General features: G+C 43.3%; 1 protein-coding gene across 2 annotated transcripts; it reads left to right on the forward strand.

The window, feature by feature from the left end:
* The first annotated feature begins 44,885 nt into the window (after positions 1–44,885).
* C8H3orf70 (chromosome 8 C3orf70 homolog) lies at positions 44,886–120,632 on the forward strand. 2 transcript variants are annotated; one of them, XM_075284050.1, is made up of 3 exons: positions 44,886–44,971; positions 54,920–55,173; positions 119,268–120,632. In XM_075284050.1, exons 2-3 carry the CDS (start codon positions 54,990–54,992, stop codon positions 119,837–119,839), a joined length of 756 nt encoding a protein of 251 aa, XP_075140151.1. In that variant the 5' UTR covers positions 44,886–44,971; positions 54,920–54,989; the 3' UTR covers positions 119,840–120,632. The 2 variants fall into 2 exon arrangements, with proteins under 2 accessions (XP_075140151.1, XP_075140150.1); XM_075284049.1 differs by having other exon boundaries at positions 44,946–45,227.
* The last annotated feature ends 7,285 nt before the right edge of the window (positions 120,633–127,917 follow it).

The following is a 127,917-nucleotide window of genomic DNA, read 5'->3' on the forward strand; positions in this document are numbered from 1 at the left end:
AGTCAGTGCATAGAGTGATGATTTCCACTGCAGGATAGATACAATGACTGTATTAAGAGTATTGGAAGAATATGCAAATCCGCCTTCCATGATGTAATTAGGAAGACAGTTGCTGCCTCATTGTTGCAAACCAATAGAGGGCGCTCACTGGAATGTGCAAGCCTGTCTTAAGACAGGATTCCAGTGAGATAACCCAATAATGGCTGCTCCCTTTAGCCTCATGCCCGACCTTCCAAGAGGCCTTTGTTTAGCAATGACGCTGGGATTATTACCAGGTTATAGTCTCTCAATCGAGGACAGCTGTTTCGATCTGGTTGGATCTCATCAGCCCGATGTAGAGAGGACTATAACCTGATAGAGGTGAGAGGCTTAGACAGGGTTCGGGGGTATGGTAAGGTATGGATATAGCAGTGATTGTATGGAGTGCTTGATTATAAGTGTTCTGATATAAGTCATATTATTCCAGAGATTCTACGCTCAGGTTGGAGAAAACATGCAAATCCTGATTACAGAGATTATATCCATACTATATTATGTCTACGTCTAGCTACTGTTGGCTTCAGATTAGGATAATGTAAGAGCTGATATAAGGTTTCTGTGAAGAAAAAGAAAGGTTTTCTTGACAATAGTGGCCCATCACGGAATACAATAGGCTCAAATCAATAGTAAATTTCACGCCAACTCTGTAATTTCAACAACACACTTTTAGTAGCCTTTGTATTATTTAAAAAAATGAAAAATTTGACAAACGAACACATTTCACTCTTTCTTTGGTTGCTTTTTCTCAGATTGGGGACTCTTCAGGGGGACTTTAACCCTTTCCTGAGTGGCACTTTAGTTGCAGAGGACGCATGTAATATGTCCTTGCTACTAATGCCAATTTCTCAGGATTGTTTAAAGCTATGAAGATTATCATGGATTCATTTTAAGACAAGAATCTCATCTTCTCATCTTTAAAATGTTACCAAGATCAAAATGATAGTCCTTACAGATTCTGATCGATTTGCTGATGAAAACAATGTCTGGCACTGAGATACCAATGCAGATCTCAATTCCCAACCGCGTTTTTAACAGCAAATCACTCAAAATCTGTAAGGACTATCGTGATTATCTTGGTATCATTTTAAAGATCACATTCTTATCTTTAAAAATCAATCCAAGGTCATCTTCATATGGATTTTCAGATATGGAGATCCAAAGTGTCCTCACCCTCCTGTGTCATTTAGCATCTTAGAGAAGCAGTAGGAGGAAGGAAGGGGGAGGAAGGACCTGCAGACTTCACAGAGATGATAAATCATCATTGTCTCTGCATAATCCGCACGTGACCCCGGGGATGAAGGGGGGGGGGGTAGCAGGGACTTCTGTCCATGTTATCCCCTCTGCTATCAATAAGGGCGCATACTACACTTTTGATTTCTGATTGTTATATATATTAGATAATGTAATAACCCTCTGAGCCTAATCACAGGGGTATTCTTAAGTAATACCGCTCTGAACATAACCGAGAAGTTTTTTGGCACAGTGACCCAGATGTTTACCATCGTCAAGCATGCAGCGCTAAAAGAGTCACACTAAACACTTACACAACACATACACAAAGTCATCAATAAAGTTAACATTTTTTCACTGTCCTTGTCCTTGTCCTGTCCATACCTGATCCTTATAGATTAAAATACACTGACGGCTCTCTGGTGATATTTGTTATACGCTAAAATAATAGCAATAACGATTATTACTAGAGATGAACGTATAAAACATTTCTAACCGGCAGAAAAGTTCCATCAGTCAGATAACATATTGTCACCCATTGAATGTCACCATATAAAATCCCAGTTTTTGGCAGGTTTCAGATGAGTATAATAGCAGGTGGTGATGAAAAGGGGGTCTAACTCATGAGAGTTTTGAACTTAGTCCACCAATGTGTTAAAACGGTACTCATCCACTTTGATGGAAATATTTATTGGGTTAACCAGCAAGTCCATAGCGGCTAACCCAATGAACCCAATCTCGTGGTGACCTGGCTTACAAATATAAATGTTACAACCTCTCCCCTAATAATAACTGCAAAGTATTATTTTAAAATGCATTTTCCACGTCTGGTCTCAATTTTCCTTGCAATAATTAATTTTGTGCAGCATTGTTTTACTACAAGTCTGGAAATATATTGGGGGATGTACTACAACACTGGCTATTACTTATAGAAATTATGTATCCATTCTGCAGCTTCCTACCGTGCTACATTGATCAATCCTGATAAGCTGCTGACCCAGCCATTCATCACGTTCTTGTCATTTTCTAACTTGATGTTAAGCCATTTATGCCTTGAGCAAGTTCTTAAATAGAAGAAGATTTACTAGATAGATTAGCAGTGGGTCCATGGGCATCAAGCAGGAGGGGGCTGATAGATGACCATGTTATACCTTGTCAGCAATGCCTACTATCCCTATGAAGAACCGCTAAGTATTATGTAGCAGTCTAGGCTGTTGAGTTTAATTCATAGACCAGCCGTAGAGCAGATGTTTAGAGGATTGATAGGTCCTCATTTCAGATTTCATTTAACCACTTGGATAAAGGCCAGGGCATTTGTTCCCTGTAGAAGGTCATGAGCATGTAATTGTGTTAACACCTATGTCAATCTGTATATAGTGATGCGATGCATTGCTATGTCAAGGTTTTGCTATAGCTCATCTTTTATAAAATAACAATAACGGTACTATATTCCAACAGTTATCTCATCTACATTACTAGAATCCTACCCCCAATATCTGATTTAATACACCAAGCACTGTAAATAACCATTATGGTTCCTTGTGACACACAATGAAAATTTATTGTCTCATACTCAAAGCTTTTTGTGTAACTACATTAGATATAAATGATAATAATTACATTCAATCAGTTCCCACGCAATATTCTGCCTGCAATTTGATGCAGAAACAGATTGTGAAAGATATTCCCAAAGAGACGAAGGCAAACCTTAAAATACACAGGTGAGAACATGCATCAATTTCTGCTGTCTTGAAATATAACTTATGATGTTATTGCTTTTGGCTAGATTGTCAAATTTAGTTTAGGGGGGGGGGGGGGGCGAGGTGTGTGAAATTAACTTTTGCAAATGCCCGTCCTTGCTATGTGAAAAAAATATATTGTGAATGACAGCTCTTACAAAACTATAATGGAGGGGTTCTCAACCCTTTCACAGGGGTTGCCTAAGACCATTGGAAAACACATATTTCTGATGGTCGTAGGAACCAAGACATCACGCCTCTATCCTGGGCTGGGCTGAAAAGACCCCAGAGTATAATAACTGTTCATGGGTGGTCCATAATGGGGCATAATATAGTGTGTAGGGGCCACTATGGGACATAATACTGTGTACAGGGGCCACTATGGGGCATAATGCTATGCACAGGGGCCACTAGGGGGCATAATACTGTGTGTGCAGGAATGCGGTTTGTATGTGTGTGCGTGCATGCAGGGGGGGGGGGGAGGTTGGTTCGATGGGGGGGTCAGGGGGACGGCTTCATGTCAATTGTTCACCTTGGGACCCAGCCACTCCTAGTTACGCCAGTGGTCACTGTGTTGAACATACACTGGCCAGGTCATCCTTTCATAGCCAATAATCTCATTGTGTACAATCTTTATTGCAATACAACTACTGGGTCAAATCTGCCATTTGTGTAGTTTGCAGCACTGTGATCTGAAGGTCCATAGAATGCATTACATTTTTGTGACCAAAATCTCATTTTGTTAAAAATTCATACCAACATCAGTCTCCATAAGGAAATGTGTGTTTAGGAAACTGCAGTATACGTCCAGTCATCTGGTTGGCCTGCAGCTTTAACTCACCAAGTTATCGATTTTGCAGTTTCTGCCGCACTATTTAGTGGATTTCACTGCATTTTTCCATGGCTTGCACTCACTGTCTTGATAGAGAAAACCTAGCCACTATTATTTCTCTAGAAAAATCCCTGCCTGATATCTGGATGCCGGCCTCTACTAGGGTATGTCTACGTCGGAAAAGGTAGACACCGTAATCGACGTGTGGAGCAGCAGTTATGAGCAGGGACAATACATAGCTTTTATGACTTACCTGGTCAGTGTTTTGAGGGCAATAAGCACTATCTAGAAATGCAGGTTCGGTTCCAACACCAGACCTGACCAATCCGCCTTCTTCAGTTCTTCCTCATTGGACCATATGCCATCCCAGACTTCACCAGGCCAATCCATTGCTTCCATTCCTCCTCCCATCATATCATGGCTATAAGATGACGTGCACATGACGTGTTATGGTGGCATATACCAGAGCATCTATTTGAGCGGCAGAAGATGATGAATGATTATTACACGCAGGAAACCTCAGGGACAATGTGCTATTCTGAAATCTTCCATTGTAGGCTAATAAGGGAAATTTGTGGCATTCTGAAGCCCTCTGAGGAGGCTCAGGCCACCAAATGGATGAACTACACTACCCTATTCAGTCAGAGGCCACAGGTCAAAGAATAGGCTATTTGTAGTGTATGCAGAACATAATGTGGCTGAAAAACACATTTATCTTTAATTCATGAGAGACCAAGGCCCTAAGAGAGGTGGTTAATTTTCGGGTAGGGATTCCCCTTACAGACGTCGCCTTGACCCGGAAAGTGGACTTATAATTACAGTTTGCTCAAAATGCAAAAAGTACCAAGAACCTTGTTTTCATGTATCTCTATATACAGTAGGTATTTGCAGTAATGCTCTTAATGCTAGGAGAATATTGTTATAAACCTAGTTTATTATACTATTTTATATCCCCCTATTGTTAAATAAATATGCAACAAGCTTAATTTAAAGACATGACTATTGCAGCTTAAATCTATATCCCATCTACATTGCTTAGTATACTGTATATTATCATAGACTCACTTTATACATTTGCCAACCCATAATTCTTCATGTTTCTATAACTCTCCCTGCATATACTGATATCTCAGTATCTGCACATATCCTTGGGGTTTCTTTACTGAGATAGGTGGTCTTCTTCACACTCAGTAAGAAGTTATTTGATGTTAAAAAAAATAGTTTTGTTAAAAAATCAGAACGCAAGCTTCTTAGGCCTTAGCTGGGGGATGTGTCTGTCACCTACCTGTTGACAGACTCCATTCTATTAATCGATAGATAGATAGATAGATAGATAGATAGATAGATAGATAGATAGATTAGCTATAGATAGATAGATAAGCTATAGATAGATAGATAGATAGATAGATAGATAGATAGATAGATTAGCTATAGATAGATATATGATAGATAGATAAGCGATAGATAGATAGATAGATAGATAGATAGATAGATAGATAGATAGATTAGCTATAGATAGATATATGATAGATAGATAAGCGATAGATAGATAGATAGATAGATAGATAGATAGATAGATAGATAGATAGATAGATAGATAGATAGATAGTGCTGTGCAAAATTTTAGGCACGCATAAAAGTAAGAATGCTTTTAAAAATAGAATTGTCAATAATAACCAAAGCCAAGTTCTGAGTTAGTTTATTAATTATATATATTCATAGTAGGAGTAAGTACAAAAGTAAGAAAAAAAAAATCTTAGTAACATGCTTTTAAGCCACTTAACTATGCATTTACACCATTCTCCCTTTAGGTAGCCGTAGGCAAAGAGATATTGCCGTGAACCAGTAAGTGTTCTGACTTTGTTCTTTGCAGTCACAATGCTCTGTATTAAAATACAGGTAGATATTTAGTAGGCTATTATAAAATTTCCCATATGTAGTAAGGGGAGTATCATAGTCTTGCATTGCTGCATTATAATCTTTACCACTATCAACAGTGAATATTTGTAAGAATGTATGTTAAAGGGGTTGTCTGGGAACATTTTTTTTTTTAATAAGGCCGGGGGAGGTGAAAAAAAATGTTAAAATAAAAAACCATACTCGCATGTCCTCAGTACTCCAGTGTCTCCCAGCATAGCCTGCTCCTTCAGCTCTATTGGAAGTCCCCGCCACAAGTGACCACTGAGGCCAATAGCAAAGGACATGGGACATCACTAGCTGTGACATCCCCAGGTCCTTGTCTCAGTGGTCACATTACCACTGAGGCCAATCTGCAACCTCAGTGGAAGGCTATGGGCTTTTTTTTTACCTCTCTTGGGCTAATTAAAAAAAATAAATAAATTAGGCTTGACATCCTCTTTAAGGATACAAAATAGAATCCTCTCCTAACAGTAACTTTTAATAAATATCTTCGGGTAAGTTCAATTTTAAAGAGTCAACAAAATCAGTGAAAACATAATATATTAGCCAGTACCAGATGTGCAGCAGCTCCCCTTTATACCGGGGTTAAGCCTTGGAAACAAGTTATTGTTGACCAGACCGCTCTATGCTCTAAAAAAGACCCTGATAAGAACCCAATTAGGGTATCATTTCTGTCCAGGCCTGTTTTATGAGGTTTGTTTGTTTGTTTGTTTGTTTGTTTTTTTAATTCTGTTGAAGCAAAAAGCAATGTCTGACTTTCATTTGTTCATTTTCATAGAATTTTTAATTATTTTGTCAAATTCAAGTTATTTCTGGGACCATTGTGGGTTTTTCTTTCATTAAATCGATTCTATCATTGAGGCCCAATGGCAGAGCTGACTGCGCATGCGTAGAAGTTTGAACCCAGCTCCGGAAGAAGACACGTAGAAAGGCCGTTCCTGAAGAAGATGGAGGCAACACTGGAGATTTCTCTTGCAGCATTGGGGACACCCCCACTGCTGTTTGAGCACTGGGGACCGCCCCAAGTGCTGCAAAAGAACTCATTTTCATATTGACGAAAACCGGATTATATACCGAACGGCGGCGCGGAGAAGACATCTAAAGGTAGGAGAAGAATAGCCTTTCTTAAGGCTATTCCTACGTGTGATCGAGAAAAATGTGATCTTAGTGATAGAATCCCTTTAAACGTGGGGTACCAGCAATTTTGTCCACTTGTGTATCTCTGTTTTCCCAACACGTAGGACCCCGTGATCCACTGTGAAGACGTAATTTACTATTCATTGACTAATTGATAAGACGGTTCTAATTTTACTCATTAGATCATATTATATTTGTACTGATTTTATCATTTTTAAAGGTATTTATTAAAAGTTACTATTTGTTAGGACATGATTCTTTTTCATTTCGGTCCTTGACTGTTGGGAACCCAAGAGGTAACAATATTCAGCATTTCTTTATGAGCTATTACTTAATCTTTTCCAACTTAATAACATACCGCACTGTGGCCCGGGCAGAATTAAACTCCTGACAGATTCCCCATGTCGCTTCTTTTTTCCACGAGCAGGAACAAATCGCTCACAGAAAAATGAAATGACCGGCTCCCATTGATTTCAATGGGAGGCGGTTTTTTTAGCTAGATTCTGATGTGGATTTCACGTCAAAATCCGGCCCAAAAAACACCATGTGAACCCGGCCTAAATATCACAGCACCAAACTGCCCCACTTTCTGCCTGGCTCCATCCACAAAGTAGTGAGAAAGGCGCAGAATAGGGGCTGCGGCACATCTTTGGTGCAAGAATGGCCAAAGATATACCAAATGATCAGATGGGTTGATAACTTCCAATCAAAAAGTACAGAAAAACTAGAAATAATTTAGTACAGTACAGAGATGGTCACAGGGCGCTTTTTAGTTTCACAGACAAATTGACATTATCGTAGGCACATTGCCAAGTCCTGGGATTTCGGCCTCTCCACAACCACTTTTCTAATCCTTTGCTCCACCTCTCCTTCATGTAACTTATGGTTATTAATGAAAGTCTGGAAGAAGGCCAAGTGCACAGCCAGCTGTAATGAAGGTTTTTGCACATTGTAAATGTTTCGTGTATTTAATAATCAAACCACAAGGGACTAGAGAACAAGGAAAGGTCTAGACAAGACAGAGACGTCTCTTTCTGCATGACTACTGTTCAGGTCTTAGAGGCTCTCTTAAAATTGAGACACCTTTCCAATTAGAATGAATATTATGTTAAAGGTGTATAATCTGCTTCCTGAAATAGACGTGAATAAAACCACATAAGGATTTCCACATATGAAACGTTTCTCTTACCCAGCCCATACTATCGTATAAAACGAAAAAGAATATTATACAGAAGCCATAAATGATACAGAAGACATGTATAATATGTGAAATGCCAATATTTTATTATTTATTTATATTTTTGCTTTTACTTTTCTCAGGCTGTTGCCTGGCAGGATCAATGTTGATGATCAACATACTGGGAGATAAACCTCCACTTTGTTCTGGAAGGAACCAAACATAGAATTCATGTATACCGTGAGTAGGTAACAGGCAGAGTGCTGGAGTCCAGATATACCAGCCCCAGGTTTCTGACATATGTGTGGTCCAGGGCGTATCTGTACAAAAGCTTGCAGATAATTCTGCTAGTGGGAAAAAAAGATAGCGGAACCCAATGAAATCAATGGGAGGCGCTTTTTTTAGTGCTGAAAATTCAGCACCAAATAAAGCAACATTTTCCTCCATGTGAATGGACCCTAATAGAGATGAGCGAACACTGTTCGGATCAGCCGATCTGAACAGCACGCTCCCATAGTAATGAATGGGAGCACCTGTGACGCCGGCCAGCCGTCGACAAAGTCAGCATCACAGGTGCTTCCATTCATTTCTATGGGAGCGTGCTGTTCGGATCGACTGATCCGAACAGTGTTCGCTCATCTCTAGACCCTAACACTTGAGGAGTTACTATACCACCCCCTTACTGGAATGAGATTGAGACAATATTTGCAACCTTTTAAAAAGTCGCATTTTTGTAAATCTGGTATATGGATGACTTGGCATGCTAATCATATCCACTTATCAAAAATGGAGTGAGTGTTATAGAAATGCAAACCGTCACAAGTATTTGTACAACAAGAGAATTCACCATTTTGCAACTTTTTTTTTTGCTGAAGTGCTTGATCAATTCTCCCAGTGATTTCACATTACAGGAATAACTAATGCAGTGATGTCATACTACATGGTAAATATACAGAGTGGGTGTTGGGTGTGACTTGAACCATGGATTTCTACGCAGGACCTGAAATAGCGCCATCCACGCCCATATTGGCGTCAGTGATGGCTCTTGCATTTTGTTATTGTGACCCAAAAAATGATGACTACAAAAGGCAGGCGCTAATCCATCCACCAACTCAACCTGACACTCCGCGAATAAGGATGTCTTCACTTCTAAAAGCAGGCAAATATTTTTTTCTGCAATTATCACCTCGATTACTGTACAAACCTGCGTGTGATGTGTGTAATGATCTTGTGACAAGATGCTAATGGTGTAAAAGCTCACAATAAATAAGCTGACAGGGTGTATTGTGATACTAAATAATGCTACGTGGAAGAATCAATCATAATTACCTTGTATTTCTCAATACATCTGCAGCGACTGTGTTACAGTATAAGCAATGTGTTTCTCCCCTGGACTTCAGAGCTGGATTATTATTGCAGATTTTCCCGGAGGATTTCAGTCCCCGGCGCCTTTAATCAGTCTCCATTCAAGCACTCCATTAATTGCGGCCCTTTGAAAATCCTTCCACGTTCACAGCTGCAGAATAATTAGAGGGAAGGCTTTCACCCCAGTCTGTGAATTAGAGCAGAGCTGTATTTACACAACACATAGACACACACACACACTTCTTGTCATTTCCAGTTAGCAACAAAAGGTTGTCACTTGATTTTATTAACTCTTTAAATGCCAGAGACGGCAATGGTTTACAATATGAGATCTCTAGCATATAGGGTATCCTGGAGAATGTAGTCGCTATTACATAGTTGGAGTAAAATTTCTCTTACGTCATAAATATCTGTATTTTACGTACAAGTTTGAAAAAGACAAAATATGCGTTATAGGGCTAAGGCCGGAGCCACGGGACGGAAACGCCGCAGGAAAAATCATGGCGCTTTACAGTCAGGGCAAAGTGGATGGGATTCTAGCGAATCCCATGCCCACTTTACGGTAAAAACCACGGTGCGGACCCAGCATGATTTCCAAAACCGGTGCGGTTTTGGAAATCGCAGCATATCAATTATACCTACGGAAACGCCAGCGGTTTCCCCATAGGTATAATCGTTACAAAAAGTCCGCAGAGGAAAACTTTCTGTCTAAAGCACTACACGCTGTGTCAAATTTAGCACCACCCACTTCTACATTGACCCATTGACCCATTCTCATCCATTTTTTTTTTTATGTGCCCCCACACAGTATAATCCTCCTACAGTCATCTGTACATTATATGCCCCCACATTATAATGTTCCCTTCCAACTGTCCCACAGCATTGTCCTTCTCCTGGTGCCCAGATTTAAACTGGGGGGAACTAGAGGGGGATATGAAACTGGGGCAGTTGGAGGGGGATACTAAACTGGTGGAAACTAGAGGAAGACAGGTCCCCCTCCAGCTACTCCCATGGTTTAATGTCCCCCTCCAATTGTCCCCAGTTGAATGTCCCCCTTAATACCCCCCAGGTTAAGTGCCCCTCCTTCATCTACCTCCAGTTTCATGTCCCCCCTCCATCTCTCCCCCAGTTTCATGTCCCCCCTCCATCTCTCCCCCAGTTTCATGTCCCCCCTCCATCTCTCCCCCAGTTTCATGTCCCCCCTCCATCTCTCCCCCAGTTTCATGTCCCCCCTCCATCTCTCCCCCAGTTTCATGTCCCCCCTCATCTTTTCCCCAGTTTCATGTCCCCCTCCATTTCTTCCCCAGTTTTATGTCCCCCCTCCATTTCTGCCCTAAGTTTCATGTCCCCCCTCCATCTCTATCCCCAGTTTCATCTCCTCCCTCCATCTCTCCCCCAGTTTCATGCCCCCTCATCTTTTCCCCAGTTTCATGCCCCCCTCCATTTCTGTCCCAAGTTTCATGTCACCCCCTCCATTTCTTCCCCAGTTTTATGTCCCCCCTCCATCTCTTCCCTAAGTTTCATGTCACCCCCTCCATCTCTGGCCTCAGTTTCATGCCCCCCCCCCCCCCCCATCACGTTCTCCCTCAATGTTTAACATAAAAAACACTTTTACTCACCTTTCCTCGTTCCCCTGCAGCTCTGTCTTCAGTTTCTGTCACAGACTTGTAGGCCCGATGTGAGTGACATCATCATATCACACCTACAGCTTCTGAGCCCAGAGCACAGCAGTGAAGCAGGAGCTTTGGCAGACACAGCACCTATTTCACTCACCAGTGTATTCAACTCATCTGCATCCTCCGGGACATACTTCCCGCCAACCGGGACTGGGGGACAGGACTCCGAATCCAGGAATGTCCTGCAGAATATGGGAAGGTTGGGAGGCCAGTTCTTAGGGTCTGCTTGGGGACCCAAAAAGATGGAAACCCAATCCACTTAAAGAGCAGTCACATGTAGAAATCCACGGACCCTAGAAACTATTTGTCAAAAGCACTACGGGCAAAACCATAATGCGCTGCTGCTACATTTTTCCCGCTGCACTTTTTTGCTGCAGCATGCTACGTGGGGCCTTAGCCTCAAATGGTTTTATCATAAAATAATGAAGTAACTGCTCAGGAGAGGAGAGAGTAGGCCTTAACAGAGGCGAACAATACATAGACTCTTGGGTAACTGGGCTTCATATCTGCACAAGCTTGCTTTTAATACATTTTAGATGATACTAGCGTACAGTGGCGTAACTAGGAATGGCGGGGCCCCGTGGCGAACTTTTGACATGGGCCCCCCCCCCCCCCATCCCAACTGACGCCGAAGACCTCGACTGACCCCCTCCTCCGCACTCTATTATGTCCCTTACTTACTTGCCCCTGCACACACAGTGTTAACCCCTATAGTGTCCCCTGCACACACAGTGTTAACCCCTATAGTGTCCCCTGCACACACAGTGTTAACCCCTATAGTGTCCCCTGCACACACAGTGTTAACCCCTATAGTGTCCCCTGCACACACTGTTAACCCCAATAATGTCCCTCTGTGGACACCCATAAACAATTATTATACTCTGGGGTCTTTTCAGACCCCAGAGTATAATAATCGGAGACTAAATCGGGAATAAAAACATTAAAAAAAAAAACCACTGTTGCTTCTTACCTGTTCCCCGGCTCCTGTGCTGTCCTCCTCTCGCGTCCTTCGTTAATGACGTCGGACGTCACATGACCCGGGAAGCATGCCGGGTTCGTGTGACGTCAGACAACAGTAGGACGGAGGCCTGGCAGGATCGCGGAGAGGTAAGTAACAGTTTTTTATGTTTATTACCTCTCCCGATCCGCCGGTCATTATACTCGGGGGTCTGCAAAGACCCCCGAGTATAATGATAGCCCCTGTGGGGCCCGAGGTGTCACTTGCCGATCCCGGCCCAGCCAGGATCGGCAAGTGAATAGGGCCCGTAACTGCCTATTGAAAAAAAAAAAAATCGCAGCGGTAGCGGCTGTCACCGGGCCCCCTAATGGCCCGGGCCCTGTGGCAGCTGCTACTGCTGCTACCACGGTAGTTACGCCCCTGCTAGCGTACCAATTTACTACTTGTAGGTATACCATGACCTGGAAGAAATATCTCAGTGACTGATAAATTGAGCAGATCAGATTTTCCCTTTTAGCAGCTGTGAGTGGATCTGCGACTAAACTAATATGTAACACATAAAGGAGAATAGAAATTGATTTCTAATGACCTTTACGCGGACACCTTATGTAGGACATGCGGGTGTACACCTGATTTTGTCATAACGGTATTCATGGCAGATGGCGTACAAGATAGAGAGGCAGATCCAAGTAAATAGCTTCATCACTGTCATTTAGGAATAGATCAACCTCAAACGCCAAAGGTATTTTATGTGACAGCAATGCACAACAATCCCAGAAATGTTAACATTAGAAAAAAATGTATAAAATAAGAAATGACAAGGAAAACCCGAAATAAAGGGTGAAGTACCAAGAATTACCCTTATCTTTATTTCCATTGGGTTTTTAGCATCGTTCATAGCTTTAAAGGGGGCATTCACACGGCGTAACGCAGCGCTGATTCTGGCACGATAACTCGCGTAAGAATCAGTGCTGCAAAACAGAATCCCATTGAGTTCAATGTGTTACGTGCATTAAACGGAACCCATTGAACTCAATGGGATTCTGTTTTGCAGCACTGATTCTTACCTGTGAATCCACCCAAAAAGTTGGAGCTTAGACACAGGAACTGTATCCTATTAGTACATGGTAAATGAGTTGTCCTCTGTCACTGTATTAAGTACATTTTCTAGCTATTGTAGAAAAATATATATTATATATATATATATATATATATATATATATATATATATATATATACACACACACACACATATACACAGTCCTATGAAAAAGTTTGGGCACCCCTATTAATCTTAATCATTTTTAATTCTAAATATTTTGGTGTTTGCAGCAGCCATTTCAGTTTGATATATCTAATAACTGATGGACACAGTAATATTTCAGGATTGAAATGAGGTTTATTGTACTAACAGAAAATGTGCAATATGCATTAAACCAAAATTTGACCGGTGCAAAAGTATGGGCACCTCAACAGAAAAGTGACATTAATATTTAGTAGATCCTCCTTTTGCAAAGATAACAGCCTCTAGTCGCTTCCTGTAGCTTTTAATCAGTTCCTGGATGAAGGTATTTTGGACAAACAATTCGCGTTCAGTTCAGTTTGATGGTCGCCGAGTATGGACAGCCCGCTTCAAATCATCCCACAGATGTTCAATGATATTCAGGTCTGGGGACTGGGATGGCCATTCCAGAACATTGTAATTGTTCCTCTGCATGAATGCCTGAGTTGATTTGGAGCAGTGTTTTGGATCATTGTCTTGCTGAAATATCCATCCCCGGCGTAACTTCAACTTCGTCACTGATTCTTGAACATTATTCTCAAGAATCTGCTGATACTGAGTGGAATCCATGCGACCCTCAACTTTAACAAGATTCCCGGTGCCGGCATTGGCTACACAGCCCCAAAGCATGATGGAACCTCCACCAAATTTTACAGTGGGTAGCAAGTGTTTTTCTTGGAATGCTGTTTCTTTTTGGACACCATGCATAACGCCTTTTTGTATGACCAAACAACTCAATCTTTGTTTCCAAAATGAAGTTGGCTTCTCCAAATGTGCTTTTGCATACCTCAGGCAACTCTATTTGTGGCGTACGTGCAGAAACGGCTTCTTTCTCATCACTCTCCCTGACAGCTTCTCCTTGTGCAAAGTGCGCTGTATTGTTACCGATGCACAGTGACACCATCTGCAGCAAGATGATGCTGCAGCTCTTTGGAGGTGGTCTGTGGATTGTCCTTGACTCTTCTCACCATTCTTCTTCTCTGCCTTTCTGATATTTTTCTTGGCCTGCCACTTCTGGGCTTAACAAGAACTGTCCCTGTGCTCTTCCATTTCCTTACTATGTTCCTCACAGTGGAAACTGACAGGTTAAATCTCTGGACACAGTAATATTTCAGGATTGAAATGAGGTTTATTGTACTAACAGAAAATGCGTAATATGCATTAAACCAAAATTTGACTGGTGCAAAAATATGGGCACCTCAACAGAAAAGTGACATTAATATTTAGTAGATCCTTCTTTTGCAAAGATAACAGCCTCTAGTCGCTTCCTGTAGCTTTTAATCAGTTCCTGGATCCTGGATAAAGGGATTTTGGACCATTTCTTTCTACAAAACAATTCAAGTTCAGTTAAGTTTGATGGTCGCCGAACATGGACAGCCCGCTCTCAAATGATCTGAAAACAAAGATTGTTCAACATAGTTGTTTCAGACCCCAGAGTATAATAATCAGAGACCCGGGGGAATAAAAACATAAAAAATTACTGTTTCTTACCTGTCCCAGGCTCCTACGCTGTCTTCTCCGCTGCCGTCCTTGTTCTATGACGTCGGACTTCACATGACCCGGGACGCAGGCCGGGTTCATGTGACGTCAGACAAGAAGGAAGGAGGTCTGGCAGGATCGTGGAGAGGTAAGTAACTGTGTTTGTTACGTTCCCTTACCTCTCCCGGTCCGCCGATCATTATTCTCAGGGGTCTGCAAAGACCCCCCGAGTATAATGATAGCAGCGGTAGCAGCTGTCACCGGGCCCCTAATGTCCCGGGCCCTGTGGCAACTGCCTCCGCTGCTATGGCGGTAGTTACGCCCTTGGGGACGGCTTCCCAGCGGTCAGTTTTAAAACCCATTCATTTGAATGGGTTTTAAAAGCAAACCGCTGGTGTCTGTATGCAGCCTCTCCGCAGGGAAAGCGGTTTTTGTTTGTTTTTTGTTTTTTTTTGGGGGGGGGGGGGCTGGACACAAAGTCCTGCAGGTCCGACTTTGCGTCCGGCCAAAAAAATGCCAGGGCACCTCACTGACTATAGAGGGGCCTGTTGTGCGTCTTTTATTTTCTCCATCAAAAGTTCCGTATTCAAGATTTTTTCATACATGATGTTAGACAGGTGCAGCAGATACAGATGTATACATAAGCCTTAAATAAACTGACCCAGAGATTTATGTCATCTACGGTACACAGGGAACATCTCTAAACAGCTTAATGGAATACACTAGAATTATATTAATATGCCACGGAAGTCAAAAAACAAACAGAGCACTCAAGAAATGATATTCTATTGACAAACTTGTAATATCTGCTCCCACTCACTTACGCAATTGCCATTATTACTTTGACATGAAATCTAATGCACCATATGGAGATATTACCCCCATGTACGTCCTCAGTGAGTGCTGTATGTGTGTGTTTTTCTGTTATATGTTCATTATAATCAGCATTACAGTGAAATGAATAAACTCAAGGACTGCCTGAGTTTATTGAGTGGTTTTCTGCTGTAAACAGCTGCAGATACTCTCATTACTGTGACATAAACCCACTCACAGAGGCTCCCGGTGACCCCTTCTAAGTGCATTTCCGTGTTACATTGCTTGGTTTTAGCCCTCCCCGGTTCACTGCTCTGCAGCATCAATTTCATTGTTAATTACGGGCTAGCAATGACAGGCTCCTCTCTGGAATACGGAGACTCATTTTAGCTGGCGTGTATAATAAGGAAGTGTCATGGGTCACTTTACTCATGGCTAACCCTTTCACCGCACATCTGGGTAGGCTTTCTGTGTTTAGAATGTGTAAAGATATTTATTGTAGAAAGATAAGTCAATATCTGATCTGTGGGGGTCCAACACTGGGACCTGCACAGATCAGCTGTTGCCTGCTATTAAAAAAAAATAGCATGCAAAAAAATTAAAAAAATCTACTTTTTCCCTGGGAGCAACGCTGTGCAGTGTATGGGGCTTCTGTGCTGCTGCTATTACTTGAATAGGAGTGAATCTGCATGTCCTGCCCATCCGCTAGCAGCTCCTGGCTCTCGGAGGCTGATCGGGGCCAGGGCGTCGGATGCCCACAGATTACATACTGATCTATTCTAAACAAGATTTGGGGCCAAAATAACCCTTAACATAAAAAAAAAAACATTATCCTACTAATATTATAAATGTGAAAGTTTGTGTGTTTGGATGTTTGTGAGTTTGGATGTTTGTTCCTCAATCACGCTAAAACGCCTGGACGGATTTGTGTGCAATTTTCCACAAACATAGTTTTCCCTCAGGATTGAGTCACAGGCTACTTTTGGTGCCACTAAACAACATGGCTTCCTAGCAGGAGACTCACAAAAGCAGGACTCCTAGCCCCAGCTATAGACTCACACACACTGCCTGGCATTTCCTGCCTCAACCTGCCTGCACACTCCTTACTGTCACCTCAGGAGTAGCCCTCACTCTACTCACTCACATTTACATATAGCTTTCCACTATATAACACATCACATTGTCTGTATCACTACATACACAATACAACACATCACATTGTAATTACATGTATCTCCTATCACTGCTATATACAGTACCTGATACATATATATTCCTGTACACAGGCTGTATATACTATATAATTACATGTATTACCTATCACTGCTATATACAGTACCTGATACATATATACTCCTGTACACAGGCTGGATAACACATCACATTGTCTGTATCACAACATACACAATATAACACATCAAATCACATTTGCTAGCCCACCAAACTTTTTAAAGCACTTTTAAAATTTCACACGTCTGTCCGCCCAATTCTCAAATCACCGCAGACGAAGTCGCGGGTAAAAGCTAGTGTACAATATATCTACGTTAATATTGTTTGCAATATAATATGACAATGCCAGGCGGTACTAAACCAGCCACGTGGACCTTTCTAAGGCCCATGTTATGGGCTGTTTGATCAAATTGGAAACCTTGATTGATTACATCATTGGGGTTCTCAAAGTACACAACCAAAAATGTGGAAATCAAGGGTTAAAGGGGTTATCCAGATTCCCCAAAATATCTAAGTACTAAGTATTCACAGTTTCCTTGTGCAGCCATTTCTTGACTTTATTTTCCCTTGAGATTTGTGAACAAACTATGTTTCCCATGATGCATCTCCCTGCTCTCCCCTCCAATAAATCACAGGTAATAAGTCACTCCCACATCTGAGGTCACATGATGCTGTGATGTTTCGATTGGATGGTAACTCCCCGCTATGGGCAGCAAACACAGTGAGTGAGAGCAGGCAGGTGCATCATGGGAAATGTAGTTCAAAGATTCACTGCATGTAAATAACAGTGATACTGATAAGGTCAAAGCCGTGTTTACGACTAATTGACCAATAATCCCGGGTAACTGTCGTTGTTCTAATTGATATGAGCTAAGGGCTAGCGACGAGGTATTGACACCAGAAACAAAATGTTGGTATTAACTCCTCTCTTAGCAGTGAAGAGAGTGCACTGACACACTTTATTAAATCAACGTGGGGTTAAATAGTAGCAGAGAAAGGAAGTGATATAACAACAACATAAGTTTTCATATTCATTCCTGATTGGTATGGAACATCTCAATCAAACAGAAAAAGTTTAAGCACTTCCATATATAGCCAGCTACTCCCGATCCTGCGTGGTAACCTTGGGGAGCCGTCTTCTGGCAGGAAGCCAAGCATTTGTTTTTCTTGCACCCATCTTGGATACAGGCGCCATCTGATCATATAACATTATACCAGTTTCAAGCATAAGCAACTATATCTAGCATTCAGCTTTTAAGGATAACAATGTTTTTCATACATTACATGATTATAAACTTCACAATACAAGGAGTCTCAAGTAAAATAAAGTCAAGAAAAGACTGCACAAGCAGACAGTGTGTATGTGGCACTGCTGTGGATGTGTTTGCAGATAATTTTTGTAAGCTGGATAACCCCTTTAAAATGGTCATACCTAATGCATTTGGCCCACTGGTATTCCTTCTGACTCCTCTATACACCAAGATTGACAAAAATGACATATGTTTCATATATATTTTTTATATTTTTATTTTATCCTCGTATTTGTGTAAACCCTGCCCATTTTGGGGAGGGACAAGAATGAATTTAATAGGATAGAAATTGAGAGACAACCATAGCAAATTTGGAATATGGTATTCTGGTATTCTGCTCTACCTCTGTTTGGTGGAGACATAGAAAAGATGGCAGCCAGTGCCCCATTATTAGGGCCCCTTCACACGGCGTAAGCTTTACGCATGCTCCCATTGAAGTGAATGGGAAGTGTTTAGAAGCGCTCGCGTGTACGGCTCGGAATGAGCCGAGCGCTTACGCCATGTGAAGGGGCCCTTAAACTGATTAACGTTCATCTACCTGAATGCAGTTGACAAAAAACTCTTGTATCAGACATTTCAGCAACTGATTCATATAACTGAATGAGGTTTGCAGAACTCCATGCACATGCTGCAGAAATAAGCCCAAATATCTATGTAAGAAATTGGCTATATATGAACATACCTATAGGGTTGTCCTACCAGGTTATGGAGAAACAGTCTATGATCACCATAAAACTCTACGGTGATTGAAGTTGGCTTCATGGTATTGCGACTAAAACTTGTTTGTGATATAACCATCCAACGTCACCTACAGGTATTTTTGCATACAGCACTGTGGGGCTTTTTTGTGTATTTCCCCCTAAAATTATAGAAAACTAAATCCTACTAGTCATACAAAAAAACGAATAAAAAGCTGTAAAAAGACCACAAAAGTATAACATTGTGAAGGCAAGTACACAAATAAAATTACAGGATAGGGGATGAGTGATCAGTGGAGGTCTGGCTGCTGAGACCCCCACCAATCGCAAGAACAGGGGTGCTGTGTGCTTGATGCTGCTCCATTCAATTATGTCAGACTGCCTGAGATAGTCGGCACTGTATTTTATGCCTTTAACTGTACCATAGAGATGAATGGAGAAGCAGCGCATCTTAGGCACCGGTCTCTACTATCATCTTACTCAGATACAAAGTACCCCCCATTCTTGTGATTGGTGGGGGTCTCAGTTGATTAGATAACCCTTTCTACAGGAGTCATAACTTGTACTTACCAGAATATCCCTTTAAGGTCTAAAATCAATGCCTCACTTGGCTCAGATGATGATCTTTTGTTTCCTTTGCATTTCTCCTCTTGCACTCATGCAACAACCATTTCTAAAAATGACATCAAGCGGTTTCTAGCTGATCAGCGCAATCCTCCATCACACCGAGCTCTGCTGCTGCATGAATTTCTGTAATAGATATTGATCAGTAAGACTCAAAAGCTCACTTGGGCATCTGAAGAAGGAACAAAGAATCTTAAAACACTAATTTAGGCAATGTTTGTAGCAGCAGGAAAATGGTTGCACTGTAGGGTGCTTTTAGCAGGCTACTGGTCCTGCTGCTATTCTGTCTGGATAGATGCTATTCCTATTTACAGCCACATTATACGGTACAAGATTACAGATCCTACACGGCACCTCTGGACAACTAATATACTACTCTGTGATATACTGTACTTCTCTATATAATGAGGCCTTGTTTCACTGTAGTTACCATTCCTCTCATTTTTTTTCTTTTTAGAGAATAAGCAGCATATTTTATTTTAACAAAATTCATCGCCTGGACTAGAGATGGATAAATCGCTTCGCCATGAACTGGAATCTACTCGAATGTTCCAAACTGTCAATACATGGAGCAGCACTTATGGGCAGTTGACCAGGCGCAACACATAGCTGTCAAGGCCCACTGAGTCCATGTTTAAAGCGTCAGAGGCCACAGTATAGAAACAAAGCAAAACCTGGTGCATTCTGGTACTACTTACTGACCTCACTTCATGGGTACAGGGCAGGCACAGTTTCAACTTCTTTAACAATCACTCAGAATTCTTTAGCCATTAGGTTAATTAGTTTAGGCAATTACTTGCCGTGTAATAGACAGTAGAAAGAAGTTGTTAAAGAGACTGGACTCACTGACCTACCGGGCTCCTTTGCTGATGCAGAGGTTGAACCAAGAGCATTTCCACCCTGCCTTTCCCCCTACCCCTCTTTCTGTTGCAGGTCACATACCTCTTATCCCCACTGACCCTGGCTTTCCCCCTTTCTTCTCTGTCCCTGGAAAGATCATATTTCTCATGCTGGGCAGCAGATGTGTTTCTCAGGAGCATAGATAAGCTTTGCATGAAGACAGCATTTACTGCACTATGTTACACCTTAGTCCTCTGATGAGATCCCAATACATCAAAACAGCTGTCCTTGGCTGAGAAGACTGTATCTGGTATAATCCCAACATCATTGCAAACAAAAGCCTCTGAGAAGGTCGGCATGATGTTAAAGGGAGAGCCCTCTATAGGTTTGTTTGACTGAGACTCTGTCTTCCTAATTACATCATGGAAGATAGACTTGCACATTCTCAGTCAGCGCCCTCTTTTGGTGTGCATACTTGAGGCACTGACATCCTAATTACATCATGGAAGTCAGATTTGCATATTCTTCCCATGTTCCTTTGCACAGTGGAGCGCTCATGGCTTAATAAGACTCCACACACCTTAATGGTGGTTCTCTCCTTATGTTACACCTTGTAAGAGTGGCACACAGGCAGCTGTAAATATATGCAATGAGAAAGTGGAAAGCAATCATGGGAACCAAAGTTCTTGATATGTTAATGAATATACTGCATATTATTATACATGGAACTCAGTCCTACCCAATATGCAGGAAACTCATACCATCCCTCAATCTACGAAGTCTATAATAATCGTCATAGTTTTATTAATCTCGTTTGGCAGGGCCTGGGGACAAATGCAACCACTTATGGTAAAAGTGAGGGTGACCTAAATGCCATTCTTCTAGATCCAAAGTGAATTGGCTTGGATAACATTTTTATACGATTTTAAGAAAACTATTGTTCCAAATTTACAATAGTATTTTTTTTAGTTCCAAGTTATATATGCCAGCAGGTATACAGTAAATATATAACTTACAAGACAGGTATTTTAAAATGATATTCTAAATGGTAGCATTATTAGATCCAGTACTTTATAATTGTGCCCAAATAATCAGAGGCAAATCAGTCTTGTACCAAACACAGTGGGATTACACATTACTCTAACAGCAAGAATTACATTTTATGAGGTTTGTGAAAGTTTCATTCTTAAAAGATGACTGGAGTCTATTAGATACTTAGCGGCTGATGGGTACTAGAATATAAGTAGGCAGAGGACTTCCATTTATTAGCACAGACAACAAAGAATACTGTAATCATAATAACAATTATAGAAGGAGAACTCTGAGTGCCGGACTCTAAATGCTACTAGAAAAAAGCTAAGGATAATTGAACCCCCTGTTGTCCGACTGCAATAATCACTCAATATATAGCAACAGTCGGCCCTCAAGTTACAATGGACACACAATACAATAGATCCACATACAATGGTCTTTTCTGGACCACTGTAAGTTGAAACCAGACTGTAGGTTCCAACAAATCAGCATAGACGTCTCAATGAGAAAACCCTTTTGTTAGTGAAGTACATGCACTGATTTGCTGACTAGTAGCGCCTCTCTACAGTATAGTGCAGTACTACATGTTGCAGTTCTCATTACTTATGTCATTATAAGCCGCTCCACACCAGTTGTAATTTTTTTTTTTATGTACGGTAGATTGTGAGGCCCATATAGGGATAACAATGTACATTTTTTCCTATCAGTATTTCTTTGGAGTATGGGAGGAAATTCTCACAAACACGGGGAGAACATACAAACTCCTTGCAGATGTTGTTCCTGGCGGGATTTGAACCCAGGACTCCAGCGCTGCAAGGCTAGGTTGTTAACCACTGAGCCACTGTGTTGCCCCCAGTTGTAATTTATTAGGTGTACTGTGTATACTTTTTAGGACTCGCTGTCACATCATAGAAAGTCATATACGGTTTCCTGCAGCTCTTTGTCACTGGTATGTCTAAGGATTTCCTATATCTATATTAGCTATCTTTAAAAAAAATTTTTTTTTTTTTTTTTTCACTTTTACGGTAAAATGTTGGGGTCTTTAGAACCAATTGCCATGCCTTTATGATCTCAATTTTCAATGGAGTCTACTTACAATGGTCCAGGGGTTAAGACCGCCCCTTGCTGACCTTGGCTGTCACCGCTGTCCTAAATGATGATGATCATCAGGAGAGTGGCGGCTAAATGGTTACCAGGCCATGTCAGTAACCATTGAATTATTCCATTACTAATTGAAGTGATTTTTGGTTACTACTGGGTCAAGTAATTTGACGGTGACTATTGTTCTCACTTCCTGAGCCCCATAATGAGTATTGTAATGTGTGCGGGCACTAAGAGGGCATTATACTGTGTGTGAAGAGATCACCTGCCACTCTTGTGTGTGCCCCTGCAGTGGTCACCCCAAAATTGGTATTTGACTCACGCAACACACATAAGCAAGCTTGGGGTAAACCCAATGTCAGCTAGCTGACACCCCAAACTGTGCAGGCAAATCCCAATTGATGAGACTTCAAGCAGACATGCAATTGATTGGCTGGCATAGCATATCTCACAGTTTATAGTGTTCCATACACTTCCCCCCTTCTTATAGTATAGAACTTGCTTGTACACATGTCTGCTAGTCACTGGTTTGGGATGTTACCTTACACCTTTAGTAACAAACAGCGCCAAGTTCATTCTAGAAAGCTATGACTTCTAGGAGATCTAATCAAAGTGGGAGAATCATTAAGAAGTAGTTTTTAACCCTTTACTGTACACACCCCAAAATGAGAAGTACCATACCTAGTATTAACTACACGCTACCTGACTGTTATCAGACTGTACAACTGAGCCAGATGGGATTCTGACTAGAGATGAGCGAACACTAAAATGTTCGAGGTTCGAAATTCGATTCGAACAGCCGCTCACTGTTCGAGTGTTCGAATGGGTTTCGAACCCCATTATAGTCTATGGGGAACATAAACTCGTTAAGGGGGAAACCCAAATTCGTGTCTGGAGGGTCACCAAGTCCACTATGACACCCCAGGAAATGATACCAACACCCTGGAATGACACTGGGACAGCAGGGGAAGCATGTCTGGGGGCATAAAAGTCACTTTATTTCATGGAAATCCCTGTCAGTTTGCGATTTTCGCAAGCTAACTTTTCCCCATAGAAATGCATTGGCCAGTGCTGATTGGCCAGAGTACGGAACTCGACCAATCAGCGCTGGCTCTGCTGGAGGAGGCGGAGTCTAAGATAGCTCCACACCAGTCTCCATTCAGGTCCGACCTTAGACTCCGCCTCCTCCGGCAGAGCCAGCGCTGATTGGCCGAAGGCTGGCCAATGCATTCCTATGCGAATGCAGACTTAGCAGTGCTGAGTCAGTTTTGCTCAACTACACATCTGATGCACACTCGGCACTGCTACATCAGATGTAGCAATCTGATGTAGCAGAGCCGAGGGTGCACTAGAACCCCTGTGCAAACTCAGTTCACGCTAATAGAATGCATTGGCCAGCGCTGATTGGCCAATGCATTCTATTAGCCCGATGAAGTAGAGCTGAATGTGTGTGCTAAGCACACACATTCAGCACTGCTTCATCAAGCCAATACAATGCATTAGCCAGTGCTGATTGGCCAGAGTACGGAATTCGGCCAATCAGCGCTGGCCAATGCATTCTATTAGCCCGATGAAGTAGAGCTGAATGTGTGTGCTAAGCACACACATTCAGCACTGCTTCATCAAGCCAATACAATGCATTAGCCAGTGCTGATTGGCCAGAGTACGGAATTCGGCCAATCAGCGCTGGCTCTGCTGGAGGAGGCGGAGTCTAAGGTCGGACCTGAATGGAGACTGGTGTGGAGCGATCTTAGACTCCGCCTCCTCCAGCAGAGCCAGCGCTGATTGGCCGAATTCCGTACTCTGGCCAATCAGCACTGGCTAATGCATTGTATTGGCGTGATGAAGCAGTGCTGAATGTGTGTGCTTAGCACACACATTCAGCTCTACTTCATCGGGCTAATAGAATGCATTGGCCAATCAGCGCTGGCCAATGCATTCTATTAGCGTGAACTGAGTTTGCACAGGGGTTCTAGTGCACCCTCGGCTCTGCTACATCAGATTGCTACATCTGATGTAGCAGTGCCGAGTGTGCATCAGATGTGTAGTTGAGCAAAACTGACTCAGCACTGCTAAGTCTCTGCATTCGCATAGGAATGCATTGGCCAGCCTTCGGCCAATCAGCGCTGGCTCTGCCGGAGGAGGCGGAGTCTAAGGTCGGACCTGAATGGAGACTGGTGTGGAGCGATCTTAGACTCCGCCTCCTCCAGCAGAGCCAGCGCTGATTGGTCGAGTTCCGTACTCTGGCCAATCAGCGCTGGCCAATGCATTGTATTAGCCCGATGAAGTAGAGCTGAATGTGTGTGCTTAGCACACACATTCAGCTCTACTTCATCAGGCTAATAGAATACATTGGCCAATCAGCGCTGGCCAATGCATTCTATTAGCTTGATGAAGCAGAGTGTGCACAAGGGTTCAAGCGCACCCTCGGCTCTGATGTAGCAGAGCTGAGGGTGCACAAGGGTTCAAGTGCACCCTCGGCTCTCCTACATCAGAGCCGAGGGTGCGCTTGAACCCTTGTGCAGCCTCGGCTCTGCTACATCAGAGCCGAGGGTGCGCTTGAACCCTTGTGCACACTCTGCTTCATCAAGCTAATAGAATGCATTGGCCAGCACTGATTGGCCAGAGTACGGAATTCGGCCAATCAGCGCTGGCCAATGCATCCCTATGGGAAAAAGTTTATCTCACAAAAATCACAATTACACACCCGATAGAGCCCCAAAAAGTTATTTTTAATAACATTCCCCCCTAAATAAAGGTTATCCCTAGCTATCCCTGCCTGTACAGCTATCCCTGTCTCATAGTCACAAAGTTCACATTCTCATATGACCCGGATTTGAAATCCACTATTCGTCTAAAATGGAGGTCACCTGATTTCGGCAGCCAATGACTTTTTCCAATTTTTTTCAATGCCCCCAGTGTCGTAGTTCCTGTCCCACCTCCCCTGCGCTGTTATTGGTGCAAAAAAGGCGCCAGGGAAGGTGGGAGGGGAATCGAATTTTGGCGCACTTTACCACGTGGTGTTCAATTCGATTCGAACATGGCGAACACCCTGATATCCGATCGAACATGTGTTCGATAGAACACTGTTCGCTCATCTCTAATTCTGACCAATGGTGCATCCACTCAAAGGCACAATACGGGTGGTAAAACACGTTATAGGGGCCACAGGTAGATTTCGTGTTTGAAGTTCGTTACATGGCCATTCCATGAAGACCTAATGTCACGGGTTTGGTGTGAAGGTACTTGAGTGGCCTACACAACAACTTTGAGATGACTTGATGGGCCGTTTCCAAGCCAGAACTTCTCATCTAACATAAGCGTCTTACCTTACAAATGTTCTTTTGGCTGAATGGGCACAAATTCCCACAAACAGACCGTGAGATCTTGTGGAATTTCTTCCTGGATCAGCGGAAGCTGCTACAAGAAAAGCTCCAACAAAATATTAAAGGAGTTTTTCGGTCAGGTGTCCATATACTTCATCACCTAGTAGGTAAAGATCTGATGCCTAGTCAATAGTATAGCAGAATTTTATTTTTGCCTCTTAGTGTGGCAGTCTAAGCTTCTCCCAGCAATGTCTAGCTTTCTACAACATCATATGAGACTGCTGACATAAGACCAAATAGAATATGATAGAAAGAAACTGCCTGAAAAAATAATACCTGCTAAAGATGAGCAGCCATGAGAGGAGCTGCGTGAAGTCCGTGGTAAATGGGGCGTTTAATCAAATTAAGAGCAGGCATGAAGGTGATGTCAGAAAAAAATAAAAAGCAATAAGCACCTAGAATAGAAAAAAAGCATCAGACACTTCAATAGTAATGCATCCTTCTGCAGCTTAGGAGCCAAAATTCATGCTATATTCAAGCTAAGGCAACAGATAGTGTAATGTATATTCATGAAATAAATCGTTTCCATTTGTATAAATACATATTCATGTGAATATATTTGTTGATTTATTGACTTTTTGCCAGTTCCAGCTCAACATTAATACAGACTCCATAGAGAAAGTCACCCAGCATTTCTATAGTATGAAACAGCCAATGTGATTTATTATTATGTCCGCTGCAAATCACTCTTTACTTTCCGATGTCTGAGCCAGTTGTATCTACTGGTATGGAATGGACTGTATTACAGTCCACTCCAGTAGGTCTCCCTCAGCAAAAAAAAACCCCCACCAAATTTCGATTGCTTTTTTAGCTGCAGTGTGCATGAGATACTCCAAAAGGGGCCCACTAGGGCACTATCGTCCTAACAATCCTGGAGCCGGCCCTGCCTTTGGGTGTCTACTTTTGTAAGCAATATGACTTGTGGGGTGACCTCACTATCCTAGTTCTCCTGGGTCTCCCAAATAATGTATGCAGGTACAAAATCACTTGTTACATTTGTGGCTTACAAAAGTCAAATTTGTCTCCATTTGGGCCTTGGCACATGTTCACACAGTAAACAAAGTACACCTATTAGGTATTCTCCTGTACACGAGAAGTAGCAGAATGTAAAATGATGATAATTAACTATCTGCAAAGTTATTCTCATCGAAAATATCACATAGCAAAATTGTAAGATCTCACCTAGCCATTAGGCTGTACAATGGCTTGATACTTAACCGTAAACATAACGTAATCATAGAAGTGAATATAAGAAATTGTAATATATGTAATATCTTATTATAGAAAAATTCTTCATTCTACATTTATGTTTATCTACTTTTCACCAGAACTTTGAACGCTCTCCCTCCGATTCTATCCAGCACAATTCCTACCCACTCCATAGACTCATATACTCACAGACTATGGTTAAGTAAAACTGTTTGTCTTTAAAGCTGCCGGCTTCTCTTCACCCCGGATACGGATTCTGTTAGTGATAAGAGATTATTAGGTTTTAAAGTGAAAAAAAATCTGATAAATGTAAATATAATTTTTTTATTAATACAATATTTCGAAAAGTTTCTTATCTTTACTTGTTCAGTTCATGTATGAAAAGTTATTTATATTTGGAACTATACTTTAAAGCCCCCCCCCCCCAAAGTAACCATATTTAGATTTGCATATTTGCAAAAGTATTGAGGCTGAAGGCTAGCTGCCATTCTCGCACCGCTAATATATACTAGTTTCTACATTGCATTAACACATTTGTAACTGACACCTGTTACTAAGGGCAGGTTCACACCTGCACCCGATCTCCGCTTTGCAGGTTTCCGTCTTCTGCCCGAGAAACTGGACAGTAGATGGAAACCAGCAGTCACTTTTCAAACCCATTCATTTGAGCGCCCGTGAAGGTCTTCTGGTCTCTGCCGCGAAACTGTTTTTTTTTTTAACCCGACGCGGTTTCGCCGCGGAGACTAGAAGATACTCACAGGCGCTCACGGGCAGACACTGACTGCTGGGTTTCCATCTCCTGTCAGGATTTCTTGGGCAGGAGACAGAAACCCACGAAGCGGAGACTGGGTGCAGGTGTGAACCCGCCCTAACTGTTATTTAGCAGGAATAGATTCCCATATTGGACCTGATATAGTTTTAATACTTTGCATATATTATCTTTGGTTACATGCATTGGATAATATGTGTAATTAGTTATTATCTATTTACTGTATGCATTGAATGGTATTTACTGTTAATTATTAGAGATGAGCGAGTACTATTCGAAACTCCCGTTTCGAATAGCATGCACCAATAGGCATGAATGGACGCAGCCACACTTCCATTCATTCCTACGGGTGCGTGCTATTCGAAACGGCTGTTTCGAATAGTACTCGCTCATCTCTATTAATTATTACTTTATACTATACCTGTATATATATTGAATAGCATTTATTATCAATTACCATTTCTTGTTTTATATATTTAATAATATTCATTAGTATTTGTTATAGGCCTAGAAGTTTGAACCCAGCTCTGGAAGAAGATGTGCAGAGAGGACGTTCCTGAAGAAGCGGCGGCGCTGGAGATTTCTTTTGCAGCATTGGGGACACCCCCAGTGCTGTTTGAATGCTGGGGACCGCCCCCAGTGCTGCAAGAGAACTCATTTACATACGAAAACCGGGCTTTCTACCGAACAGCTGCTCGGAGAAGACATCTAAAAGGTAGGAGAAGAATAGCCTTTCTTAAGGCTGCTCCTACGTGTGATCGAGAAAAAAATGTGATTTTAATGATAGAATCCCTTTAAACATTTTTGCAAATATAAATGCCTAAAATTTTTGCAAATATAAATACCTAAAATTTTGCAATGTTTTAAAAGTTTTCTCCAATGCATATTACAAGTGACAGTCTGTTGTGTTAATTGTTTGCCAATGTATACGAACACAAATTGAGGAACTCTCTGTACTCTGGAGCCCAGCCATCCTTATTGTGGCCAGGTTATGTTCTCATGCACGTAGTGTTCTTGCCAAATAATAAGGCCACAATAAGGACATCATGGCTGGGTTTCTGACAAGTGCCATTCCTGCATTTGTAGCCGTATTCATTAACAACTGATCAAGACAACAGACTAAGATGGTTAAAGAAAATCTTTAAAACTTACAAGTCAAAGGGTTTAGTCCAGGATCAACATTTTTTTAATACTCATACTCAACGTGTGGCAGGGACTTCTGTCAGAAGAAGACACCAGAATAGACTGGACCGTGCTGGGAGATAGCAGAAATCCATGGACAGATAAATGAGGGGTTTTTTTTATTTGTGCCACTCCCAGGCGTTATATATATATATATATACATATATATATATATATATATATAAAACCTTGTTTATCCTGGACAATCCCTTTAATTATCGATAAAACTAAATATGATTTTGTTCATGGGAATACCTCTATGAGGCAATTTGTTATTGTTGCATTTTGGAACCATGTTAGATATAGGGGGAAGGCGATTGGTAGGCCTTCGAGTAAACCCAGACAAGTCCATATGGACTAGAGCAGGGGTCCTCAAACTTTTCAAACAGTGGGTCGGAGGCAGAGCAGGTCGCACAGACATCAGGAGCAGTGCCCTCCAATAGGTAAAGTGAAGTGTGCTCCATTGCCTGGCCCGAGCTCCCCAGGAGCTTCATTATAAATGCACGCCTGCCGGCGTTGTCAGCGGGCCACAGTTTGAGGACCCCTGGACTAGAACAAGTGAATGTATGTAGGGTACAGAATGGAAGAAGGTGGAGGAGATAGGCCCAAGGAACCCAAACATTAACTGGGGAGTAGGCGGTGAGGGATCTGGTATCTCTACAAGTGTATTGGTACCAAGGTTCCCAGGTAGACAAGAAACCGGAATGAATTGGGAGTCCCCAACTGTAGAGCTCCTCAAACCTGTAAAGTTGATTAACCTTTTCCTTCCACTGGAAGATGGAATGGGGGTTGGTTTCACGCCACCAAAGGAGCTTGGCTGCTTGGATTAACCAGATGATGAGGCACAACCATCTAGGAGAGAAGTCAGCAGAGGATGCCCAAACCGGAACAGTTTTGGGCCATAGCTTCAATTCAACATGACAAATGGACTTAATCTTTCCCTCTACCGCCTCTCAGAAGGGACCAATTTTGGGGCACGTGAACCATATGTGGGAGAAAGATCCCTCGGAGAGACCGTAGCATCAACATCAATCAGAGATAGAGGAGTTAATTCCACTGTAATCTAATTTGATAAAGAAAAAAAAACAAAAACAAGTAGAAGGATTGTATGGCCAAACATTGCCATGGAGCCCTGTCTCCAAGAGCAACTGTGGAGTATGTGGCGAGGAAAGTATCTGCAGAAAATGCATTTCCCTAATCTATTAGCCTATATGAAGACCTTCAATCTGGAAGTACACTTTAAAGCTTTTTCATTTTAATGAAATAAAATAGATGTGATCCCTCAGCTTTGGAGAAATAATATTATTATTGCTCTTTAAACAGTGAAAGAGGTTTCTCAAAGAAAAATAATGCATTTCAGGGACACTTCATATTGAAATTCATGCATTCCAATAAACAGAATACGCTTCATCATTTTAGATGGGCTTGAATATAAATAAGACTTTAAAGACACTGAATAATAACCTTGGAAATATTTCCTTGTCTCTCTTATAAAGGATTCTTCAAATACACATTAAAGCTCACACACACACACGACACCATTTAATGCAACGCATTAGATAGAAAGCAGATGCTATTTCTTTGCTTTTACAAATTTAGCGCTTTCAGAATCCGGAGGCCAGAGGGCAGAGTAAGACTGGGACTTACTTTCTTGAAGGGCGCCAATGAGCTGAAATCGGGACAGGCAAGTGCTGGGGCGGGCCAGTGCCAGGGAGCCCCCGGAGGCTCTGTGGGCCCGGGAACTTGCTGACGCCGGCCTTGCAGTACTGTACACAGAGCACACATTTGTCCTTTTATAATAAGAAATAAATATTAAGCATATATCTCACAACACTTTAAAATCTGGTATATATCATTACATTTTCTACTATACAAATATATATATTTAAAGGGACACACTGATCAGACAATGCTACACAATTGCTTTTAAATATTTTCTTTGTAAAATGAAAACTTTTTGGTTTTTTAGAAATAAATGACATTTTGCAGTTTTCATATGTCCTGGCATCTATTGGCCAAATTGATTCAAAAACAAGACCTCGCTTTACAGTATACAATAATATAAGAATAATGACATAATGATAGTTCTGTTGTCCTGCCTTTTGTCTATTCTGCATTCTGCCTTTATCTATCCTCGTCATGGCTGGAAAATCTATGGCTTTAAAGTAATAATAACATTTTAAGGAAAAGGCCAATTTGTCTGATTTTTGCCAGCAGATCCTCTAGTAAATGCGTGTCAGATTCAATCTGACGTGTGAACTTACCCTAAGGAAAGAAAATATAAACCCGATGATCTGTTTGTCCACGTTATGCTTTAGTTCTGTACTATGTTTTGTAGGATGTTAAATATCCCAATATACTTAGAGATGTGTAATATATATACTGTATATATTATATATATAGATATATTTTTTTTTTTTTGTCTGAAAACAAAGAAGGCCTAGAAGCTGTGCCCACAGTCAGGCCAAAAGCACCATATTATAATTTTTTTTGCAGTCTTTTACAAAGATCCATATACCAGTGGCTTCTGCCTTAGAAGAAATAGCACCATGATCAATGAATTGTTGTGATCTTCATCTACCATCCTCTTCACATTTGTCCTAAGTCTGCCCAGGATACTCCCAACACTTTGCTGCTGTGCTGGTTATATGTGGTTATAGTGTAGAAGTATCATTTCTCTCTTATGTAGCGGTATTATTGGTTATATTTGCATTGGTATAATGGGTTATGTTTAGCAGTATGGTCAAGATAAACATAAAGGCCCCAAATGCAAAAATATTGTACCTTCCAAATGTGTTGCTAGGGTCTTAAAAGATTGGTCCACAACCTTTCATTTAAAAAAAAAAAAAAAAAAAAAATATAATAAATAAATATATATATATATATATATATATATATATATATATATATATATATATATACATACACACATATATATACACACACACACACATATATATGTAGGGTCAAATATTACCACTATACAGTGATGAAATATTGCAATATACTATTCCTAAATAGAACATACAAATATCAATGATATCACTATACAAAGCCAAAATAATACTCAACATTATATCTCAATATAAACTGCTACACAGACTACAGTTACCAATGGTAAAATTATACAACTACTTCCACATAGAGACTGAATAATACCACTGTAACAGAGAGTGGGTTGTGGATTCACTGTGTCACCAAAGCAGTTTGTCTCAGGGCTACTCCAAAGGTCATTTAAATGGCTCTCCTGTATTCCCTTTTAACCCATATACAGGAATATGGACTTCACTGCAGGAAGATCACCAGAAAGATCACCATAAAGATCACCAGGAACAGCACCAGAAAGATCACTAAGAAGAGCACCAGAAAGATCACCTGTTGGAGTGGTACTAGTTCTGGTGACAGCTGATCAGGCAGGTCACGTGTACTCAGGGGTGAACCTGCCCCTCTCGCCGCCTGAAGCGAACGAGAGAAAGCCGCCCCCCCCCCGCCGGGGAGGGGCTTAGCAGAGGGGGAGGGGCTTAGCGGAGGGGCGGGGCTTAGCGCCGTTCACAGGCATGAGAGCAGGCCTGCTCTCTGCCTGAGTGTGAGGGGGCGGGGCTTAGCGCCGTTCGCAGGCAGAGAGCAGGCCTGCTCTCTGCCTGAGTGTGAGGGGAGGCTGCTGGAGCAGCACTGCTTCAGCGGCCTCCCCAATCCACCGCTCCGTACTAAGCCAGTCCAGGACAGCTTGTCCTGGACTGGCTTAGGTAAGAAAAAATGCCGCCCTCCCTGAGGCCCTGGCATAGTGCCGCCTGAAGCGCTCGCTTCAGGTCGCCTCATGGGAGGTGCGGCACTGTACAAGATATTACAAATTACGTATTAACAAGCACCGCCTTAAAGAGGGGGCGGTGCCTAATACAAAACTCCATAAATAACCATGGTAATAGTTACATAGTTAACCCTTTATAAAGTGCTTAACTCACCACCTAACCCACCCCGGAGATAGGCAACGCCTCCAATCTGCCCAGGCACAATACCCCTACCTCGGGCAGAGCTACCAACCAGTCATACCTCCAAACTTTTGAAGAGCAGAAAGAGGGACAAAATGTGCAGCGTTCGCAGTGCGCTGTGGCAAATTTAGCAAAATATGTGAATTTAGCCCAGCCCACTTTTATGTTGACTCCGCCCGTTCTCATACATTTTTCATGTGCCCCCCACACAGTATAATTCTCCGACAGTCACCCGTACATTATATGCCCCCCCCCTCCATCTCTCCCCCAGTTTCATATAACCCCTTCATCTGCCCCAATTTTCATGTCCCTCCCTCCATCTCTGTCCCCAGTTCCATGTCCACCCATCTCTGCCCCCAGTTTCGTGTCTCCCCTCCATATCTGTCCCCAGTTTCATGTCCCCCCCATCTCTGCCCCCAGTTTCGTGTCTCCCCTCCATATCTGTCCCCAGTTACATGTCCCCCCCCCCCCATCTCTGCCCCCAGTTTCGTGTCTCCCCTCCATATCCGTCCCCAGTTTCATGTCCCTCCATCTCTGCCCAAAGTTTCATGCCCCTCCATCTCTGCCTCCAGTTTCATGCCGTTCTCCCCCGCCCTTCATCTGCCCCAGTGTCATACCGCCCCCCCCTTCATCTGCCCCCAGTTTCATGGGCCCCCTACATTATGTTCCCCTCAATGTTTAACACAAAAAACATTTATACTCACTTTCCAACGCCCCCCGCCGCCCTCTCCGCAGTCTCACTCACATAGTTGTAGGCGTGATGTCACATCACATCGCGCCTACACATGCAGGAGCTGGAGCGCAGCGTTAAAGTAAGAGCTGAGCTGTGACAGCTATCTACGTCACCTCCATTGAAGTGAATGTAGCCGTCCGTGCTGCCCGGCCACAACGCCATTCAAAACAAGGGACAAAAATTCCCATTCTCCTGCTAATTGGAGGCCCCACAACGATCTGCAAGTTACCCCCTGTCCACAGGATAGAGAATATCCTTCCAAGATGGGGAAACTCCTTTAAATGATTTCCATCTTTACCACCATGGCCCAAATCTTGTGCCTATTAATTTCTCAGTTTATCCTTATATAGATTTGGGCTGTGGGGTAGATTTATGAAGGTTGCGTTGTAGATTTCAGGGATCATCTACAACATAAATAGACCTGAAATGTGGCAGGGCCTGTGGTCCCGCACACACCGCACCACCTTATAGTACAGTGGCAAAGGTGGAGCACACACAGAAAACATGACAAACAGATTTGTGCAATATTGTGCAACTTTTTATGCCTTGTAAGCTTGAATACTGATGTACAGGACGAGATAAATTTCCATACACGCTTTTTTTTTCTGATACAAAGCTCCAAACCCACTGCATAATCCTAAAACATTGCAGGAAAAATACAGAAAGGAAGTTCTTAGACCAGGGGTCTCAAACTCGCGGCCCAACTGCGGCCCCCGGGACAATAGTTTTCAGCCCCCGGCGGACATCCCGACATCCGCCGTAATAATACGGCGCATGCTGGGTGTGTAACTATGGCGACCGCCCGGGAGCCGAGCGGCCGCCATAGCCGCCGGGTGTCTACTGATTTAAGCATTGCATTAGTGATCAGACCCCCTGGGGTTCAACACCCCTAGAGGGTCTAATAAATGCAAAAAAAAAAAATAAAAATTTTTTTATATATATATATATATATATATATATATATATATATAGTATTAAAAATTCAAAATCACCCCCTTTTCCCTAGAACACATATAAAAGTAGTTAAATACATACATGTTAGGTATCCCCGTGTCCAAAATCGCCTGCTCTACAAATCTATAAAAATATTTTTCCTGTACGGTAAACGCCGTAGCGGGAAAAATAGTCAAAAGTGCCAAACCGCCGTTTTTTCACTGTTTTGATTCTGATAAAAATTTGAATAAAAAGTGATCAAAGCAATAACATTTCCCAAAAATGGAAGAACTAAAAAGTACACCCGGCCCCGCAAAAAAAGACCCCCTATACATCCCCGTACATGGATGTATAAAAAAAAGTTACAGCTGTCAGAATATGGCGACTTTTAGAAAAAATAAATAAATTGGAAAACCTGATGCGGCCCAGCCTCACCCAGACTCTACCTCCAGCGGCCCCGGGGTAAATTGAGTTTGAGACCCCTGTCTTAGACGTTTCTCTTCTGTCAAATCCACTCCTGGCTTTGGATCAAGAGAAGAGCAGCCATCTTACTACACCCACTGTTAGCCAAAGCACTAGAATATTTTCCCAACTCCACAGTAGCAAAAATCAAAAACCAAATGGTGCGGCGTTTCAGGCGATATACATAACATATGGCGGTACGTGCGGCGTAGATTTCACCCTATGTAAAAGGTGAAATCCTCGGTGACACCTGCAACATAAATTGACATGGGGCAGAACGAAAAGCACAGGCCAGGATACACTGCAGATATAGGAGAGCATTATACCTATAGGGGGAGGAACTATATATATATATTATATATATATATATATATATAATCAATGGTCTGTATACAATGCATAGAACCTAGGTCTGTAGGTGCAACCACCAGGGGCGCTATTACAAGAAATGGTTAAGCCTTCTCTATTCCGGATACACTAAATCTAGAATAAAGCTCATTGTAAGAGGGACAGAATTTTCACATGATCAGTTTCTGTACCCTTAGTGCCAGAGCGCCCCCTAAAGAAGATTACAGTACTCCCATAAAGATTAGTGTCCCTATAAAGATTAGAGTGCTCCCCTAAAGAAGATAAGAGTGTACCCATAAAGATTACACTGCCCCCATAAAGAACATTAGAGTGCCCCAATAACCATTGTCAGAGCCCTTTCAAATGATTAGGTTTTTTTATAGACACCCAGGAATATGTATTACACATACATGCTTTCCATACATATTAGTAGTAACACTTTATATAATAATGGACTATGGGCACGGCCGGCCCTCATATAGTGGTCACTTCTTCTCCATCTACTAATAATGCAGCACTAGAAGTCGCCATAAAGGTCTCTCCCAATCCTCAGGACACTGGACTGTCTCTAACAGTGGATATGTCAGTGCAGGGCAATGGACACTGCCAGGCAGGAGCTACCTGAGGGTCTCACGGCCATGACATCATGTCACCTGCACACGGCCAACTGACATTCAGTTGAGAGAGAGAGAGAGAGAGAGAGAGAGAAGCATTTCTACGGATTTATACCGATAATTTTTAGCCTATTGGATTTATATTTGGACTGAGTGAGACGACCAGAATGGCGTCCACTGGAAGAGGAGACGATGGAGAAGAGAAGAAGAGAGAAGAGAAGAGGAAGAGAGAAGCGGAGAGCGATGATGGATTAAAGGAGAAGAAGAAGAGAAGATCCCAAGATAATGGATCGGAGGACCAGGAGCCGACCCCTGGCAGCAGCCAAGACGCTGCAACATCAGGCCCCTACCCCGGCCTTACCATCAGCCGCTACATCCTCCACAAGATGTTGGGTAGGGGCAACTTTGGCAAAGTAAGTTTTATCACTTCTTATTCATTTTGACCCCCATTTTATTTCGTGTTGTCAACATTGCAGACTGGATAGATATTAATTGTAGTTTAGGTCTATGGGGTGACTGTTAGGAGACTTTCCTGCCCCCATGACCACTGCTTAGTGCCCCATATCTCATCTGCTCTGTGTTATCACCATAGTTAGGTTTAGTGCTAATATAAAGGGGTACTCTGACTCATGGAGGTTCTCAGGATCAGAGCTGTGGGGGGGCGGACTGTTTATATCCATGTCCTGGTCTATGCTATACAATACATACATTGATCCAATGTGAATAAGGCTCTATTCTGATCATGTAATCCATAGCTTACAGTTTTTTATTTGGACACAGACATAAGTATGGTAGATTACCCTTCTGTGTAGAAAATGGATCCGTTTTTTTTTTTTTTTTTAACATTGATCTCTATGTATACGGACGACTATCTGTTGGCATCCATTAAACGGATCAGAAAAATAGATGTAAAAAAAAAAAAAAAAAATGATCTAAATGAAGCCGAATGCTGATCCCAAACCAATCCACCAGCCATCTTATGCCTATTCTGTTCTTTCCCACATGGTAATAGTAGAGACCCCCTTTATGCCCTTTCCATACACAATCTCAGATCTGACACTACATGATGCGTATGAGCCCCTTTTCCTTTTTGATGTAATGACCATTTTTTTTTATTTGTCTCCTTCAGGTTTTCCTGGCATCAGTCCCTGGCCGACAGACCTTCATGGCCATCAAGACCATCAACAAAAGAGAGGACAATATGGAGACCATCCTGAGAGAGCAGCAGATACTCGCCGCTGCCAGAGAATGCCCCTTCATTTGCCACCTGTATGCCGCACACCACTCTGAGCAGCGGGCATATTTCATCACCGAGTATCTGTCTGGCGGCAGCCTGGCGGATTTGATCAAGATGTGCGGCTGCCTGAACATCGGCAACGTAAGGTAAGAAAAAGGGGTAAATACCAGAGAAAATAACCTGGGGGAGAAGGTAAAAGCTGAGGTTGAGGGTTGTAGTCACGGATTTGCTAACACTGAGATTTCTCTTTGTTCTTCCCACGAGATTCTACACGGCAGAGATTGTTTGCGGACTTCAATTCCTCCAAGGACACGGCATTGTCCACCGGTAAGAACTTTCTTCCTTCTAGGTCTCTCTTTTAAATTCTGGATTTCCTGCACCCGGCTTTCCTAGGGTCCTGCCTAGTCTTGTAGTCACCCATCCCCCGTCTCCATTGTCACTAGGTAGATCGTCATTTTCTTCTCTTATTTCATTACAGGGATATCAAGCCAGAAAACATCATGCTGGATGCAGAAGGCCACACCCGTATCATCGACCTGGGGCTGGCCCAAGATGGAATAACCGCCTCCACCAAAATCTGTGGCGTGACGGGCACCTTCCACTACATGGCCCCAGAGGTGCATTTCAAGACAGGATATGGCGTAGCAGTGGACTGGTGGAGCTTGGGAATCGTGATGTCCAAGATGGCAACAGGACGCCTCCCATTTTACGTGGGTCCCATCCAGCAGAAAGCATTTAAAGCCAAGCTCACCAAAAAGCCCAAATTTCCAGCTGAGGTTGATGCGGACATGAAACATCTTGTCAAAAACCTGCTACGCAAGAATCCTGAGGAGCGCCTGGGTGTGTGCGGGAACATCCGAGAGCATCCATTCTTTTCTACCATCGGCTGGGAGGAACTGGAGCAGAGGAGAGCGCGGCCACCATTTACACCATTTCAGCCAGTTCTGGATAAGGAACATCTGCAGTGGCCAGAAGATAGGAGCGCCCTTCATCCCACGGACCAACATAATTATACATCACCAAGCTGGGATGCCTTGCAGGATGTACCGGCGCCCACAGCCCAGAACTTGACTCCTCCATGTCTCTGCTGTTGTGTACGACCACGGCTGCCTTGAAACACCAACTCTCTCCACCATCATGCCACACTTGCCAGTCCAGCGTGAAGATTTTCTACATCCCCAGGAGCGGCCCAGCACAAGCCTGGTATGTATGATGCACAACACACATCACACACACACTACATGATAGGTATAGGCACCACACGTAGACACATAGCGATAGCGGCCATTGATCCTGGGATTTATTCCGATTGCCAGATTTGGGGTCAGGAAGGAATTTTCCCCTATGCTGAGGATAATTGGCCCATTCCTCACAGGGTTTTCGCCTTCCTTAGGATCAAAACACGGCCTTAAATGGGATTAGATAAGTAAGTAGTAGTAAGCTAAAAATAAGAATAGGAAAAAAAAAATGTAGCTACAAAAATATAAAGATTAGATAAATGTATAAGAAGCTGAAAACATAAAATAGTAGAAATCTAGGAAATTTTTTTTTAAAAAAATATAAAAAATAAGATATAGGTTATAGTTCACATACAAACACGCACACATACATATAGAATATATATACACCCTAGCTTAGTATAGAAAAAAAAATAAAAAAATTTGTAGGTTTAATATTATAGTATAAAAGAAAAAAAAAATATATAGGTTATAGCTCACACATATAGAATATATATATACGTTAGCTTCGTATAGCAAAAATAGGATAATATGTGGTTTTAATATTATAGTATAAAAAAATAAAGACGTAGGTTATAGTTCACACATACACACTTATAGAATATACATACGTATATAAAAAAAACTTAATACATAGTTTTAAGATTATAGACTGAAATAAAACAAACAATTTAAAGAAAATATTAGACAGAACACACACACACATTATATATATATATATATATATATATATATATATATATATATACACACACACACACACACACACAGTAGTTTAGTAAGTATAAAAATAGCATAATATATTATTTTAATTTATAATATTAAATAGTACAATATAAAAAAAAAAATATATCAATATGTAATTCTACTTAGCCATGTTAATATACAGCAGTGTAACACATAGGAAAAAAATAGTATAGTACATCTATATACACAGTTATACAGTAGTGACATAACATTAATATAGTAATAAAATATAAACACCCCCCATCTATAAATAAGATTAGTATAATGCACATACATATAGACATAGCATAATAGAATAGGAATATATTAATATAATATGACCCCGCCCCCATCTATAAGTAAGATTAATATCATACACATACATATAGACATAGTATATATAATAGGAATATAGTAATATTTAATATGACCCTGCCCCATCTATAAATAAAAATGTCCCCTTTTACCTCTTACATCTTTGTCCCTGTCTTTATTCTCATTGGATGTCCTTGTAGTAAATGTGGTACAGGCCTCAATGCCATTTCCCCAGCACTCGGGATCTTTAGGGGTTTCCAATCTCACTTAAATAATTTTACCTATAGATATCTATAGGTGGTTTGAACAGAGCCCTAAAAGGGTTGTCAGCTCTTTACCATCCCTTCCTGTAACCTGTGGTCGGACCTGACTGTAGGCCTTCACTTTCCCTACAGCGCCTCTACAGGTAATAAAGTATAACACACTACTCACTAACATCACTGGGTTCTCCATGGACCTGTTGGGTCTTTTTTTAAATCCCTTTCCATTCTGGCTAATAGTTGGTGGTCCTGACTGGAGGACCCCACCTCTATTACCTCAGAATTCCCTGGGGCAGTATGAAAATGGGTTTTCTAAGGCCTGGTTCACATCTGTGTTTGTTATTCCATTTGGGAAGTCTGCCTGGGTACCCCTCAAACGTAATACTGAACGCTGCCTACAACAGGCAGCAATTTTATTGGTCATATCATAAACAGTGAGGGTTTGTTACACTGTATCAGTGCAGGACTACAGACTAGACTTAGTGGGATACACTGGATGGTGGGCGCTCTAATGCTGCCCCCTGTAGTCAGCGCCCTCACCTCACTCTTGTATTTCATATCCGATCCCCAGAGGGTAACATTTATAAAGCAGGAAAAGACATTAAAACCAAGAAATCCAACAGGAACCACATATTCCATCATCAGAGGGCAGAGCTTTCTGTAGATGTATAATGGACTCCTCGGGTCCTAGTGACAGCATCATCTCAGCCACACTGGGACCGGTCTAGAGAGGAAAACGGAAGCTTCTATTATTTATCATAACGGGAGTCATATTGGTTTTTCGGGCTAAAATATTGATGACTTATCCTGAGAATAGGTCATCAATATCAGATCAGTTGGGGTCTGCAACCCCCACAACTGTTCTCAGCAGTGGATAAACAGAGAATGGATCAGGAAGCAGACAGCTCCGTTCTCCGTGTAGTGGCCAGACCAGGTACTACAGATCTCGTCTCATTCACTTTAATAGAAGCTATGCTGCAGTGACTCAATTCATCCACTAGACAGAGAACAGCGCTGTCTGCTTCCTGTTCCATTCTCTGTAGATCAGATGCTGAGAACAGTGGGGGTGTCGGACTACCACTGATCCAATACAGATAACCTATCCCTAGGACAGCAAAAATCAGTCATCTATGGGCACTTCCTATGGCCCATACAGTAGCGACTACCTTGTATTGTAATGAGTTTTACTGTACCTCGAGTCCACTGAGCAGCAGATGGAGAAGTTTCATGGATGTGCTGTATTTGGTGGCTTTCAGCTGCTGCAGGAGTTTCTTCAGTTCCATACTTAACACTTCCAGGCCGGTGACATTGTGGCTGTTCTGCAGAATCCTGAAAACAACAAGTTCCAATTTCTTCATCAATGACGTGAAGATGACCTGTACTCTAATAATTCAGGCCTATTCACAGTATAGGCAGCAATTATACAGCATCCATGCAGCAGTATCACTGGTTGGTATGGGTGATATCATACATTATATGTCATTTACTAGGATTACAAATGCAGTCCACAATATAGGGTTGACATCTGCAGTCTCATATTATATGGCCAACTGAATGAACCCTGAAAATTACAAGATCTATATATATATAAAACTCAAATTTGTAGTAGTCTGCTCTATACAAATCCACAGTTCTCACCCGATTTGGGTGAAATTTGGCACACCCCCTCTCCACCCACGGAAGCAGAATACTGTGAACGTTACATCTCGCTAGCATTTCCCCCCCATCATGAAATTGGGGCCCCTAAATTTAGGCCCTATACATATAATGGGGAAATGTGAAAGTGAAAGCACTGAGGGGAAAACAGTTTTGACTGACAGGGACGGATTATAGCGACGGCGCCAAAGAGTCGCTGCTAAAGGGGCTGCACCACCACACAATCAATCACACATACACCAACCCACAAGCACAACACCACACAAATGTCATAACACACCACACTGTAGACACACACAATACAAACAACATCCCACAAGTACCACTCCATAAATGCCACATGCACACCACACACACACTCAGATGGATACACACTATACACACGGACAGAGCACACACAACTACTGCACGCATGGACACTTGAACTACACATGCACAAACACATGGATCACATGCATACCTCCCAACCGTCCCGATTTCCGCGGGACATTCACGATTCCAGAGGACGCAGATCTGAGTTGAACACATACGTGGCTAAAGCAAGGAGCTGACACAGTTCAGCTCCTTGCTTCGCCGCTGCACGCCAGCTACTGGCTGTGTAGACGCAATGTGATTATGTCACATCGTGTCTACAACTGTGTGTGAGAGAGAGCGGCGGGGGAACGAGGAGAAGGTAAGTGTAATGTGTACACTGAGGTGGAACGTGAAACTGGGGGCAGAGATGGAGGGGGGGGGGGGGGACATGAAACTGGGGGCAGATGAAGGGTGTATAAAAAACTGGGGGAGAGATAGAGGGGGACATATGATTTACGGGTGAATGAAGGAGGATTATACTGTGTGCGGGCACATGAAAAATTAATGAGAATGGGCGGAGTCAACACAAAAGTGGGTGAGGCTAAATTTGCTGCGACACGCTACACGCGCCGCACATTTTGTCCCTCTTTCGGTTCTTCAAATGTTGGGAGGTATGCACATACACACACGTGCATGCACACATACCCATGGATCACATGCATGCACATCGACCACACATACATGCATGCACATGATAAAACATGTCTGGTATTCTTAGTGGCTGCTTGCACCAGTGCCGCACCTCCCATGAGGTGACCTGAAGCGAGCGCTTCAGGCGGCACTATGCCAGGGCCTCAGGGAGGGCGGCATTTTTACTAACCTAAGCCAGTCCAGGACAAGTTGTCCTGGACTGGCTTATCACCGAGCGGTGGTTTGGGGAGGCCGCTGGAGCAGCGTAGCTCCAGCAGCCTCCCCTCACGCTCAGGCAGAGAGCAGGCAGTCTCCAGGCCTACTCTCTGCCGGCGAACGGGGGTTAAGCCCCGCCCCCTTCACTCGGCCACGCCCCAATCCACCCCCTCCTCCCGGCTTTCTGCAGTTAGCCTCGGGCGGCGAAAGGAGCAGGCTCACCCCTGGCTTGCACACTAAAGTATTTTTCACGGGTTTCCCGCCCATGCATTTGGCGGTTCCGTGGACTTCCAACCCCCCCATTTCTGCGCACAGTGTTATGCCCCATAGTGGCCCCTGCGCACAGTAATATGCCCCATAGTGGCCCCTGCACACAGTATTATGCTCTATAGTGAAAAATGAAAAATTATTATACTCTGGGGTCTTTTCAGAGTATAATAATCGGAGACCCAGAGGCATACAAACACAAAACACACTGTTACTTACCTATCTCCCGGCTCCGCTGCATTCTCCGCCGCTGTAAGCCATCTTCCGTCACGTGACTGGGGGGCCTTCGTCACAACGCATATGGACGCAGGTCCCGGGTCATGTGACGTCACGCAAGTAGGCCCGAAGCCTGCCCGGATTGCAGAGAGGTAAGTAACAATGTTTTTTTATTTTCCTTACCTCTCCCAGGCCTCGGATCGTTATACTCGGGGATCCGAAAAGACCCCCCCCCCCCGAGTATAATAGTGCTTGTGGGGCCCACAACGTCACTGCCAGGATCGGTAAGTAAGTAGGGCCCATTACCGCCTATAAATAAAACCCCACAGCAGTAGCAGCTGTCGCCAGGCCCCTAATGTCCTGGGCCCCGTGGCAGCTGCTACCCCGGTAGTTACGCCACTGACTGCAATTTCCAAAACTGTTGCAGTTCTATATACTGCTGTTGGCTTTCCTGATCTGTGCCCCAGGTAAAGAGCTATTGGTCCCGGTACCGTAGCTCTTCACAGTCAGAAGGGCGTTCTTGACAGTCAGTCAGGGACGTCCTTCTCCACAGCAGCGCCTATAGCGCTGTACAGTGTGAGCGGGGAGGAACGCCCCCTCCCCTCCTGATAATACTCGTCTATGGACGAGCACTGTGAGCAGAGGGAGGGGGGCGTTCCTCCCCGCTCACACTGTACAGTGCGATAGGCGCTGCTTTGAAGAAGGACGTACTGACTGTCAGGAACGCCCTTCTGACTGTAAAGAGCTATGGTACCGGGACCGATAGCTCTTTACCCAGGGCACAGATTGGGAAAGCCAACAGTGCGCTGAATTCAGCGAACTGTTGGCTTTCCAGCAGTATATAGAACTGCCTGTGCCCTGGACCATGAAGGGTCCTCTTTAAACATAAGGAAACTTTTCCCTGACTATACAGGAGACTGGCTACCAGACTCCCACCTTGGCAACAATAACGGTTGGCACAGTACCTGCTCTGTAGGTTTGTTATGGAGAGGTCAGCTCTGTCAGTGTGGTGCCACACTCCTAGTCCTCACACACAGACTATTATCAGGCCTTGATTAGTCAGCTGACCTCCCTGGTGTGGGCCTTTACCAAACACCCTTTAGCTGCCTGGCTGGGACATGCCTGTCTTCCCCGACCACACCCTTCACTCTCTCACTATATATATATATATATATATATATATATATATATATATATATATATATATATTTAGTATATGTGTGTGCCAATCTCTGTGTATATGAATGTAGATAGATAGATAGATAGATAGATAGATAGATAGATATAGTAAGTATAAGTAAGTATAAGTATAGTCTGTATCAGTATGTGTATGTTAGTCTCTGTGTATATAGACACATTATATTGTATATATAAGTGTAGTCTGTATTAGTATGTGTGTGTGTCAGTCTCTGTGTATATGAGTATAGATAGATATGTATTATATATATAGCTATATATAAGTATAGTCTGTATTAGTACGTTTGTTAGTCTCTGTGTATATAGACACATTATATTGTATATACAAGTGTAGTCTGTATTAGTATGTGTGTGTGTCAGTCTGTGTGTATCTAGGTGTCAGCCTGTGTGTATAGCAGTGTAGCACGCCGCCTGTGCTTTGTGCCTGTCACTCTCCTCAGCTGGCTCCTGTCACTTTGTCTATAGAGGGGATGTGGCGCCTGCGCAGTGCCTCCTCCCTCCCTTCCACACACTGAGCTGGGTACCGAGCGAGGAGCGGCCGGAACTTCATTGGTGAGTGCCCGGTGTGGAGTGACTGTCTCTGCCGCACACTGTCCTCTGTGCTGCCGCACATAACGGGGCTGCTCTGCACCGGGGGCCGGGGATGCACCGCTGAGCTGCCGCCGGCACTGCTGACTACCTGGAGGAGATTTGTGGCTCAGAGATCCCGGTGCTCGGAAGTTCAGCGAACCTTGGGGAATAAGAGGAGCTTTGTGGGCATGGAGCCCCTGCCTCACCCGGCACCCCCAAGCCCGTCCGGGTGAAATCGGTGAGAGTTGGGTGACTTTGTGTGTTGTTGGTGTGTGTGTGTGTCTGTCTGTACAATCCTGGTGTTTCTACAACCTCACTGACCACAGACAATACATCAATTCCTAGGAATTGTTGGAAGATTTATGGGATTGTTTTAGGATTTAGTGTTTTAGTGTGACTTTGTGTTTGTCAGTGTAAGGAGTGGTAGGTGACAATTCACACATGGTGGCGGATGGATCATTTATATCATTGGATCCGTTTATGGGACTGTAAAATATCAACTGGATCACAAAGTGTTAATCCTATTCCTTCCCTCTATGACCGGATAAGACTATACTTATGTGCAGCCGGAGGATCTTGTGTTTCCGTGTATAGGGACGCGTATTTGGTTGGTGTTCGGAGGGCAGTATACAGCCTGGGTGCTGACAGATGCCTGTGTGTGTGTGGATGGAGTCTGCCCGCATCTCCTGGGTGGAGGACAAGGTGTCCCTGGTGTCTTCTGCTGTGCACAATTGTCTTCTACATTTAGGGTCAGGTCTGTGAGCAATGTACACGGCTGGGTGCTCCTATACTTGTCATTACGTACGGACATCTGCTTCCATCTCCTTTGGATTGTGACAATTTAGAGCCCAAATCAGTGATTATGGAGTCGGTCTGCCATATAATTACACAACCGTGTGCAAGAAAATGTACGTCCTAGTTGTCACTGACCCCATTCAGGGTGTTAGCAGCGTAGGAGATGACTGTTCGGGGTAATATTGCTTTTGGTTTAGTTGAGGTTTTTGTTTTGTCTCTGGAAGCCATCAAAGATTTGTTCTACCTCCGACAGAATGTGATGGGATCTACTCCTGACTATAGATGTGGACAGAACAATCAGCGTGTATGTGATTGCAGATATATATCAGCATCTGATCCATCAACAGAAGAATTGGGACCTTAAGATGGGTTCTTGGGTCATCAGTCATTAATATTACAGCCAAGAGTTGCCTTAAGACCCCAGCCCTACCATAAGGCAGTGCCCAAGTAGAATGATATTTTATATTATACATGTAACAAAGACCTCCAGATCTCCATCAATGTGACCTACTGCGATATTGCAGAAACACTGTATCAGATGATTGAAGTTTTCCGAAAGGTTTTAACTCTAGTTGTGAATTTTGTTGAGAGCTGTGTAATACTCTCACACCGACAGGGAGCAATAATAATTCCAGGCTGGTGCATGCTATGTATCTTCCTTGGGTTATATTCGCACATGGCCGTTCTCTTCAACTAAACAACATCCATCTCAATACATGAGTGACTGTGGTCGTTTCTCCTCCATGTGCGTAAGTTGTTGTATGCCGTATTCAGATGAGTGGGACATTGAGAGAAATATCTGCAACAAAGGGAACATCAAACTGTTGTATATTGTGCCTGGGCAATGAGTCTGACGCTTGTTTAGGACTATTGTGTTTTTTTCTTTGCGCTGCAAGCCATAGAAATATATTGACAGATGACCGTCGTAGGTGCACGTAATTTTTTTTTTTCCTCGATAATAAGTAGGTTATATAACTGTAGACTTTAATAGCCTTCATTTACAGAATACTGGGTAGGCTATGCAATCTGTGAGTTGGGAAAAAATGGTCTTAAACTAGATGTCCTATTCATACTTGTAACAAATAAATCTGAGATTACTTTTTGTTTTTTTGCACAGCGACAATCCCAGTGTCTTACTGTGCAGGGCCCCATTCGCTTAAATGAAGCTGTGTTGTAGTACTCCTACATATATAATATGTGTATATCCTACATGTATAAAGTCCTCACGTTTTTCTAGATCTCTGCTTGCTGTGATTCTATGTGCAGTTTCAGTGGCTATAAATCAGCCCATGGTCATGTGATGGACACGCAGGTGCACGGCTTGTTACAGTCGCAGCACAGTGATCAGATATCTGTCATGTAACAAGCCGTGCACCTATTTGTCCATCACAGGACCACAGACTGATCCGCTGGGACTAAATATAGAATGACAACAAGCAGAGGTCTAGAAAACCACGAGGAACTGATCCAGAAAGTAGATTGGAAAATTGTATAACCCTTCATTATACAAACCATAACATTTATTTGCCGAACCTAAACAACCCCTTTAAGTATCAGTGCCGAAGCCCCTTCTTTCTCAGTCTTAGAGTTCAGACCCCCGCTGATAATAAAGTTATGGCATGTCTTAGCAGTACGTGTTGCATTTTCGTATAGTGTGAAGTGTATGTGTTTGGATGTGAACAGTTGTGCTGTTTGTTTTTGTGCAACAGTAACAATTTTTCAGCTACGTATAAGTATTACCTGACCCCTATTTACAAAGGACTGAATTGCAGCGACACATGGTAGTAGCAGTCTTCTTAATATCCTTTGCCTTGGATTGTTCCTGTTCTCAGGGCTCCTGCTGACTGACTCTTGGTTTATAATAAAACCCTGTTATGTCTGTGGGTTGGGGATATGTGCACAGGCAATGAATGGTGATTGGGGGGGGGGGGGGGGGGGGGCGTTGGTTGGGGGCTGGAGCGGATACTGGCTGGCATGCCTAGATATAATCTCTACTATTTGATGTATCTATAGACTATACATACGTATCTGTATGTGCTGCCATGTGCCCCTCATTTTGGTTTCCACAGGAGGTACATTCATATCCCTGCACCCCCTTCTCTCAGGATCGTGAGAGTCTGACCACAATTTATCCTCTATCCTATAAATAGAGAATAAATATTTTTGTTGGTATAACCCCTATAAGAGCAATGCTTTAAAGGGGTTGACCAGTTATGTTTTTATTGATGACCTATTCTGAAAATGGGTCATCACTAGAAGATCAGAGGTCTGACATCCGGGGCCCCATCTGATCTGCTGTTCATGAGCGTGCCATGACCACTTCACTATATACATTGCAGCCATCTGATTGATAGTGGACGTGCAATGCATAACACTGAATGAGGCTATAAAACAAAAGGTATGCAATGTAAACAGAGGATAGGACACTGTGCAACCCCTTCATCTGATCAGCCTGGGTCCCAGGTGTTGGACCTCCGCTGGCCTTTTATTGATGACAACCCCTTTAATATGGAAGTACATTAGCTCTCATGCACTTCTATCATCCCTATTATGGCTTTGTACAAAACAGAGTTGTGAAGCAGCTGTTTGCATGAAGGCCGCATTTCCTTGTCTGACCTTTGGGGAAAAAAACTCTAGTAGCCTGTATGGAAAAGAAGAAACATTATATTAATGAAGAATTATTTTTTAGATTTCCCTTCTTGCATGCCAACACATCTATGGCAACCTCTATGGGCATGTGTGCTGCAGGATACCATACAGAACCTGTCGGCCTCCATGCCCAGTCGTATCCCATATGGTGTCTAGGATAAAGGCAGACAAACAGGGTTTTGGGGTCTCCTGTCACTTGTGTAGTTTTTCCTAAAAAAACTTGTCCATTTACTCTAATAATGGAGTCACTTACATGTATCATCACTACATTCACACATAGGAAGTTAACTCATTAGTGTGTATTTTTTATCTGATCTATAAATATATTGTATGTAATAATAAGCTTGATACAAATGAAGTGCAATATTCAGGATAATGGGGGACACTTCTTAAGAACAGCATTTAAGGCCGGGGCCCCGCGTGGAGTAAACGTTGCAGTTTGACTATGTTGGAAATAATCGCAGCGTTTTACAGTCACAGCAAAGTTTGTGGTAAAATTCATGCAGCGGACGTGCCGTGATTTCCGAAACCGTCACAGTTTTGGAAATCGCAGCATATCCATTCTACCTATGGAAACGCTGTTGGTTTCCCTATAGGAATAATTGAAGCAGAAAGTCCACAGAGAAAACCTCTGCAAACTTTCTGTGTAAAGCGTTGCATGAAAACCACGTGCCACGGGGGGCCTTAGTCTTATACTCTAAATCTATGGTTTGCTGAAGATAGATGCATCACAATTATTAAAGGGTACAGGTCTCTAAATTGCAGTGGATCTTGGAAAGCCCATAGCTCTAGTTTTTTGGCACTAGTAATGTGTTAGGCTGTGAAGGTCCTGTTCTGTCCGCCTGGCATGGCCTGAAATATAATTAACATTTGTTCCTGTTTCATGCGCTTTTGTGTCCTGCATGTATAAGAAATGTGATGTTGGGGGCCACACGGTGGCTCAGTGGTTAGCACTGCAGCCTTGCAGCACTGGAGTCCTGGTATTTGAATCCTGCCAAGGGCATAAAACAATCTGCAAGGAGTTTGTATGTTCTCCCCGTGTTTGCATGGATTTCCATCCCATATTCCAAAAAGACATACTGATAGGGAAAAATGTACATTGTGAGCTCTATATGAGGCTCGTCGTTACAGTATCCACTGAAAATTGGTTGAGTAAAAAGTCCTGTACAGAGGACCTTTTCCTCCACTGGTTTCAGTTTTATAACAGGCACCCAATTCTAGTCAATGGTGTCCATCTGGCACCTTGTGTAACCACTGTGTTAGCACTGTTTTTCCCCTGTTGGACCCAAAAATACGAGAGGCGATCCTAGTGTGAACCTAATGTAAGGTAAAACTAAAAAAAAACACTATAGGACAAGGGTACCCAAACCAAAAAAAAGAAAAAAACACTTTTGACTGCATTGGAAACGCGTTGCGTTTTTTTTTGAAGAATTTTCCAATGTGGATTTTCTGCCTCTAATATACCTGTATGGAAAATGTCAGTATTTCTATTGGTATAATTGACACATTGCAGTTTTTTTTTTTTTTTTTTTTGCAATGTATGGATGGTACTCGCCAGAATCTCCTCTACGTTGCAGGTACTGTAATATGCTGTCTTTTTGCAATATGGGACCACGGCCATTACTGCTAAAGTGCGGTGAAACCACTGGGCTAAAATCTTCCCCACTTGTTGCATTTTGTGTGGTAATGGGATGGCCTAGCATTATAGTTGGCCGTAACATATTATATAATTCTTCAGCGTTATATTCCTTTCAACCCTTAGTAAATTTAGTCATGGGTATAATTTACTGTGAAGTCATTACTTAAAGTGAGTGTCTATCAGATCTTGTGTTCTGAGTAATATACAGGAAAAGTTGCTGAATTTCACTAAATATAGCTTGTATCACTGTACCGGTTGCTAAGCAACAGCGGAAGTGATTGATTGGAAATCTTGGGTTGTCACCCACAAGTTGTTTCTCCTGTTACCTTGACACCTGTATGGTTACTGCTGATAGGGACATATGGATCCCTCCGTATGTTGTAGAGGTCCTAATTAAATAATTAATTAACAGGCCTAGATGGACTGCAGCCATCTTCTTTAGGCCTGGAGAACTGATTAAGACACAAGATGGCGGTGTATCAAAAGAGTTCTAATTTTATTGTAAGAAAAAGGTAGTTTAAATAAATTACAGACAAAGAGCTGGCTTGGCTATTCTAATCAGTACAACATGATTGGTTATAGAGATATAAGACAAGCCTGGCACATGACTATTGGCTGAGGCTCATTATAATCTGCATCTCATTATAGCTTTCCACACTGGGATGGACTTCCCCATGAAACAAAGAAGGATTCAAAATACATGTGTGAGCTAACATCCCAGACTGTCTATATGTATATATCATGGCAAAAGAGATAATTAGGTTGAAGCATGTCATCTTAACAATAAGCTACATAGACTCTGTCTATACACACTCTAAGTGACCTTCATATACCATAAAATATGACAGAGTGCCCAGATACCATAAGATTAATACTTTTGTTGGTTATGTGTCCATACATCATGTAAAGGAGATAAGAGATACAAAGTCAGATGCATCTTCTCAAAATGAGGCCCTTGAGAGATAAGGATTAGCAACCTATGCATTAACGTTCATTATCACATTCCTTAAAGTCTAACAAGGGGCCTCCTTGACTTAAGCAGAAAAATACATACTTATACAGTTTATATGTGAAAGAGTATCAAGATGGCTGCCAAAATACAAAGATGGAGGACTTAACTCTAACACTGCATAGCAACCAAACTAGAGGAAAAAGTTTACTTTAGGAAATTTTGGGATGACTACTGACTACAGTAAGGCTGAGTTCAGACGGAGTTTTTTCGGTCTGGAATTCGAGGCAGAGGCCGCCTCAGATTCATGACGTCCTTCACATTTATCTATTTTTAATTGTTAACCGTTTATTATCGCCATATCGCGGAGCACCTGCAGATGGTTCGTGGAGCTCTTGGTGCTCCCCGGAGCAGAGTTTGGGAAACGCTGATCTAAAGTGATTCCACATGTTACAGAGATCAGAGTTTTATTACAGGTTTGATGCTAGTGTAAGCGCCAATGAAAACATATTGTAATAACATCGGGGTACCTTTCACTAGATACGTATGCCCGCTGTAAGGACTGCATTATTTTGCTGATTGTTTCCCTTCTAAAGTCAGTGTGAAAATAAAAGTGTGATCGATAGGGGATTTTGACATTTTAAAAATCTGAAGAGTATCGTAAAAAGTGCAATCCCGTATCTAGACACCGCAACAACAAAAAGTGGCTAAAATACCTGAACCTAACACATCTATGAGATGCATTGTATCAGATAGGAACCACAAATGTGCTCACAATAAATAAAATAGAACCTCATAGATCTGCTGTTTTCTATCCCGCCAGGTATGTGCCCCGATGCTGGAGATATTGGTGCCGTTAGTTTCAGCATCGATATCTCCCCACAGTAAGAAAGGCGCGCATTGTGGCTTTCACACGCCTCACCCCATAGACTTGTATTGTTGGGGCGGGGACATTCCCTACTGCCCCATGATGACGCTAGACTGTAAGGTCCGCCCATCTGACTATGGGTAGATAGTGGTGCTGAAATTAACGGCATCGAGATCTCAGAGCACATACCGGGAAAGCTGACAGTGTGCACCTTCAGAAATATTGAGCCTATTACCGTATATACTCGAGTTTAAGCCGACCCGAATATAAGCCGAGGCCCCTAATTTTGCCCCCCAAAAACTGGGAGGGGGGGGGATGCAGCAGCTACTGGAAAATTTCAAAAGTTAAAATGGTCGGAGTTTTTGGGTGCAGTAGGTGCTGGGGAAGGGGAGGGGGTGTTTTGGTTGTCTGTCTGCCCCTTCCCTGAGCTTGAGGACTGTTCCCCCCCCCCCCCACACTTGGAATTCAGCCTGGCTGTATATAGGGTATCTGCAGTGCTCCTATTAACCCCTTCCCGACAGAACAGGAGCACTGCAGATACCCTATATTCAGTAGCCCGGGCACTGTTAGACACCCTATGTACAGGGATACCTAATGTGTTTGTGTTTCACAGTCATTTTCTACTTTTATATGTATTCTAGGGAAAGGAGGGATTTAGAACTTTTATTTTTTTTTAAATATTCTTTTTTTTTTTGCACTATTTTATGGGAGATTCTATACATTGATACCCCCCCCCCCCTCCTAAAAAAAAAAGAAATAAATAAATTATTTTTTTTTTTTTTTTTTTTTTTGCTGACTCGAGTATAAGCCGAGGGGGGGTTTTTCAGTACAGAAACTGTGCTGAAAAATTCGGCTTATACTCGAATATATATGGTACTTTATGTTATTATCCATGTTAGGGCTTAGTCACACATTAACGATTGATTCTATTTTACGTGGAAGTAGAACGGACGCGTGCTCTATTTTGGTCCATTTTACGTACCACAGAGCTCAATTAAAGTCTAAGGGTCATTGAAAATCACAAGCAGCACATGGGTGCTATTTGTGTGTTATCTGATAGAGATGAGCGAGTACTGTTCGGATCAGCCGATCCAAACAGCACGCTCGCATAGAAATGAATGGACGTAGCCGGCATGCGGGAGGTTAAGCGGCCGGCCGCCGTCAAAGCGGAAGTACCAGGTGCATCCATTCATTTCTATGGAGCGTGCTGTTCAGATTGGCTGATCCAAACAGTACTCGCTCATCTCTACTATCTGATTTTTTTTTTTTTTTTTTTTTAACAGACCCAAAAGTATAGGACAGTATAGTAAAACATTGACAGCACAGAACCCTACAATAAGTAGGATCGTGTCTGTGAATTAGGACTTACAGTGCTATCTATCTAACCATAAATGCATTGACAATCAAATTATGTATTTCATTATTTTGTGCTTGGTGACAGATCCTCTTTAAGTTAGCCAAACATGTAGACCGTACCCCTTTTCCCACCATGCAAGCAAATTGTCTCAAGGGCTTCTTAGACTTCTCCTTTTAGGCAACTTTTACATTTGCATCGCACAGTCAAAAATACCAGGCAGAACATTGGGAAATACAATGGACCTATTATAGTCAGTAAAGACCATGGGGCTCCATTTGTAGGACGTTCCACATCTTGCACTCACTGATTTTCCTTGTGCTGCTTCGGTGACTGAGAAGACGTGTAAAATCAATATTGCAGATGTGATCACGGCCTTAGAGCTGATTCTGGTGGCCATAATGCCTCTGACAGAATTGCCTACATTTGCTCTTTATGCATGAAAGACAGTTATAGCAATGGTTTCTCTGCATAAATAGCAACCTCTTAATTTTATGTCTGCCTGTGTATTATTTATTTGCATTACACCATATTGTGTATGACTCTTTGTCTAAAAATACTTCTAATTTTAGTGTGACCAATGGGCACCAAAAACATATGCCAGATTTTTCTGGCACACGTTAAATAATATATCTTCCCCTATGTGTTTTGGGCGGTCAAAGGCTACATTCGCCTCTTCCTTCAAAACAATAGTCCAGAACTGGACAGATCCCAGAAATGTGTCGGTTTTGGCCTTTGCAGCGGAAAATCTGTTTTATAACCCCAGAAAAAGTGAATGTCTTATCATGCGTTGCTGAAAAGTTGTTAAAAGTTTATCAAGAAATTAATGTATTTTTGAAAAATGCAGAATGGTAATTTTACCTGCAAAAATACTGGAAATTCCCAATTCTCCCTATAGACTTATATGAGGGAGGCAAAATGCAGTGGACACGGACTCTGTATTCCCCCATGCAGAACCGAACGATGGCGAGCCGACTGCTAGTGTAAGTGAATGCGCAAAACAGAAATCTAAATGAAATCAATATTTGGGGTGACCGCCCTTTACATCACTTCCTGCATTCTTCTTCCAAATTACGGTCACACCAAATATTGATTTAATTTAGATTTCTCTTTTTTTCATTCACTTCATTTTATTAATATTAATATATTCATAAATTATTTCTATTTATAAAAGCGTTCTTACTTTGCAGCATTTCCCTACCTGCCTAAAACTATGGCACGGCCTTGACTATTTTATTTTTGTGTGTATTTTGCATATTGCAGTGTCAGAGAGGGCTTCCTCCTGTTCGCTGTATATGACCCGCCAGTCTAGATCTATCCTGCTAGAGGGTCATCTTCATTTCTGTTCTGACAGCAGTTGTCACCGCCAGAATCTCATAAAACTGATAGATAAAAAGAGACACCAACTCGCTCAGTTCAATATCTTCACGCTGACTTCCACCTTCATCCTAAATAATAAGACTCTAGAGCAGGAAAGTGTCTTCGAAAGTGATCCAATAAATGCCTTATAGTATAGCGCTAGAGGGGGCATGCGTCTTCAGATTAGCCCATTTTTCTGACAGTAGGAATAAGACTGTGCCAGTGACTGTTTTCCGTCAGCCATGGGCTCTGCCTTTCGCCTGTATCTGATCTGACTCTTTGCATTGCTTTTGTACTAATAGAGAGTTTCCATTCAGTTTCAGGCACCCTGTGTTCACCCAGCTTCCGGCACATCTCTCCTGCCTCCGAAGAGGCTTCTAGGCAGAGATGACAGCCACAGCTGCCCAAAAGTGCCTGAAGAATGACAAGGTGGATGAAGCGCAAGCTTTGGCCAGGAGCTGTGCTGGAAGACCGGATTTCAAGCCCTGCGATGGACTATCCATCTGTGCCACCCACAGTCATGGCAAGTGCTTCAGACTCCATTGGTGCTGTCACTTGGGCTGGTGCCACTGTAAGTATTTTATGGAGCCGAATATGATGTGCACAGCTAAAAGTAAAATGCAGTTCTGTAAAGGGTAATGGGTGTTGCTTAGTATGGATTGAACATCCATACCAATGTCCACTCTCCATAATACCATAATGAAATCGATAGCGGTCTATGGTTGTTTGCGGTCAGCTTGTTTGTTTGCCTGTTTTATGCTGCAGACGGCTGTACAGGTTGTCACGGCCTGTTACTGTGCTCTGTCTTGGATTGCAATGAATTATCGAAGTTCCACCAAGGAGAAGCAGAATGAATGTCCTGCAGGTCGTGGAACAGACATTTTACTTGTGATGAATTACAATTGGCTACGGCAATATTAATGATCAGGGGAACCAGAAGTAAATTTTCTTTTGCTACCTTCTTAAGGCTGAAGCCCCACGTTGCGAAAATGTTGCATTTTACAGTACCTGCAAAGTGGGTAGGATTCGGCCTAATCCCATCCACGCAATGCAGAAAAAAATCTGCCCAAGTTTATGTAAATCGCAGTATGTCAATTTGACCTTTGGAACCGCGCTGTTTCGCTATATGGGGCCTTAACCGAAATGGGGTTTTCCCACAAACACCACTTCCCACCTATCTACATACCATACAAGTCACACAAATTACAAGTAATATGGGTTTTTTAGCTGTCAAAAAATAGAATCATTCTTTGTTTACAACCAGAAGCTGAAAGCCTTTGGGCTAGTTCACACGCAATTACGCGCGTGCATATTCCGCCACGGCTGCCGCGACGGGATGCTGGTGCAGTGCGCGGCTTTCCGCTCCGGATTAGGCCCAAATCAATGGGCATAGTCTGGAGGGTGCTGTTGCGAGGCGGACACTGTGGTTGATTCAGCCGTGGAATCAGCCTGAAGAGATGGCAGCTTGTTTCTTTTTTCCGCTAGCAGCATGTTGCAGCTAGCGGAAAAAAGATCGCTAGCGGTCTATATAGACCACCATTGTGAGGGGGCAGATTATGACGTGGATTCCGCACCAAAATCCGCCCCCTCTTGCCCCGTGTGAATGGGGCCTTTACGATCCTTTTATATTAGAGGGATTACTACAATTCTATTCAGTGTAGGGAATTTTTGGTGGACTCCTGACCTATATATTGTATCAGGAGGGATGCATGTTGCTGATGTGTATCCAAAAACAAGCTTTCAGTAGTTTGCGCCCCAGTTTTATCCATTATCTATTCTGCAGAATAAATGATGGCAGTGCACCTATTCATCATACATGCAGTGAGGTCTTATGGCACATACACTGAGTGTAGCCTTATGGGGGGGGGGGGTTTATATTGTGCACTGTGTACAATATGCCATCTTATGTTGGAATCCATTATAGCATTTAGTTAAGGAATACCGTCCATGTATAACTTCAATATAAAACGGTCAAAAAATGTGAACTGAGCCTTTTGCTTACACAAGGCTCATGCCAGTTTGGGGAAAGGGGCAGAATTTAGACACTGCCCCAGATTTACTTATGATTAGACAGCGACAACTTAGACACAGTCTGAAAATTCACCAGATTTATCACGGTGACTAAAAATGGATGATACATCTGGTGTATCATTAGACTGTCTAGTCTAGGTTTCTACCGCCTTTGAACACAGTTTGGCACATTGTGGCACTTCAAAGCCACACACCCTTTTTCTGACCTGAATTCACACCTACCTGTCTAGCAAGTCAAAAATGTTTTGTTGAGACAGGATTTGTCACATTGCGCCAAAGGTGCACCATTTTTGTTCCAGTGTCTAGTCATATCCACAATAGTAAATCTAGGCCATTGTGCATTTAGAGTAAGTTCACATGGGTCTTTTGGTTCTGGTCCAAAATAAGGGTAGCTGTGACTGGATGGCGGTGCAATGCTCCGGCATCTAGTGGCGCACTCCTCTCTGGATTAGGCTCAAATGAGGGAGTGAGTGTCTTCAGGCGGATGTCGCGAGGCAAATCCGCCTGAAAGAATGAGCATCTCGCTCCCATTGTTTTCAAAGGGAGCTGTCTTTTTGGTCAGGATTTTGAGGCGGATACGGCCTCAGAATCATGATCAAAAACCCTGTCTGAACTTACCCTTAGGGCTTATGCCGTGTGCACTGTTAATGTGCAAATAACTCGGCTATCACATTGATTCTTCATATTTACATGCACATGCTTGTGTACTATCATGGGGCCATGAACCTGGGGCTTACTGTAGTGAATGAATGGAGGCATGGGCAGCACACGGCTACCGTCCATGTGCCACTTGTCATGTTCAGCCATGGACCCATCACCTGCGCACTGTATGAGTTTTATATTAGAACTGTAGTGCTGAATGTTATAAGACAGAAATGACTTCTCAACTCTATGTGTTAACAATTTGTGTATATATGAGACGTATTTGCGCGCTCCTGCTTATCCCTGTACTACGTCCACACATGTGTTATGTCCCTTGTTAGGTATCTAGATAGGTTTATACCCAATGCCTGGTAAAACATGTGTATGTATATACAAACGTGTGTGTATATATAGAAAGCAAAATATCTTAATTCCACAGTAATAAAGGATTGCAGTGGAGGCTCTCAGATACTATGTAGTGATCAGGACTCCCACGCTACATATGGCTTGCTGTTCAGTGCTGAGTGACAAGCATGCCATATGTGCCCAGCTTTCAGAACAGCTAGGAAACACTGGGCGCATTACCAGAATCAATGCTTTAGTTTTACGCCGTTATACGGTATTTTAAAGCCATCTTTAAATGAGAAGGGGTTAACCCAGGACAGGCAGACTGTACGACGGAGAACATTATTCCGCACACCCATGAGAGCTTAGATTCCAGCGGTTAATAGGCTTTACAGATCAGGGGAGTTTTAGGTTTAATGGGAGTGAAAAAAAAAAAGTGAAATGTGACTGTCATTTCTGTTATTTCTTTTATGTTTCTTCCTCTAGTGTTGTGCTGTTTAATTGCCCATTGTCTTATCATCCAGTTCTTGAGCCTGAACCGGTTTCAGAAAATTGTTTTGGCTTTTAAAGAGGTTTTTTTTTTTTTTTTCCGTACACTCAAAGGATCTTTAATGCTGGAGCATTATTATGGCTGAGTGGGTTAACATAAATGGGAGGGTGCCAGGAAATTCCAGAGATGACAGAAAATCTTTAGCTGAAACAAATGGATTCTATTAGTCTCTCCCAGAATCCATCCATTTGCAGCTCTTAATGCTGCTTGTTAGAAGATCATATGTTTCCTAATGAACTTACTGGAAGACGATGCTGAACGTGTGGAATTGACATAGTCCAGCGGCGCTGCTTCCCAAATAGTAAAGTTGCATTATGTTTATGTAACTTCTTAAAATCAGTTTTATCAGTTGGACACGGTAAAAGCATCTCAGACTATGTTCACCGCTGTGCGTGTTGTGAATCCATCTAAAAAAAAGTAAAAAAAAATTCATAAAAAAAAAAAAGCGCAAATGGTTATACAACACATATATAATCCATCAATGGATTTACAACACCATAATCCGTCAATGGCTATATATCAAAAAAGTGTCCATTTTTGCAGATCCAGATTTTTTTTTCCCTCTTCAGTCTTCATTCTGAGCATGTGCAGAGAAGAATGAAGAAGAAAAAGTGGATTACAAAATCCTTGTAATCCAATTGTGTCCACTTTACACTGATCAAAATGTTAATTTAAAAAAAATGAAGAGTAATGGATACGTTGCTGTCTATAGTGTATCCTTATTTTTTGTCTCCTTCCAAAAGAATGTCAGAAATTGTTTGTTATCCTATCCCAAATCCTCCATTTTCCGACACCGTTATATCAGCAGTCTAGCCTCCACGTGAGCAAAAGTTCTCTAGTGTAGATCAACAAAAACAGCTAAGGGCAAGTTCACACCAGCGCCTGATCTCCGCTTTGTGGGTTTCCATCTTCTGCCGACAGGAGTTGTAAACCCGGCATTCAGTGTCTGGCCATGAGCGCCCGTGAGTTTCTTCTGGTCTCTGTGGCAAAACCGTTTTTGTTTTTTTAACCGGGCACAAAGTCCTGCATGTCCGACTTTGTGTCCGGTTAAAAAAAAAAAAAAAAAAGTTTTTGCCATGGAGACCAGAAGACTCTCACGGGCGGACACTTTGCAACAATTAATCAAGAGAAATATAGACTGAAGCTCTCCATACGATCCAAATCGAATGCCGCCTCAGGTTCCCGACCAAGAAACCCCATGCAACTTACCTTAACTCAGCATATAAAATGATATTTAGGAATTTATTTTCAGCAAACTTTAGATCATTTTCAGCAAAATCGTTGTAAATTGAGAATAACTATCCCCATAAATCAGATAATTTCTAGAGTGATTCCCTATTGAAAGTAAATACATTTGGAATTCACCCTTATTAAAATCTTTCTCCTCCTTTTCCACTGCCAGAGATACAAAGTCTGCTGAGTACGGATGGCTATAAACTTCTTGAAGTTCTTGATACTAATAACCTTTACTATCCAATTGAATGGTAGCAGAGCTGTATACTCCGGTGCCGCTGCTGTACATTGGATGGCACCTTCTGCTGGCCAGTACAGCTGAACATTGTAGGATCTGGGTGCCAGACCACTATCTGATACTATAGATTTTTTGTGACTAGGTCATCAGTAGCAAAAACATCACCGTGTCTGAACAACCCCTTTTATAAGCTAGGTGTCCTACTGTAGACAGGACACAGTGCGGAGACTCCTGCCACAGCCATCAGTTTTACAAGGAGCAAGATGGATAGGAGTTCTAGAGAGAGGTTTTAGGCTGTGCATTGACCAATTCAAACAACAGATAGGACTTGTTCATCTTAATTACCCTAAACTTTGATAAGATCCTCAACAGCATCTTCAAGAACTTCCATCCACAACCTGACCTGTCTACTTGATATTGACCATAGCTCTTCACTGTCAGAAGGGCGTTTCTGACAGTAGTCGAGAACGCCCTTTCCTCACAGTAGCGCCTATTACACTGTACTGTGAGATCATCGCTATCACAGTACAGCACTGTAGGTGCTACTGTGAGGAAGGGCGTTCCTGACTGACTGTCAGAAACGCCCTTAGACGGTGAAGCGCTACAGTACCGGCACCGATAGCTTTTCACGGGGCCACAGAACGGAAAAGCCGATAGTCCGCTGAATTTAGCGCACTGTCTGCTTTCTAGTGGTATATAAAACCGCCCCAGGTGGTGAAAGGTCCTCTTTAACTGATAAGAACTAGAATTGGTGGAGGAGGTGAAAGGTGCTCTTTAACTTCATCTGATCCTTGACATCTTCCTTTTCCATCTGAAACAAACCCCCTTCTCCTCGCAACCACAGACATCACCTCTCTACGTCTTCTTAATAAACACATTTAAATAAATGGGTATGTATGACATCCGCAAAAATGCAGATGTGTGAATAAGACCTTAGCGTGATCGCTAAAAACTGATTGCAGGGTCTGAGCAATGTGCTGGAAGCATTTTTGTTTTGTCCATGGGATGATGGATATAATCTCTGTTATATATAACCTATATCTGTTCCATTGTATGACGTTTGCAGCTCTTATTAAACGCATAGATTAATAAATGTTAGAATGATGTATTTTGACCTCCTAACCTAGGCAGTGCTTGGCCATGACACACACTGGCTGGTGTCCTATTACATACACAACAATCACATGAATGTATGAGTGATCACAGACCAGCACCTGACTCATGAAACACGTAGGCCATTGGAACATCCTGACGGTAAACGTGACATTTTACAAGAAATGACTAAAAGGTTGTAGAAAAATAATTCTAATTGGTATATTCATTATGTAGATTGCGTTAGATGTGGGCACTCAGCACTTTGGTAACATTTTCGCTCTCCAGTTGCCTTTATCGATCCCACTTTAGGCGAGAATCACACATAGCATTTTGAAGCAGTGCATTGATATTTGAAATGGACGTATAAAGTGTGGACTTCCACTTCAAGGGATGTTCCAGGACTATAATATTAATAACCTAAGCGTAGAATAGATCACCAATGTTAGATTGTTGGGGGTCCAACACCCGACACCTCCTGTTGACCAGATATTCAGAGTGTACGCTGTACTCGGGTGAGTGGTGTTTAATCTTTTCAGGTCTATAATGTCACTTTCACTTGCAGCACCTCCGTCCCATTCAAAAGAACAGAATAGAGTTGCGTCACCGAGTACAGAGCTGTTCTACAATGGATGCCGCAACGCTAGGTATGCAATATAGAGCTTGTAGCACTTGTCTGATCACAGCAACAACTTCTTCAAACTGCTGAGGTGGATGGACTTGGACCCCCATAAATCTTATATTGGTGACCTATCTGTAGGGTAGGTCGTCCGTCTCACAATCATAGAAAACCCTTTAACCTTTCCGCTAGATCCTCTTCTGGCTATGACTAAAAACCAGCATTAAAGCCTACATGGATGTTTTCAGCCCACAGCTGCTAGAAAAAAGGTGAGCTACCCGTTAGGAGTTGGAGCATAGCTTTGCTAGGACTATTGAAGTACATATAGTAAAATCCTCTGATGTGGCATCAAAGGAACCCAACGGGCCCCAGATCAAATGTTATATTGAATCCTCAGACAGTTGTAGAGAAGGGCTTAAAAATATACTATACGGACAAAAGTATTGGGGCATCTATACATTACACCTTTAGCAGCTTTTATGGCATTGTTATAAATCCATAGACATTAACCCCTTAGAGATGCAGGGTAGTTTGTACAGTGATTTTTTTCAGATTTTCGTCCCCCACCTTCCAGAATTCATAACTTTTTATTTATTTTTTGTTGCTCTAGCTGTGTGAGAACTTATTATTTATGTGATGGGTTGTACTTTTATTTGGTGCCATTTTGAGGTACATATAATGTTTTGATTGGCTTTTATTAACTTTTTTTGAGGGTCCATGTGAAAAAAACTCACAATTCTATCCTAACTTTTTGCATTTTGCTTTTACTCCTCATTAAAAAAAAATGATTTGACAGGTTTGTCCAGCAGATCGTTACAATTACGGCGATACCATATGTATATTGGTTTTATTATGTTTTACAAATAAAATGTCACTTTTTAGAAAAAGAACAATTTTCTTGGGGGTCACCATATTCAGGGTCAGACATATGCAAGGGCTCTTTAATTGTTGTACTTTTTATTGGTACAATGTTTGGACTTTTTGATCACTCCTTGGATGCCGAGTTCATTATTGATCACGGCACCCAGGGGGTTAATCTATCGGAAGATAGTAGAACCAGCCTAGGCCAATACAAGAGCAGAAGTTTGTTCTGTGTGGAGCAGTGTAAATGGCAAGCTTTGATTCTTTGACATGAAGGAACTTTCTGATCCATGGATGTTTGCCAGTCTACCCAGTGTGGCTTCCATCTTTTCTTGTGATTGCAATAAGCACCGTTTCTGCGAGATCACGTTCACGATCAGTCACATGGGCTGTTTGTAGTTCAGTCCTACCAAGCACAGCCCCTATACAAATACAGTGGGTGAAATAACAATTGAACCTGTCACCAAAGTAAATATATTTCTAAAGGTGCCATAGACATGGGGTGTTTTGGTTGTCTGTCTGCCCCTTCCCTGAGCTTGAGGACTGTTTTTTTTTCCCCACTTGGAATTCAGTCTGGCTGTATATAGGGTATCTGCAGTGCTCTTATTGACCCCTTCCTGACGGAACAGGAGCACTGCAGATACTCTATATTCAGTAGACCGGGCATTTTCAGACACAGGGATACCTAATGTGTATGTGTATCACAGTCATTTTCTACTTCTATATGTATTCTAGGGAAAGGAGGGATTTACGACTTTTATTTATTTTCTTAAAGCTTCTCTTTGTAGGAGATTCTATACATTACTACTGTGGCTGGTCGTAGACCCCCCCCACCACCACCAAATAAATAAATAAAATTATTTTTTTTTTGTGCTTCACTCGAGTATAAGCCAAGGGGGGCTTTTTCAGCACAAAAATTGTGCTGAAAATCTCGGCTTATACTCGAGTATATACGGTATGTAAAATTAGTGTGTATGGGATTTTGGACCTGAAATTGAATCCCATTAGTCTTAAGCTAATTTTTTGGTAAATGACTAGATCAGATATAAATTCACTTTATTCCAGTTGCCTATAAAACTGTCCTGCATTGCATGAAGGAGTATACTGCGTCTGGTTTTCTAAAGTCGCATTTTTTGGTACTATCTGCAACAGTTCATTAAATAGTCGTCAAGGAAATAGAATACACAAAGACTTTAAAAGCTGTTAACATTTTATGAGACGCGGCAAAATATAAAGGAAAGTTCTTTTTTTTGTGCTGAAAAGCTCATGCATTATATACCAACCTTATAAAATGTTTATGTCGGGGTATTTCATAACATCCTGTCAAGTGATTGCAATTGTGTTTCATCGCAGGCTAAAGAAAAGAAGAGCCTTGAAAAACAATTCACATAGTAAAAATGGAAGGCTGGAAATATGTGACTGGCTTAACTCTTTAATTCCCCAGCCACATTTTGGCACATAGTACAGAGATGACAACTTACAACCTAGGAAAATACAGCACTAATGACCAATGGTAAATAGCTGAAGGCTTGGACTCTGAGACAATTAAAGGGGTTGTTTTATTACAGACAACCCCTTTCTTCTCTCGGGATCTTGCACCCTGCCAGTGCCAGGCATTCCCGGTGCAGCGACAAACAGATTACTAGTGGGGGGGTCAGGGGTCAGATTTGGGCCCTCTTCCTTTTAATCAATAAATTATCGGGTAGAATATCAGCTGCATGCAGGGGCGTAACTTGAGGGGGTGCAGAGGGTGAAGTCGCACCAGGGCCCAAGAGCCTTAGCGGGCCCATAAGCACTGGCATCAGTATTGAGATTGCTGCTTCCATCTCGCCCATAAACCAAGGAGATTACCGTAACCACACGAAGGTGGATTAAACTCCTTAGCACCTGGAACCATCACAATCAAGAATTCACTGTAGGGATGAGGTAGGGGACAAAAGATTGCACCAGGGCCCACAAGACTATAGAAATTCCACTTGTTGCATGGCAATTATCAATTTTTGCAGATAATTCTGAACTGTGTAAAGTGAGTGGCACAAAATAATAACAATGTAAAAACATACAAAGGTCAGTACAAAAATTTCTCCCATAATCTTGTTATACCCAAAATAAGGGCTATCTTCTATATCAAGAGGAAATGTTTTATCACCAACATTGAAGGGATTCTCTACTGTGAAAGCAGTGAGACTAAGGGACTCTTTGTAATAGGAAGATGTCATGGGGAATGCAGTAAAAGATTTTAATATGGGTCTGGATGTTTGTAATAATATTGTCATAGCTATTGGATTACTGGAGATGGGTCATTGGTCCAAGGATGTATTCTAATGGCCAATTTTGTAGTCCAAAAGGAACTCTTCCACTTAGATGAGGAAAATCTCATAGGGTTTCTGCCTTTCTCTGAACCTTGTAGTCTAGAAAACTATTTTACGGTTTGTTACATGGTGTGTCAATGCCCTACAATGTAGCTTAAGTCCAACAGAAGAGTAGCTGTCCCTAAATACAGAATTTCAATTCTGGCTCATAAAAAGGAGTCCTGAGCATGGTACTGATGGCCATACGTTTCCCTTGTAATAAGTATTACATTGGATCGTTGTAGCATTACCAAACAGTCATTCAAAGGAATGACTGTCCATATAGGACATAAGAGAGTGACATCACCCAGGAGGCCAGAAGAGTACCCTGAGGATGCCAAAGAGGGATGAGTGAAGGCGAATATAACTGTTTATTATGTTTCCACACCTCCCCTGGTCGTCTACTTATTATACTGTAGGGTCCGAAGAGACCTCACAATATAATATTTTCACTTCCAGTTCGCAGATGAGAAACCCCCAAAGTTCTAGGGTTGAGTTGAACCCAAAAGTTTTGGAAAATTCAGATTGAATCTGTTTTGTTCCAAATCATTTCACTCATCTCTAGACCAACACTTACCCTTGGTTCACACTAGTGTTCAGATCTCCATTTGGGTCCACATGGGGTCCCAAAAGACGGAGAGCCTGTCCTCTTCAAAAGTGGTTACCCATGTACCCTATCTATTGGCTATAATGGGGTTCACCCCATTTCCATCGATAGTATACTAAATTTGGCAGAGAGAAAAGTCCTCCTTCCAGGACTTTTCTCTCCACCGATTTTAGGCGGAATCTGCAGCGGAGCCTCATACGGAGACTCCAACACAGATGTGGAAATCACTTTCCGGTAGTCACAGGTAGCATTACAACGATGTCATTTACATAGATGCATAACACTGGATCCACCATTCATAGTAGGTGCACACCATTTCTAGGATACTCTCCCTTATATGTCAATAAGTTATCTCCAGTAGAGATGAGCGAGTAGTATGCGATCGAGTAGGTATTCAAAATACTCGTACTCTGTCAAATACCACACGGTAAACGTCTTACGTTTACCGCGTGGTATAAGAACTAGTATTTCGAATAATGTAGTATTCGATCGAATACCTACTCGATCGAATACTACTCGCTCTTCTCTAATCTCCAGACCGTACAGGTTCCTACGATCCATGTGACTGCTGTAACAGCTTGGGCAAGATGGCTGAGAATCATATATAGAAAACAAGAATAAACAAATCTGCAATCAGAAAAAAAAAACTTAAGAGAAAAAAAAGAGGAGAAGGTGTCAGTGACACATTGGTATTCAATCCATTTGAGTAGAGAATAAATGCAGTGGCAGGAGTGTGGTTGTATTCTGAAGGTGACACCGTAACAATGGCGGGCAATTATATTCGTCAGCTGTTTGCACTGTATGAATTCATTTAGCTAATTAGCATGTTCTGACTTTTACTCTGTACTTGCTGGTTGGGTTCTTTTGAGTTGCTGTTTAGCCCATTATTGGGCGATTGAGCATTGTATGTAATTATTATAATTCTTGCCACAAAGCCACGTCTACAACCTCTCGTGTGTTAAATGCTGCGCATTGTGGGGGGATATTAAATGCGCCTTTAAACCTTGTCGATGTGTAGATGATCCAAATAAATACCGTCATGTTCAGACAGCCACCTTTTAAGTGTAATTTTAACTACTCATTCCTGTGCCCGTCCTGCTGGTAATGTAATACTGGGAAAATGGAATTTAAAGGGTTAATACAAGCGAGTAATACAAAGAAATGAAATCCCATTCAGCCTTTATCATGGTATTTGGAAAAACGAGCTAGATATTTCCATAACAACAGTTCGGCCTATGAATTCGCATCAGTAATATCTCAGACGTTGGAGGAAAAAACATTGTATGTGTCAGGCCGCAGTTCTGTGGCCATAGTATGGCACTTCTGTGGGCTCGTGATTTCTCCATAGGAAGCCAAAAAAATAAAATGGGGCGCACAGAGTTCCTATAGGTCCTTTGTGTCCCCATATTGTCTCCGTGCACATGATCCTCTGTAAATGGATAGGATACATCTTCACACATCTGGACTTCTCATTTCTTCTCTTCTTAAAATGGGTTTTCGGGATAAGGATATAGACAACCTATTGGTTAGGCCATACATATCTAATTGGTGGGAGTTTGACTCTTGGCACCTTGCTGATCAGCTGTTTAGAGAGTCCGACTGTTGGTGCACCCACCATATAGCTGTTCAAATAGGCTACTATGCTTGAGAAAATGCAGTCCAGGTATATAGTTGCAGGGATGCATGGACTTAGATTGTACACTGGTTGACAAATTCAGGTGAACAATGAAGTGTCCGTAGTAGTTGCCTTAGTATCACGGCCTCTTCAGTCATCTGATCGGTGGAGGGGCCAAGAGTCAGACCCCCACCAATCTGATATTGGTGGCCTTTCCTACACTTACTTTACACTTCTTATTTGGATTATCCACCTTCACAAAACTGATGGCCTATCCTTAAAGAGGACCTTTCACCTCCTGGGGCACAGGCAGTTTTTTATATACCGCTAGAAAGCAGACAGTGGGCTGAATTCAGCGCACTATTGGCTTTCCTGTTCTGTGCCCCCAGTGAAGAGCTATCAGTGTTGGTACCGTAGCTCTTCACTGTCAAAAGGGCGTTTCTGACAGTAGCGTCTATTGTGCTATACTGTGAGAGGGGGCGCTGCTTACCGCCCAGCAATGACGCTGAACGGTGAGGAACGCCCCCCAGTACTCATCTATGTATGAGTACTGTCAGGAGAGGGAGGGGGCGTTCCTCACCGCTATCACAGTACAGCGCTATAGCCGACTGACTGTCAGAAACGCCCTTCTAACAGTGAAGAGCTACGGTACCGGCACTGATGACTCTTTACTGGGGGCACAGAACCAGAAAGCACTGTCTGCTTCCTAGCGGTGTATTAAATCGCATGTGCCCCAGGAGGCGAAAGGTCCTCTTTAAGATAGCCCATCAGCTTTAGATCAGTGGGGTTCCAACTGTCAGGTCCCCTGCAGATCAGCTCATTCCTGCAGATCCCATTGTCTACATGCTATGCTCAGCACTGCCCACTCTCTGTACTTTGAGTAGTGACAATTATCAGCACTCCGGTACCCCATTCAAGTGTACAGGGACACTGCTGCAGTACCGATAACTGCCACTGCTAAAAGCACCACACGTGAGCAGTACAGCTCCCGGCATGTGAACAGCTGCATGCTCCGAGAACCCAGCTGATCTGTTGAGTCCAAACATGCAATAACCCCTATATCCTGCGAGAGTCCACCGGGAGACTAGTAATATTTTGCTATGTTGGTATATTCTCCAAACCTAGGTATCCATTATATACAATATACTGAATGTATTGTGCACGTTTTATATTGTACTTGATTACTTATCCCCATGTAAGCCAGCCTATCCTTTCTTCCCATTGTTGTTTCGCGTATTGTAGATGCATCTTTCCAGGGGAAAAACTTTAGGCACATTCAGAGAATGGCATCCTGCCTGGAGATCTCTGTCAAGGATTACATCAAATCCAAATCAATAAAAAGTCAAAAAGAGTCTGATGCTGGAGGACTCCCACTGTGCTTATTGGCATCAGATAGTTCGGAGATGCGGCTGACAGCAGAAAGTGCAGACCTGAGCACAAACCGTAATACCGCAGCACAGATATTCAGCATTACATCATTTCTGTTCACCGCCAAATTATTATTTTATTTCAGATTGCATCAGGATTTTAGTGTATATTTAGGAAAATTCTCCTGACTGGTTTATCTAACAGAATATGCAAAGAGAGTGTCCCTTTGGCATAAATTCATTTGATTTATGCCAAGTATGGACAGAAAGCCTATACATTTTTGGGGCAACGCGGTGGCTCAGTGGTTAGCACTGCAGCCTTGCAGCACTGGAGTCCTGGGCTTGAATCCTGCCAGGAACAACATCTGCAAGGAGTTTGTATGTTCTCCCCGTGTTTGCGTGGATTTCCTTCCATTCTACAAAGACATACTGATAGGGAAAAATGTACATTGTGATCCCAATATGGGGCTCAGACTCTACATTAAAAAGAAAAAAGCGTATAAATCTTTACTCTTAGGCTTAGGCTTGAAGTTGCAGCTTTTTTTGTTGTTGCAGATTTTGCTGCTGTTTTCTAAGCCAAAGCCAGGAGTGAATTGAGCAGGATGTTGACGTATAAGCGCTTCTTACATAATTCCCATCCCTATTGTAGCTATTCTTGGCTTTGGCTCAAAAAAAAAAAAAACGTAGCAAAATCTAAAACAAAGAAAGCTGCGTTTCCACAACATGGAGCCTTAGCATTGGGAAGGAATCTGTGGCAGATCATATTATACAATTCATATATGGTATATCCATGTAGATAACATTATACTCCAGCAAGGAGTATGCTGTAGTGTACTTTACCCTAGGACAAATAAAACTAAGCATTGCCACAGTTTTGGGATGAATACTGTTGGGGTTACATCACAAGACCCGGCATGAGCTTTGAATTTTGATGATTAATTGGCAATTTCCATGAATCTTAGCAATATAAAAATAAGGATTCTAGCACTGAGGTTATGTGTATAGTCTGATAGTTCTTCTTACAGGTTCCAGCACTGGGTGCATTCTTCTAGACCAGGGGTGGGCAATTCATTTTCCCATGGGGCCACATAAGAATTTGAAACTATTCTAGAGGGCTATGCGCGCTGTGGCAATTTTATCCCCACCCACTTTTATGTTGACTCTGCCCATTCTCAATCATCTCTCCATGTGCCCCCACAAAGTATAATCCTCCTACAGTCACCCGTACATTATATGTCCCCACTTTATAATGTTCCCTTCTAACTGCCCCACAGTATTAGGTCCCTCTCCTGGTGCCCCAGTTTAAACTGGTGGAAACTAGAGGGGACATGAAGCTGGAGCAGCTGGAGGGGGACATTAAACAGTGGGGGTAGTTGAAGGGGAACAATAAATTAATGGTAGATAAAGTGGGACATTAAACTGGGGGCAACTAGAGGGGGACAGTAAACTCGGGCAGCTGGAAGCAGACATTAAACTGTAGGGGTAGCTGGAGGGTGACATTAAACTGGGGGCAACTAAAGGCAGACAGGTGAAAAAACTTTCAAGAAAGGTATCCAGCAATCAATGGTTAAAGATTATATAAAATCCAGGTTTTTATTTTTGCTTCATTGAAAAAAATTTACAAAAATGCCATATTGTGTATGGCCATATTTGACTCACAAATTACAATATAAAAGGAGCGTCTGGACTTACGCGTTTCGGAACAAAGGCAGACAGGTACCCCTCCAGCTACCTCCATGGTTTACTGCCCCCTCCAGTTGTCCCCAATTTAATGTCCTCCCAGTTTAAGTGCCCCTCTTCATCTACCCCCAGTTTCATGTCCCCCCCCCCATCATTTTTTCCCAAGTTTCATATCCCTCTTCATCTGCCCCATTTCATTTCCTCCCTCCATCTCTGCCCCTAGTTTCATGTTCCCCTTCCACCTCTCCCCAGTATAACATTCCCCTTCCATCTTCCCCTAGTTTACTGAGACACAGAGACAGACAGACACACTCTCCACCCTGCATCTCACATTCCCCTCCCCTCTCAGTACCTTAGGGCACACACCAGACGTCTCTATCTTCTTGCACTGTCCCACCGGCACTAAGACACGCTTCCCTAGACACGCCTCCCTAGGCACGCTATGCGGGGCCGGATATGACCCACGGGCCGTACATTGCCCAGGTCTGCTCTATACTATATAGTCTATAGACTGTGCCATGCCTGTATATGGGTTGTTACCAGTATTGCTCCTCAGCTTCTTTAGAATGAATGTAATACCATATACAACCTGTGGATAGATTTGGCAGTTTTTAGAAGAAAGCACTCATGTTTTTCTATCCACAGCTGGAGTTTATAGAGCTTATTACCGAGTCTACTTTATTCTCCTAAATTATAGCTCACCTTACAGCATGGCTGCTTTCACCATCTACAGCTGATGTAATACACATATGTGTTTAAATGAATTCTCCACTTCTCAAATCTCCCAGAAGACTGAATCCTTAGGGGGGCTATGGCTATGTTGTTGCACTGAATGAGTCTTTGTACGTAGTTGGATACCTTCAGTTCTGTTAGGAGACATCCCCTACAGACCGTGCCGGCCATTCATTTCAATTGCTTCCTTTTGCATTTGGCATCTTGAAGTTAAAGAGAGAATTGTTCCTATTAGAAAGACTGGGGGTAGGATCGAAAAATTCTAAACTATTCCTTATAGCAAATTGCTTTTCAAAATTTTGAATATTTAAAGGATAAAAATGGAAATATAAAATAATACATTGAAATGGCCGCACACGGCAATATAACATAGAAATCTATGTACAATCGTTTCTAGGTGATGTTTTATACATGTAAACCAGGCACGCGCCTGGCGGTAAGGGGACGTTTCATTATTTCTGTTTGTTTTATATCACTTGCGATTAGTAACTTTAATAACATCTAATGCCTGCTCAGCTACTCTCAAATGTCATAGCAGGCTGGCGCGCCCCGCCGGGTGGAAATTAATTACTATGGTACAATAATGGACTATGGGAGAGCATTCCTATGCTTTCCCCATTGAGTACCATGGATTGTACTGTTGTTATATAATAAAGTACTTTTACTTTGATTGTGAATTTGTACATGTGTATGCATGAGTGCTTCTGGGAGTAAAGCGGTTAAGGTCTTGATCCCGTAGATGAGAATTGCATTAGTACTCATTACCAACCATACACCGGGAAGGCTGCTAATGATAGCTAATGTCTCTTGCGTATTACATAATTGCTGACTTCAAGGGAAAGTATTTTTTAATAATCTTGTTTACCTTCAATCAAAGCTTAGAGTAGAATAAAACCATTTTCTGCTTCTCCTGCCTAATATATAAAGTATAGAAGACCAAGCAAAGGAAATGCCTACTGAAGGGGTTCGATGCTAATATTCACAGATGTGACAATAATAACGTTATTAGTGCATTGTGCAGACATGTAATATTGCATTATATTACAGAGTAGAAGAATTTTGAGCAGGAAGAACACTTGGCCCTTGGCACTTATCCTGCAGAGATCTGAGAACAATGTAGGAACAGAAAGCTATTATACATGGAGGAAGTCGGTAAACTGGCTTCTCAAATGTAACTTCCTTTCCGGCACAAAGAGGTGAAGTGCTGCTGTTAAGACTTGGGAAATGGGGCCAGAATCAGTGGCGTAACTAGGAATGGCGGGACCCTGTGGCGAACTTTTGACACACACACACATACACACACACACATATACATACATACATTCCTGCATGCTCTATTATGACCTATATTGGCCACTGCACACAGTATTATGTGCCATAGTGGCCCCAGAGTATAATAATCGGAGACCGATTACGTCACACAACTAGGCCGAAGCCTGTCTGGAGTGCGGAGAGGTAAGTAACACAGTTTTTTATGTTCCCTTACCCCTCCTGGGCCTCCGATCATTATACTCGGAGGTCTGAAAAGACCCCCCCCCCCCCCCAGTATAATAATAGTGCTTGTGGGGCCCGTGGCATCAATTACCGATCCCGGCCCCTGCCAGGATCGGTAAATAAATAGGGCCAGTTACGGCCTATTTACGTTCCCTGTACTGTCTGAAAACTCTCCACGACGACTCTGTCTTCTTCTCCTGACCACCTCTTCTCTCGTGCTCTGATTGCATTTTCGTCTAAAAGCGACGACTGCGCATGTCCATTGGACATTTTCCTGTGGTTGAACGGGAGAGGCCCCAGGAAAATGGCCAGTGGACATGTGCAGTCTGTGCTTTTGCATGAAGATGCGATAGGAGCACGAAAGAAGAGGTGGTCCGGAGAAGATAAAGACGTCGCTGGAGAGTTTTCAAGCAGCACAGGGGATGTACACAGTGCTGTTTGAGCTTAGGAGAATGCCCCTAGTGTTGCGATAAAACTCATTCCCGACGAAAACCGGGAATATCTACCGAATGGTGGCGCGGAGAAGACGTCTAAAGGTAGGAGAAGAATAGCCTTTCTTAAAGGGGTTGTCCCATCACAAGGATCCTATCTATACTGCTTGTTAATGTGGATGTAAGACTTTTCCTAAATACACTGCTTCAGCAAAACTGCTTTGTTTGTCCACTATCTTACTTTATTCAATTCATTGTTGACACAGCCCTTGACTTATCTGCTCAAAAGTCAAGTGATGTATCTGCCTGCTCTCAGGGGGGAGGGAGGAGGGGTTAAGTGCACGGGAGCGAGCCTGTGTTTCTAGCTATTCCTGTGTCTACACCACGTGACCTTCCTTCCTGCACTCAGATAGAGGAGAGGAGCTGCTTTCATTTCTGAACGAGTCTTCTGTTCTCCCAGTTATCAGGCTAGCTACTTCAATTGTGTTCATTATGGCAGAGACAGGCAGTCTCTGTATGTAACACAGAATGGTGTTGCTCCTGCCTGTACTTCATAGTCCAATATTGTGCATATAGTGTTTAAGGACCTTTGATGACATCACAGGCCCTTCAGCCACCCCATAGGATCACGCTATGTGGTGGGCGGAGCTACACACTAATTTGGGGCGGAGCTAAATGGTAGGTTGCACATGAAACCCCGCCCACCAAATGATGCAAGAAACCCGGAAGAAAGAAGATTTTACAGCAGTGAAGACTGGTGAGTATGCGACGTGGGAATACCCCTTTAAGGCTATTCCTATGTGTTAGTAGTAAAATATGGGATTCTAATGATAGAATCCGTTTAACTATTTGTTGGTAGTCCAACTATAATACCTGACTCTCACAAGTTTTTTTTTGTTTTTGTTTTGTTTTTTTTGTCCTAAATTTGGTACAAACTTCATCACCCCAAAAAACTCATATTGGGATTAAATAAAGTTTTGGTATTTTAGAGTATTTTTTTTTGCAGCAGTTTCTCACCATCTCTGCATGTTGTAATGTCTGGAAACCATATTCATAATTGTGGCCATGTGATACACGTCCGTGTGGTAGCAGAGACCTCTCAGATCACGGATTCTTTTTTTTTTTTTTTTTTTTTTTTTTTTTTTTTTCTTATGGTAGAGTTGGAAGGGACCTCAAGGGCCATCGGGTCCAACCCCCTGCGAGTGCAGGTTTTCCTAAATCATCCCAGCTATATGTTTATCCAGATTCCGCTTGAAGATTTCCATTGATGGAGAGCCCACCACCTCCCGTGGCAGCCTATTCCACTCAGCAGGGATCTTAAGATATGAGGAACTAATACGTCAAACATATTACAAAAAACCATACCATTTCATTGCAGAATGCTGTACCTTTATGAAAACAGAATAAGAACAGGAGTATTGCTCATTCTGTATCCTAAACTCTACACATCATCTCAGCACACACTATAAATTTTATGAGTGTCATTGACTAGTTTCTGCTCCTACAATGTATCACACTGATGGAGGCAGCAAGTTATTGCCTCCTAGGTGAGGTCAAGACTTGGCCTTCACAATATCATGGGTCACGAAATAATAGCGTGGAGTGTGTTACTCTTCCGAAAACTTTTTGCGGAAGAGGATGATTTGTTAATTTTCATCTGTCAGCTGCTTTAGGGTAAAAACGATATGTTGGGGAAAAAATATCATAAAGGAGCTATAAAAATTGGTGTCCCTCACAGGGAGAAAACAATATTTTCTCTCATTTTCCACCCGCTGGGATTTCAGCAGATGGTGCCTCTGTTTGCCCTGCAGCTGAGTACAACATAATATCAGCGTGAAGTGAACAAACCCAGGGTGGTACCAACTACATCGAAGAAGCCGGCATTTTATATTAACAATAAATCTCAATTTCTGTCTTATTTTCAGTATAATAGCAGGTGTCTGGACTCCCACGAAGAATGGGGATTGTGTTTTCTGTGTAGGTGGGCTTGTTCTTTAGCTTTCTAAATGAAATGGACAACAAATTCCAATAATGGTTATTTTAGCAGGTTTTTTAATTGCTATGTACCTGAATATTCCTATTAGAATACAAAACAACAAATCCGCCCCTGCCTCAGTGTAACTTAAGAATTTCACTACATACTCACGAACATGATCACACATATATAAACACTTGCTTCAGTATCCTGGTATTCTAGTTAAAGTGCACCTCTTGTTATAAGTGCTTTGCATACGTATAATATGTGTAAGAAACTTTGTAATATATGCAATCCAGAAGAAGCGCCATCTTCCGAAAACTTATCCTTTCTCTGATTCCTTTTGTTTAACTGTTCTTCTTCTGTTGCCTAAAAATCTGAATAAAGTAAAACGGTATAACAAAGATAAGGAGGAGGACAGGGGAGATTCCCAATTCCCAATGTTCCCAAAATTCCCATTTTTGGATTATTAAAAGATAAACACTCACAAGTTACAATTGAGCCATAGCCTGTTACATAGCAATGTTGTACATCAGTTAGATAAGGATTGGACTTGGAATTTTGCATTGGTCACAAGGTTACTTTACAGGTCGAGGAAACACATCAATGCAGGGAGGTTTTATTTACAGTTAGTAGCAAAACTATGGGATTCCTTACCCCAAGAGGTACTAATGGAGGATGCCATATCTGTATTTGATGGTTATCTATTAAATATAAAATTAACGGTTCTAATTGATCTGATTATAAATTATAGGAACTGAAATTTTGGAGTTAAGTGGTTGATCCAGGCATTAATTTGCCAAATTTTGAGGTTGGATGGAATTTTTCCTCTAGTATGGTGTAATTGGTGTCATCGTTCCTTTGGAGCAATGGTCCAGGGTTATAGACTGAACATGATCTGCTTTTTTATTAAAACGTATTAGCCATTTTCCATGTAGGAAATTCTAGAAATCATATTGTGATTTTTTTTTTTTTTTTTTTTCACCGTGTAGAATAAGAATAGGCCCAAAATAAGACTTGATGTGTAGGCCTAGGCTTACGCCACTTTTAAGCTGGCCATTCATATTAGATTCTAGACAGCCATCGCTCGTCTAAACTGAAGTGTGGTTGTTTGGTTGGTTGTACAACCAACTGTCCCAAACACAGATCAACCACAAACCTTTTAAAGGGCGTTCAACTTCCCCAGTTAGGGTAGGAAAAGAAAGTCTATCAATACCAATAAAGTGCCAATAACAGGAATGACAGACACTTTGTGACTTAGTAGTACAAACACATGCCCACAATACAAAAATATCCTACAAATCTGTCAGTCTAGCTCACACACAAGGGAGCACATGGCAGAAAAAACCCAACATGGCAGATTTTGGTTCTGACCATCTCTAGTTGATGTGATAGACTGTATGTGACAGACTTCGTGGTTTATGTATGACTAACCAGCAGCAGTTGGTCTAAAATCTGCCACTTCAGCAGTCTGACTGCAGCGGTTTCCAGTGTATATTTAATAATTGTGTAGTAACATAATGTTAAATAAAGTCACCCGGCCTTCGAAGTCCAAATTGTATTCCTACAATGTTGATCCATAGAAAGGCGAGCTCCCCTCCACCTCCCTCTCCATGAGCCGGATTCAATCGCCCCCTCATTCCTGATATGTAGATTGGACCAGACCTGTCAACTTTGTATTGTCTTCAGTTCTATCCTCACATTCATGATTCTCTGAAAAACCTTGCACAGCTCATAAATTCAGTAATAGTCTTGTTCCTGTCACAAACATAAAAACACAATTTGGAAGCATCAAGGAGAAGGAAAGCAGTCGATGGAGATTTGTCCTTGGTTCATTTATCAAGAGGCTGGCAATAAGCCATTTCTTCGTTTTGTACTTGTAAGCAGCTAAAAATTAGATAAAGGGTCGACATGACGAAAACCAGGTTACAATGGTTAGATACTGTATGTACAGCGATCCAACTTCAGTGTACAAACACCCATAGATGGGGATAGGATTTTTATATTGGTAGTATGTTTTATATACTCTGTAAGGGCGGGTTCACACCTGTTCCCGGTCTCCGCTTTGCGGGTTTCCATCTTCTGTCCAAGAAACTGGACAGGAGACAGAAACCCAGTAGTCGGTTTTCAAAGTGACTGCCCATGAGCGTCTTGTGCCTCTCCGGTGAAACGTGTTTTTTTTTTTGTTTGTTTTTTTAACTGGACACAAAGTCCTGCATGTCCGACTTTGTGTCTGGTAAAAAAAAAAAAAAAAAATGTTTTCGCCACGGAGAGGCACAAGACGCACACGGGCGGTCACTTTGCAAACCCATTCAAGTGAAAAAAAAGTCCATCAGTTTTTGTTAGGGCTAGTTCACACGTGGGGCGGGTTTTGGCACCAAGAGTGACGTGAAAGCCGCATCACTCTTGGGTCAAAACCCACCTACCACAACTGTCACGGCTCCCGACAGTCACAGAATCCTCCCCCCGGAGTCTGCTCAAATGAATGGGCCGACTCCGGAGGTTACTGCCGCCAGGCGGAAGCCTCACAGAGCCGCGGAAACCGCCTGAAGAAAGGGCAGCCCGCTTCTTTGCCGCTAGTGGATTTAGAGGCAAAATCCACCATCAAAATCCACTCCAGTGGCCCCCTTAGATCTTTTACCTAGTAATACATATAATTACTCAGTAAAAATAGACCATGAACTTACCATGATGGATCATGTAAATAGTGATCATATTTCTTTAAAAAGTGACTTTGGGTACTGCTTTAGTGTCTCATAGTCTTCAATGGGGCTTTCAAACCTTTATTGGGAGCCATGCTGTCCCTGACTAGCTGCTTTGCGGAGGTTCGGGAGGTCAGACCCTTACAGGTTTAATATTGAAGGCCAAGTGTAAGGATAATGCATTGAAATCAGAAAGTGGATAACCCCTTTAACTTTAAAGGGATAAAAAAAAAGGTTTAAAAAGAAATGTCATACTAAAATGTTTCAAAATTGATTATTCAACATAAAGTAAATTTTGTTGCAAAGATGATACATAAAGAATTATTTTAATAGGTTATGTAGTATGCACAAACAATATAACGTTTCTTTGTATATGAAGCCCAAACCTAAAGAAATTGTAATTTCTCACATAAAAAGGCCACATCAATAAAAAAAAAATATATATATATATATATATATATATATATATATATATATATATATATATTAATAATATAATATATATATCTCCTGAAAAGCAGAGAGGCAAAAAGAATTGGAAAATGACTGTGTCAGTGAAGCCCAAAGCGGCCTGGTCATTAAAGGATTAATAGATACATGGACAGGCCCCGTGTTATTTCTGATTTCCAAGGTCCCCTGCTGTGGAAAAGCTGCAGCCATAATCACATATCCACATTTTCTATGGATGGATAGATCAGGATTTTTTTATATTTTTATTTTTTTTATTATTATTTTTCTTTTCCCTTCATATAAGTCTAAAGCTACACTTGGCAGCACCATTTGACGGTATAAATGGGCGGCCGTGCACCTGTGAGTGCTATGATCCCTGCACTATGTACCCGGGCACAGAGGATCACCCATACGCGTGACTGCACCCTAAACACGTAAACCTGACAAACCCATGCCAGGCGGGCACCCTTTTGCACAGTCGAGCCTATGTCTATGTTAGCACGTATGTACGCCGGTTAGAATATTATGGGTTGTTATTCTTTATGCCGTTACCATAGAAACAATTAGGATTCTATCTTAATATATGTCAGCAGGTGTCTACTTGATCTTGATTGACATGCATTGATGGAAGGGAGGGTTCTTCTGCAGATACATGCACGACTCATTTGTAAATGAATAGTCGAGTGTAAAGCCTTTCCATTAGCATTGCTAGATTTCATTAGTCAGTCATTATATCTGGCTCAGCTGATTTTTCAGGCTTCTCTCGACTCCGCTCTCATTTGTTCTTGCAGCAGTGCTTTTCTCCGTCTGGGTGTCAAAGCGCTATATACTTGCTGAGATGCCAGCAGTGTTTGGTAATGTTCCTTTGGGGAAAATTGTCTTTGTTCAGAAATGACAGATGGTTTTAGCTGAGCTGTCACTTTGTCTCTTCTGTGGATGTGGCAGGTTTTACATTATTACTAATCAGTCATTTACATACTATGTTGCAAGCTTTTCCTGAAAGAAGGTCAACAGAAGCTCTTTGAAAGTAAAAGTTGGGTTAGAACACCTGAGGGAGGATGCGAGGCTTTCCTGGCATTGACTCAACTCCGTTCCTTTTACTAGTGACCTGTACCTGGGGTATGGTCTATATGGTTTCCAATATGTGCAGGCACTCTATTCATACACCTATGAGAAAACCAATCTGTCATTCACCGAATATATCGTAGACCTGCATAGAAGATGAGGGACACAAATGAAAACCGAGATCTGAGTTCTAAGTGGGTGGAATGGAGATCAAGCGTTTCAATCACAGAAGGTCATACCAAGTTTATCAATCTCATATATAAGGAAATAACTCATAAGCACTCAAAATGATTTCCATTTATTTATAGAACGAAGTGAATGGACTCCTGTAATGGAGAAGGATGGGCCTGAAGAGTCTCATCTTAAAGGGATCTTGTCACATTGAACATGGCATCTTTTCTGCCTGCAACATTTATAGAGCTGGATGATCTGAGCAGATTGATATCTAGTGTTATGGGGAAAGGTTCAGTAGGGAGACTTCACACGGAGTGTACGCTCCGCTCATTCTGAACGTAAACTCGTTCAGAGTGAGCAGCGTAAAAAATGAATCCCATTGACTTGAATGGGTGCCAGCATACGCGCGTCACATTGAAAGCAATGGGTAAAAAAGCCTCCCATTGACTTGAATGGGCGCCGACATACGCGCGTATCACATTGAAAGTAATAGGGAAAAAAGCCTCCCATTGATCTGTTTTTTTACGCCGCTCACTTTGAACGAGTTTACGTTCAGAATGAGCGGAGCGTAAACTCCGCATGAAGGCTCCCTTATATAGTATTTTATTTATTTTAGGCTAGGTTCACACCTGCACCCGGTTTCCACTCAGAGATTCCGTTCCCCATTCTGCTTGAAAAATACAGACCCCATTATAGTCGATGGGTTCAGGTCCCCAAACAGACCCCAAGAACGTAAACCCCAACGATGGTGTGAACCTAGCATAAATACCCACTCTTTCTATACTTATGATCAAGACCTATGTAATGTGTGTGCATACACAGATAGCTGTCATAGGACTGTTCACCGGACAGCTAAGGCCCGCTTCACATCTGCGTTCAGGGATTCTGTTCCCCTCTCTGCATGAAAAATGCAGCAAGCAGCGCTTTTCTCTCCGCATTTATGGTGCGGAAACCGAGCAGGAAGCACACGGACCCCTTTATAGTCTACGGGATCTAACAGAAACCCGAACACAGATGTGAATCTAGCCTAAGACCAGAATAAGCAAATATTTTACTCACTAAGTTATACTAAATCTTTTCCCACATAACTATATACCAGTCTGCTCCTTCTGCTGGTATATTGATGTGTTTTTTCATATTGACAGTTCCCCTTTAAGCTATTAAATTAGCAAAGTTATTTGCAGAATGATAGAGATAAGGATGGATATACCAAAAGTTAACACAAGTCAAGTTAAGCTTTGCTGCATCTGTAGATGGATTTATATTTTTTTTTATATTTTGTTCCCAGCAAAAAATAAACAAACCCCGGCCGCAATGTAGATGTTGATGCTGCTTCACAAATGGAGACAAGTAGGTTATACAGTTTCTCCCCCAGACAACCCCTTTAAATTTGCTGCTACCTTAGTATCAAGTACAATCCCAATCCTCAGCCCATACACTGATCTGAAGAGCTCCCAACAGCTCTCACCTAGGTGCCCTTTAATACACAGACTTTGTTACCAGAATCCTATAGTCTTAAAGGGACACACATTTCACTTTAAATTCCAAAACCTAAAATGTTCTACATAACCGTGGATTATACCTTATACATTGATCATAACATAAAAGGAGCTTACAATCTTTATAATCTCCTGAAAATAACATCATATCAAAGGCTGCACTTCTGCCTTACCTGGCATTACTCTATTATAAAATCCCAGAACGCCCTCACATGTAGGGGACGCTGGGTGATAATGGGCAACGCTAAATCAGTCTGTCTATGGAAATCCTAGTGGTTTGAGAGATACAGACAATACGAACTCACCATTCACCTCTCAATAGTTAGTAGTATCTGGTGTCCGGGGTTCGTAGGGCCCGAGAATCCTGAATGAGAATTTCCCTCAATTAGATTGAAGTGGCCCCAACAATTTTTATACTGTGTGGTGACATAAGGGGGCCAACATACTATGTGGGGGAATAAAGGAGCCACTATAGTGTGTATAGGCATAAGAGTGCCAATACACTGTGGTCGCCACTGGTGGCCATTACAGTATATTAGTAGTGCCTGTCCATGGAGAGTCAGCTTAGACTACAAGCTTACAAAATTGGTTGCTGAATGAGGCAACACGGTGGCTCAGTGGTCAGCACTGCAGCCTTGCAGAGCTGGAGTCCTGGGTTCGAATCCCACCAGGAACAACATCTGCAAGGAGTTTGTATGTTCTCCCGTGTTTGCGTGGATTTCCTCCCATTCTACAAAGACATACTGATAGGGAAAAAAAATGTACATTGTGATCCCTATATGGGGCTCTCAATCTACATTTAAAAAAAAATAAAATTGGTTCCTGAATAAAGCCCAGGGCACACAGGCAGTAGTCACAGCAGGTTAGCTGATCTTGCCATCGATCGTAGCAGTACTATGGATAAGATTTCTACAAATCTCATCCGCATCCGTAATGTGAATTATTGCCTTGTATCTCTACCTTTACATTGCAAAAGTTAAAGGCTTTGGAGGGTCCTGTGCCAACCTACTTAGTCCTTATACACCGCGTATACCAGCCTCTGCAACTGCGTATGTCATCTGTGACGCTGTAAGAAAATCTCTATAGCAAGTTTACAAGCAGAGAGATGACTAGAGGCTCACAAGAACAGAAACCTATACGCATTAAAAAGTGGTGAGCAGTGAAAGCACACGGACTCCACAGACTATAATGAGGTCCTTGTGTTTTCTGCGCGGTGTCTGCACGAATCATGCGGAGAGGAAAGTAGTTCATGAAGTACTTTTAACTCTGCATGACTCGTGCGGACACTGCACGGAAAACACACGGACCCCATTATAGTTTATGGATTCCGTGTGCTGTCATACGCTCACCGCTTGTCAATGCGTCCGATATTCCGTTCGGGGGGCCCCAAGCGACTACTCGAACATAGATGTGAACCAAGCCTTACTTCTGAAACAGTTGGAGTAATGGCGCTGCTCACAAGAGCTTACAATTTCTGAGGGGATAGGGGGACACAAGCGTGGGGGGTTGACAGAAATATATGGAAAAAAAAATAAGTAAAAAAAAAAAAATGTTACTGTACATTTCTTGTGGCTCGTCTGTCTCCTTGGCCATTGTCATTGGGATAAGACATGCTATATGAGCGATGTAAAATCTCATCTGGCGGGGCAGTATTGTACTTTTATGTCATTTGCAGAGGGATGAGCCTAAAATTCATCAAGCGCAGATTTCTCTGGCAAGCCAATTTGTTCCCAAGGTAATAGGACGACCTGCAGAGAGACTGAATCTATTCCTTTCTACCTACAGTATCCAACTTCATAACTACATCATTTAAGGCATTGTGCCCCCCACTTCTTAAATGAGCGTCTCGTATTCAGCAGTTACACATACTCCATAGCGGGAACCTGTAAGTATTCAATGTCCCTTATATCTAAGAGAAGACACAGCTCCGCTTCTGATTTATAATAGATCAGCCGCTCGGTGCACATCAGTGCGCCTACACTCTCATCAAAGAGCTGCTTTTGGACAGATTTGCTCTTGCTTTGTCCTTTAGATGTGCAGTCCCCCTGAGCAGGCTTGTCCTTTCCTATTATATCTGTAAATGACAGTTTGCTGCACTCAGGCTTCTTTGCACTGTTCATCTCCCCTGGCTTTGAACTGCAACATATACTTAGTGCCAGTGTCTTCCAAATAAACCACTGCACTAATGGAAATCAGTGGGTGTTCAGGGACTGGAGAGATCTACCGGCATCCCAACTCCTGCGGTGCCGCGTCACCATAGAAACATCACAGCTAACAAGTGGCGGCGTTTTTTTTTAACATGATAGCTGACAAAAAAAACCTCACCTTTGTTCTCATCCTACTGCTTTATGGCTTGTTCTATCAGTATATGGGCCATAACCAGCCTATAAAACATGACTGGTTTCATTGCATTAACTACTCTGTGCTATGTATGATATATAGAGATGAGCGAACACTAAAATGTTCGAGGTTCGAAATTCGATTCGAACAGCCGCTCACTGTTCGAGTGTTCGAATGGGTTTCGAACCCCATTATAGTCTATGGGGAACATAAACTCGTTAAGGGGGAAACCCAAATTCGTGTCTGGAGGGTCACCAAGTCCACTATGACACCCCAGGAAATGATACCAACACCCTGGAATGACACTGGGACAGCAGGGGAAGCATGTCTGGGGGCATAAAAGTCACTTTATTTCATGGAAATCCCTGTCAGTTTGCGATTTTCGCAAGCTAACTTTTCCCCATAGAAATGCATTGGCCAGTGCTGATTGGCCAGAGTACGGAACTCGACCAATCAGCGCTGGCTCTGCTGGAGGAGGCGGAGTCTAAGATCGCTCCACACCAGTCTCCATTCAGGTCCGACCTTAGACTCCGCCTCCTCCGGCAGAGCCAGCGCTGATTGGCCGAAGGCTGGCCAATGCATTCCTATGCGAATGCAGAGACTTAGCAGTGCTGAGTCAGTTTTGCTCAACTACACATCTGATGCACACTCGGCACTGCTACATCAGATGTAGCAATCTGATGTAGCAGAGCCGAGGGTGCACTAGAACCCCTGTGCAAACTCAGTTCACGCTAATAGAATGCATTGGCCAGCGCTGATTGGCCAATGCATTCTATTAGCCCGATGAAGTAGAGCTGAATGTGTTTGCTAAGCACACACATTCAGCACTGCTTCATCACGCCAATACAATGCATTAGCCAGTGCTGATTGGCCAGAGTACGGAATTCGGCCAATCAGCGCTGGCCAATGCATTCTATTAGCCCGATGAAGTAGAGCTGAATGTGTGTGCTAAGCACACACATTCAGCACTGCTTCATCACGCCAATACAATGCATTAGCCAGTGCTGATTGGCCAGAGTACGGAATTCGGCCAATCAGCGCTGGCTCTGCTGGAGGAGGCGGAGTCTAAGATCGCTCCACACCAGTCTCCATTCAGGTCCGACCTTAGACTCCGCCTCCTCCGGCAGAGCCAGCGCTGATTGGCCGAAGGCTGGCCAATGCATTCCTATGCGAATGCAGACTTAGCAGTGCTGAGTCAGTTTTGCTCAACTACACATCTGATGCACACTCGGCACTGCTACATCAGATGTAGCAATCTGATGTAGCAGAGCCGAGGGTGCACTAGAACCCCTGTGCAAACTCAGTTCACGCTAATAGAATGCATTGGCCAGCGCTGATTGGCCAATGCATTCTATTAGCCCGATGAAGTAGAGCTGAATGTGTGTGCTAAGCACACTCATTCAGCACTGCTTCATCACGCCAATACAATGCATTAGCCAGTGCTGATTGGCCAGAGTACGGAATTCGGCCAATCAGCGCTGGCTCTGCTGGAGGAGGCGGAGTCTAAGGTCGGACCTGAATGGAGACTGGTGTGGAGCGATCTTAGACTCCGCCTCCTCCAGCAGAGCCAGCGCTGATTGGCCGAATTCCGTACTCTGGCCAATCAGCACTGGCTAATGCATTGTATTGGCGTGATGAAGCAGTGCTGAATGTGTGTGCTTAGCACACACATTCAGCTCTACTTCATCGGGCTAATAGAATGCATTGGCCAGCGCTGATTGGCCGAATTCCGTACTCTGGCCAATCAGTGCTGGCCAATGCATTCTATTAGCTTGATGAAGCAGAGTGTGCACAAGGGTTCAAGCGCACCCTCGGCTCTGATGTAGCAGAGCCGAGGCTGCACAAGGGTTCAAGCGCACCCTCGGCTCTGATGTAGGAGAGCCAAGGGTGCACTTGAACCCTTGTGCACCCTCAGCTCTGCTACATCAGAGCCGAGGGTGCGCTTGAACCCTTGTGCACACTCTGCTTCATCAAGCTAATAGAATGCATTGGCCAGCGCTGATTGGCCAATGTATTCTATTAGCCTGATGAAGTAGAGCTGAATGTGTGTGCTAAGCACACACATTCAGCTCTACTTCATCGGGCTAATAGAATGCATTGGCCAGCGCTGATTGGCCAGAGTACGGAACTCGACCAATCAGCGCTGGCTCTGCTGGAGGAGGCGGAGTCTAAGATCGCTCCACACCAGTCTCCATTCAGGTCCGACCTTAGACTCCGCCTCCTCCAGCAGAGCCAGCGCTGATTGGCCGAATTCCGTACTCTGGCCAATCAGCACTGGCTAATGCATTGTATTGGCTTGATGAAGCAGTGCTGAATGTGTGTGCTTAGCACACACATTCAGCTCTACTTCATCGGGCTAATAGAATGCATTGGCCAATCAGCGCTGGCCAATGCATTCTATTAGCGTGAACTGAGTTTGCACAGGGGTTCTAGTGCACCCTCGGCTCTGCTACATCAGATTGCTACATCTGATGTAGCAGTGCCGAGTGTGCATCAGATGTGTAGTTGAGCAAAACTGACTCAGCACTGCTAAGTCTCTGCATTCGCATAGGAATGCATTGGCCAGCCTTCGGCCAATCAGCGCTGGCTCTGCCGGAGGAGGCGGAGTCTAAGGTCGGACCTGAATGGAGACTGGTGTGGAGCGATCTTAGACTCCGCCTCCTCCAGCAGAGCCAGCGCTGATTGGTCGAGTTCCGTACTCTGGCCAATCAGCGCTGGCCAATGCATTCTATTAGCCCGATGAAGTAGAGCTGAATGTGTGTGCTTAGCACACACATTCAGCTCTACTTCATCAGGCTAATAGAATACATTGGCCAATCAGCGCTGGCCAATGCATTCTATTAGCTTGATGAAGCAGAGTGTGCACAAGGGTTCAAGCGCACCCTCGGCTCTGATGTAGCAGAGCTGAGGGTGCACAAGGGTTCAAGTGCACCCTCGGCTCTCCTACATCAGAGCCGAGGGTGCGCTTGAACCCTTGTGCAGCCTCGGCTCTGCTACATCAGAGCCGAGGGTGCGCTTGAACCCTTGTGCACACTCTGCTTCATCAAGCTAATAGAATGCATTGGCCAGCACTGATTGGCCAGAGTACGGAATTCGGCCAATCAGCGCTGGCCAATGCATCCCTATGGGAAAAAGTTTATCTCACAAAAATCACAATTACACACCCGATAGAGCCCCAAAAAGTTATTTTTAATAACATTCCCCCCTAAATAAAGGTTATCCCTAGCTATCCCTGCCTGTACAGCTATCCCTGTCTCATAGTCACAAAGTTCACATTCTCATATGACCCGGATTTGAAATCCACTATTCGTCTAAAATGGAGGTCACCTGTTTTCGGCAGCCAATGACTTTTTCCAATTTTTTTCAATGCCCCCGGTGTCGTAGTTCCTGTCCCACCTCCCCTGCGCTGTTATTGGTGCAAAAAAGGCGCCAGGGAAGGTGGGAGGGGAATCGAATTTTGGCGCACTTTACCACGTGGTGTTCGATTCGATTCGAACATGGCGAACACCCTGATATCCGATCGAACATGTGTTCGATAGAACACTGTTCGCTCATCTCTAATGATATATATTATACTAGAAGTACCTGCGACTTTGTCCACGGCGCCCTCACTCCCTGCACGACTCACCTCCCACGCGGCCCCACCCTCTCCCATGCACCCATCCCCCCACCATCCCGCCCCCGCGGATGCGCGGCAACACCGAGCCCGTTTCCCCGCCGTGCCGCACCCAAGGCCGCCACTCCCGTCCATGCACAGCAGCCGGACCCGTCTGCGGCACGTAACAACGGCTCCCGCCAGTGCTACACATAAAAACTCACCCGGGGGGGCCCCGCTACCCAACCCCACTTCCGCTGATTTACATTTTTAAGCAGCAGACACCCAGGGACCCCATTATAATCAATAGGGTCCATCGTGCTCCATTTGTAGCCACTATTTTAGTGGTCCTCTTCTCTGTTATTCTGGTCCTCTAGTGTGTACTTAGATTTAGGGAGCGTCCTCGTGTGTGTCAGTACATGGCTCTGGGGACTTGGTAAAGGAGGCTAGCTGTGTAGTAATGCATAGCTAGGCCGGCCTACATTCTGTTATAGCAGGGCATTGGCTTATCTAAGGCACTACACGTAACACAGTGGCCCAGGTTTACTATTGTAGTTACTACTAGACACGGGAGTAAATGTGGTGCATCAAGTTCAGTCTAAAATTTTTTGACTTTTTCTAATTTTTCAACTGGCTTAAATGCACCGCCATGTTCCAAAATTTCAACAAAATTGTGTTCCATAAATGTGACTGTAAGGTGGTATAAGTGTAGACTAGACAGTGTACAGATATGCCAGGCTTAACATCCAGCATCAACTACTATGATAAATACGGTGCATTCTACGACTAGGTTTACACTGTTGAACTGTTAGTAAAGTTGGGCCAGTGCCTGAGTTTGTTTCCTGGAGTGATCCTATAATAAGCTTTTACCCTGTGCATGCACCTTCCCTTATTCTATGTCTCTGTAACCTCCATACTAAGCTGCTGGACAGTACAATATTAAATATTTTTGCAAATTCCAGATATATCAATTAAAGGGATTCTACCATAAAAAACTTTTTTTTCCTCCCTAACATGTTTACCACCAGTATGCAAATGAGTTCTTTCGCAGCACTGGGGGGCGGGCCCAGCGCTCAAACAGCACTGGGGGCATCCCCAATGCTGCGAGAGAACTGTCCAGTGCCGCCTCCATCTTCTTCAGGAACGGGGTCTTCACCGCGTTTTCTTCCGGAGGTTGGCTTCAAACTTCTAGGGCAAAACCGACTGTGCATGCCCGCGGCCACAACGAAAATGGCCACTTACACAATATTGTATGCGGCCATCTTAGTAAATCTACTCCCTATGCCTTTTCATGTCTGACCATCTCTGCTTGAGAACTGAATGAGCAATGTATAGAACTATAACAAGTTGCAGATTTTCTAAATTGCTGCGGTTTTAGCACATCGGAGATATATGGCTGCTGTGTTATATACTAGATTTTCATAGCAAGTATTTTTGGATGTGTTTCCAGTAAGCAACATGAAAATCAGGGTTACAAGCAGTGCCTTGCTTGCAAAGCAGTTTCTTTGCATAAAACGCAGTCATCTATTACAAAAAAAATGTTGTCGAGCTAATGACGGGCATAGGATTTCTGTACCATAGAAAACAAGCAACATACACAAAAATATTGCAGTAGATGGCATTTCACACAGTACCTAGCTTCATCTACATGATTGCAGCCGCATACTGCATAAAATATGTCTAATTATCTCCTAAGGGATAGACGACACGGCAGACAGTTGTGGCAATAGTGATTTTTAATCAGAAGGAAAATAGATTTGCATTTATTCAGCTGGAAATGAACAAGGATATGATGAACCATGTCCCAGGATTCTCTACCAGCGCTGCGAATAGCCCAAGCAGAATCTAATCATTTCCATATGATCACATACAGTCATGTGCGGAGATCAGGAACATAACAGCTAACAAATCAGTTACAAAGACTTTTATATCCAGTCCTAGCTTTAGTTTTTAGGTCACTTGAATTGATATCGTGATCTTTTTTATGCATGTATACAAAATGAATATTTTTTTCCATAGTCGCATATATAAGGGAGAACAGTACCATTGTAGCTACCTATGACATAAAGAAGTAGAATAAATAATGTAGAAAATGTAAAAAAATATAGCTAGAACTTTTATAGATATCAATAAAAATTCAATTCTAAACAGGTCCCACCGTGTGCTACATTAACTAATGACTTTTCCTTTGGTGCCTTTACTAAGCTCTCTGCTACTGAGAAGTCAAGTTATTAAAGGGGTCCTATCAGTCAGACACAATTTTTTGTAGGTATCACGTCGGAAAAGCCTTTAGAAAGGCTATTCTTCTCCTACCTTTCGTCGTCTTCTCCGCGCCGACGTTTGCCTACAATCCCGTTTTTTCTCAGTATGTAAATTAGCTCTCTCACAGCACTGGGGGCGGGCCTCCTCTTCTTCAGCAGCGTCATCTTCAGCCTCTTCTTCCAACGGTGGCTTGTAACTTCTAAGGCCTTGGGCAGAGCAGACTGCGCATGCCCACAGGCCACAAGAAAATGGTCGCTTGCACAGTATTGTAAACGGCCATTTTATCGTGGCCTGTGGGCATGCGCAGTCTGCTCTGCCCAAGGCTTGAGGCCTTAGAAGTTACAAGCCACCGCCAGAAGAAGAGACTGAAGATGATGCTGCTGAAGAAGAGGAGGCAGCGCTGGAGAGAGTTCTCTCGCAGCATTTTGGCTGCCCCCAGTGCAGTCTGAGCACTGGGGCCAGCCCCCAGTGCTGCGAGAGCTAATTTACATACCGAGAAGAATCGGGATTGTAGGCAAACAGCGGCGCAGAGAACACGACGAAAGGTAGGAGACGAACAGCCTTTCTTAATTCTATTCCGAAGTGGTACCTACAAAAAATTGTGTTTGACTGATAGGATCCCTTTAAACCCTTGAAACCTTAATTTGGCGTATACAAGAGGTTCTCAATAAGTTATCTATCTGAATATGAAAACGAAATTCGCTGAGAAAATAGAACTTTCTATTTTTCAATGTTATAACCCTTGACTTCAGCACACTTATTTCACCTCGCCTCCAGTGTTTAGGAGACTTCTTGTTACTGCAGGACACTGTTACCGCCTCTTGGACTTCATTATTATCAGGAAATTGTTGCCCATGCCGAGAAAGTAATGACTTGGAGCCAGGTCTGGACTGTAGGATAGATGGTTAACCTCCATGAAGCCACATTTGCTGATAGATGCTTGTGATTTGCGAGACTTGTAAGTTGGCGCATGGTCGTAAAGCAGCAACAGAGCTTACGACAACTTCTCACGTCGTCTCTCTTAGGCTTCAACAAAGAAGACATTACATGAGACAATCTAAGTGTCTCCAGTAATAATTGTCTTGTGTGGCATCAAGTTATAAAACGCCTTCTGTATCCCAAAAAACCTTTCCAGCTGACAGCTGCACACAAAATTTCATTGAAGTCGGCGACCCCTTGTAGTTCCATTAAATGGACTTTTGTTTGCTCCACTACCATGATCCTGAGACTAGTGTTTCATCTCCCATAAGAACCCGAGAATAGAAGTCTCCTAGATATTCTCTAAACATGTCTAAATTCTTTTGGCTATATTGTTGGTGACATGTTTTTTGCTCAGGTGTCAACATTCATGGCACCCACCAGAACCTGACCTTAGACATCATCAAAACATCATGAATGATACGGAGCAGCTTGTATTTCTGAGCTGTTTATCTGTGCCAACTGAAATATCTAATTCATAAGCTATAACATTGACTTTGACCCAATGATCTTCTAAAATCATGGCCTCATCTTTATAGCACATTTCCTCTGAAGATTCTTTGACAGGTCACCCTGATTGGGCGTCATTTTCACTTCATTCCCAACCTCATTTAAACTGCTTGGCCCAAATCTTATTTGGTAGTAGGAAGGTGCATCAACCCCATATACAGCGCTCATCCTTCCCTGGATTTCTTTAGGCTTCTATTCTTCCTTTGTAAGGAATTTAATCACAGAATGGTTCTCCAAATCCCTCAATTTCTTTTGTAGACCCGCACTTCCATTGCTTTCATCAGACTGAACTGCTACCATGTATGTTGTATCTATAGACATGACTCAACCTGCACAGACAAGTTCAGCTTGACAAAACCTACTGAAATAAATGACTTATTGAACACCCCTCATACAAGTTTACCTTAAAGGGGTTGCCCCATCTCAAGGATTCTATCTAAACTGCCTGCTAGCTTATCTGGATTCAAGACTTTTCCTAAATACATTGCTTTATTTATTCACTTCATTGTTTACACTGTGTTTCCATAACTAGGACTTGGGGATGATTTTATCTCTCCGCCCCAGACAAGTGACTTAGCTCCCTGCTATCAGGAGGGGAGGGGAGCTGGGTGCTTGGAGCAGCTTGTATTTCTGAGCTGTTTATCTCCTGCTCTTTCAGTTATCAGCTCTGCTAATTGAATTTTGCTGATAAGGGAGCACACAGGCTATAAAAGCCGCTGCTGGCTTTACATGTGAGACAGCAAGTGAAACCCTGCCCACCAATTTACGGAGAAAACTAGGAAGAGAACAGAGTTTACAGCATGCAAGTTGGTGACTGGGCCACTTGGGAATACCCCTTTAACTGGTCATGGAGAGGAAGTTGGTGGAGAAGCTTCATCTAGTTATGCAGTCAACACAATAAATCACACCTTGTGATAGTGGCATTTAGGTAGGATATCAGGCTTATGTTTGATAGTGGGAGACCGTATGTTAGTCGTGAATCACAGGATGTAATTTACAACAATGACTGCATGACTAGATGAAGCTGCTCCCCGTCCCCCAAAACTAGTCAACGTAAATTTGCGTGAGGTTTTAAAATCCTATAACGTGATTTTTGAGCAACAAGGATCTTAGTGAGGTCACCACAGGACAGGAGAAAACTGCCTGATCGGTGGGGCCCAACTTTTGGAAGCCCTACCATTGAGGCACAGTACAGCTGCAGAATAGACTGGAGCAGTAATGTGCATGCACAGCCTGTCACTCCATTCATAGTGCACACACTGGATGCCATTCTTGTGATCAGGGGGCAGATTCCCATTGATCAGATAATTATATGAACTGTCACAGAGGATAACTTGTAGTAACCCAAATTTTGCAAGGTGCGCTCTCTCCACCTTATGTATCTATGGACCTACTATTTCTGGCTCTATGCCGACAGTACACCTCTGTATCTTGCTGTGGATACTTGACAGTATTTGACTGATATTGCAGGGTACAAGTAGAGGGCAGGGTTTAACACTCTTCTGGTGGTTTGTACTCTCACGGAGTGCACTTCTGCTAGATCTGCCCTTATATAATATTTATATTCTCTGAGAGGGAATATATTTTTGTAACTTATTCCCACACTCCCTGCGAGCAGATGCACTTCTGAAAGCATTACTGTCAGCTTACAGGGATATTTTCCATCAGATCCTGACATACGCTAATTAAACTTGTATCAGGCAGCATCGGATAATTGTTAAGTATATGCATGGCAGCTAAATTTACTCCAGCTTTTGGATTGATAGAAGAACAATGTTAGCACTATTAACCCTTTCCGGGAACCATTTACCTTGCTTTCACTGACCCAATGTGTAACTTAAAGGGGTTGTCCCATCACAAGGATCCTATCTATACTGCTTGTTAATGTGGATATAAGACTTTTCCTAAATACACTGCTTCAGCAAAACTGCTTTGTTTGTCTGCTATCTTACTTTATTCAATTCATTGTTGACACAGCCCTTGACTTATCTGCTCAAAAGTCAAGTGATGTATCTGCCTGCTCTCAGGGGGGAGGGAGGAGGGGCTAAGTGCACGGGAGCAAGCCTGTGTTTATAGCTATTCCTGTGTCTGCACCACGTGACCTAGCTTCCTGCTGTCAGATAGGGGAGAGGAGCTGCTTTCATTTCTGAACTCGTCTTCTGTTCTCCCAGTTATCAGGCTAGCTAATTCAATTGTGTTCATTATGGTGGAGACAGGCAGTCTCTGTATGTAACACAGAATGGAGTTGCTCCTGCCTGTACTTCACAGTCCAATATTATGCATATAGTGTTTAAGGACCTTTGATGACATCACAGACCCTTCAGCCGCCCCATAAGATCACGCTATGTGGCGGGTGGAGCTACACACTAATTTGGGGGGCGGAGCTAAATGGCAAGTTGCATGTGAAACCCCGCCTACCAAATGATGTAAGAAACCAGGAAGAAAGAAGATTTTACAGCAGTGAAGACTGGTGAGTATGCGACGTGGGAATACCCCTTTAAGCATGTGTGCAAGAGCCCGTTCATGGCCATGTAGTTCCCTGATCTGTGAAAGAGTAGAACATATTTTTTCACGGATCAAACTCTCGGGGAAACTACGGAAAACTCTACATTTCCACAGGTATAGTTGACAGGCTGCAATTTTCAAAAATGCAGCTTATCTTGTGCAGATTTTTTTTCTGCAATGTATGGATGGGATGGGGCCCCAGCCTTAAAGAGATTTGTTTAAAGAGTGAAAATACAGTAAATTATCTTCAGGAAATTATATAGAATAATAAATAAAATACCTTAATTCAGCAGTTAAATTTCCTGTACTGATGATGTGTCCTGCTATGACTAAAGGCCAGATGGCCTGAAATACACAAGAAATGGAGTCTGTGTTTTCCTGACCATTAGTTTTTAATGAACTCTGTATAAAGCTTGCAGCACTGGGTGTATAGCGGAGTTCACACAGTGCTGTTTTTAGTCAATAACTGCGTGCTCTTCTAATTGCAAAAATGAGCAGCACATTTTACCAAGCATTTCAGCTGATTAGCACATTTCTACTATGTCACTAAGGCCGAGGGCCCACGTTGCAAACACACATCGTTTTGACTAAGCTGGCAAAAAAAATGCTGCATTTTCCATTACCTCAGGTTCCGATCCAAAAAAACGGGCAGCTCCGGATTAGGCCCAATGAATGGGCCTAGTCGGGAGGAGGGAGTGTCTTCAGGCCAAATCACAAGGCGAAATGGCCTGAAGAATGAGCATCTCGCTTCTTTTTCTGGGAGCCGGAAAAAACACCTGACCAGCTCCCATTGATTTCAGTGGGAGCCGTCTTTTTGGTCAGGATTTTGAGGCGAATGCGGCCTCAAAATCCTGACCAAAAAAACCCCGTGTGAACTTACCCTAAGGCTGGGGCCCCACGGACCAGAAACGCCGCGATTTGCCGCTGCGGGAAAAGTCGTTGCGGCTTTGCAAATCGCAGCATGTCAGTTATATCTACGGAAACGCCGGCGGCTTTCCCGTAGATATAATGTTAAGAGAGAGTCCGCAGAGGAAAACTCTGAACTTTTTCTTAAAAGTGCTGCGGAAAGAACCGCAATGTGTTCACACAGCAGTTCTTGCCGCAGCGCTTTAGTGCTGCGAATACGGCCTATGGGGCCTTGGCCTAAGGCTGGTTTTGCACTACCAAGTCTGGGAGGTGAGGATTGTTTGATGTGTGCACAAGATTTACCAGACTGTACATTAAATCTAGGAGTCCCTGCTTCTCCGGGAGTCCCTGCATCTCCAAGTCTGTATACAGCTCAGTGGCAGGGATTACTATCATGATTATTATTATTAGGAGTCTGCCTCCCAGTATAGTATACAGGTCGATAAATCTGGCACCCATACATGGATCAAGTCTTGAGTCTGATGGCTACTAGAGATGAGCGAACAGTAAAATGTTCGAGGTTCGATATTCGTTTTGAGTAGCCCCTCAATAGTCGACTACTCGAATCGAATATCGAACCCTATTATAGTCTATGGGGGGAAAATGCTCGTTTCAGGGGTAGGCAACATTCGATCAAATTATACTTACCGAGTCCACGAGTGAGGGTCGGGCTGGATCCTCCATGCAGTCTTCTCCGTGCAGCGTCCCCGCGGAGTCTTCCCGCTCTGAATTCACTCTGCCAGGCATTGGGTCTGGGCAGAGCTGACTGCGCATGCCCGCACTACAAGCAGATATGCGCAGTCGGCTCTGCCCAGGCCCGATGCCTGGCAGAGTGAATTCAGAGCCGGAAGACGCCGCGGGGAAGCTGCACGGAGAAGACTTCTAAAGGTAGGAGAAGAACCAGCATTGATTGGCCGACTGTATAGCATTCGGCCAATCAATGCTGGTTCTGCATCGAACTTTTACATTCGAATAGTGAGTGGTACTCGATCGAGTACGAGTATTTCGAATACCGTAGTATTTGATCGAATACCTACTCGATCGAGTAATACTCGCTCATCTCTAATGGCTACTAGTTTACAGATGAAATGTATAGTAACATTCCCAGGCTAGATCTGAGACCAAAACCCAGGCCAGCTAAGACACACCCAAAAGCAAACCCCTCATTTACATATGAATAAAATAACAATTTGCATGCATCTTATACATTATGCAAATGTGTTCCAAAGCTGAATAACAGAGGCATATGGAAACTGTAGAATCATCTCTACAAGGTACTAGGAATAGGTTTATAATCCATTTACTGCTGACAGGCTCCCCTTCATCTTATAGAAAAGCCCTTTAATATTGGAGAAATTCTGTAACTAGTGAACACAGGTGAGATTACTATTACAGTATAATAGAATATTCGTATATGTACTAACCCCTTAGCTCAGACATGTTCAGCATCTTCCTGTGTGACGCCATCTTGTTCCCCACCCTAATCTAAGTTCTTCTAAGTACTAGAGATGAGCGAACACTAAAATGTTCGAGGTTCGAAATTCGATTCGAACAGCCGCTCAATGTTCGTGTGTTCGAATGGGTTTCGAACCCCATTATAGTCTATGGGGAACATATACTCGTTAAGGGGGAAACCCAAATCCGTGTCTGGAGGGTCACCAAGTCCACTATGACACCCCAGGAAATGATGCCAACACCTCTGGAATGACACTGGGACAGCAGGGGAAGCATGTCTGGGGGCATCTAACACACCAAAGACCCTCTATTACCCCAACATCACAGCCTAACAACTACACACTTTACACACTCAATACCACATCTCTGACAGTAGGAAAACACCTTGAAACATGTGTATTTGGCACTTGCAGTGAGGAGAGCTTGTCACCAGCAGTGAATTTGGCCCTTGTAGTAAGTTGAGGTTGGCACCAACATTTGTTTTGAAAATCAGGGTGGATTGAGCCTCTAACCAGCAGAGTTTGGGCAAATTCATGGTGGAGGGAGCCTCTAAACACCCCAGTTTGGGCAAATTCATGGTGGAGGGAGCCTCTAAAAACCCCAGTTTGGACCAATTCATGGTGGAGGGAGCCTCTAACCAGCCCAGTGTGGGCAAATTCATGGTGGAGGGAGCCTCTAAAAAACCCAGTTTGGACCAATTCATGGTGGAGGGAGCCTCTAACCAGCCCAGTTTGGGCAAATTCATGGTGGAGGGAGCCTCTAAAAAACCCAGTTTGGACCAATTCATGGTGGAGGGAGCCTCTAACCAGCCCAGTTTGGGCAAATTCATGGTGGAGGGAGCCTCTAAAAAACCCAGTTTGGACCAATTCATGGTGGAGGGAGCCTCTAACCAGCCCAGTTTGGGCAAATTCATGGTGGAGGGAGCCTCTAAAAAACCCAGTTTGGACCAATTCATGGTGGAGGGAGCCTCTAACCAGCCCAGTTTGGGCAAATTCATGGTGGAGGGAGCCTCTAAACAGCCCAGTTTGGGCAAATTCATGGTGGAGGGAGCCTCTAACCAGCCCAGTTTGGACCAATTAATGGTGGAGGGAGCCTCTAACCAGCCCAGTTTGGACCAATTAATGGTGGAGGGAGCCTCTAACCAGCCCAGTTTGGACCAATTAATGGTGGAGGGAGCCTCTAACCAGCCCAGTTTGGGCAAATTCATGGTGGAGGGAGCCTCTAAACAGCCCAGTTTGGACCAATTAATGGTGGAGGGAGCCTCTAACCACCCCAGTTTGGACCAATTAATGGTGGAGGGAGCCGCTAAACAGCCCAGTTTGGACCAATTCATGGTGGAGGGAGCCTCTAACCAGCCCAGTTTGGACCAATTAATGGTGGAGGGAGCCTCTAACCAGCCCAGTTTGGACCAATTCATGGTGGAGGGAGCCTCTAACCAGCCCAGTTTGGACCAATTAATGGTGGAGGGAGCCGCTAAACAGCCCAGTTTGGACCAATTCATGGTGGAGGGAGCCTCTAAAAACCCCAGTTTGGACCAATTCATGGTGGAGGGAGCCTCTAAAAAACCCAGTTTGGACCAATTCATGGTGGAGGGAGCCTCTAACCAGCCCAGTTTGGACCAATTAATGGTGGAGGGAGCCTCTAAACAGCCAAGTTTGGACCAATTCATGGTGGAGGGAGCCTCTAAAAACCCCAGTTTGGACCAATTCATGGTGGAGGGAGCCTCTAACCAGCCCAGTTTGGGCAAATTCATGGTGGAGGGAGCCTCTAAACAGCCCAGTTTGGGCAAATTCATGGTGGAGGGAGCCTCTAAAAACCCCAGTTTGGACCAATTCATGGTGGAGGGAGCCTCTAAAAACCCCAGTTTGGACCAATTCATGGTGGAGGGAGCCTCTAAAAAACCCAGTTTGGACCAATTCATGGTGGAGGGAGCCTCTAAACAGCCCAGTTTGGGCAAATTCATGGTGGAGGGAGCCTCTAAAAACCCCAGTTTGGACCAATTCATGGTGGAGGGAGCCTCTAAAAACCCCAGTTTGGACCAATTCATGGTGGAGGGAGCCTCTAAAAACCCCAGTTTGGACCAATTCATGGTGGAGGGAGCCTCTAAAAAACCCAGTTTGGACCAATTCATGGTGGAGGGAGCCTCTAACCAGCCCAGTTTGGACCAATTCATGGTGGAGGGAGCCTCTAAAAACCCCAGTTTGGACCAATTCATGGTGGAGGGAGCCTCTAAACAGCCCAGTTTGGACCAATTCATGGTGGAGGGAGCCTCTAAAAACCCCAATTTGGACCAATTCATGGTGGAGGGAGCCTCTAACCAGCCCAGTTTGGACCAATTCATGGTGGAGGGAGCCTCTAACCAGCCCAGTTTGGGCAAATTCATGGTGGAGGGAGCCTCTAAAAACCCCAATTTGGACCAATTCATGGTGGAGGGAGCCTCTAAACAGCCCAGTTTTGGCAAATTCATGGTGGAGGGAGCCTCTAAAAACCCCAGTTTGGACCAATTCATGGTGGAGGGAGCCTCTAACCAGCCCAGTTTGGGCAAATTCATGGTGGAGGGAGCCTCTAACCAGCAGAGTTGTGGGAAAGCAGGGTGGAGGGAGCCTCTAACCAGCAGAATTGGTGGAAATCAGGGTGGAGGGAGCCTCTAACCAGCAGAGTTGGGGGAAATCATGTTGGAGGGAGCCTAGTATTAGCAGAATTGTGCAACGCTTATGGTGGATGAGTATGAGGATGCGGAGGAATTGGAGAGGTTGAGTACAGACATGGAGTTTCATGTTGGGGTGCTTTACACAGGTGGGCACAAAAATGAAGGCTCTATCCAGTGGTGGTTCATTTTTATCAAAGTGAGCCGGTCGGCACTCTCAGCTGACAGACGGGTGCGCTTGTCAGTGATGATGCCACCGGCTGCACTGAACACCCTCTCAGATAGGACGCTGGCGGCAGGACAGGACAGCACCTCCAAGGCATATAGGGCAAGTTCAAGCCACAGGTCCAACTTCGACACCCAATACGTGTAGGGCGCAGAGGGGTCGGAGAGGACAGGGCTGTGGTCGGAAAGGTATTCCCGCAACATGCGCCTATACTTCTCACGCCTGGTGACACTAGGACCCTCCGTGGCGGCACTTTGGCGAGGGGGTGCCATCAAGGTGTCCCAGACCTTAGACAGTGTGCCCCTCGTTTGTGTGGGCCGGTGAGAACTTGGTTGCCTACTGGAGGAACTGCCCTCCCTGCCGCCAACGTCACATGCTGGAAACATCTCCATCATATTCTGCACCAATTGCCTGTGGCAAGCATTGATGCGATTGGCCCTCCCCTCTACCGGAATAAAAGACGAGATGTTGTTTTTATACCGGGGGTCAAGGATAGCAAAGATCCAGTACTGGTTGTCCTCCATGATTTTAACAATACGCTTGTCGGTTGTAAAGCACCCCAACATGAACTCAGCCATGTCTGCCACAGTGTTAGTTGGCATGACTCCTCTGGCCCCACCGGAAAGTTCAATCTCCATTTCCTCCTCATCCTCCATGTCTACCCATCCGCGCTGCAACAATGGGACGATTCGAAGTTGCCCGGAAGCCTCCTGTATCACCATCACATCATCGGACAACTCTTCTTCCTCCTCCTCCTCCTCCTCCATTAAACGCAGTGAAGCGGACAGATGTGTGGACCTACTCTCCAGCTGTGACGGATCGGATGCTATCCCTAACTCCTCTGTGTGATCTGAGTTATCCCTGATGTCAATCAGGGATTCTCTCAGAACACACAAGAGCGGGATTGTAAGGCTCACCATCGCATCCTCAGAGCTCACCCTCCTTGTGGACTCCTCAAAGACCCGTAGGATGTCACAAAGGTCTCTCATCCATGGCCACTCATGGATGTGAAACTGAGGCAGCTGACTTTGTGGCACCCTAGGGTTTTGTAGCTGGTATTCCATCAAAGGTCTCTGCTGCTCAACCACTCTATTCAACATCTGAAACGTTGAGTTCCAGCGTGTGGGGACGTCGCACAAAAGCCGGTGTTGTGGCACATGCAGGCGTTGCTGGAGAGATTTTAAGCTAGCAGCGGCTACTGTCGACTTGCGAAAGTGGGCGCACATGCGCCGCACTTTCACCAGTAGCTCTGGAACATTGGGGTAGCTCTTTAGGAAACGTTGCACCACTAGGTTGAAGACGTGGGCCAGGCATGGAACATGTTGGAGTCCGGCAAGCTCCAGAGCTGCTACCAGGTTCCGGCCGTTATCACAAACGACCATGCCTGGGCCCAGGTGCAGCGGCTCAAACCATATTGCCGTCTCATCGAGGAGGGCATCCCTCACCTCGGAGGCAGTGTGCTGTCTGTCCCCCAAGCTGATCAGCTTCAGCACAGCCTGCTGACGTCTACCAACGCCAGTGCTGCAACGTTTCCAACTCGTAGCTGGGGTCAATCTAACAGCGGAGGAGGAGGCGGTGGCGGAGGAGGAGGCGGTGGCGGAGGAGGAGGCGGTAGAGGAGGAGGAGGGGGGTGTTCTTCTCGTGTCCCTGCCAGGAATGTTAGGCGGGGAGACGAGGTACACCGGGCCAGTTTGGGAAGCAGTCCCAGCCTCAACTACATTCACCCAGTGTGCCGTCAGTGAAATGTAGCGCCCCTGTCCGCATGCACTTGTCCACGCGTCGGTGGTCAAGTGGACCTTTGTGCAAAGCGCGGAACTAAGGGCCCGCCTGATGTTGAGTGACACGTGCTGGTGCAAGGCGGGGACGGCACACCGGGAGAAGTAGTGACGGCTAGGGACGGCATAGTGAGGTGCCGCAGTTGCCATCAGGTCCAGGAAGGCGGGAGTTTCAACAAGCCGGAACGCCAACATCTCCTGGGCCAGCAGTTTAGCGATGTTGGCGTTCAAGGCTTGCGCGTGTGGGTGGTTAGCAGTGTATTTCTGCCGCCGCTCCAATGTCTGAGAGATGGTGGGTTGTTGTAAAGAAACGCCTGATGGTGCCTTTGATGGTGCAGGAGAAGGAGATAAGACAGGACCAGGGGAGGATGAGGTAGAAGTCAACAAAGTGGCGGAGGCAGATGAAGTGGTGTCCTGGCTCGTCCTCTGGAGTGCATCGCCAGCACAGTCAGCAGTGGCAGTGGCAGAGGCAGTGGCAGTGGCGTGAACGGCAGGCGGCCTTTGTCCTGCCGTTGCTGCCTGCCACTGATTCCAGTGCTTGGATTCCAAATGACGGCGCATTGAAGTGGTGGACAGGTTGCTCTTCTCAGAGCCCCTAATCAATTTCGAGAGGCAAATTGTGCAGACAACACTATATCTGTCCTCGGCGCATTCCTTGAAAAAACTCCACACCTTCGAGAAACGTGCCCTCGAGGTGGGAGTTTTTCGGGGCTGGGTACGAACTGGAACATCTTGGGAGATTCCGGGTGTGGCCTGGCTTCGCCTAAGCTGCTGACCTCTGCCTCTGCCTCTAGCTACCCTTTTTGGTGCTGCACCTGCCTCAACATCCACACTACTTTCCCCGCTTGACATCCCCCCTGTCCAGGTCGGGTCAGTGTCCTCATCATCCACCACTTCCTCTTCCAACTCCTGTCTCATCTCCTCCTCCCGCACAATGCGCCGGTCAACTGGATGCCCTGACGGCAACTGCGTCACATCATCGTCGATGAGGGTGGGTTGCTGGTCATCCACCACCAAATCGAACGGAGATGGAGGAGACTCTAGTGTTTGAGCATCTGGACACAGATGCTCCTCTGTTAGGTTCGTGGAATCGTGACGTGGAGAGGCAGGTTGAGGGACAATGAAAGGAGCGGAGAACAGCTCTGGGGAGCAGGGACAGTTTGGGTTATTGTTCTGTAAAGCTTCGGAATTTTGGGAGGAAGGAAGACAAGACTGTTGGGTAATAGGAGGAGAGGAGGCAGAGTCTGACTGGCTGCTGGACAATGTGCTGTAAGCGTTCTCTGACAGCCATTGCAAGACCTGTTCCTGGTTCTCGGGCCTACTAAGGTTTGTACCCTGCAGTTTAGTTAATGTGGCAAGCAACCCTGGCACTGTGGAGTGGCGCAATGCTTGCTGCCCCACAGGAGTAGGCACGGGACGCCCTGTGGCTTCACTGCTACCTTGCTCCCCAGAACCATTCCCCCGACCTCGCCCACGGCCTCGTCCACGTCCCTTTCCGGGAGCCTTGCGCATTTTGAATTCCTAGTTAGAAATTGGCACTGTATACCAGTAGTAAAAATTGTGGGTGCACGTAACCCCAATATATTCTTTGAATTACCAGTCAGAAACTGGCACTATATGGCAGTAGCAAGAAATGAGGGTATTTGTATTCCCAATATATTCTTTGAATTCCCAGTCAGACAATGGCACTGTATACCAGTAGTAAAAATTGTGGGTGCACGTAACCCCAATATATTCTTTGAATTCCCAGTCAGACACTGGCACTATATGGCAGTAGCAAGAAATGAGGGTATTTGTATTCCCAATATATTCTTTGAATTCCCAGTCAGACAATGGCACTGTATACCAGTAGTAAAAATTGTGGGTGCACGTAACCCCAATATATTCTTTGAATTCCCAGTCAGACACTGGCACTATATGGCAGTAGCAAGAAATGAGGGTATTTGTATTCCCAATATATTCTTTGAATTCCCAGTCAGACAATGGCACTGTATACCAGTAGTAAAAATTGTGGGTGCACGTAACCCCAATATATTCTTTGAATTACCAGTCAGAAACTGGCACTATATGGCAGTAGCAAGAAATGAGGGTATTTGTATTCCCAATATATTCTTTGAATTCCCAGTCAGACAATGGCACTGTATACCAGTAGTAAAAATTGTGGGTGCACGTAACCCCAATATATTCTTTGAATTACCAGTCAGAAACTGGCACTATATGGCAGTAGCAAGAAATGAGGGTATTTGTATTCCCAATATATTCTTTGAATTCCCAGTCAGACAATGGCACTGTATACCAGTAGTAAAAATTGTGGGTGCACGTAACCCCAATATATTCTTTGAATTCCCAGTCAGACACTGGCACTATATGGCAGTAGCAAGAAATGAGGGTATTTGTATTCCCAATATATTCTTTGAATTCCCAGTCAGACAATGGCACTGTATACCAGTAGTAAAAATTGTGGGTGCACGTAACCACAATATATTCTTTGAATTCCCAGTCAGAAACTGGCACTATATGGCAGTAGCAAGAAATGAGGGTATTTATAACCCCAATATATTCTTTGAATTCCCAGTCAGACAATGGCACTGTATACCAGTAGTAAAAATTGTGGGTGCACGTAACCACAATATATTCTTTGAATTACCAGTCAGAAACTGGCACTATATGGCAGTAGCAAGAAATGAGGGTATTTATAACCCCAATATATTCTTTGAATTCCCAGTCAGACAATGGCACTGTATACCAGTAGTAAAAATTGTGGGTGCACGTAACCCCAATATATTCTTTGAATTCCCAGTCAGACACTGGCACTATATGGCAGTAGCAAGAAATGAGGGTATTTGTATTCCCAATATATTCTTTGAATTCCCAGTCAGACAATGGCACTGTATACCAGTAGTAAAAATTGTGGGTGCACGTAACCCCAATATATTCTTTGAATTACCAGTCAGAAACTGGCACTATATGGCAGTAGCAAGAAATGAGGGTATTTGTATTCCCAATATATTCTTTGAATTCCCAGTCAGACAATGGCACTGTATACCAGTAGTAAAAATTGTGGGTGCACGTAACCCCAATATATTCTTTGAATTACCAGTCAGAAACTGGCACTATATGGCAGTAGCAAGAAATGAGGGTATTTGTATTCCCAATATATTCTTTGAATTCCCAGTCAGACAATGGCACTGTATACCAGTAGTAAAAATTGTGGGTGCACGTAACCCCAATATATTCTTTGAATTCCCAGTCAGACACTGGCACTATATGGCAGTAGCAAGAAATGAGGGTATTTGTATTCCCAATATATTCTTTGAATTCCCAGTCAGACAATGGCACTGTATACCAGTAGTAAAAATTGTGGGTGCACGTAACCACAATATATTCTTTGAATTCCCAGTCAGAAACTGGCACTATATGGCAGTAGCAAGAAATGAGGGTATTTATAACCCCAATATATTCTTTGAATTCCCAGTCAGACAATGGCACTGTATACCAGTAGTAAAAATTGTGGGTGCACGTAACCACAATATATTCTTTGAATTCCCAGTCAGACACTGGCACTATATGGCAGTAGCAAGAAATGAGGGTATTTGTATTCCCAATATATTCTTTGAATTCCCAGTCAGACAATGGCACTGTATACCAGTAGTAAAAATTGTGGGTGCACGTAACCCCAATATATTCTTTGAATTACCAGTCAGAAACTGGCACTATATGGCAGTAGCAAGAAATGAGGGTATTTGTATTCCCAATATATTCTTTGAATTCCCAGTCAGACAATGGCACTGTATACCAGTAGTAAAAATTGTGGGTGCACGTAACCCCAATATATTCTTTGAATTACCAGTCAGAAACTGGCACTATATGGCAGTAGCAAGAAATGAGGGTATTTGTATTCCCAATATATTCTTTGAATTCCCAGTCAGACAATGGCACTGTATACCAGTAGTAAAAATTGTGGGTGCACGTAACCCCAATATATTCTTTGAATTCCCAGTCAGACACTGGCACTATATGGCAGTAGCAAGAAATGAGGGTATTTGTATTCCCAATATATTCTTTGAATTCCCAGTCAGACAATGGCACTGTATACCAGTAGTAAAAATTGTGGGTGCACGTAACCACAATATATTCTTTGAATTCCCAGTCAGAAACTGGCACTATATGGCAGTAGCAAGAAATGAGGGTATTTATAACCCCAATATATTCTTTGAATTCCCAGTCAGACAATGGCACTGTATACCAGTAGTAAAAATTGTGGGTGTATATAGCCCCAATTCTATTGCTAGGGGACTTGCAGGGTATTTCTGGGGTGAAGGTGGGGGGGCACACCGTTGGAACGGGTATCGGGGTATATATCGGGTATACGGGAATACACTGACAGTGTATTCCATTCAGGATCCTGGGAAAGCTGGGTTGCGGCGATTGAGCCCGTCAGTGCCACGTTACACTGACAAGCTTCTCCCTGGAATTTAGCTCTTACAAGAGCTGTTGGTTGTCTTCTCCTTCCTATCCTAGCCTGTCCCTGCCTACCCAGAATCTAAGCCCTAGCTAGCTGGACGGAAACCTCCGTCCTCGGTGAATTGCAAGCTCAGAATGACGCGAACCTGGGCGGCGCTGTTCTTTTAAATTAGAGGTCACATGTTTTCGGCAGCCAATGGGTTTTGCCTACTTTTCTCAACGTCACCGGTGTCGTAGTTCCTGTCCCACCTACCCTGCGCTGTTATTGGAGCAAAAAAGGCGCCAGGGAAGGTGGGAGGGGAATCGAGTAATGGCGCACTTTACCACGCGGTGTTCGATTCGATTCGAACATGCCGAACAGCCTAATATCCGATCGAACATGAGTTCGATAGAACACTGTTCGCTCATCTCTACTAAGTACGTTACTTTTAATCCTCCCGTTCCCTCACGAGCCGCTGAAACGGAATTAGTTGTATAAGAGACTGTGAGCGATGATTAATTCAGCGTTGGATAAGTCATGGAGAGGGGAGTGAATGAATATAAAGTGCATGCAATCCTCTTACAGCTTTTATTTCAATTTGCATTATAGATGAAGCTTTATAGAAAAGGTCTCCACCGACTTAACTGAAGTGCCTTGGTTATTGGAAATGTCTCGGTGTTTTCAGCCATATGCAGTATAAGAGGTATATACCTAGATAGAGGATGGCGGTTGTATTCCTCGGTGTGCCCTGATGTAGCTGCGCTGACTAGAAACCCGTCCGTAGATCTTGGTTAGAGAGCCGACACCTTCCTTCTCTCTGTTATGTCTGATATTCATTGTGACAGATTTCTTTCTTCCACATCGGTATTTTGTCTGTAATATATAGTGAGTGGCGCCATGTATAATACATTAGCACAGTGAAGGTTGTGTGGAGTAAGCTCTTACCTGAGCCTGGCACACAGAATTATTACTGCCTTCTATGCCAAGATGCAATGTGTGCCATCAGTGAAAAAAAATACCGATATAAAGGGCGTTTTCATGTCCTCATCGAAAGGCGACAGTGTGCTGAATTCACAGGCCCGGTGCTAGAGATATTAGTGCCGTTAATTTGGCACCAATTTCTCCCCATTGCAATGCCGTTGCCCTTCTGACTGTGGGGAGATATCCGTGACGAAATTAGTGGCACCAATATCTCAACCATTACCAGAGCACATACAGGGAAAGCCGCCTGTCTGCTTTCTAGTGGTATATAATACTGCACAGCTATGAGGTCGTGAAAGGTCCCCTTTAAGATTTTACCACCTTGCCCATCCTACCTCTAGACTTAGGGCGCATCTGTATGTGGTGCAATTTTATGCCACAGACAAAACCACTTCAGGCTCAGACCCCACATTGCAGAAACACGGCTTTTCTTGTCGCAGATTTTGTTGTGTTTTTTTGAGCCAAAGCCAATAATGTCTACAAAAGCATTGGGGAAATATATAGGAAGTTGTTATACTTCTCCCCTCTGCTCAATCCACTCCTGGCTTTGGCTCAAAAAACCCCCAAAAAACGCAATGAAATCTTCAACAAAAAAACACGTGGGGCTGTAGCCTCAAAAGCAGATTTTGTCTGAGGCTACACATTGCAGGACAAGCTACATTTTTTTTTTTTTGTGTTGCAGATGTTGCTGCAGTTTTTTGAGCCAAAGTCAAGAGTGGAGAAGGGAGAAGTGTAAGGGTAAGGCGGTTGTTGCGGTTTTTTGAGCCAAAGCCAGGATTGGATTGAGCGGATGATAGAAGTATAAGAACTTCCTATATATTTCCCATTTATTTTGTAGCCATTCTTGGCTTTGGCTCAGAAAACCGCAACAAAAAAAGCTGCGTTTTCGCAACATGGGGCTTTAGCCTAAATGCTTCATGCAGTTTTTTGCAACGTGTCCACACCCTTAGATGGAGGCTAGCCCTAGAGTTGCTGAAGATTTTACCCTTTGTATTGCAGATCCAGATTTTTGTGGTGTAAAATAAGCCCATACTTACAAAAATGTGGTGATGTGAGAATATATAGGTTATAAAACATTGTAGTGTGTGTGTGTGTGTGTGTGTGTGTGTGTGTGTGTGTGTGTGTGTGACTTTGTGATGATTTTTACTCGCTGGAAGCTTTTCCTCTTTGCTGAATGTGCGGATCTATCTCAGCTACATTTGGACTATGTTGTTATATTATATAGTTTATGAATAACCCACACACCATTTGCTCTGGGTAAGGGGTTGTTTTTCCTTTTTAATGTGTCATTTGTAATTAATGTTATTGAATACTTTGCAATGATGTTTGTTTAATCCTATTAGTGGACTTGCTCTGACTATATGGAGTAACTTGTTTTCTTGGTGCGGTTTTCATTCTCTGTGGTTTAATAGCTATTACTTTATAGACTAACCCACTTCATAGGTTAGGGAAGCGTTAGTGTGCGGTATAATGATATCCTACTATACAATATATAGAAAAGTCATCAGTCCTGACCTAGAGTGCATCAAAGTATTCAGTTCTTATAGTCTTACACTTTGTAGTAGGGGGCACACAATTCTATGTACTGTAAAACAGCTTTGCATCTTTTCACCATTAGAGATGAGCAAGTAGTGAAATATTCGATATTCGTTTTGAGAAGAGCCTCAATATTTGACTACTCGATCAAATATCGAATCCCATTATAGTCTATGGGAAAAAATGCTTGTTTCAGAGGAAACCACTATTGAACCAAAGGAGAGTCACCAAGTCCACGAGTAGCAGGAGGAGCACTGTGCAGTTAAAGCGCACGGACCCCATAGACTATGCGGGCAGTGCGCGGCAAGCACAGGGACCCCATTATAGTCTATGGGGTTTGTGCGCTTTAACTGCACAGTGCTTGCAGTTGCGCTGATATTATGTTCGGGGGGGTCCTCCTGCAGGCTCCTTCCGGACGGGAGGCAAGCGCTAATGTGAATTGGCTCTTACTCGTCCTGCAGAACCAGCATTGATTGGCCGAATGCTGTAAACTGTATAGTATAAATCAACGCTGGTTCTCCAGCAAGCGCGTCCGTGCTAGTCGGGAGAGCTGGCAGCTTGCGGTTATGCGGGAGCTGACTTTTTCTCATAGGAATGCATTGACCAGCGTTGATTGGCCGAATGCTATACAGTGTACCGCATTCGGCCAATCAATGCTGGTCCTGCCAGAGGCTTATCTGTGAGGAGGCGGAGTCTAAAATCGGACCACAATGGAGACTGCTGTGGTCCGATCTTGCACTCCGCCTACTCACAGACGAGCCTCCGGCAGAACCACCTGTTGATCGGCCGAATGCTGTACACTGTATAGCATTCGGCCAATCAACGCTGGTCAATGCATTCCTATGAGAAAAAGTCAACTCCCGCATAACTGCAAGCTGCCAGCTCTCCCGACTAGTAAAGAAGAGCCTGCTGCAGAACCAGCGTTGATTTGCCGAATGCTGTAGCATTCGGCCAATCAACGCTGGTTCTGAATCGAATCTTTACTGCGAATAGCGATAATATTTGAACAAGTACGAGTATTTTGAATACTGTAGTATTCTACCGAATACCTACTTGATCGAATACTACTCGCTCATCTCTATTCACCATGTGCTTTTTGTGTTACTTGCTTTTGTATGTGTTATGGTAGATTAATTTTACCGCTATGAACGTCCATTGTTCTTATCCATCATAGGATGAGAGCAGCAGCCATTAGTGGTAGTAGACCTGTGCAGATGGAACCCCCTCTGTCTGCATCTGTTCCCACTGACTCTAATGTAAAAAAAAAAAAAAACACAACGTACACTTTATTCCATTATATTTGTTTCCTGTTATAATTAAATAAAAAGTCCTACATGCAGAAAAGAAAAGTAAAAAACCTTATAAATAAAAGCTTCCATTAATTTTTCCAAGTGTAAATGTACACCAGACGTAGGGGGCGCTATCAGCATCAGTCACTTAATGCCCTATGACGGATAAGAGCTACAGACCATAATGCGGATAGTGTGAACCTGCTATAACTTTATATAGTGGGCTTATTTTTGTATTTGTTCTATCTATAAGACACTGGTGATATAAACATATTGTATAGCAGCCTGATACCACATGCTAAGGCTCTATTATCTGCTATACTACCGCCACTGCTTTGCTTGTCACCTGAATTTTTCAGGCTGCATTGTGCTTTTCTGTTCATTTTTTTTTAAAGAATAAAAGCCAGATATAAATCAGAAAAAAAAACGCCGGAGCTTTATAAGTGATCCTTTCTGAGGTGCCATGGGAACAGAGCACATAAATGCAGACATTTGTCCCAAAATTGCCAGGAAAATAAATGTAAGTATGCAGCTGGGAGAAAGCCGCGAGTTTATTTATCATCAAGAACCATTTCAGCAATTTGATTAAACATAATAAAACCTGCGAGGAAGCACGGCGCTATCGGTGTGTGAATGTACGTCAAGTAGGCGCCACATAATGAAAGCGGTAATCCTGGGGAGATTGTGCGCCACTCTACCGACACCCCCAACTTAACAAGTTTTAAAGTCACACATCGATATTGGTTCGTTTAGTCTTTCCATAAAGATACACCTATTAGGAATAGCCCCGGCCACTTTTCTGGTATTGTACGTTTTTTTACACTATGCAGAGTCCCGGCCTTGAACTAGAGGTTTTTTTGCAGGTTAGGAGTGGCTTGAAAAGGAATGGGAAACAGAAAGGAGGCTCTTAGACATTTCGCTTCTGTTAAATCCGCTCCTTACTTTGCCTCAAAAAACAGTAAAATCTGCAACCAAAAAATTTTAAGGGAATTTCTTAGTTGTGTCATATTGAAAGAGGAAGACATAAATATGTAGCGTTTTCTGTGGAAGTGCAGATTGTGTAATATACAGTGTTGGCCAAAAGTATTGGCACCCCTGCAATTCTATCAGATAATACTCATTTTCTTCCAGAAAATGATTGCAATCACAAATTCTTTGGTATTCTTATCTTCATTTAATTTGTCTTCAATGGAAAACCACAAAAAGAATTGTCAAAAAGCCAAATTGGATATAATTCCACACCAAACATAAAAAAAGGGGGTGGACAAAAGTATTGACACTGTTTGAAAAATCATGTGATGCTTCTCTAATTTGTGTAATTAACAGCACCTGTTACTTACCTGAGGCACCTAACAGGTGGTGGCAATAACAATCACACTTGCAGCCAGTTGAAATGGATTAAAGTTGACTCAACCTCTGTCCTGTGTCCTTGTGTGTACCACATTGAGCATGGAGAAAAGAAAGAAGATCAAAGAACTGTCTGAGGACTTGAGAAGCAAAATTGTGAGGAAGCATGAGCAATCTCAAGGCTACAAGTCCATCTCCAAAGACCTGAATGTTCCTGTGTCTACTGTGCGCAGTGTCATCAAGAAGTGTAAAGCCCATGGCACTGTGGCTAACCTCCCTAGATGTGGACAGAAAAGAAAAATTGATGAGCTATTTCAACGCAAGATTGTGCGGATGGTGGATAAAGAACCTCGACTAACATCCAAACAAGTTCAAGCTGCCCTGCAGTCCGAGGGTACAACAGTGTCAACCCAGTGTCATCGGCGTCTGAATGAAAAGGGACTGTATGGTAGGATACCCAGGAAGACCCCACTTCTTACCCAGAGACATAAAAAAGCCAGGCTGGAGTTTGCCAAAACTTACCTGAGAAAGCCAAAAACATTTTGGAAGAATGTTCTCTGGTCAGATGAGACAAAAATAGAGCTTTATGGGAAAAGGCATCAACATAGAGTTTACAGGGGAAAAAAAAGAGGCCTTCAAAGAAAAGAACACGGTCCCTGCAGTCAAACATGGCGGAGGTTCCCTGATGAGGTCATGGGTCTTCCAGCAGGACGATGACCCAAAACACACTTCAAAAAGCACTAGAAAATGGTTTGAGAGAAAGCACTGGAGACTTGTAAAGTGACCAGTAATGAGTCCAGACCTGAATCCCATAGAACAACTGTGGAGAGATCTCTTGATGGCAGTTTGGAGAAGGCCCCATTCACATCTCAGGGGGGACCTGGAGCAGTTTGCCAAAGAAGAATGGTCTAAAATTCCAGCAGAGCCTTGTAAGAAACTCATTGCTGGTTACCGGAAGTGGTTGTGCGCAATTATTGTGTCTAAAGGTTGTGCTACCAAGTATTAGGCTTGGGGGGGGGGGGGGGCAATACTTTTGTCCGGCCCATTTTTGGAGTTTTGTGTAAAATGATCAATGATTTGCCTTTTTTTCATTCTCTTTTGCGTTTTTTCATTGCAAGCAAAATAAATGAAGATATTACCAAAGAGTTTGTGCTTGCAATAATTTTCTAGAAGAAACTGAGTATTAACTGACAGAATTGCAGGGGTGCCAATACTTTTGGCCAACACAAGATATATATATATATATATATATATATATATATATATATATATATTTAGACTCTGCCCGCGACTTCGTGTGCGGATTGTTGGAGTGGATAATCCACCTATATTCAGCAAATTGCTGCCATTGATGGTTTGCCTGCTCCGGTGTTTCGGCAGCTGTCAAGCTGGCCTGTCGCTGAACTTGTTCCTTGCGCTGTGCCCTTGATTGTTGCAGCATGTCAGTAGCTCGCTGGGACGCCGTATAATGAGCGTGTTGTTGGCATTGATAATCCGCCTGCTCCAGTGATTCGGCAGCTCTCAAGTTGGCCTGGCACTGAAGTTGTTTTTCGCACCGTGCCTGTAATTGTTTCGGTATCTCAGCGAAATGTAAGATGAAAATGCTGGCTATTTTCTACACTGTATCACTCTCAGGACATCTGGTGTGAAGATGATTCATAGGATAACTCCCTTAATGCATCTTCATTTTCACTCCCCATTCTCTGTTTGGCTCTGTGTAGCAGTTCTAGTTAATAGACAGGAGTTCTGAATGTTGGTGGGCATTGTCAGGTAGGAACAGGAAAGGGGATGTGATTCCGAAGTCTGGTCAGAGGTGGTGAGTGTCAAAGGTCAGAGTCACTGCCCTCCTGACAAAGCCTAAATAGCATACCGGGCACCAAAACAGCATTGATTACTCAGGAATGGTGGGGGCTAGAGAAAAGCTTCCAACTGTGCCAGAATCAGTGGAACAGCTGCTATTAAATGATGAAAAGAGCTGGACTTGGTGACGGTGGTAAATGGTCCTCTTTATGGCAGTGTTGTTTATTAGTACCCCACCTAGCACTCCGCATCCAGGGTAAAAATCGTGTAAGCAAAGCCCTCCCCTGACTGCACCACAGTATGTAGATAGGCATGGTTCATTCATGGGGAACTTTTTATAGTTTTTTTTTTTTTTTTTACTCTGTTCATAATGGTGAAGCATATAGACATAGTCCAAATAATAACCTCAGGGCTAATAATAGCCTCATGGTTTTTCCCATATTCCAATTTAGTCTCAGAGACCTCTTTCAAAAACGGGTACCCCTGTCTAACAGCTGACAGGGGGGAAAGTCTCTTCCAGCCACATATAGTGTTAAGTCTTTTGCACAGCAGTGACCCACAAACCATTATTGGATTGTCCTGACTCTCTGTGTCACTCGGCCCCATCTCTGGAGCGCTGCTACTGCACGCGGAGTCCGCAGAGTATTGGCAGGGACAGCGCTCCACACTTCTTTATGCAGGATTAAAGTGAACTCTTCAGCCCCACATAAATTTACTTTTTTAGGGTTTTCCGACTCAAATTGCAATTTATCTTGTTGAAAGGAGCGTCCAAGGTGATTTTTGGAGCTTCTTGACCTTTCTAAGTACTTGTTGAATCTGGGTTTCCTTTATGATTCCCAGGACAAGTATAGGGATAGAAGTGACAATAGGATATCGATCAGTTATTTGTCATGTGTCTACTAATGTAGATTTGTCTACTAAATTGCATTTCTATAGGTTATTAATGTCTATATAAGACTTTAGCTGGGCAATGTTTTATAGAAGAAGCTCAGAAAATTCAACATGGAAAACAGAATATCTGCTATAAACTACATACATCTGATAGAAAACACAGAGAGCAGGCAGGACTTACTGCAGCACATTTGCCATCTAGTGAATTAACTCTTCGTAGCCTTTTCTTTAGTTACAGATAGTACTGCTTTTTGGCAGCAATCTGTATAGAATCCCACAGGGCATTGTCTACCTCTTTGGTATCATTATCCCTATGGCGTAGGGCTGGATAGATGCCAGGAACTAGTTAACAAGGACACCTCGAGTTTTATTTCTAGAATGTACCTATTGGGAGTTCTCATTGCCAGTCTAAGACAGACTGGATGTAAAGGTCAGTAATATGGCCACCGGTTGAGGGGCTTTCTCATTTATGTCATCTACTGAATGCTGTAGGTAGCCTGCCATAGTGAATCCCTAAACTAAAGAGACAGGAGGAACAATGTCCATAGACTGGTACAAGCAAGTAAGTATAATGGGTTTATCTCATAAAGGCAACCTTTTCAAAAAGAATCCCTAAAGGAGTATATGAATGGGGGTTGGAGTTGGTAGACCAAACCACTCACTCCAACGCCTCTCTTTTTCCACAGCTGGACTCCGACTCCTACTTTGACTCCAACTCTTTCATAAATGGCTGACAGCGAAAGGCAGCCAGTAGTTGTAAAGCTTCTCTAATTCACTATATAGCCAATGGTAACTTGTTCCTACAAGCTCACCGCCTGTCAATAATGGAAAAATGGCTATACTCTTGAATCTCAATCTGCAGACCATTATTTTTGACTGACCCCTTCACTGAAGTATATGGAGAATGTGGCGACCAGGAATCGATAAACTAGGTTCACAGTACCGTTCCCCTTCCCATTCTCCCATAGGTGAGACCTGCACCTATGGGGCATATCATATAGTTATGCTAGTAGCGGAAAAAAAAGAAGTGACATGACCTATCTTGCATTTCTAAAGCAATGTATTTAGGAAAACTCTTACATTTAGATAAGCTAAAAGTTTAGATGGGAAATACCCCTTTAAGGATCCAATTGCTAGAGCCCGGAAAACCCTTTTATTACAGGGTATTGTAGTGTAAACGTGATGGGAACGTTAATCTCTAAGAAGTATTAACTATGTCTAGACTATTGGATCTCAACCTGCGGTACTTGTACCCCAAGGAATATGCCCTGCACTCCTTGTGGGATAAGCACCAGGGCTGAGAATCACTCCCTTGCCCATCCAAGATGGACGTCTACACACAGCTGCAGGCACCATCCTTACTTTACCAGCACTCCCATCAGTACTAATGGAGATGCTCATGCCCAGGGTAGTGAGTGGTGAGCTGCATTGGTTACTCACCACTCCACTACTCGCTTCCTCTTTGCTGCAAGTGCTGAGTGATGATGTCCCAACAGGTCTCGGAGCAGAGAGGAGGTGAGGAGTGGAATGGTAAGGAATCAATGCCGCTCAACACCGGCACCTTATACATGTGGGGGCCATTACATAACTGCTGGCGGAGCCTTATTTCCTTATACGTGATCACTACTATGAGGGTACTCGGTGGGGTCTTTTTCTTACTAGGAGGTACATGGCTTGAAAAGGTTGACAATCAACGTTCTATAGAACATATCATTTTGTTATCCACGTGTACACGTGTCTGCTTCCAATTATTTTATAACTTCCATAGCATTTTTGCCTGTTCTCTTTCAATCCCCATACTGTTTGTTACCTTTCTGCGCCTCCATCTCCCCATCACCATAATAACTCCATTATTGAGACTACATTAATCTGCCAGTTCACTATGTTTATTCATGAGGATTCAATTACCCTGCCAATTGCATTGTGCCGCTGAAGGCTTAATGTCCTGAATTACTACTACAGTATCTCCACATGGAGACAAAATTACACCTCTTACTAAAGACGTCAGGTATTTGCCATTCTGGCTCCGGAGGGGTCTGTTCAGAGAGCCTCAGTCATATCTGCCCATTAATAACAGAATATTTCATCCTGTAGCTCGGTATTAATAGAAATCACTCGCTTTCTTCTATTATCACGTTGTTACAATGCTTGCTGGCTGTTTCTTAATAATATCTTCTTTAGATGAGGTTTGTGAGTGACAACCAGTATGGCTGCTATTTAAGCTCCTATAGCGAAATCCTCCGTTTTCTGAGACTCAGGATGAATGCACACGCGGCAGATGTATTGCAGAATTTTATGCAACCCAAAATTAATTTATTTCATCCATCTATTTTGGTTGTTTCTGCAGCATCAGTAAGGGTTTCCACAAGGCCCATTCAGGTTAAAAGGTATTTTTCAGGGCAATTTAGGCACTAGTACCATGGTCATGTAGTGTATCTAGAGCCTCGTCCTATATACCTCTAGGCTGTAACTACATCACACGGTCACTATAAAACAGACAGCGCGCACTATAAACAGAGAAGGGGTCACTGCGCCTGCTCGTGTGCCATGGCCCCTTCAAACAGCTGATCAGCACGAGTCCAATTATCATAACCCTTATTGATGATCTATCCCGAGGACTGATCATCAATAAAACAGAGACACTCCAGCAGCTAACAGCCTATTTAAAAAAAAAATCTGCAGTGGTAGCGGCTGCTGCCGGGCCCCCTAATGGCCCTGCTAGTTTACCCCCTTGTTTCCCTGCCTATGAGCCTCTGCTGCATGGAGTTACCAGGGCCTCTACTCTCTGCTTGACAAGGCGCATAAGCACAGATGGGGCATCTCGGCGCAGGAGGTACAATGTTACGACGTCATAGCATTGCTCCTATCTGTATCGGGAAGCAGACATCTTGTCTGTGGTCCTGGCGCCTTGTAAGTCAGCAGCCCTTAAGTGACATGCAGCAAGCAAACTGCTCTTCCATTCATTTCAACTGTATCACAGGTATAAAAAGAATGGTGGACCCCACAGAGCCAGTGCAAATACTGCAAAGTCCTGGGGAAGAGCCAAACAGCATATAAGACATGCACAGTATAGTTTGGAGTACTCGCCACTTCCGTACGTTGCGTATGCGCCATATTCTGGTGGACAACACTAAAGAGGACATGTATCAGAGGGACATGCTTAAAGTGCAGAATCTCAGCAACAACGTGCTAGTGCTATTATGTCTTTGTAGAATGGGAGGAAATCCGCACAAACATTGGGAGAACATACAAACTCCTTGCAGATGTTGTTCCTGGCAGGATTCGAACCCAAGACTCCAGAGCTGCAAGGCTGCAGTACTAATCACTGAGCCATATTTTTGATAGTGTTCATGTTTCATTGTTCTCACTGAATCCTGTGATATTATTACACTGACATCTCCGCTATTTTATGGCATTGTATGGAATATACCGTATCCTGGCATATCAACAGGAAGAATTCATTATAGGGAGAATGTAATTATTATAATTAGACTGTGTTGTGAATCCCTGTTTGCAATGTTCATGACTATTTATAAGAGAATTCGTGGAAAGCAGGACATACTGTATCTCTGGAGACATTTGCTGATAACTACTTTACAAATTAATTTTCATATTTCAAGTAAATTTTTCTTTTTACCTAGGTGATAAATTATGTATTGTAAATATACGTATTGTTTTCTGAAAAATGCAACCACTAAACTTACCCTATTATCTAAACTATTTCTGGCTCTATACTAGACCCATGATGGCGAACCTATGGCATGGGTGCCAGAGGTGGCACTCACAGCCCTCTCTCTGGGCACCCATCTGTGGAACAGATTATACTGTGTGGGGGCCACTGTGGAGCAGATTGTACTGTGTGGGGGCCACTGTGGAGCAGATTGTACTATGTGGGGGTCAATGTGGAGCAGATTGTACTGTGTGGTGACCACTGTGGAACACATTGGACTATGTGGAGGCCACTGTGGATCAGATTGTACTGTATGGGGATCACTGTGGAGCAGATTGTACTGTGTGGGGGCCACTGTGGGGCAGATTGGACTGTGTGGGGGCCACTATGGAGTAGATTGTACTGTGTCGGGGCCCTTTCATTATATCACACAGTATCTGTTTTATAGCAGACGTGATATTATTACAGGTCATAATAACATTGCACGGTCACTAGAAAACAGATCTGTGCAATTTAAAAAGTGAACATTAATTGTTCAAATTATACCAAATGCAGAACAAAGTTGTTTGTATCATTAAAATCTCTGTAAAGTCTCATTCACACGACCGTATTTTGCGGGGTCCATCACTGCCCACAATTGTGGATCCGCACATTATTAAGGTTAAATTGCCATGTTAGCACTTTGTGATAATTTAGTGGGTTTTGGGTTGCAGTATGGGCACTTGGTCTCTAAAAGGTTCCCCATCACTGCTATAGACTATTAGGCACTAAGATTGGATTGGTGGGGGTCTGGGTCTGGTAAGCAGGGTCCTCACTCCTATTGATTGATTTTATATATATATATATATATATATATATATATAGCCGATCACAGTTCTGTTTAGTCTCTGTTCTCCACTGAGAGCGGTGTGAGGATACATACAGACTCTGTGGACGAATACATCTAGCACTGACTGATCTGAACAGCAACACAAGGACACAATGCTTAGGTGAGCGCTACCCAGACCCCCATCACTCAAAACTTGTGACATGTCACTATGACAGGTTCCTTGTAATAAAGTGACGGTATTAATAATACACACACATTTTAATTTGTGGTATATATAGATTGGATAGCGTGTGCCCGTACTTTAGATGATGCAATGTTTGCTATTAGACATGGCAAGGCAAATGCATTAGTGTATAATAGAAGCTCCTTTCTCTGTATACTATCCCTATTAGACCTGGCTGTACGGTCAGTACACCGAGTACTTGGTGCCCCAGTAGAGTCTCTTTGACCTCACACTTGGTGCTTTTAGGGAACAATATCTGCATTATTTGGCATCTGTAATTACTTTTTACTCCGACAGAGGAAAAAAACGTTGCATAAAATGGTCGCCCTCCACAATACAGAGAGGCCCCCGCGTTCCCTATTATGGTTACGTAGAACTCAGGGCTTGTATGGAGCTGTAATACATTTGTGTGCATGAGGCCTAATGGTCAGACTGAATATGAGAGCAGATTGAGTAAAGTAATGTCTTGCTCAGCGGTTGGTGCAGTGATCCTACAAAATGCCTCTGCTAGGCCTGAGACAGCGCTGCGATTATGGTATTAGGTTGACGGAAAGACCTACAGCCATTGAAATCATCATTTCTTAAATTCTTTGTTTTGTTCCCGGATAAAGCTGAGCAAAATCCCTGTGAAGTCAGCCGCCAATTTATTTCCATGGGAGGAATACATCTAAAAATCCTTCTTTAGAACATAATGACAATGAGATTATTTACCTGAATCAATCCCGCAAATTATCTTTTTGTGCTTATCACAATTACAGACGTCTAAGCTGTTTAACCCTTGTTTACTGACAGCGTAGACACACCAATCCCATATTACGCCTAGCTGTTGGGTGTACGCTGACGTTCATGTACACAATCACTTCTATAATTCTGTGTACAAATATGTTACTGGCATTTCATCCAAGTCTATATAAATTGGTATAAATCCAACTTCTGACACCCCACTGATGCTTAGAAAGAAGGGAGTAGCGCTAGCGAGTGGCTTCTTCATAGTAGCTTGAAAGGGTTGCTGTGCAGGATACCTAAAGTCTCATACACAAGACTGAGTGTGCAGCCCGTGCTTCTTCCAAAGGGGGTCTTGATGTTTCGTTCCATTCTGATAATTATAAAGCAAGTCCTATCCTACTCAGTGAAATCAGAACTTCCCATTGAAATCCGTGGTGGACGGAAGGCACCGGATGATCACATGCGTGTGCCCCATGTGAAGGGAGTAGTGGCGTGCATGCTCAACCGCTGGTTCATTTCCGTGTACGGGACTGCTGGATATAGATGTCCTGAAAGTCTATCTGGAAATGGAGTGTTGACCAAGTATGAACACCAACTCTCCATTCTCATGGGGCAGATAGGGGAACTTGCAGATCCTCATTCTCCAGATTGCTAGTGGTCGGACCCCCAGCCATCAGACACTTCTTCTTTAGAGATGAGCGAACACTGTTCGGATCAGCCGATCCAAACAGCACGCACCCATAGAAATGAATGGAAGCACCTGTGACGCTGACTTTGCCGACGGCCGGCCAGCGTTACAGGTGCTTCCATTCATTTCTATGGGTGCGTGCTGTTCGGATCGGCTGATCCAAACAGTGTTTGCTCATCTCTATTCTCCTTTATCTAGAGAACATTGTACAATCCGCTCCCCTATAGAATAAAGCAGAGTAAACTAGCTCACTAAAAGAAAATCTTGATGGGATATCGTCACTCCATAGGGAGAGAACCACCATTTAGGTGTGTGGGGTCTTATTAAGCCATGAGCGCTCCACTGCAAAAGAACATGGGAAGAATATGCAAATCTGACTTCCATGATGTAATTAGGATGCCAGTGCTTCAAGTATGCACACTAAGCCTCTCACCTCTGCCAGATCAGTCCTCTCTGCACCAAGCTGATGAGATGCAAATACATTGAAACAGCTGTCCTTGGCTGAGAGACTGTATCTGGTAAAATCCCAACATCATTGCAAACAAAGGTTTCTGAGAAGATCGGCATGATGTTAAAGGGAGCGCCCTCTATAGGATTGCTTGACTGAGACTCTGTCTTCCTTATTATCATCATGGAAGATAGACTTGCACATTCTCAGTCAGCGCCCTCTATTGGTGTGCACACTTGAGGCACTGACATCCTAATTACATCATGGAAGTCAGATTTGCATATTCTTCCCATGTTAAAAGAATATGTCTTTGTTGCTCAACCACATTTCATTTTTTATAGGATTGCTGCAAAACGAAAGCTTTCCTGTTCTTGGGTAACAAACGCAGTGGGGCTGAGTTATCATGACTTGTTCCCAGAAAACTGACATGCAAGCCAAAAAGTGGCAAAGGGGGCATGGTCACTGCACATGGCCAATGATGCCATAAATCTACGCCAGCAAGGAGGGTTTGTAGACTTTTGTTTAGCCACAAGGGCCCCAGAGGAAGCGCCTCATTTACGATAAAACATGCACCTCGTAATACATTATGTGCAAACTCTGGCAGGACATGGATTGTCAGGTCTGGTGTGGAGAACTCTGGTCTTGATAAATTCTCACCATTGTTTCTTCTTGACACTTTGATAAATCTGCAGCGTAGTATGTTCTATCACAATTATTAGTACTCGGTAAAATAAGTGCAGAATTGCATCGAATATTAGGAATGTGAACATTATTTTATCATGTGACAAGTATAAATGGTGGAACTGAAGTTACAGGCCCTTTATGTGTTTTTCTATTTCAGGCAAATATGTCTACCAACCAATGACTCCTGTGGAACAGCTTCCAAGCACCGAAATCCCAGTGGAACCACAAGAACAGACAAACACAATTCAGATTTCTGTCTCGCTGGCCGAGCAGTTTCTCAAGGTAGCTTCTTCCTTCCAGCCTCCATTCATACCGGAATCTCCACGCTACTGTACCATCTCGGACCTCTTCCTTGATAATTATCAGGTCAAATGTATCAATGGGAAGATGTGCTATGTCCAGCGCCAACAGCCACCACCTCCTCCTGCCCCAGCCTGTATCAGGTCACGGCCTGAAAGGGAGTTCCTTCAGGAGGTGTATCCACCCAAAGACACAGAAGGACCAAAAATAGATCATTGCTCTTCACCTTCCAACTCTGAAGACTCTGGCATCAATGCAGTGGGGGTTCCATACTTGGAATCATGCGATGAAGATACAGAGGAAGGAGCAGAACTTAGTTCAGAAGAAGACTGCAGTCCCGATGGCTGCTGGGGACAGGAACCTTCTCCTTTGGTATCACCTTCCAAGACTGACCTTGAGATCATAGAAACTATAGAGACCACAGTCTGAGTTGTACAGAAGGGGATATTACATGTAATGGATTAAGCACATGTCGGCGGTAAGCGGCTGCCAAGAGACTGAGCAATACAATCATATTGCACACATACCTACAAATATCGAAAAGTCACCAAGAATGTGATTGGGTTTATGGATCAACTCCTAATGACTTGCACATGGATAGAGGCCCGGAGAAGCCTCCAGATCCACATCCATGCATAAGAACACGTTTTATATTCGTTAAGGCATATTCATTGGTGGTGTTATCCAGTTCTAGAAATGAGTTATGGCTGAATCCACAGAGTTATTTGCACAATTTTGACCAATCTCTTTTTTATCATGAGATTGTCTATTATAGGCTTGATAACAATGGTTGGCTGTGACTTATTTCTCTCTAACAATTTAACAGAATAGTCACAGTCTGTAACCTGCAGTACCATCCTATGTACATGTGCCGGTCACAATATGGGGCCTTTATCTTGGGTATGCTGCAATGAATATAAAAGTATTCTGTATACCAGTGTTATATTACTCCGATGTCTTGTAAGGGACGCTTCACTGTTAATAGATAATCTCTCACATTCCTAAAGTATTATTTGGACATGGGAAGTAACTCTATGGTCCAAAACCCAGTATCCGTATCCTGAGACTTAGAAGGATCTGCCTTGTACATACTTGTCACTAACTGTTCACTGGGACCATCAGTCACTCACAAGGTGTTGTACCGAAAAGTGTAAGAGGACCAATGATCTAGTGCTTTCCCTGTATACTAGCTGGTAAGGATCCTGTGCTTACATGCTGTCTCTGTATGGGATTGTAGGGTTATAGGTTGGACTTGATGGACTAATGTCTATATCGAACCTCATCTACTATGTACTACTATGTATGTATGTACTAGCGTGCACATTTAGCTAGGCTGCTGACTCTTACCCAGTATTCAGAGTATATAGAAAGAAAACACAATGCCTATACCGCCTATATCTTTAAGGACCCCGGTTGATCCAGGTAAAGGTAGACCTGCTCTGAAGGACCTTCCACTGCCAAGTATTCGGAACCCTGGAGCAATAGATTAGATGAAGGATTAATCTTAAAGGGGCTTCTTATATATAATGACATTGCTGGGTAGTGGTCTGAATGTTCACACGTACCTTTAGGGTCATGAAAAAAGATCTTATTGCAGAGAAGACTAAGTTTTCTACAATTTGCAAATAAGGTTGTAAGTACCTTGTGGGTGCTCCCGGCCTGAGGAAGTGCTCCGATTCTCTTCAGTAATCCTTGCCCCGTGATAGTTCCTGGATAGGGTTGAGCCAATCTTGAGATTTCAGGATCGATTTTAAAATCCGATTTCCAATAATTTTCCAGCCAATTGCGATCGTGAAATTTGCTCGAACGGGATCCGATCTTTCCCGATCGCTCAACCCTAGTCAATGCTTCTCTATGGGAAGAGTCACTTTTAGGGTTGAGCCGATCTTGAGATGTCAAAATCCTATTTCCGATCATTTTCCAGGCGATCGCAATCGTGAAATTTGCTCGATCGGGATCCGATCTTTTCCTATCCCGATCGCTCAACCCTACTCCTGGAATGAAATGTCGCACATACCTTGTATTCTCCCTGCTGTGGGCATTGGTTAGATAGCACTAGAGCCATCACTTATCACCATGTAATGACCGAAGAGAACCTGAGCACTTGCCATGTTTGGGGCCACCCATTGGGCATTTGTGACCTCATTTGCATACCTAATGAAACTATTTTTGCAGCAATTAGACCTCACCCTATGGCATGTTTGCCCATCTGTTTCAATCCACCCAGTTTAATGGGCATAAATGAACACCTACAAGAAGGTACCGCTTCATGGTCCTATCAGGATGTCAAGGCAGGGCCAATGCTTCATAGATCTACACCAGGGGTAGGGAACGTACGGCTCTCCAGCTGTTGCAAAACTACAACTCCCAGCATGCATACTTGCTCTGCTGTTCTTTGAACTGCCATGGAAGTGAATGGAGCATGCTGGGAGTTGTAGTTTCACAGCAGCTGGAGAGCCGAAGGTTCCCTACCCCTGATATACACCAATACATGGCACATAAGATTAGAACAGACCAGATGTTACGTTTTATCGTCACAAGTCTGTGACACCTATGAAATTCTGACCTTGCAGTAATGTACAGCAAAGCTTAGAAACCAATTAGTGTGGCGCCCGCCTGCTTCTCGTCTGTGCGTTATTGAACCATTAAGCTCTTAAATCGATATATTGACTGTGTAGATCAGCTTTTAGCCTGTGATAAAAGGAATGGAACTGGCTTTATTTATTCTGGTTACGCAGCTTTCGATAACCCACTTGAAGCTGAATTGTTTCACCTCTCAAACCCGCGCAGATAAATAGACCTGACACCTGCTCGGTACGCAGAAGGCAGCGCTTTCTTCCGTCTCCTTCTCTCTACAATTACCGAATGGATGAGAGCAACCCGAGTCAATTATGATGCAATTAGGTTGTAGTGACCTTTAAGAGCAGCACATCTTCAAAGGGAAATGGCAAACCATAGGTGGCCAAATTGTAATTGAGTCAGGAGCGGACAGAATAAAAGCCTTGCGATGACTTGTAGGAGCGCTGGCTGGCTTCATGCCTTCTTCATTTATTGCAAATTATAGTGGCGGAGTCCTGCTGTGCAAGTATTAATATTTAACCGTATTAGTAAGCTTAGAAATCATATTTGTTTTGGAGTGTAGGTGAGAACGCTCTGGGCGCCATTGTCCTGCATCGATATGGATTTTCTCCAGGCTCCTTGTAAAGGCTTCTAGTGAAGGTAGAGTTATTGCGTGCATGTATTAGAGAGGGGTCTTGTTAATGTGAACCTGCCACATGTTACTATGGTTAGTACGGTATTTTCCAATTTCGGGGAACCTATTAGGGGTCGCCCCTGGAGCACAACAAGGATGTTGTAGTGAGGCAGTATTACGCTAATGGTACTGACATTGGGAGGCATCGACTTGTTTCTTTCCCAATGTTTGCCCTGGATGTAGGATCTTAGGTTTAGGCTACTCTTCTAGGTCGCGTACATGAAAACAAAAACCGTATTCCGGATTGTTCGTATGTGTAATAGCGGATCTAGATGCTTTGCTTCATTAGTCCCTACATAAAGGCAGGATCATAGAGATGGATCAACCACATTTTCACTGTTCTGTATAATTGTTAGATATACCGCAATATAAGGCTTTAGTATAATGTATTTAATCCTATACCAGGTCTTAGGAAGACAGAAGAACTAAAAAACATGATAAAAATGCCAAAGGGTTAATGTGGACGAGAGAGGGCGCAGGTTCCAATTTTCATTATATTTACGCTATCTACCACAGGGCACAAGGTAGTCAATGGGGCCGATCTATCAGGGGGTGTATGGCTATATACCAACATAAATGCCCGAAATCTACACCAACTATGAGATAGTGTACATTTCAGTGCAGGAACATGACCCAGCAGAGGGTGCCCCTGATGTATGAGGTAGCGTGTACAAATCGGGCACATCCTCCACCAGCACAGGTCTTCATAGATCCCCCAGTGTCCCTAGAAATTTACTACTATCCCTAACATTTTTAGTATATTTTGCCTGGACTCCAAAATCTGGAGTGCCGCACATGGACCATTTTTTGCTAGATGGGTCTTGGTTGTGTGAAAGTCTAAGGGGCGGTCACAAGTAGGAATGTGAGCCCTGCTCATTCTTCAGGCGGATTCTACCTGAGCACGCCAATGGAAAAGAATGGGAGACAAATTAGACAAATGACAATTTGACAAATTCTGCAAGAAAATCTAATTGCTTGCTGTGACCAAACATTTGTACAAGCATTCACTCCCGACTATTACACGTGTAAACCCGTTCACTGAGCTCATTTGTCTTTTATTGCATCTTTTTATGAGGACATAAAATCTGTTTGTTGCACATCTTCATACAATTGACTTTGTATAACATCATTAGATGCTTGTTACAAGCGACCTAGCTGAACGCATAAAGATTTATTCACACGGACATTCAGACCAATGAGAGTCTATGTGGCTATTCACACATCTACTCTTTGTTATGGAATATTCACATTCCCTGAAAAAAAAAAAAAAAAGACTATTTCTGGTTTTTCAGTCATTATTTGCGATGGTTGTGCCAGTAATTGCAGTGTATGATCACGAGCGACATAACCTATGCTAGGCATACAAATATTCCGAGGTAACTTAAGGGGGGTTCAGAGGGTGCAGTCACACCCAGGCCCGGGAGCCTTAGCGGGCCCATAAGCACTGGCATCAGTACTGAGATTGCAGTTTCCAACTGGCCCATAAGCCAAGGAGATCCACAGATTACCCGAACCACACTAAGGGTTTTTTCAGAGTTTTTTTGCAGGTGGATTTTGACACGGAATCCTGTTCATTTCATTGAGAGTCACTAGTGTTTTTTATCTCACTAGCGATTTTTTTTTTTCCAGCTAGCAGGAAAAAGAAGCGACATGCCCTATAGTCCCACGGATTCCGTGGCTGAGTCAGCTGCGGCGTCCGCGGCTCGAAACTCACTCCTGATTAGACCCATTCATTCAGGCCCAATCAGGACTGGGATGGTGTGACGGGACCCCGTTGCAGCTAGCCGCGCCGAAAAGTCACATGGTAGAAAAGGTTTCCACAAGACTAGCTATGCCACTGCAGATATTGATTGAAAACAGCAAATGTGTGAACACTGTCTACATGGACCCTAAACCTTGATAGTCCACATTATTCCATTAAAACACAACCTCTGTATCTGACAGCAGAATAAAATACTGCATTGAACTTTTGTTGATTTTTAGGTTCTTTTCGTTTGCAGCCTACAGAGGCACTATTCTCCTAATTACATCCTGGAGAATAGATTTGCTTTTTTTTTTTTTTTTTTTTTTACCCAGAATCCCTAGCGGAGCAGGAATGACTAGTAAGTCTTTGTACGCCTATGTAGGCACACTCTCTCCATAATGTGTATGATTATCCCCTGACCCTGGTCTATAGTCTCTCACTCTGCCAAACTAGTATCCCTGCGCTATGCTGATGAGGTCCAAAAGACCAAAACAGTGCTGTCCATAGCTGGGAATCTGTTCCTTTTGGAATAGAAATACTAATTTGGCAATAAACCCCGAATCATGTCAGTAGGCTTATGCATGATAAGGGGGCTGTCCCTAGAGGGCAGCATACAGAGGCACAGTTCTCCTAATTACATCCTGGAGAATAGATTTGCATATTTTTTACCCAGAATCCCTAGCGGAGCAGGAATGACTTGTAAGTCTCCGTACTGCCTATGTAGGCACACACTATCCCTAATGTGTATGATCAGCCCCTATACCAATATAAGGTTTAGGATGACTATTTATGGGTGACCCATTTTCTTGTCTTTACAGCAGAGGTGAGAATGCGTCTCCTCAACCATCATTAGAAAGTGGAGGTAAAGACGGAACGTATAAAGCAACATCAAAGACCTAGAATATCCCGGTGGAGGATTTATTTTCCCTTTAGACTCTTTATGGTCATTTAATCCCTATGACAATAGTGAACTCCCAGCCGTCCACATCTTTATATATATTTATATATCATTCTTTTCTTCTTAAGGAGACCGTCCTATCTTCTTAATGCAATATCTCAATGAAACGTATGGTAAATGTAAATCCGGGCACTTTGTTATATTCCAGCACCGTCGCCTTCCTTGCCTTTGTGTCTTTTCTAATCGCTGGTTGCAGCTGCTAACACTTTCTGCAACAAGTTTTCCCTGTGGACTGCCTTAAGCCGGTTAGAGAAATACTTTCCTGTACACTTTGAAAGTCAGTGCAGCAGGTTTATCTCAGCGGGCTCCGAGAAATAATTATGCCAGCGTGGACTTATTTTTCATCACGTCTCCTTTTACCGACTGAAGGTTAAACCGTGCTGTGTTTTCCGTCTCTGAAAAGCTCAGTGTGGGAGCGGCAGATGTAAGGAATGATTCCTGTACGCAGAATACTTTGTCTAAGCCATTGTTTTTAACCTGTACACTGTTCTATTTATGGCTGGGTGGAGGGAGTACATTCTGGGATGTATTTCTGCCCATTGCGACTGAAGCTGGAATCGTGGTGGCCGTGTCCAAAGTATAACGTAGATTATTACCATTAGGGTTCCCAGTGAGTGGAGCAAGGTGTTCATCTTCTATCCATGCTGTCCTATGAACTATGGCTGATAGCATAATAGAAACACTGCCATTTGCCCGTTTATGCCGCCAGAAATGCCAGTCAGACAGGATAATGTCTTTGAGAAGGATGGACTTGACAGGTCTACGATCTCTATATCATACTATGGTCAAGCATTAGTTGTACACAGGGGCGTAACTACCGGGGTTGTAGTGGTAGCAGCTGCCACAGGGCCCAGGACATTAGGGGGCCCGGCGAGAGCCACTACTGCTGCGTTTTTTGGTTTGTTTTTTTTTCTTACTAGGCCATTAACGGCCTTATTTACTTACCAATCCTGGCAAGGGCCGGGATCGGTAAGTGACGCCGCCGGCCCCACAAATACTATTATTATAATCGGGGGGCTTTTCAGACCCCCAAGTATAATGATCAGAGGCCCAGGAGAGGTAAGGGAACATAACAAACACTGTTACATACCTCTCCGGGTTCCAAACAGGCTCCGGGCCTACTTCCCGGACGTCATTGAAGATGGCTGACACCACCGGGGAGTGCAGCGGAGCCAAGGATAGGTAAGTAACAGTGTTTTTTATGTTGGTATCCCCCACGGGTCTCCGATTATTATACCCTGGGGTCTGAAAAGACCCCAGAGTATAATAATTGTTCATGGGTGTCCACAGTGGGGCGTAATACTGTGTGCAGGGGACACTGAGGGACATAATATTGTGTGTAGGGGCCACTATGGGGGCATAATAGAGTGCGCAGGAATGTGTGTGTGTGTGGGGGGGGCCCATGTCAAAAGTTTGCCACAGGGCCCCGCCATTCCTAGTTACGCCACTTGTTGTGCATTAAGTCTTCGTTACTGAATGATCTTCTGGATCTACAAGCGATCCCTCCGAATGTTATCAATAGTATAGCAGTCAGAATAAGGTAGCGGTCTCCATCCTGTGGGCCTCTAGTTTTCGGAAGGCTAGAACTCATAGTATGCTAGGACTGTTAGGATATATTCACTTGGCAGACTTTATTGTGAATGATAACCTGATATGTATTCATGGATCAGCCCCATTAAATAAAACTAATACGTGTCTGACTATATGACGCGGCTCCTCAGCAAGACAGGACCTTTTTTTTTTTCCCCTCAATGAGGACTTCAGAATAGTGTTGGAGAATCCCATGGCTGTATGACTAATGCAGATTCAATAAACTATGGAACGCAGACGACAAGTAATATCGATGTGATAATAGACCCTTATTGGAAATAACTGGAGCCACAGCTTGGAGTCCATTGGATATTAGATGATATAGGTGGGAAAAATATAACGTTTTTAGTTAACCACCAAATATTTCCATGTAATGAGTAGGAGACGTTTGCAGTATTTCAATGATACGTCTGATGAAGAATTACACTGGTAATGGGTAAATGTCACTAGACTAGTCCTACCTATTCTGGTCTGCCAGTCCAGTGACGCTATCAATCCCTTATCAGTCCATATAGCACTCCATATATCGTAGTTTACTGGGCATCCTGTGACATTTCATGGCACATACAGTGTTACATTCTCCTCGTGTCCCGGAATCCACCTGAAGATAGGTCATGGGTTTTTTTTCCGTGGCCACGAGGATCCTGAATAGTAACCCCCACACCCATCCGTTCACTACGAGATCTCGAATAGGGTCGATGACAAAAAAGTTTATATTCCAGACCACTATTTATCAGGCATATCTTCTGGTATGAACAACCCAAGTTTAGATCTTAGCAGAGACCAGGACACGTGTACAGTAAACCTATAGAAGAGCATTGGGCAGCAGATAGATGGAAGAGGTCCTTAAATACAAGATGGAGCACTGACTTGTACAAGTAACCCATATATAGTTTATATACTGTATATCTTTTTATTTTGCTTTATTTTAGTGTAGAGGCTTTAAAAAAAATTAACCCTTT

The sequence above is a fragment of the Leptodactylus fuscus genome, chromosome 8, assembly GCF_031893055.1.
Source record: "Leptodactylus fuscus isolate aLepFus1 chromosome 8, aLepFus1.hap2, whole genome shotgun sequence".
In the NCBI taxonomy this organism is placed as follows: Eukaryota; Metazoa; Chordata; class Amphibia; order Anura; family Leptodactylidae; genus Leptodactylus; species Leptodactylus fuscus.

What these genes read in the sequence shown, in the direction of transcription:
- C8H3orf70 (XM_075284050.1), top strand. Translation starts at nt 54,990, where the DNA reads ATGACAGCCACAGCTGCCCAAAAGTGCCTGAAGAATGACAAGGTGGAT. An exon ending in TCACTTGGGCTGGTGCCACT is followed by an intron (nt 55,174 to 119,267) that starts GTAAGTATTTTA and finishes TTTCTATTTCAG; the next exon opens with GCAAATATGTCTACCAACCA.